The sequence below is a fragment of the Dermacentor andersoni genome, chromosome 7, assembly GCF_023375885.2.
Source record: "Dermacentor andersoni chromosome 7, qqDerAnde1_hic_scaffold, whole genome shotgun sequence".
Classification (NCBI taxonomy): domain Eukaryota; kingdom Metazoa; phylum Arthropoda; class Arachnida; order Ixodida; family Ixodidae; genus Dermacentor; species Dermacentor andersoni.
This window is the reverse complement of record NC_092820.1, coordinates 168,124,345-168,262,452: the sequence shown is the minus strand read 5'-3', so window position 1 is coordinate 168,262,452 and position 138,108 is coordinate 168,124,345. Positions and strand designations below refer to the sequence as shown.

The window sequence follows — 138,108 nt, the reverse complement described above, 5'->3', positions numbered from 1 at the left end:
TTGAAAGAAAAAGTATACGGCAGGTTACATGGTAGAGATTTAGCAAATAATATGTGAAAATATATTAATTTCAGAGAGGCTGACACTTTTAAAAGAAAATGCGTGGATCTAGATATTGATAGCACACTTGTGGCTGTGTTAAAATGAATTCGAGCTCGATTGCTAATGTCGTGGAGGACATCAAATCAAGCTTAATTTTAGTGTCTGAATCGGAAAGTCACTTTTGGGCCAGAAGCTACGACAGTAGCTCGACGAGACCAAAAAGACCTTACGTGGCAACGTCGGCGTAGTACATAGAAAAACTAGTACACAGTGAGACGTAGTGGTAATTATATGCAAAGATTGTGAAACAAACTATGGCTGCAAAAACAAGAAACAAGAACTTATCACTTTGCATCTGAGCTAACAGCAGCACATAAGCAGAGGAGAGAAGTGGTTCGTGTGGGAAAGGAGGAAAGGCTGGCGCTATCTTCTGCAACCCATGCGGGAGCATGGCTCAGCGCCAGCAGGGTGTGGCAGATGGGATTAAAAGAAAGAGAGGGTAGAAACAAGTGCTTCTGCATATTAAACCTGTAGCAAGAAAAAAGAAAAATGAGGTTTGGACTGATAGTGCCGAGCATATTAATGACTAAAGATTCACATGCATTATTGCCAGCGTTACAATCTGTCTGGTCTTAAATGTAGCAGAAAATAATAAGTAAGCAAAATATAATGGAATTTGCTTGCCACTGTAGTCTCTAACATCTGCGTATAACATCGGCGTCTCTAACAACTGGTAGGTTGCAGGCTAGCGGCTGGTGTTGATAACAAGATGTGCGGAAATATGGAATAACCGATTTGTCAGGATTTCTCGTGTTTGCAATAGGTCGACGGCATTCTAAACATGCTAAACGTGCGATGAAATAGGTTACAATTGTGTGTGAAACTTGAATCACACATAACAAGCCGTACGTGTAAATCTTTTCAATTCAAATATAGCATTAAACAATTTATATCCGTGTCACCTCTTAGCGATTCCATACTTGCGAGTTGGCAGGTAACCATTTTTTTCCCTGTAAGGTGAGAAGTGTGTATCAAGTCTAGTAGTTGTGTACACCACCTTAGCTTAGGTGTGAATTAAACAATGCATAATATATTTATAGTTTATCGGATACTGGGAGCTTGCTGTGACAACGGGATACAATTCCTGTCACTGACGATAGCTTTCTGGACAAATAGTCAACGTGTCTGACCCAGTTTAACGTAGATAAAAAACGGCCTCCAAGAATTAGGTAGTTATCACCAATCCCTATTTCTCGACTAACAAAAATTGTACAGCATTGTTCAATGTTGCTGCTTTATTCTTCACACCCGCCGTGGTAGGTTAGTGGCTATGGTGTAGGGCTGCTAAGCACGAGGTCGGGCTACTGAATCCCGGCCACGGTGGCCGCATTTCGATTGGGGCGAAATGCGACAGCACCCGTGTACTTAGATTTGGGCGCAGGCTAAAGAACCTCAGGTGGTCCAAATTATTCCGAAGTTTTCCGCTACGGTGTGCCTCATAATCAATTCGTGGTTTTGGCATGTAATATTTTTCTATTCTTCGCGCGAAAAATCCTGACGTTGGTTTTTGCTACATTGACCTTAAGTTGATTTTCCTTTGACTAAATGGACGGCTTCGTTAAGAGGTCGTTACATTGGAATGATAACTGGTTTATGTTGGATTCGGCCCTGAGAACAGTACTGTCATCAGCATAAATAATGAATTTTTCCTTACTAAGTTTTTGGTATCACTAACATAAACATTAGACAAAAGTGATCCCAACCCCCTCCCTTGTGGTGCATCAAACTTATTGGGTCGCCGGGATGACGTTTGGCCATTTATACATGTGTATTGTATATTCGTTAATCGAGAGAAGATTGTAACAAATTCGGTAAACTACCGCAATTACATAAGGCTGTGATTTGTCGAGTAATGTTGCATGCTCAAAGCAGTGAGACGCCTCGCTAAAATTCACAAATAGCGCAAGCGTAAACGCACCCAATTATTAATTTAAGAAATTGGCATGATATCCTCCTCGTGTCACATATAGATATTCGTGAACGGTCATGGAGATGTTCCTCTGCCTAAAGCCAAACGCAATTCACAAGAATATACCTTATTGTCGGAATAAAATTTCTAAATACTTTTTCTTTCTGTAGTTTACAAATCGACGGCAAGTTAAGAAGAAATGGTCAATGGTTTCAGGTTCCTGGTAGATATGGTGTAGAGAGGACGGCGCCAGAGGAAACATTTAATAGTGGAATAAGGCAGCGCAATTTTACGAGTGACATTTCCAATTTGCATTTGGACATCATTGAATCTCGCATGGGCAAATCAAATAGTTAAAGTCTGTTGCTGGAATTGTCAGTGTTGTCGCATCTTGAAACGCCGTCTAGATGTAGATGCAGATCCTATATAGTAGTTAGTGGCACATACGCACTCACAGGATCGACGCTTGTTTTTTTGTTTGTTTGTTTGTCTGTTAGTTTTCCATCGGGAATCTTCGTCTTCGTCCCTGTAAGACTGCACTTGATCGACGCAGTGCCGCCGCCTTAAACTGTTAAAATTCTTTTGTTAGCTTTTTTTCTCTCTCTGTCTCCTTCCTGTAGTATTGTTTATTATACTTATACCTCCAGCGCACGTTATTTTATCCACCTCTTACTGGCCAACCATACTCGACATTTTCTTTTCTTTCATTGCGGAACCTACTTTAGCTACCTACTCGGAGCACGTGTTTCTCCATGACGTCACGCATTCTCTCCTCTCGTACACACCTGATGACCAGATGGCGCTGTAATAACGGGGAAGCTAAAAATCCATCCATCCATCCATCCATCCATCCATCCATCCATCCATCCGTCCGTCCGTCCGTCCGTCCCTCCCTCCCTCCCTCCCTCCCTTCTCCCTCCCTCCATACATCAATCCATTCCATCCGTCCGTTCTTTATGTTCCCGCAAAAGCAGGGAACATAAAGAATTGATCTTATCACAATTAATTTATTACAGGATAAATTATTTGTTGACATGAACAGTGATCCTAACGACAGAAAACAGGTGAAGAAGAAGAAGATTTTATTCACTCACTCAAGAAAATAAAAGCACAGCAACAAAATATGCAGAATAAAGGCACAGAATAAAGTGCAGAATTAAAATACCGCATAAATGTATAAAACCGACCAGCTCGGCGGCATAGGCCACCACCCCGTCTCAAAGGCGATGCTCATAATATCCACCCAACAAGGTCGCGAACTCGATTCACGGCGTCGGTGGCCGGGAATCGAATTGACGACCTCGCGCTCACCAAGGACAACGCCACATGCAACTAAACCACAGCGACGAGGGACATGAGACGGAGTAGAGAGAGAGAGAGGGGGAAAAGAAGTTCGAAGATAAGAAATGCAGAGAGGTCGGCCATTCTTCTAGCCAGCTGCTCTACGCTAGAGGAAGGGGAAAAGGCAAAGAGAGAGGAGCATGATGGGTGACGATGACGTGTGTCGTAGTAAACACACTATGAAGTCTACGTAGGTGAATCTGCTTACGAGAGGTCTGGACCATACATAGAGTTTCCAACGAATACTAGAGAGAAGTCCGGCACTGCGATTTTTCAACTATACCGACGGGTGGCACATGGATTTGTCTACTCCTCCTGCTTGTGTGACTTCAGGCGTCCTTGTGGGGTTATGTATTACGCTTAATCTTTCTAATTTTCCAAGCAATCGTTCTTCTCTAAACACTGCAAAACAATAAGTGTGTTGCGCACATGAATAATCACTGCGGATCCTTGTATCTATACACGCAATTATTTCGTATGAAAATGATCAACTTGCAAAGCCACAAGGCCGTTGTTTCAGGCCAACAAGGTGGCAACTTCGTCCGCCCGATTTCTTGTTAAAAGGCGACTCGACAGCGGCTCACATTGAGGAAAGACGAGGCCGTCTTGAGTGCATCAGGGTGTCATGTGGTTTATTGTTTAGACTGCACTATATACGCGATCTAACCATTTTTTTTTAATTTTCATTGAATACAGCCGCACTTCCGGTTCTGGCTTTAGGCGCGCGCAGTTTGAACGAGCGTGTCTGAGTCTCATTTCGGCACTTTTTGCGGTAATTACACATTATTATTGTTCCGTGCATAGCTCTATACGCTAACTTCGTGCGTCTTTTTCGTCGTCCTACGTGCACTAGAAGGCCTCAAATCGTTTGGTTTGACGATGCGAAAGCGGCCAGATAGTCAGATCCTACGAACCCCGAATCGATTTGAAGTCTCAAAAGAATAAATTGTCCACAAAATAAGAATTTTGGGCAACTCAATGTACTATATACCACTTTTCCTTTTGTTCTTTTAATACGCGTTTCTCCTCTTCAAATAGGAATTATCTTAAGGTTACCTCCCGCCGCCCGATTCCTGGCCCACCCCCTAAGTTGGTACGTGCCATAAAAGCGGATCATCATCATCATCATCATCATCATCATCATCATCATCATCATCATCATCATCAAGATCTTTCCTGTGATGTCATAGAGTTTCTCACTATATTACCTAGAGGGAAATCTGGCGCTGCTGCGCTGTGGTATGCATAGGAATGCCGGTATATTGTGACTTCGGATTGGCAACGTTTTCGGAGACAAGGGAACCTGTCTGGCAAGCACCGTTCCGTCTGTCACAATAATTCAATGTCTACTAAAACAGCACGTAAAAAGCTGTTTTAGCTATATTACTACACAAAAACATGTTTTGTTTAATTATAAAAAACTTGTTATTGCATGTACAATTAAATGAAACGTATAAAGTATCAGCGGGACGTTAAAGTTGGAAGACAGACAACAAGATTCGCGTTCGCTTTGGAACAGTTTGTCGTCTGTTCTTGCTTTTCTTCACTTGGTTATGCATTACAGGTGAGTAAACTTCACTGGAAGATGTAATATGGTGTAATGAAAACCTTTTATGAATGTTTTACTTGAAGAACGCGTTATTTGTGTAGCCATATCCTCGTTTTAGACGAAGCCTCTTTCAACACCAGCCAACACAATCCTCGCAGACACATATACCGTCATTCACATGACGGCACAGCGCCCCTCAGGAAATTCCCATAGACGGTGGCGTCAGATTTCCCTCTAGGTGTTATAGTGAGAAACTCTATGTGTGACGTGAACCGCCATACTTGCATCATTTATGCCTGTATCTCCCGCAAAGACACAGGCGTCCCTAGGATTCCTATTATAATAGAGAGTTTTAGAATAGGGCTTTTCGTTTGCAGATAGCGTCTTGCGCTGACAGCACCACTACGGCGTCTAAGAAAAGCTATTAGAAATTATTAAATAAAATATACCATTTTATGGTAGGAATAGTAATTTTGACTTGCGTGTATTCGCGTTTAATTACAATTTAGAAGTTATTCTTCAAGTAGCAAACAATTAGTTGCGCTTAGTTTTGAGCAACAAACCCGACTTTACGTGCCTTCACCAGCAAAGCTTAGCCGTGTTAGGCCTACGAGCCATAACATCCGCACTCGAATTCGGAATCAGCGGCGTCTAATCAATCAATCTTCATAACACACGCTAGTTGAGAGAAAGCGATAACCGCAGTCACTTCTCCTAGCTTGCGAACTTCACGCGTTACCGCGAATCAAACCCAGTTTGGTGCTAGGTTAGAGCCGTCGCTTCAATGGGTGCCGCCATGTTTGTTGACGCAAAGCTTTTGGGACCGCTATTTGGGCTCCCGCTAAATCGGTGAAATAGCGTCCCCAACGCAAAACCCAAAGGCAGTTTGCGTCTCGCGCATGCGCAGCGGCTTCGACGCTATTTCTTTGAGGCCCCAAAACGTTTGGGGCCCCTATTCTAAAACTCTCTAATTTTTGTTAAATTTACCGTGGTCTAGACAGTGCTGTCAAAATGGATTTCTACAAAGGTGGTGCACATTTGGCGACCAGTGAAATAACGGGAAACTAATAGGAGAGGAAGACCATGAGAGCGAGGAGGATTTGATTGAGCAAACAGCCACATTCGCCGATTGCGCAGGCCCTCGGAAAGACGCGTTTCGAAAAAAAAAAAAAAAAAAGAGCGAAGGGTGACCCACCTATAGGAAGGGGGCTCAAAGACCCATAGACCACATAGACGGCGTCGCGCGCCTTTCGTCAGTCGCGTGCGCTAGATGTGGCCGCAGATTACGGCCAAGTTCCGCGAGCGGCGTCTTGCCCATGGCTGGTGCATGGATGAACGCGACGCTGATCCTAGATCAGATGCACAACGGGTAGACGGCAGGGAACGCGCCGGATTCACGTATATTAAGAAGGCGCGTTTTTTTTTTTTTTTTCTTTTCCACGTGCGACTTCGCTATTCCGTTTCTCTTCTCTTTTTCCTCTTCTTCATTTTTTTTTTTTTGAGTATATCAGATATGACACTTAGAGCGTTCTGAGTTGCTCTCGATGGAAGCGATGAGTAGACGAGCCAAGGGGTGGTTATACATGAAGGGGGGCTGTACTCGTATCGGCAGCTGACCATGCATGGTAACCCTGATAGCACAGGCTTTAGGAATACGCAATGCAAAAGGGAAAGAGGAGGAGCAGGAGGGGGAGTGAGAGAAAAGAAAGAAACAAGGGAAGAAAGAAATAAAATAACGTAACGCTGCACGCCTTATAGTCAACGCACGTGTCCACGTGTGCTGAAGGGTGCACGGGCACGTTGGTGATCACAACAGACACGCCAGAGGTAGTTCACGCTAGTAGATTTTTCATGATTCGCAAAATGCACGTTTCTTCAAGAAAGACAATGAATAGACATGGCGTACCATGCAGCGCCTCGAGTTCTTTTATGTCAGTGGCGCGTCAACCGCGCATGATCAGAGAAACTATTGCACTTGCATGCAGTTACATTAATTTATTTAAATACTGCCATCGTCATTGTTGTTGTTAGACTCTTTCTACGCGTTTTCTAATGTTTATATGATTGTAAACAAAAGTTATTAAGTGAGATGTCCAAATTATACGATTTGTGCTATTTATATTTTTTTTCGTCAAGTTCGTATCATGCTCAAAGTTCTCGCTAATTAACGTTGTATATCGTGTGCCCCAACTAACGTTAGCCAAGCTGTACAATGAAAAGCAAAATAAAAAAAAGACAAGCACGATATGTACGATACAATTATAATTAAGACCTACGGGGTTTACGGGGAACCTTGTAAAGGTCTTAAAATTGTATCTTGCGTGGTGTTTATTATTTAAATAACTTTCTTTTCTTTTCGTTGAACAGTTCGGCTAACGTTACCTGGGACACCCTACACTCTAAGAACAGTTTACACCCTTTGGAGTGCCCCTTCTGCCACACAACGATAATCGTCATCTGCCTTGATGCGTTTCCTTTCTTTAACGCTGCGAGCCCGGTACTTTCCAGTAAGAACGGCACGCGCGTTATCAGCATGATAGCATTGCCGTCAGGAAATGCTATCACGCTGATAACGCGCATAACGTGGCAGAAGGGGCACTCCAAAGGGTGTAAACTGTTCTTAGAGTGTATATATATTGTCACATTAGAGAGTTTTAGTTTAGGGGACGCAAGTGGCTTGCGTACGCAAAAACTAGGGGCGACAGTACTGCGCATGCGCAGGCCCTTACGTCCGAGTCTGCGCATGCGCAGTACCGGCGCCCCTATTTCTTGCGCGCCTAGTTCATGCGCAGTCATGGAGGCATTACGGAATCAGGGTGCAGATGAGCCGTATGTAAAAATACTGAAAGATATCTATAGCGGCTCCACAGCCACCGTAGTCCTCCATAATGAAAGCAACAAAATCCCAATAAAAAAAGGAGTCAGGCAGGGAGATACGATCTCTCCAATGCTATTCACAGCGTGTCTACAGGAGGTATTCAGAGACCTGGATTGGGAAGAATTGGGGATAAGAGTTAATGGAGAATACCTCAGTAACTTGCGATTCGCTGATGATATTGCCTTGCTTAGTAACTCAGGGGACCAATTGCAATGCATGCTCAATGATCTGGAGAGGCAAAGCAGAAGGGTGGGTGTAAAAATTAACCTGCAGAAAACTAAAGTAATGTTTAACAGTCTCGGTAGAGAACAGTAGTTTACGATAGGTAGCGAGGCACTGGAAGTGGTAAAGGAATACATCTACTTAGGGCAGGTAGTGACCGCGGATCCGGATCACGAGACTGAACTAATCAGAAGAATAAGAATGGGCTGGGGTGCGTTTGGCAGGTATTCTCAGATCATGAACAGCAGGTTGCCATTATCCCTCAAGAGAAAAGTGTATAACAGCTGTGTCTTACCAGTACTCACGTACGGGGCAGAAACCTGGAGGCTTACGAAAAAGGTTCTACTTAAATTGAGGACGACGCAACGAGCTATGGAAAGAAGAATGATGGGTGTAACGTTAAAGAATAAGAAAAGAGCAGATTGGGTGAGGGAACAAACGCGAGTTAATGACATCTTAGTTGAAATCAAGAAAACGAAATAGGCATGGGCAGGACATGTAATGAGGAGAGAGAGAAGTGGTTCTTGTAGGGAAAGAAGGAAAGGCTGGCACTATCTTCTGCAACCCTTGTGGGAGCACGGTTCAGCGCCAGCAGGGGGAAGGATATGGGAGTGAAGGAGATAGAAGGAGGGAGAAAGGTAGAGAGTCGCCATGGCAACAGCCGAGCAGATAACCGATGGTCTTTAAGGGTTACGGACTGGATTCCAAGGGAAGGGAAGCGTAGCAGGGGTGGCAGAAAGTTAGGTGGGCGGATGAGATTAAGAAGTTTGCAGGGATGACATGGCCACAATTAGTACATGACCGGGGTAATTGGAGAAGTATGGGAGAGGCCTTTGCCCTGCAGTGGGCGTAACCAGGCTGCTGCTGATGATGATAAGGACGACAACGTGACCACGATGACGACGTGAGAACAATCAGATGACGACGATGGTATGACGACGACTCTATGGCGACAACTGGATGAAGAAGCGAAAATGATGACGATCGCCCGATCAAGACGGCATAGCGACGAAGGTGTGAAAACGGATCCATGAGAGTGTGTGACGACGACGCAGTAACGACGATGGCATCACAGCGATATATCATAATTGCGATTGAATGACGACAGCACGATTACGATAGAATGAAGAACAAAAAAATGACGTCGGTGGATCGACGATGGTGGTGTGACGACGACGACACGACGACAACGGGATGACGATATTGACGCGATGACTGTGGTGAAGCGACAGTGTGACTACGATGGCATGACGACGAATGGGTGACGACGATGCAGCGACGACGATGGCAAGACAACGCATGAGGACAATGGGATGACGACGAGTGTATGATGACAATGGCGTGACAATTACTGCATCACGAGACGTGTATGACGACGGCATGACCAGAGTCGGATGACGTAGGTGGAGGGACGATGATGGCATCACGACAACGGTTTGACAACGGAGGCGTAATAGCGCGACTGACGATGACGGCATGACAAGGGCGCCATAATTGCGATTGAAGAACACTATGATTACAATACAATGAGGAAGAAAAATTGACTATAAAACGACGAAAGCGGTATGACGACGACGGCACGACGACGATGTGATGACGTTACCTAAGTGCCGATAATGATGAAACGACAGCATGGCGACGAAGACATGACGATGGCTTTAGGACGACGGTATATGACGAGAGTCGCATGAGAAAGCTGGAATATGACGACGATGCAATGAGCGCGACCGCATCACCACTCCGAACACGTGCCTAGTGAGTGAGTGAGTGAGTGAGTGAGTGAGTGAGTGAATAAACTTTTATTGGGTCCAGCAAAACGCGATGAAACGCGCACCCGGCTAATCCCGCGACGGGACTGACAGGTCTGGCCTACCGGCCCGAACGAGGGCGCGCTGGACGGCCAGGAAGGAACATATGCCTAGTGACCCAGCTTCGTCAGTGGCCGTAGGCACCACTGGGTCGGAGTAGAAGGCGTGACGACGACAGCATGACAAAAGTCAGATCACGAAGCTGGAATGACCACGATTGAACGAACAGGGCGGCAACACTATGACGTTGTGACAACGAATGCATGACGACTGTATGACGACGATGGTATGACGAATGTCGGATGACAAAGCAGGAATGAAGGCGATGACGGCCCGTTCATGTAATAACCCAAACTATTAGACAACTTGGGTGACTGGGTCGGGGTAGTTGGCGTGATGACAATGTCATGGCAAGAGTAAAATCACGAGGCTGGAATGACGACAATGGAGAGACCACGATGGCATCTCGACCTGGAGCACATCAGCCCAAGCAGGTAGACAACTTGGTCCACTCGGTTGGCGTAAGAGGATAGAGAGATAGATAGATAGATAGATAGATAGATAGATAGATAGATAGATAGATAGATAGATAGATAGGCTAAGAATGCTATTCGCATTATAATCTAGCTGTGCGAACCGGTACTTCGGCTAAAGGCACACCACCATAGTCCTTACCCGCGCACATCTATCTATCTATCTATCTATCTATCTATCTATCTATCTATCTATCTATCTATCTATCTATCTATCTATCTATCTATCTATCTATCTATCTATCTATCACGCGTAACGCACTGACCCATCTGATGTGAGTGAGTGAGTGAGTGAGTGAGTGAAGAAACTTTATTGCAGGTCCGGCGAGGACGCGAACTCGTCGCGCACCCGACTAGTCCCACGTCGGGACCGGCAGGTCTAGCCCACCGGCCCGGTCGCGGGCACGCCGGACAGTCAGGATTTGCTTTTCTAGAGCGGGGCTACGCAGAAGCGAGTCCATCTGATGTAACATATTTGCATGTGGTCAGTCACAACTTCGGACTTGAGTGAGTGAGTTAATAAACTTTTATTGGGTTCAACAAAACGCGATAGAACCCGCACTCGGCTAATCCCACGACAGGTCTAGCCTGCCGGCCCGATCGCGGGCACGCTGGACGGCCAGGATTTGGTCCTCAAAGGCGAGACTTCGCAGGAGCGCGTCCCACTCTTTCTCGGTGAACTCCGGTCCCACGAACCGCACTCCGAGAGCATGTGAGACAAAGTAGCAGCCTCACTACAGGCCACGCAAGAACAGTTCGGGTAAATCTCAGGATATATGCTGTTATGGGACGCCGGATTTGGGTAGGAGTTAGTTTGCAAGGGTCTGAGCTTGACCGCCTGCGGCCTGTTTAGCTTGGAACGAGGCGGCGGGAAAAGCCTTCTCTCTAAGTAAAAGAATTTAGTAATTTCATCGCGCGTGATAGGAGCCTCTCTGTGTACGGGGAGAGAGTCGCCCGATCCGAGGGCAGCGCGGTCGGTAAAGCCACGCGCAGCCTCGTGGGCAGACGCGTTGAGGTTCAGAGGAACCCCTTCAATGGCGCCGACGTGGGCAGGGAACCAAAGGATGGAGTGCGTGGAGCTGTCGCCGTGTTTGGGCGCCTCTCAGAATTTGAACTCGACAGCATCGTAATGTGTCCTTGAAGTAGAGCAGCCCGCCACGAGTTATAGATGATGTGTTTTGGAGATGGCCACACCTTTTCCTTCTGGTTATGTGAGGACAGGACAGTAGAGTACACGACATGTGTATTTGAGATACTGATTGGATCGGGTAGACTGAAATACGCCGTCGCGTTCCCGCACCTGCGAGACATTCTGTGCAAAACCCAGCTACGTGCAACAACTACCGCCGCCGCAGGAGGATTCCTTCCGCCCGACACGCACGCCTGTACGTGGGCGTCTATTGTGGGAGTGGGATGGGACAGGAAGAACGCCCCCGGGGCACGCAGAAACGACCGGCGCGTACACGCGCGTACGCTGACGTATTCACGAGCACGGCGGCGTCAGTCCGGCGTGTGCCGCGTACGCGTGCACATAACTCGGCCCTAAAGAGAAAACCATGCAGCACAGTGGAAGCTATACGTAGGGCCACGGCCGTGTGAGCTGCGGCGAACTTGTGTGGATGTGGCCAGTTACGAAACGCGACAATGACTCGTGACTTGCCGAGTCGTTAGAGTGGGGCCAATTGTGGTTTGTGTGTGTGTGTGTGAGCGTGTGATTAAAAGCGCAACAGATATGAGTGTTAGAGAATGGGTGCCAAGGGAAAGGAAACGGGTGCAAGGAAGGCAGGTGGTGCGATGAGATAGGGAATTTGCAGGCCTATGGATGGAGTCAGCTGACGCGTGACCGTGGTGATTGAGGATCACTGGCACAAAAGCGAGTGAGGCCTTCTTCATGCAGTGGACATAAAATATTACGTTGATGATATCGAAGATGAACAGTACAATTTCACGGAAGAAAGAAGTACGAGCTCCTTTCGAGTAGTCTACCCCTTGTATCCTTGTCGCTTTTCTTTACTAATTTCTTTATCCAGAGGTTCACACTATTCAAAAAAGGCTGTTTATCGCTTAATAAACAAAGTAAAAGAAAGCTTGTTCGAAATAACTATGATACAATAAGAAATGTGGAAGGCGCAGTCTGATGGCCGACATCTAGACCAGCCGGGACTTGCTTTTGTCAAAGCAAGGACTCCTATTGTTACGATGAGTAGATGACCAGAACACAGCACTCCAGGCCGACCTCTCAGCTTTTCCCTCAAATAAATATTTCTCTTCTCTCTTGTCAATATGTCAATCCTTGTCAAGATGTCAATCCAATATGTCAACATGTCAATCACCTACCTTGAAAAAATGCAGGCTCGTCACTTGTGCCGCTAAGTACACGTAACTTCGGTTTGTAACCAGCTAATAGGAGAGACGGAGCAACAACGATTTTCCCTCGTTACCTACTGCGTACTAAATATAACTGTTTGCTACCAAATAACATCTCACACGCCAAATGGAGTCATTTGAAAACATCGACGTCAAATGTTAAATGTTGCTTTAGTGACAAATGTCAAAGTTTGTGGCGGGTCGCAGTTGGTTCACAGTATCGCCACACTGACAGTACAATCTGCTTATAATCCTACCTTTACTAACTGAAGCTACTATATCAACTTATCAGCATATGTGACAACCTTCGTTGACTTTACTATCAATTGCCACGACGAACTTCCTTCAAGAGAGTGTTGTTGACATGCGGAACGGCTCGCTTGGTCGGCAGTGTCGCCGGTTGAAGTGGGATCGAACCGCGCAAAGGACGGGACCGAGCGTAGACGGCAGACACAGTCCCTCGTCTACACTTCGCCCCGTCTTTCGCTGATATATGATTGATTGATACACATCCCGAAGGAACTCTGGTCCCTATGGGGCATGCCGTAGTTGGGCACTCGGGATTGATCTTGTCCACCTGGGATCCGTCAACGTGCACCGAAATCTCTCGAGCGTTTTGGCATTCCGCCCCCATAAAAATGCGGCCGCGGCAGAGTCAAACCCGCCGCCTTGGAGTAATATTGCCATAACCACTCACGCTACCGCGACGTGTGCCGTCTTTTGGGCTGTTCGATCCCCCTTCAAGGCGCACCAACCAGCGCAGTTCAGCACACTCCTGCAGTGCTGCTGGCTGCCACGTGATTGGTCAAGCGCGATGGGTACCGCCGATTCAGGAACTCTTCAGCGCCCAAGGTTTTGATGAACTCGGCGTCTGACTAGATGGCGCGCTAAGCTCTGGCTTGCGCGATGCTGCACTCAATTGTCCGAGACAGAATGCACATAGGCGTCGGTTTGCGTTGAACCTGGGCGACCCTGCCCGTGTCGTCCTTAATCTCGCTCTCGCGTGTACTACTGCACACCGCCCGCGACGGGTGCGCGAGCCTTCTTCTGCACCTCGTTTCTCTAAAAACATGCAGCTCTGTGGAAACCGCGAGGCGTGCTCAGACCGGCACGGCTATATAGTCCGCTTGAGAAAATAGTAGAGAGTTTTAGATTAGGGTACACAAGCCGCTTGCGTACGCAAGAACTATAGGGCCACGGTACTGCGCATGCGCAGACCCCTACGTCTCGGTCTGCGCATGCGCAGTACCGTCGTCCCTAGTTGTTGCGTACGCAAGTCACTTGCGTCCCCTAATCTAAAAATATCCAATGCCGAGCCTCGCAAGCGCTTATTAGGTTTTATTAGCTAGCCCCTCCTTTCCGGCAGATAGCCTTTGCTATTTCGAAAAGTACTGGTGTCGTTACGCACTGATGCTGTCAGCTTAAAGTATTGGTATGACTGCATGCTTGGAATAGTGGCGCGAAGGGACAAAAATATTAACAAAAAGGAGAAAGAAAGAAAAGGATTTGGGCAATGCAAGTGCTACCCGCAACTCAAAGGCTTATTTGAAAGTTCGTACAATGCGGGCGAAATCTTTAGCGCAAATTCCTTTTTCGTTCAAGTTGATCCTTCTTCAGCGATTATAAAGTTGTTGTTCAAATTAGTTACTGTGCTGCTGGCCAGCGCTGACCCGTAGGACCAGCGATTACTGGTGGAACGAGCAAAGCAAGGAAGCCACACACCTGAGGGCGACATAAGCAAGATCGCCGGCTCTAGCTATCTTCTTTAATAAAGCATATTTCATCATCATCACTACTCCATTCGCGGACGCGACGTTTAAGCGCTCCTACAGCGAGCATCAAACTTTTTCTGCGGTTGTTTTCTATATACTGCTGGTGGCAGTTATCCTATTGTCAGAGTGGCCCTTTAACACAGAGCATTCGGCACTGAAATTAGAAAGGTTAATTGGGAGAACGAAATGAGCGTTTCTTTGTTGTCTAGCGTCGTCTTTGGGAATACGCTTGTTCTCGCTATTTTCGATTTCAATATACCATAGCGTTCACAGCGCAACATAGCGATGCCCAAGACTTCTATTAAAAGCGGTTATAATCACCTATGGTGCGCAATGGTCACGGGGCGCTCCCGCGTCGTCTGCTTAAACCCTTTCTAGAAAGCAGGCGACACGAGTCCCGACGTGGGACTAACCGGGTGCGCGACGAGTTCGCGTCCTCGCCGGACCTCCAATAAAATTATTTCACTCACTCACTCGCGGAAGAACACAGCGGTGAGCCAGCGTGCGCGCTCTCCTGATTTACGCGAGCTCTGGCTTCCCGTGTGCTGCACTCTTTTACCGCAACACCGCGCGCGACAAGCGGGCGCGCGATTGTAAGCGGCTGCGGCGTGTCAGCCGGATTTTCTTTCTACGCAAACCGCGTGCGCTCCTGCACGTGGTGTCTCTGGCCCCACCAGGTACTTCCTGGTAAACCGAAAGTAACGGACCATGAAGAAGGAACAGGGACTCAGCTCGTCTAGTCTAGCGGACGAAGTAATGGGTGTGTCTACGTTTAAGGCACCAGAAGCCGGCGGGTCTGTTCTGTAAACGTTGATAGTGCATGGTTTCGTTATTCCTTTTTTTTTTTTTTTTGCTCCAAAGTCGCGGGAGTGGTTGGCTCCGCCGACGGCTTGTCACTGTGTCTTCCATTGTGAGGCGAGCAGACGAGCGATCGACGTTCGGAGGGCGGGTGTACAAAAGAAGACGGGAAAGTCTCGGAAACAGGATGGGATGTCGAGAGAGCGGATCAATGCTGAAATGGTCGGAAAGACTAGAATGGAAGCGCGCGCGAGTTTCACTCTCTCAAAGCAAAGACGGGGCAACGAAGGACACCGCGACTTCGCCGACAAGAGCTCCGAAGTGTAAAGCGGCCTTAAGGCGGTGTAGGATTGGAGTGCCTTCTGGAAAGTGAGAACAACGGCTGTCCTTAGATGTAATATTTTTCCGGCGGACAATTACAGAAATTATAAAACGAAGAAGGAGGGGAAAAGGGCTCAAAGCACCGACATGACAAAACAGAGGATGACTTATGGTTATACGTGCATACATTACTCTAGCTTGATGAATGACAGAGAGAGCCAGAAAAATGAAACTATAGCTACTAACAGAGATAATGCATTTCCAATTTCCCGATTTGAGCTCTTCGCCGAGAGCAGGCATTTCGTCGCTGTAACGGAGTGGTTTATTCTTGGAGACCTGCCAGTGCTTTAACCAAGCGATACAATTAGACGTGACGTTTATACCTCGCATTCCAGAATCCGAGCGCACTGACACAATCCTAAAGTCGTTTAAATGTACTCATTACTTCAGTTGGTTCGGCCTACTATACCTCAGCGTGACTACAAAGGGTGACACTGTTTTCTGGGGCCTGGTAAATAGTATTTTATTGCTAATGCAACTGACAGATGACTGCTTCTTTTTTCGCAGGTGGTTCGTCTTCCGTAGTCTAATAGCGAGGTGCTTAGAAAGATACCAAAAGTCTCAGAGACAGACAGACAGACAGACAGACAGACAGACAGACAGACAGACAGACAAAGTTTTGGCTCTCGGGTACGGCGTACATTATAATTAGTTTCTTTCCCCTCAGCACGCGAGACATGGACCGGCACGAGGCAAAGAGGCCCCCGGTGGGCGCACACTGCACACACCGCCGCGAGGTCACCAAAGCGACGTAAAATGGTAGCGCACGCGAGGGGGAGAAAGAGAGGGGTTGAGAGGGAGAAGGCTCCCTGACCCCTGGCTCCCCCCTGCGGCAAGGCGAGACCGCGGAGCGGCGCGGCGCAGCAAGCGGCCGGCCGCCCTCGCGCCAGCAGCGGTTGAGTCGGCGACGTTTCGCAAGTGGAGAGCGACGCGCACCGCCGCCGGCACCGAGCGACGACGACGACTGAAGAAACATGCTTTCTCCCGAGAAGGACGACGACGGCGCTTCGCAGGCGCACCACCGCCCGCCGTCGATGCCGATCGGGTGAGTAGACTGCCTCGGACGGCTGCTCGGCAGCCAGGCGAGTACGTATACCTCCTGGAGTTGAGTGTTCGAACTTGCCGAACAGTGTGTCTTCTTTTGCGGGCCGTTCAAACAGTTGAGAAGTACTCAGGCGATCGCGGGATCGACGTGGTTGCGGGCTCGATCGTGTCGCTAGAAGCGCACTGCCTGTACAGTCGACGTCTGAGAAAACGATGAATTTCCGAGCCGCTTGCGACCTTAGCCAGTAAAAAACCGCTCAGCACTGTCGTTCGCATCCCAGTAAACCGCATAGAACGTTGCATTGGCACCCGTCAGAAGTTCTTGGTCGGACCTAAGACATCCACGAGACGTTCTCTTATATCCGTTTTACTAAGAATCAACGTTCCCACAACCGACAAACGGCTGTCTAAGTCACGTTGCAACGATGTTGCCCATATGTAACACTTCAACATTTGAAACATACGATGAATATTTTACATGGGAAAGACATGTCTGATTTACATAACATAGATTTTGTGCTACGACTACCGGTACATGCGTGACTGCCCAGCACATGCAGAGCTTTCGCAGATCATTTGCTATAATGTATATTAATTTAGCGCAAGACGTTTTGTGACAGATCCAATGGGCGAAACGGCCTCACAGCAAGAACAGATACAATCGCGTGCACGCGTACGTACACATGCGAAGCACACGAGGAAGTATAGAGAACTCATTCTTCTAGACCTCCTGCCAGGAACAAGTTGCATATTGAATTAAGGGTAGCTTCAAAAGCAAATTGTTTCAGAAAATACGCGAAGATGCTTACATACTAGCTGCAGGCACGATAGTTTCGAACTATAATTTGAACAAATGAGGAAACGTAATCCTGTCATAGAGAAACTGGAAATGTTCATGTGTGGACTGACTGGAAAATACTTATATGTCAAGTTGTTAAAACGTACATTAGAGGTTGTGATAAAATCTACAGACCGTCGCTTTCTTAACTCAAAGCAACGTATTCTAGACATCCTGAATTTCTCTGGCAAAACCGTACATGCCTGTGACATCTAGCAGACGTCGTTCTTGCACTTATAAATTAGTACCTAATTCGTACATCGCAGGCACTTGGGACTTACTGGGATATGCTAGAAGAGGCTGGAAGTCTGAATAATAGGCTGCGGAAATACTTATCCTTAGATCTTGCGGTCCTTAAGCTTGTTACGGTGATGGTATACGTATCGATGCGAGACTGCTCTCGAAGCTAAATGTTCAGTAGGCTGTTCTCATACGTGGAGGCGTCCGCACAAAGTTTACGGGAAGTCCGCGATGGTCGTAAATCGTGTACTTGAATGTACGCGAATCGAATTGGCGTAGAAGAACTTGTAGCTTGGGCTGCACACACGCAAGAAGATAACTTTGCAAGGGTTTAGTTTTGATCCTTGATGGTACGACATAATTATTTTCTTTAGTGCTCGCTTGTTATGGTTGTATGAGTGTTTTGTTGCGCACAGACATAAAGACGAAATTACCAGAATAACAATATAATCTGCAACAATGGTTAAGCATGCCCAAGAGTGCTAGTACTCCTTCGCTATCCTTATCGAGGTAATAACTGTCTATAATGAATGCTCTGCTTCTACCAATGACCGATTTCTAAACTATCGTTTTCCATGTTACATAATGACTTGCATTGTTGAAGTATATTTATCTTCGTACATGTAATTTTTGTATTTGTTGTTATTTTTACGTGTGACATGGAACATGTTTGAATTACACTTAGTGACTTTGTAAACGTTGCATGTGCAACATTTGTCAATCTTATGTTGCATGTACTTGAACTACCAAGGGGGGCTGGGCCTTTGTCAGTTGTTGGAAAACACATTTAGCCCAATTTCCCTCGGTCAGCAGTGTATACTGTGAACCGAAATAAAACGTTTGTTGTTACAAAAAAAAATTCTCGATGGCTCATTGCGCATGCTTTGCATTTGTTTTGGGTATATGAACCCGTGATCCGGCTTCTTATGAACCATTGTTGAAAGTACCGTCTGTATATGTAACGACTTCTGTCCGTTCTTTCTCAAGTTTCCGCGATATAGCACCGGAAAAGAAAAAAGAAAGACTAAGAAAAAGCTTTTGTATGTGGGTTTTTGTGTGTTTGTCCATGTGTATGCAGTGCGTGCGTGTATGTGAGTGCTATTTTCGGGCTCTTAAGCCTTTACTAAGACGAATTGGCATTGCGTAATGTATAATCCAACCTGTTTATCTAAGATATAGACAACAGATGAAGGCAAATTACACCAAATTAAAATGAAAAGAGTGAAGAGCATCCTTCCAGATGTCAGTCGTATGCCTAACGAGGTTTCCCTAAAGACGACATCAGCCAGCTTGATGTGTAAGCCGAAAGATGTTATCGTTATAGCCGTATGTCGTTATATCCGATATGTACCGTTCTTTGTGTACATATTAAAACGTGCTTTCAGTACATATCGCTATTTTCGTTCCACTGCGGCTCGTTGCTTTTGCGACGCACCTCCTTTCTCAATTTTCTGATTCTGGATGGCACTAGGAAGGGGGGGGGGAGACAGGTTGTACCAGAACAGTCGGCTACGAAAAGACGACAGTGAAGTTTAAAATAACGCGTTTCTGAACGAATGCGGGTTCGGCGCGAGGCCAGCAAGAGGATGTTGTTAGATAGTAAAGATCCAAGATATGGCATATCTGCGCGAGAAGAAAGCAGTAATCTTCTTATTTGTCCACTCGATAACTCAGATGTCATCTGCTATATAGTGAACGTTCCAAAAGGAGACTTCTCGTCTGGTTCTCCTCTTTGGCTGATTAGATGCCGCGGCGTCGATACAGCAGAGGAGATGACCGCGTTTGTTGAAGCGCTTTTGGTTGCTCTGGGTGGGTGCATAACGTTGACGATCCATGATTCTTCCTGTACGAGTTGCGCATATTCTATTTATGTATATGCAGCGTCGCTGTTCTAGAGCGATATCTCTCAGGCTTGTGCATGGTGCGTATCGCCGAGTGCATGTATAGTTACGCGGCACAGAGCGAGCCGAGAAGCCTCTAACTTACGTGAGAATACGTATACTTTGTGTAGTCTTTGCAAGCCGACTATTCCGCTGTCTAATTTACATAATTGTGAAAGCAGGACCATTATATTAGAACCTATGACGTTAAAAAACTTTACAAAGCGCAACGCCACTTATTCACCGCGGCGGGTATTAGAATTGTATCAGTTCCTTGAGTCTTCTCGTAAATTTGCTTGTTTCGCCCATGTTGGTGGCAGGCATGCTGGCAGATTAGGCGCCTGTTCGTGTTATTCTACAAGCGTTGGAAGGTAGTCGAGAAGGAGTGCACACCATATGAACTAACCTGACTTGATCGTTTGGCGTTCCTGCTAGTAACCACACACACAAAAAAAGGAACGCTTATGACAACCGTAATGTGCCGCCGTCCCTTCTTTATGGATCCGTCTTTGTTGATTGGCACGGAAACACGACATTCCTGGGGTAGCGGCAATGACAATTTGCTTTTTTTTTCTTGTCATTGTTGTCAATTGTACACGCCGGCGAAAGGGGACGATTACGTGACAGTATACGTCCGACCCAACCCGAAGAAAATAATTACTTTTGGTCCTAGCTGCTTCGTGCACAGCTTGGCTTTTGTGTGTGAACTCACTGCGCGATGACCGAAGGGGTCAGGTGTGTGGATTCTTCTCTCGCGTAAATGGCTTGTTTTATGCAGTAAAGTTTCCGTATACACAACTAGAACACACACACACACACACACACACACACACACACACACACACACACACACACACATATATATATATATATATATATATATATATATATATATATATATATATATATATCAGAGCGAGTTCCCTTTTTCCTTTACGTCAGATGTAAGGAGGAGGGGTGTGGTAGGGGAACTGTCATCAGGCTCCCAGTAAAAGTATGTAAGAGTAAAACATGGATAGCATGTGGACCAGCTCGTGTGATTACGCATGTTGTCCCGGGAGTGCGATAAGTTCACACTGGCAATGTCTCAGTGTAGTTTCTGTCTAGCACTTCAATAAAGGACAACTGATAAGGCATTGTGTGAGAACCCTGCAGGTGGCCATTTCGAAATAATAGTTTGATCATTACATGGGAAAACGAAGGTCAAAGTATAAGTACTTGAATTTCGCGGCGAAACCCCGCCGCCGGTGCGTCAGCATGACGTCGGGGAATTCCAAAGTATGTTTTCGTATTTGGGCCACGTTGGCTCAGTAACGGTTCCCAAAACTTGCCATGTTTAATATTTGGTTCCTTGAGAACACAATGTAGTCAATCTGTACCGCCAAATCCTTAAGTACACCCTAAAAGATGCTATAGAAAATCCATGACGTCACAGCGACCTGGTGCGGAAACTTCAAGGAGGCGTCGCTACCTGTATTTCGCTTTCGCGCTTTTTCTGGCTTACTAAGCGTCTTGTGGTGGTAAGAGGGGTGTTTTTGGTGTTGTGGAAGGGTAATTTACTGATGCAGCAGAAATCGTCTTTCTCTTTAGCGTCCCTTTAAGCTTGCCTTTAGAAATCCTCATGCATTAATCTTGCCTTTAACATTAATGTAAATCCATCGGTGGTATACTTATATATGATGTCAAGTACATCGTATCGGGTTGAGTCTTCACAGAGAGAGAAAGGTAAAATTTATTTACGAATGGGTACTGCTCCGTCGGCGCTGGTTGAGCGTTGGGTGGTGACAGAAAATGCGTGGGCGCGTTATGCTATACGACAAAGCTTTCTCTTTACAGCCCTGGAACGAACGAGCCAAAGAAAAAAGAAAGAATAGTTTAAGACCGGGTAAACGTGGTCGTGCTTAAACGCCTCATTTATTTTAAGTGTGATAATTGATGGAGTTTCATGGCGCTAGAGCTGCAAGGTCATAGAGCGCCAAAGCAGTTGTAATGTGGCCCCCACCGGTTGAGAGATGCGAGTAGGGCAATTTGTCTGCAAAAAGGAAGGATCGTAAGTAAAAACTATCTGTGATAATAGAGACTTTTAGCGTGTCCGCTATTCCGGCAAACTGGGACGGTTTGGGCGGATTACCGGATGGTCGGGGGCGTAAACGCGAGCGGCCGGAGCGGTGAAGCCGCCTGGTGGTGTAGAGCTCAACCAGACAAATACAGAGCTAAAATTGCAGTAACCTACTTCATTCTGTTTCGCTGCGGGTGCAAATTTCGGCTGTGGCGTGATTGTGTTCACAATTACACCGCTGTCGAAATCTTACGCCCCAGCTAAGAAGAATATAGTAATTGGCTCTGTGTTTAGGTGGTTGAGCTTTGCGCCACCAGCTGGCGCCACCAACTTGGCCGCTCACGTTTACGCCCCCGCTAAATGTCTCTATTACGAGAATGACTATATATATATATATATATATATATATATATATATATATATATATATATATATATATATATATATATATATATATATATATATATACATATATATATATATATATATATATATATATATATATATATATATATATAGAGAGAGAGAGAGAGAGAGAGAGAGAGAGGGAGTATAAATTAGGTGGAAGAGTGAGAGTATAATTATGCGCAGAATTGAATGTCCCTTCGTTGCCATTAGGACATATGAAACGTCAGATTAACTGCATCCTATGCCTCGGTTCACACTTCAAAGCAGAGGTAGACTTTAGGTTAAGGACGGTGTACGAACTGCAAGAATCCGAGATTTGAAGACTGAAGACTGCATACTCGAGAGCAGCACATTGCGGCAGCGAATAAGGAAATCGCGAGCTCGATGAAAGGGAACAAGAACAACGTCGTCTCTCCCCCTCGTTTCGGTTGCGCAATAGATGAAGTAACCATATTTTACATAAGCGCCTTTCTCATTCTCCTTCGTTGTCTGCGTCTGGGTCGGAGCGAAAGTGTTTGAGAATGTCAGCTGTTCACAATCGACTCGTCCCGCTGAGACTCTCTCCTGTTGCACTTAGTAAGTCGAAAGTGCGTACGCGCAACTGGTGCCCCCGAAATCGGTATTGGTCCACCTGCTTACGGTATGCAGGTACATCGTTGTTGCTAGAACGGGGTCGCAATTTCACTTTTTGGGTCCCGAAAGGAGGTCCCGAAAGAGTCCGTAAAACAAAGCGTGCCGAATGCGGGAAGAAGTATTTCAATACTTTATATATATATATATATATATATATATATAAAGGCGTGACTATGGCCAGATGAAAAAGAAGCCACCCCCTCCCCCTCCTTTTTTTCTTTTCTTTTTTGCTGACAAGAGCGAACAGCGCGCGGTTATAGGAGCGTATCACAAGCCGGGCAATAGCTGAAACGAATTTTCGCGCGGCTGTTGATGTGTTAATGTTTTGTGTCGGCAGCGAGGCTGAATTCGCGCGAAGCGGAAGCGTTTTCGGGCTGTCTCTGCCACGCCTGAGGAAATCTAGGCGCTCTCTGCTGCGTTCTCTCGTGGCCTTATAACGTCAGGCGCGGCGCAGTTAAGGCACGTGGGCGGCTGCAGGGGTTAAAAAAGATAAAGAAAGGCCCCGTTGGCACGCACTAGTTGTTACGGTGAAATTAGTGTCTGTGGTGTATACACACTAATTACGGCCGCCTGCAACTTCCGGTGTTGAAGAGACTGCCAGCAGAACTGACCTTCGCTGCATAGCCATCTTGTATTTATGGTACATTCGCGAATACTTCGTTTCCTAGCAAAAGTTTGTTTGGACAGTATATCAACGTATTTGCTGCGAAGTCTATGGTTTATTTATTAGCAGCTTGTGGCTTTATCTCACGTTTATTTGTCGTCTAGTGTCTGTAGACTGTTTGCGAACATCCCACTGGAATCAACAGACCAAAGGAAAACTTGCGGACGACTTTAGTTTGTATCAAATTATAGTATATAAAGACATTAATATATATACGTAATATACTATATTATATGGCCACAAGGACACGCCTATATACTTAACGGCAAAGCGGACTACGAAAAGTATGTAGGCAATCACCACTTAAATTTGTTTATTCAACGTTTTCGCCCTTATAGGCTATGATGCCAGACTGGAAGCAGGCATGCTCCTTCGTTCGAGGCTGAGCGATGCTATGACCCTCAGGGACACGTGACTCAGGTAGGTTTCAAATGATTGAGCTTCCGAGTGTGAAGTACAGTGTATATACTTTCCCTCGTCTGTCACTGTTCTGGACCATCTACTCTCATTTTCATTTATATACTCGTAGCTTTGCTCCACAGTAGACGACTATAACTTCTTGCAGTTCAGAGTTCACGGATTTATCCATTTTCCGATGCCAATCTTCGGAATTTCCAATCGCAATTTCGAAAAGCATTTTCCAACCATTTAGGTCGACACGTATATTTCCTCTTGTATGAAATACCCGACTCTCCGCCAATTACGCACTTTGCCGTTTTGGGGCTACTGTTAATCTAGTACTTCTAGAACTACCGCCACCACCACCGCTAACCTTAGTTTACTACTACTACTACTACTACTACTACTACTACTACTACTACTACTACTACTACAATTAATGGAACAAGAACGCACGTCGGTCCGCGGGCCTTCTGAATCACGCACATGATTGATGCACAGTAGACAAGTGCGTCTTCGACCGAAATCCCTGACATCGTACTGGCCGCTGTTCCTTTATATAGCTGAATCATTACAGGGACACTCAACACTGGCGTATACCGCGGCGAAGTGTTTCGGCGCCAAATTCAAAGGAAGCGAAGTCTTGCCTTCAGTTTCTCCAGTAAACATACCTTTTCGCTCCAACTTCATGCAAATACATATACTCTTTAAGCTCGAGATGTTGCCGTCTGTATGCGATGCCACTAGGCGTCTTCCGTGGTAACACTGCACCGGGCTCTGCTCAAGCAGCAGCAGTGCTCGTCGTCGTGGGTCAGGCGCCTCTCCATAGGTGTGTGCGGCCTTGACCCGAGCAGACGGCAGCGTGCGTCGCGGTTCGTCTGCTTCTTCTTCTGCTGTTTTGTGTTCTTCACTCGGCTCGTGCGAATCCAAAGCGCGCTCGGCGACTAACCACCGGCTCCCGGGCGAGAAACAGAAAGAGCAGAAGGAAGAAGAACCATCGAGAGAGCGTGCTCAGCCTGCCTTCCCGGACTCACTGATAGGCCGTCGCATTTCGCGTTCTCTTTGCTTGTGGTGCCCGGTCTTCTGCGATCGAAATCTGGTGCACTCTCTGCTGGACTGTTTACACCCTGTTGTCTCTAGAAGCGTGCACTGTTGTTGAAACGTGAGGGTAGCGCCGGAATATGAAACATATTCGATCAAGAAACATATTCGAGATCAAGAGACACATTCGAGAATGTTTTTTTTTCTTTTACCACGAAAGCGTTAAGGGCCCCGTGTCGCAGGGGAAAAAAAGATGAGAGGATAGAGGGGGAAAGGGAGAGTAGGTTTCAGGCAGCAGACGTCAGCATCATCCAGGGGCGATGGCCGGCGCTCGGGCAGAGGCCGTGCGAGGCCGAAGTCTATTGGCGATCTAGGAGCCCGTTTGTGTACACATATTCAAGCAGGCTTGCCAGTGCTGGGAGGTGGTAGCGGGCCGGGAAGAGCAGGTGTGTCTCTGAGGTAGCCGGGAGTCCATACCGTCGGTAGGTGGCAGTGACTGGAGCGCGCTCCTGGGCTAATGCAGGACAGGTGCAGAGTAGGTACTCGAGGGTCTCGGCGTCACCGCACCTTCTGCAGGCCGGCGAGGCGATGCGTCCCTTGGCATGGAGCCTAGCTGCCGTCCACACGGAGCCCGTGCGCAGACGAAGGAGTGTGGAACGGTCCCGTCGCGAGAGGCCGTTCTCAGGGAGGAGTTTTGGGGCGCGGTTGGTAGCTACCCTCTCCCAAATCACGAAGAAGAAGAAGAAGAAGTGTCGCAAAAATACCGTCGTCGGCCTCTGCGTCCAGCGTCGACCGTCGTTCGGCAAAAATGATTTCGAACCGCGCATACCCAACCACGCAGGCCCTCCATGTAGAACAAGGAAGTTACTGAACTTATTGAATTTCTGAAGGTGAAATACATAAGAAAAATTTTAAAGTACGACTTACACACAACCTACAGACATGATAGCATCGGATTGTAATTTGAATATACGAGAAAACGTAATTCTGTTACGCGGAAACTCAAAACACAAATCCCCTTTCCAGCGTTTCTACCATTCATAGAGCGGCCATGGCCTCCGAGATTTGCGCGCGCCGGTGCGCACGAATCTCTAAGGCCATAAAGCCGCACGCCCGGTTCCTTGCAATACCTCCGATGGCGCTTGCCTCCTCCGCATCGCGACCCGCGCAAGAGGCTGACTTTCTACCAGAAAGCTCGCCTTGTGCATAGCGTTCGCCGCCAGCGTTTCCCGGTAAACATTACGGTTGCATAAGCTGCAGTTGCCGGGAAACGTGATAAGCAGTCAGGGATCTTTGAATGCTACCGCATCCTCCCAATATTTTTTTCTGACCTTGCGAATTTGGAGGTTCGGCTTAAAATCGAGGCTGGCCTTATATATCAATTCGAGTGAAGGCGGCACTACTACTACTACTACCACTACTACTACTACTACTACTACTACTACTACTACAATCTTTTAGGAGCTACCTGATTCTTGTTTTCGGAAAAGCGCGTAAGGATATTGTGCGACACTTCTAACTATCTCTCACTGCCGAGATGGATGGATGGATGTTATGAGCGTCCCCTTTGGAACGGGGCAGTGAGTTGCGTCACCAAGCTATGCGCCACCAAGCCACCAATGAGATAAGCTAAAAACCCTTAAACTTTGTGAAGTAGCGCCACGCTTTGAGGAATGCCGCCTCCTCCTCGCGCGCTCTGGTCGGGGCCGACGCCGCGTCGCTATTGGCCTTATAGCATCACGTGGGCCCTCGCGCCGTGCTTCAGCGCCATTTTCGCTCGAGAAGCGTCTACGGAGTGGCGAGGAGCGCATGTGCTCCGTTGCTACGCTCGAGCGGTGTAGGCGGTGCCACGACCGAGGAGGGAGCGTAAAAGAGAGGAGAAACAAGGAGAAGTGAAGGCAGAGGAGGAGAGTGTCGATACTTAACGAAGTTTAAGGGGCTTTAATATAAGCACCTCAACAGCGCCGCGCTGCGGTCAAGAAGGACAGTGAATAGGGAGCGAGTGTAGATGGGATCGCAGGGAGTTCAAGTCGTCGTAGTTTGACGCTTCACGAGCGTGTGCAGATGATCAGAGCCGTGGGGCGAGTTGAACGGAGTCAACAAACTCAAACAGGCTCCGAAGACTGCATTCACGTTTACGTCAAGAGCCCGGAAAAGAAGAAGTCCCAATTTGCGTCCCTCCGCTTAAGGAAAACTGCGTTAACGTAGTCGACGGAGCGTCGAGACGCACCGGTCTGGCACCGGCGACACACGGCGGGCAGAGATCTCGGCAACCGGGCCGACTTCGATCGCGCCGGAATTTTCGCGAAAGTGAAAACTGCGGCGCACGTAGCACTAGGCCATTGAGCAATCCCGTGCCGAGGAGCCACTCCGCTCTCGATTCTGCCCTTTTTCGTGCGCGTGCTTCGAGATGCTGTGAGGAGGAGGGTTGACATTCCTCGAACGGACAGCAACGTACAGGACAGACGTGACCGGAATTCGGCGCAGAAAGACGCCGCTGCATGGCGCCGCGCGCGCACTGCGCACCTCGCCTGAACGTCCACAGAAGCCACCAGCTCGCGTTAACCAATCATAGCCAGTGCTTCTTGCTCTTTTTTTTCTCCTGCACACTGATTGCCGAGAGAGTCTGGCGCTATAGTAGACACCTGTGTGAGCCGCCACTACTTGACTGCCGCTCGGGAATTGTACGTTTGTGTGAGTATTGTCTTCATATGCACGGTAATTGTTAAAATTCTGAGTTTTTACGTGCCCAAACCACGACCTGATTGGGAGGTACGCCGCAGTGGAGGACTCCAGAAATTTTGACCAGCGGCGGTTCTTTAAAACGCGCCTAAACCTACACGGATGTATTCGCATGTCGCCCTCATCCAAATGCACCCGCCGTGGCCGGGATTCGATCCCGCGACCTCGTGCTTAGCAGCTCAACACCACAGCCACTAAGCAAGGATGACGGTAACTGTTATGACCGGGACTCGCGCGGATTGTCCAGATCCCGGATCGTCGCCGTATCGGCGTGTTTCTTATACACGTTCGATGAACATATACGTATTGGACAAACACCACGCACTGTTGGTGAGTAATTTACCTCCCTGCCTTTCTATGCATTATTTGATGTGCATCGAAAGCGATTAATCACCCCAGAGCTCTTGGCAACTAAGTGCGGCTAATTAAGTGTTGTCATTGTTTCGCACTCGTGGCAAATATTGTTTTAGGTTTCCTCATTCGTGTTTGACCTTAGTGTTGATTGACTGACTGATTGATTGACGCTGCTATACATATAAGAACTGCGTAATGGGCTATAAGAGACGCCGTTGTAGTTGACATTTGATTGATTGATTGATTGATTGATTGATTGATTGATTGATTGATTGATTGATTGATTGATTGATTGATTGATTGATTGATTGATTGATTGATTGATTGATTGATTGATTGATGCTATACTATCAGTGCTGCCTAATGGGCTGTGAGAGAAGTTGTAGAAGACTCGGGATATTAATTTTCACTGGCTTAAGCTCTTCATTGTGAACCCATACATAGAAGTACGCAAACGCTTTTGTATTCTTCTACGGAACGTGGCCATTATATAATGGCCGACCCATGACCACGCGCTCAGGTCGTAATTTTTGCTCTATATTATAGGGATGACTCCTTGGAATAGCCGGCCCTATATAGGGCGCCTATTTGACTATTTGCTTAATTCGTCTAGACTTTGACTTTCTTTCTTTCTAAGGATGACTTTGTGGTGTGTGATAGCGTTAGTATTCTTGAAGCTATCTTGTCATCAAAATTTTGTTACATGGCAGTTATTAGCTCTTGAGTCCTGTAGATTCAAGTTTTGTGGAACTTTTTCAGGGAGGAAAAGACTACTTAGAGTATAAAAAATATTAGCGGCACAAATATACTAACAACAGTTGCTATTTCGCATGCACTTGCGATTTCGAATAAGGTGTATCAGTTGGAAATGTTAAACATTAAGTCGATGTAAGAAAAACATCGGTGTCAGTACGTCACCAGTATCCTGCGTTTGTTATGAAACGAACGGTCTTCACAGCGCTCGTACAAACCATTGCAAATACTCGCCCTATAAACGTCTGGTGGTGCCACGTTACTGTTCAAGTTTTGTAAGGCCTGCTTCCAACATTTCAAAGTGTTTTTGAAATATATGTATCGACTTTGTTGCGCTCCATGTTGATGCAGAAGCCTTGAGCTTTGTGCCTCCGCGCTCGCAAACACAGTTGCCAAGAGTCGTCGTCGAGGGAAGTTCGCCCGAAGCAGCCACACGCGTAACGGAAATGCGCGAGCCTATAGTTGGCTGGCGCGTCCGCGGCAGTTATGTTTCGGTTGAATAGCGGTGCGCGAGGCCGCATTTTTGCGTTATCGCGTCGGTCATAGTTTGGTTTTCAGTTTAAAATTAAATTAAATTATGGGATTTTACGTGCCAAAACCACTTTCTGATTATGAGGCAGGCCGTAGTGGAGGACTCCGGGAATTTTTGACCACCTGGGGTTCTTTAACGTGCACCTAAATCTAAGTACACGGGTGCTTTCGCATTTCGCCCCCATCGAAATGCGGCCGCCGTGGCCGGGATTCGATCCCGCGAACTCGTGCTCAGCAACCCAACACCATAGCCACTGAGCAACCACGGCGGGTGGTTTTCAGTTTCTACCAAGACCACGATGGCCTAAGCTGGCACATATTCACTCACGGGTGCACTGGTGCACAACTCGCTCGACACTCACTTCACACCAGGCGCGATATATGTATAGAACGTTAGCGAGCGACGAATAGACGAGAGTGGACGTGTGTGTATTGACAGGATTTGAGTGCCGGTTAACGTTATAGTACACAAATGAATGTCAGTGACGGCGACATTGAGTGGATGTATCAACTTGAGTGACTGTCCATCGGCGAAAGTGAGTGGACGTCAGTATGTGTGTGAGTGACGTCAAGTGCGAGTGCAAGTAAGTATATGAGGGAATACACACGCACACACGTTGGTGAATTTATGATTACTGAGTCCGAGTGAGTATCCGCTTATTATACCTGCCTATGCCGAGTTGGAAGAAAAATCGGAGAAATTCCGCCAAGACAACACTGTAGACATATATTTCACCACGGGGCGGCGTTCCCTCAGCGGGGCCGTGTAGCGCGATGTCCTTGCATGCGCGTCACGTTACGCACGCGACGTGACAACGGTGGCGCTGGCAGCCGACCACGCGGTTGGTTGCGTAAGAAATTTCGCCGTCTGCGGTGGGAGAGCTTCGGCGGAACCAGTTCTCTCGAATGTCAGACCGGGAGGTCGTTCTGCGCCCGCCCGCCTCTGTGTGCCCGCACGTACTCACGTGGGGCCTTCCCCGATCAGTGACGTCACTGGCGTTGCTCGTGCCGAGGGTAATGCACACAAACCTTTCTGTTATCGTTTATTGGTCCCGCGTGGCCAAAAGGAGGAGGGTGGTGCCGAGAACTTTGGCCTTGCTTCGTTCACGTGGTCCGGTTCGGTAGGCTTTCTGTTGGCTAGCAACAATGACCTCGGTTTAGTAGTAGACGTATATTTAGCGGATACCTGTTCGCGCCGTAATGCATCCTGCCGTATAGGGCAGTTCCTTCATACAGCAGAAAGGAAAAGCATAAAGCCCTAGCACTTTGTCTTTGGAAAGGCTTACGAAGTATTATTCGACATGCAATGAAATGACACTTCTTCGTATAACATACCAAACATTTCACATGTTTCCGCATGTATTGTGTGTGCGTGTGTGTGCGCGTGTGTGCGTGCGTTACTCGCCTTTGACTTCTTCAAGCTGCTTTCATTGCCACAAGCCCGTGCCAAGTTTCTTTCCGTGTAATATACAAGACTCACGTAATGTAGTCTAGTCAGGTATACAACGCATCACCATAAACGTATTCGCAAAACCAACTAACTTATTTACTTTCTCGTGCTTTGGTTTGGTAAACCGTGTTGACACTTAATTACTCAGCATCTTGAGAAGCACACTTCTCAGTTCAACGAACAATTAACCCCGTTTAACAACAGTTTGGCAACGCCACAAAGACCAAGGCACTGCAAGCAAAGGAGACAATATTCTGTATAATGAATTGTTGTCGGGCTAGTGTCGATAAGCGAAAGAGAAAAGTTCGCGGTCATTTTTTTGTTTTTTTAAGGAACGCATGGAACGTGGCAAGTATTCAAATTGCTGTGTTATTTTCCTTAAGTTGTTCCTTCGTCTGTGTCGTTTGCACACGAACAACGTCGTCCACTGTCTGAACAATTCAGTAATTTACTTATACAATTCTAGAGTGGTTAATATTCTTGCTGCACTGGCATATACTATAACCAGGATCCAGTGGAACCCCAGTTACGGCCATGCAACGACCTTCCAGAGTTACGCCACGTTACAGAAAAGTTCACAGGGAAATTGTTGCATTAGACGCGGTTAATAAGGGTATAAATCAAAGCTGTTACAGCCCTTCGTCGTTACTGTGATACGCGGTATTCACGTTCAGCCTAACCGAGATTATTCAGGTTCAGCCCAACCGAAACTATCGTAACCGCGTAAATGCACTTCGTGAGGCTTTTGCAACTTATTTCGCTACGCTTTTGCTTTATATTGTCGGTTTAACACGAAAATGAAACTGCCAATCGACGCACGCGAAAGCCTTCCGAGACACAAACTCTCTCGCGGACCTGTCCGACGCGGGCGTATAGTTGCGTAATGCCTTATTGAAGACCGCCTCGCTGCCGCGAGCTCAACGACCAAAGCGATGGTACCACAAGCACACATACGCAACACACACCGCGCAGCCGTGGAGGGGGGGGGGGGGGGAGTTCTCAGGCACCAAAAGCTGCAGTATACACGCTCCCTCCATGCACGTAGGTACGTACACCTACACGGAACGCGCGCAAGCTTCACCGCGCGGCCTCGACACTGAGCTGTCACGCAGTGGTACGGCGGTCGAAGCCGGCTTGCGGGATGCAACTAATGAATGATGGCGCGCGCAGAACCACCCCGTCCCGGGGCGTCGATTCTCATTGGCCGCGATGTTTCACTTGCGGGCAGTGCGCGGTTGTTGCGGAGGGGTAGGAGGAGGACGGGTTTCTTTCTTTCTTTCTTTCTTTCTTTCTTTCTTTCTTTCTTTCTTATCGTTCTTCTTTGTAACATTTTCGATTCGCCCTTCGTTCTTGGCTCGCGGGCTTCACCGGGCGCAGCCGATAAGCGTGCACAGCCCAAGTCGGTCAAGGGTAGAGGAAGCTCTCGCGAATGTGTGTTGCCGGTGTTCCTCGCTGGGCGTTCGTGGGATTCCGGCCAATATAAATGAGAATGAAAGCAAGAAAAAAATAAAGAACTTTCTCAGATTCTCCCCCTTCCTGTTAGGGTAGAAACGTTCATTCACGTACTTATATTGTGTTTGCGCTCCGCGGTTAGAACTACGCAGCACTGTGCCTCAACCAAAGTACGAGTGTGACAGAAAATCTAAGGCCGAGTGCTTCGCCGCATACCTTTAAAGCTTTCAGACAGTCCAGAAGGCCGACACGAAGTCTCGGCATGCAGCCTCCAACTGGTGGGCGAAAAAAATAAAAATAAATAAATAAAATAAACTAAAGAAAAACCAAAAGAACCTGTGTGCGTGCGTGGACAGCTTACATTTATGCAGGACGTTGAACTGGAGGAAACGACAGAACGACGCCTCACAAAAGAAAAAGTAACAGAGAAAGAAAGCAAAGCTAGTAAGACGACCTAACATTTGAATATTTATACATTCTTAGCTATGCACTCTTTTTTAAGATATACATCTATACGTCTCTCTCTCTCTCTCTCTATTCCGTTTCATATCTTACAAAAAGAAAAGTCTGCTGTCAGTCGCATCATTCCACCGGTCCATTCCTGGCTGGCAACTTAAGGAGCGAGAACGTTTACATTTCCTTTATCTTTCACGACTTTCCAGCTTAGACAGTTGCATGAGTGCCCCTATAAGATGCAACACCAGAGCAGACCGAGGAAGCGCATTAGGCGCGGCACTATTTTCTGCCGCGCACTTGCCTCAGCGCATCCCGCGGCTTCCATAATGCTGCACGGATTTCTTTAGCGGGGCAGACTGCAGCGGTTTCTCCCTCTTCTGGCAGCGGCGTTCGATCGCTGGCAAATCCTTTGATTAGCTTTCTGCGCTCGGCTGTATAAAAGAGCAAGACGGACGCGATATAGGCACAAAACTACGCGCTGCATGCGCTAGGATCCGCTTAGCCTCCATAGGTGAGCTCACCCGCCAGGTGACGTCAACAAGTGCACTTACGCACTGCGTCGATCGCGCGCAGTGAACCCTGTGCATTACATAATGAGAGAAATAAAAGTGAGAATGGTCCTAAGCTCGGCGCATGCTGTTGTTGCCTATTTCCGCATGATTTCCTATTTCCGTGCGGAAATAGGAAATCGTGTGATTATCACTAGTTAATTAACTTTTCAATAGCCAACATTTGCTAAATTACTTTTTAGTAAAGTTGCTGATTCTACCAGGAAGGCTTCTTTATGCACCGTGGAACAAAATTACGCAAAAACCCGCATTTCCTGACACATTTTCAGGATGAATACCGCAGGCCACCGGCGGTTTAAATTCTGCACTTCCAGCATCGTAGCTGCAGTAGTGAAGAGAATGCTGTTTAATGAAGTTAAGTTGATTAAACAGTTGTGTACTGATAATCGCACAACTTCTGATGTCTGCCGACACGAATATTTTGCCACGTCGCTGAAAAAAATAACCGCGCTTCATCTCCATACGTGATAGAATTTACGAGTATGAGCAAATTCGCCTAAACTTGGCTCACTGTTTCATTCAAGCCATTTCCACCGGGAAAATAATATTTCGATCGCTGTAGCTGCCTTGGAGATGTATACGTTCGCTGCTAGGGATAAAATAATGACAGATACTTTTCACTCTGCAGCAGCTATACGGCTTGGGGAATAAAACATTCCCTCCAGTCTTCGCTTTCATTGCTATCTAAATTTGCGCCTGAACACTATGCGCTCTGCCCTGTATGTGGTCTGCAATGGATGCTCACCGTATGTCGTGGCTGTATCCAGGACAGGCGCCCCAGCCACTCTGCACTTCAGCAGCAGACGGAATGGACATGTCCACTGTAGGTGGCGGACACTTACATAATCATCCCCCTCACCCCAGATGTCCAGGTGCGGACAGACCAAACTCGTATAACCGTGTGCGTTTGCTTGTACGCAATCAGAAGCGGCCTATCCATTCACTGCATGAAACTAACCTGCGCGATTTCATCTAATCGTTCATGCAAATGCGCCGTGTGGCAATGACGACCGGAAAAAAAAAAGAAAGAGAGAGAGAAAAAAAAAGTAGGATTCCGAGCACAATAATCTCCTGAAATATAGATCACAAGAGACAGCCGTACGTTTCAGTGATTGCTGCATAGTTCGTGCAGCTTCGCGTATGCATGATCGTCTGAAGGAATATTGGCCCCGGATGAAAACGCCGTTGGGTATCGCCCAACATTCCTCCGGGGCAACGGTGCGCACGGCGACGTTTGCTCGATGTGTGTTCCTTTTTTGCTCTCCAGTGGAAAACTATACTCTAGTCGAGGAAGTACAACAGCGCAGTGACCTGCGTTCTTACTCTAACAACTTCAATAAGATTTAGCGCTTCGGCTGCTTTGTCTTCTCTCAAGCTTCGCAGCAAGGCAAAGTCACCTATAATTATAGGTAGCACAAGGCCTGTAGATGTTTTTATGACGTCACGCTACTAGGGCCAACTCCCATAGAACCCTTATGGGACTGCTGCAGAGGTGGTCGCGGTTATTTCTGACGTCGCCGCTTTCGTCACGCCGGGATTAGCAATAGAAATTTCAGTCCATGACTTCGTAAAGCTGATTGCACAGGCCTTGTGATACCTAGGTGGGCTTCTTACGGTCTGCATAGGTCGGTCGTCTGCTATGCTGGGACTTGTGGTGCGGCCTGACGCAGCGTAACAGACGACAGAGCGAGCTGGAGCCAGCGCCCGAACGGCACGATGTTATGCTCGCAGGTGGACCACCTTTGCGCCATGACATCAGGGCACATACGCCTCTTGGGAAATTAAACCTAAACCGGTTCGTAAAAAAGCTTATTACAGTAAATAAGCTATATTGTATTTCTTTTTCTAGGGTTTCGAGGTCCAGGACTTTCAATAGCATACAAAGTTAGCAGTATAAAATGTAATTCAGTGCTTCGTCGCGTTATTTCTAGCTTATCAAACCTTCTTTCACAGTAAGAGTTGCTTCTGTCTCTCATCTTTTTGTATTTTCGAGAGGTAATTTACTAACACAGCTAAACGTATTTCTATGTAGTGTTCAACTTGATATTAAAAAGAAACTAAATGTAGCAAGGTACGCAGCCAAGCAAGTCGATTGACATTCATTTTAATTGCAGCACTAAATGTACGCAAGCGAGACAGAAGCACACAGGACAGGCACTGACTAAACTTTAAGTGGTCATTTAAAGTGGACAGTAGAGCTACATCGGTAGATGACCTCTCTGGCATTATTGCAAGCGAAGTATTCGTAAGCCGTGAAGGACGCGATAACAAAAGATTATTGGCGACGCCATCCTGAAATATCCGCACCAACTCCCTCTGGCGTCATATATTTTCGCAGTGTCTGCATGTCTCTAATTAATTGTTACTCAATAAAAACGGCCTGGGAGACATAACCTTGAAACTGTTTCGGACCGTTTTTGCACCACAAGAGCTTCTGCCCAGTGTGCCACCCCCTGACTACGGCACTGCCTGGTAGTTTCTACCAGAAAACGAAAAAGCGAAGCCTCCGTGTTCGGAAATTGAGCTTCCTAAGAAACTCACGGAACGCTAGATTCCGCAAATAGTCAGCCTGTTTCTAAATGGGCCACGAACTTCGATCTTCCGGTGAATGCCACGCTAGCGACCAACGCGTCTTGGCAGACGAGCATTTTAAAATGGCTCCACAAATGGTCCACAAGAAGCTCCGGATGTCTCCGCAATGAAAATCGTCTGCGCGAGGCAGAGCAGACGACCAATTACGAGCCAAAGTATACTGGCCTTCCAAAGGCGAAGTGAACGCCGTGGAAAGAGCACCGACAAGCGCAAACTCACCGAGCGTTCCCATACGCGTATGTATGTATACGTACGTACAGTACATATAATTGCTCGGCACGTGCGAGAGTTGGCCGATGCGTTGGCCCGATCGAGATGTGCCTTTCACACTCGCTACTGCGCTCGCTCGTTCACCACTCTCACCATCGAGCAGCGAAGGCGCTTAGCTCGAACCGGTTCAGTGTTTTTATTTCGCGACGGCAGTGCCGGTTGCATCCTTCTGCGCGTAGCTACATCCGACGGCGATACGGGTCGGCCGCGACCTTGTGCAGCGGCGGTGTGCAGTGCCTGCGCAGGGAGAAGCGGCGCAGGTTACGAGCAAGTGCCGCCGGATATAGAGCGACAGGCTTTGGGACAAAAAGAAAACAAAAAAGACCGGCCGCTGGTCAGGCGGGAGTATAGTAAGTAGCGAATCAGCTCACGGTGCTTCGTGTGTATATATGTGCCAGTGGCGCAGAGGCGCACCTTGCGCGGTAGACGGGGAGGAAAAGAACGGAAAAGTTCCATGTAGAGCGCGCGCAAGATTTCCAAATGCGAATCGAAGAGCTCACTTTTGCAAAAACGAATCGTAAAGCTGATTGTGTTAATGGCCGATCGTAAGGTACTGTAATCAAAGTGCAACATCTTCGAGAACAGTTGACAAGTCAGTCAACAAGCAGCGATCAACGAGAAAATCGTACCCACGCCCAGAATATGTACCCACGCCCAGTTCTGATTGATCATTTAATGGCACCACCGAGAACGATTACCTACTCGAGGCATGCCCGGCTTAGAAAACTAAATGCGTAGCCTCATTTAAAACCATTCCAGAAAAAAGAAAGAAAGAAAAGAAAGTTGCTCTTCGCTGAAGCGCTGTGCGGCTTTACGGCATTGCGCTGAATATTGCTGTGCAGCTACTTGTGAAGGAAAGCTTTTCGTTCAACTACGTTAACGTGACTTGTACTTAAATTTCTTAAATGTTATGCTGTTTCCACTTTCTAAATATTTTTTTTTAAGTGCTGCTTAGGTACTTTGGTTCTTAGGTACCCGGTCAGCGCACCAATGCTGGGCCAAGCTTGAGGCGACGTTGGCTTACGACTGGTACCAACGTCGGACAAGCAGTGGCATTCATCAAAAGTGCTACCGCACCCAACGTTAGCTGATTACGAGCCAATTACGAAAAAAAAACGCAAAATAAACAGCCAATGTCGCAGCCATTTTGTAAACAGTATCCGTAAGCTATATCTGTGACAGGGACCGCATGTATATAATGCAAGGGTCATCTTGAGGGGCCATAGATGGTTCATTGTTATGACAGTGAATTACTGCGCTAATGCAAGAGAAATGAACATCCCACAAGAAGGCACATAGAAATAACGTAAGGGCTTACACTGTTTCTATGTGTATTCTTCTGTGGTGTCACTCTCTTTTCCATTAACACAGTAGTCCGTATACGATAACGTGCACCGCTTAAGAGGCGAGCATGTTGTTTATTCGTCGTTCTTCCCGCGCTTGCAGCGCCGGGTCGTCTCGCCCGATGCACTCGGCACCAGGAACGAGATGCTGAAGATCGGCTGACGAGGGGCCGCGCTGTCCGATGCCGCTGAGCCGCTGCTGCTGCTGGCCGAGGCTTGGCGCGGCCAAGGTCTGCGCCAGCGCGCTCGGCTCCCTAGCCCTGTTCCTGCTTCTGATATCGAGGCCGACGCCGGCGTCCGTCAACGCGCACCACCCCCGGCCGTCCGTCGGCAAGTCCACCAGCAACGACCTCTGGACGGGACCCCCGGCTTGGGTCGTGCTCCGGGACAACGTCACGGTCCACCGCGGCGTCGCAGCCAACCCGCACAACTACTCCTACCTGCTGGACAACCCCCAGGTTTGCGGCGATGACGGCGGCGACAGGCCTCCGCTGCTGGTTGTGCTCGTCGCGTCCAACGCCAGGAACGGCGCCGAGCGCCGACAGGCCATCAGGGACACCTGGGGACAGAAGTCCCTGCAGAGGGCGCTGAACTTTCGCGTCGTGTTTCTGCTGGCCGATCCGGGAGAGCCCGCGCGTGACCTGATGGCAGAGAACTACGCGTACGGCGACCTGGTGCAGGAGGACTTTGCCGAGAGCTTCGAGAACCTGGCGCTCAAGTCCGTCATGGGGCTCAAGTGGTTCGTGACGCGCTGCCCCGGCGCCGCGTTCGCCCTCAAGACAGACGACGACATCTTCGTGCACGTGCCCAACCTGCTGAGTGGTTCGTGCGCGACTCTCTCTCTCTCTCGCTTTCGGGACACACTGTACATGCGCGCGCTTCATTTTTGCGCAGACGACAGATACCGTCACTTGCGTCACGTGTGCACGAGCTATTCGTGCTCCTCGGCTGTTCGTCAAAACAGGCTTTCCGCAGTTGTAAGGCGAGGCCTGCTTCAATGATTCCCCTCATTTCAGAGATGTGCGATAGCCCATATATCGGGAACTGTGCATGTTTGCTTGTGTGTAACGCGCGTTAGCAGCCGAGAACGTTACCATAGCAACGGTTAGCATTGTTACGAAAATAAATTAACAGATACGCAGACACACAAGTGTTCTGGACAATTGGCGGAAGTGCTGGCCGTGTGCATACTAGCTGGAGCGCATCACTGGTAACCAAAGCACCGAGATTAGCAACCAATCCATGGAAACCATTCCCCTTGCCCACTCCAACTTCGGGTCACTTGACAAGCACAACGCCCGATACCTGTATCGCTCACATTGCAACATTTTTTTATAGGAATTGGCGTTACTCCACTCCTTACGTAGTATATCCGCTCACGAGCGTCATAACGTGCCCCTCACCAAGCCCCACACCAAATTTCGGTTACACGCTGGAAGTTGTTACGTGTCCTCTAGGGAGCGTTCTGCCGCAATTTTTTTTTTTTCAGATCGGCTCATTAATAGTCGAGATAGAAATATTGCAGTGCCGCGAACCCATAATTTCAGGAGACGAGCTCCACTGCACTGCACTGCACTCCACTCACCCCGTCTAGCGTCCGCCATCGAAATTCCTTCCCTGCGTTCTCCCATACCGAACCTGGGGTATCGCGTGACGCATACGTCACGGGCACCGCCTTCGTTTTCTTTCTGCTTTCCTTTTTTTTTTTTTTTTTTGTGGCGTTGCGCGCGAGCTGTTGTCATTGGAGAATTTTAGGTTAGGGGACGCAAGCGGCTTGCGTACGCAAGAACTAGGGGCGACGGCACTGCGCATGCGCAGATCCACACGTAGGGGTTTGCGCACGCGCAGTTCCGTGACGATTTGCGCGCTGTGCATAAGGACACATGAGTAGCGGTATAATTCAGTGCTGCACGAATGCTGAGGCAGAACAAGCGGATCGCAGAGCACGATCACGCACTGCAACACAGTAGAATATGGCATAGTTTCGGTAACTGCGCACGTGTCTGCACGACCGTAGGAACAAGCACGTAGACATTCCGCTTGTGTGTTTTATTATTTCTCTAAACTACAATTCGTCAATTGAAGGATCACACAAATAACAGATGTTGCCTTCAATAATTCTCGAAGTCACGTGTCACCATGAGTGACGTCACACTGCGGACACGAGTACGTAGGCGCAGGGACACGAGTCATAGCCTCCTATATGCACGACTACGTCACCGTCCAGCTTGGAGCGCGGTCGCCGCGAGGGAAAGGGAAAACGGCGTTCAGTTTGAAATTTCAGACCTTTCCGCGGCGCGTAGCGATGTAATTCTTAGTAAACACGATCGTTGGCGCACATTGTGTGCTCTGCGCTTGTCAGCTCAAAATGGCCAGACCTGGTGAGGGGCCCTTTAAGGTAAGGAAATATGAAATGGCGTTAACATTTCCATTCGCACTTACTGGGCCTCTTCGATTTTCGGAGTTCTGGCAGCGGCCAGCAGGCAGCTATAGTTCCGGTCCTGATAGGAAGTCACGTGGGCTGCGATCCCAAGACAACCCGAAAGCTGCTCGAAGTTTGCAAAATCGAACGCCGAGACAGCTGGCCAAATGTAAACATGCTACCAGCATGGCAGCGCCCGGCGAGGCCGGCGCGCGCTCGGCGTAGTCGACCCATTTATGCGTTGCCAGCTTGAAAAGATATACAGTTGCATTCAGCGATACGATCACTTTCGCGAGATTTCGCGCGACTCGGCACAGGACGCACATTGGGCCAACCTCGATCGCCTTGCCCAGCGCAACAGACGGCGTCCGATGCCAAGACGCGAAATGGCGCCTGATTGCATCCCCGAAAGCGATCGCTCGAGGATCCCTGCTCGCAGCGGTCACGTCGCCCACCGGCGACATTGATGAGTTGGCGTTGTGTCATCACTTGACAAGACGTGAAAAAACAGGATATAGGGTACGTCTTATACGCACAAAATTTCGTGCCGACCCGCTTGCGCTTCGATTTCAGAAATTTGGTTTCGGCTGATGGTGCTTCTCATTTTGACCCTATAAGGAGCTGGGATGCGGCTGGCGCATGAAAATGCACGCCTCCTGTGACCAGCGAAAATTTTCACACGAAAAACAATATTGGTCGCGATCACGGGAGCAATAAGCTAATGTACGCGTGCCTATTACTCAACCAGTGTATTCTTAACATCAACGACCCGCAGTTCGAACACACATCGGTTTCGAGCTGCCAACCAAGCATACGACGGCGATCGAACACATGCAAGCTGCAACGCCTTCGCTAACTGCAGAAAAGGGCGATATCGCCGCATACATACGCGAGATACGGGAAAAGGAACACGACCAGGTAAAGACTAACCGAAAATGTACCGCAGTGTGTGTGAATGAGCGTCTACAACTTGTGCGGAACACGATGCAGATAACATGCACGCATGAGAACGCGGAGCGCTGATCGCCGCCGGGAAGAAGCCTTCGACACGCACACACATACACACAGAAAAGCTTCAAACGGTTCACTGCCGCTCGTATCGCACCGCTTCGCAATGCGGAACGGTGCGTTAGCACCCAAAAAGATAACGCTAGAAGTAAGGAAATCCGAAGACGACCGTATAAAGTTGGCTGAGCGAGGTAAATTTAAGTCCTCAAGCGTCCGCGTTGCGCACAAAGACGTCCCCACAAAGATGGCGGCGAAAGCCCATCGCCATAGAGTTTCCTACTATCTTATGAAACTCTAGGCCCATCGCCTCTTTTAATCATCTGCTAGCCACAGCACTTCCACAGAGCGGCTAGTCTCAGGCTGGTGCTGGCAGCGTGCGGGTAGCCAGAAGTGGAAAATCGAAGAGGCCCACTGTTTACACGCCAGGGTAGGCTGCAATTTGAAACTGAAAACCCGCACCCGAATCTTTCTATTGGATTCTGCAGCAGATTATGAAGATTCACGGACTTTTGCACCGTCCTCAGATTTAGCCACTTAAAGGAACTGATGACTGATTTTTAAGGACCTAGTTTTTTTATGGTGCAACGCAAAGCTCCGTAGTGTTTACATCTGGAGCGGTTGCTTCCACAAGCGCGTGAATATTTAGTAAGCAGAATTTTTTTATCTGAGCGACCTCTAAAAAGGTAGGAGTCCCTCCTCCAGCAAAGCTGAGAAGTGAGAGCGATCTCGATAGCCCGCTTCGCAAATTGTGCAGCCACCCATCGTTCTGCTTTCACGCAGGAGTGAGTGTCGTTAACATGGAGGAAGGAAATGGTCGTTAACCACCTACATTTCGACCTTTTGAACCACTTTTGAAAACAAGAAGCTGGTGCAATAAGTTCGCGTTGTTGTACTGACATTTCTTATATTTGTACCGCGTTTTCCCCCAAAGTACACGCCTACATCATGTCTGGCTGGCCCCTGTCGTCGTTGTTCTGTCGATAGACTAGCCGAGCCAATTCATCGAAAATGAAGGCAGCGCCATTTTTCTGCTCACTACATACGAAGGCTGCACATTGTAAGTGCACATTGTAAGTGAGAAAAAAGTTATAATAAAATTTATACTGCATTTCAATACTAATAATAAGACCAGTAACCGCGTACACTAGTAGGTCATGTGGTGGACCTTTCATACAGCTCCATGTTCTTGCCGCGTGGGACTCCAAAGGTAATTTTTCGCAACTTTTAGTGATGAATTAAAATATAAATTCACATTTAATGACAAGAACACTGCTGAGCACGAGGTCGCGGGATCGAATCCCGGCCACGGCGGCCGCATTTCGATGGGGGCGAAATGCGAAAACACCCGTGTACTTAGATTTAGGTGCACGTTAAAGAACCCCAGGTGGTCGAAATTTCCGGAGTCCTCCACTACGGCGTGCCTCATAATCAGAAAGTGGTTTTGGCGCGTAAAACCCCATAATTTAATTTAATGACAAGAACACGGCTCGTTTCAGCCACTACGACAGGGAATCATTCCATCAGCGGGGTTATCTCGATTAATGTTCTGAGCAGTTGTACGTCCCTTTAATGTAACCAGGAAGAAAAAAAAAAGTCAGTTTCGCCCGAAAGGCGAAGCATTGATTGCGATAGCAAATTAGCAAAGAGCCATACAAAGTAGAGATAGCACTTTTATCGGCCATATCAACTTGTAAGCATTCGCTTGCTGACTAAATTACCAAGCATGATGTCAGCGCGCACAGCAAACATGAACACATCACACTCAATGACCGCGGACACTCGCTGTCACAACGTTGCACGAGGAAACGCGGCAGCAGCAGCGAGCGAAGCGACCTTAGAGCTGTCCATCGATTCAACGCAAAGTGCGCCGATAACACGCAGCACACACAAATCTAGGAGCCGTCGACGCACCTAGGATCTGCACCCAACGCAGATCGCTTCCAATATACGGCCGCGCATCCGCCACATAGGCAGAGTGTGGTGGTTCTTTCGGGAAGGAGGAAAGGCTAGCACTATCTTCTGCAACCCTTGCGGAAGCACGGCAGCCGGAGTAGAATTCTGTGGTAGAACGCCGTCCCCCTCCCTCCACTCCCCCTGGTGCCTCGCAAACACCCTCTAGAGAACTTGTACAGGTGTTGGCCTCGCGCGCGACGGACGACAGCGCGCTTCCTCTTCACTTTCCTCCCTTTCGCGCGGGTGAGATTGAGCCGCGGTCGTCGGCTTCCCTTGCGCGCTTTCGCTCGCACGTACTGCGTAGGGCGCGCGGCGACGGTTATTGCCCTTGGACTTTATACGCATCACGGCAACGGCAGAAATGCGCCTGAAGGGTTCATATAATTGCTATAGCAATAAAAGAAAAAGCGGCTGCTGATTATTACAGCTAGAGAAGTGCACAATTTAGAACTCAAGTTGCAATTTCTCACTTAACGCAGCTGGTAAATCCCTTAGTAGTCATTACGCCCGTAGCCTCTCGACGTTTAGTTAAGGGGCACCAAATAGAAAAATCATTGCACCCGTACTAGAATGTACCCTTCAACAAAATAATCATGAAAAACATTGCTACCACGACAGGTAGCATTGCGCCAGCAGGAAAGACGGCTGGTGTCGACGCCGCCTCGACGCGCCAGCTTGCCGACATTGTGGATTTTGACGGCGTCTGCTCATGGCAGACGGTTCTAGGTGTTGGCTCAGTTATTACTTAATCGGTAAAAATGGACTGCGTTGCATTCTAAAACCAAACAGGCTTAGCAAGTTGCGACTTTTACTAAGCTAGAACGATCCAAATGTAAATAAAAAAATACGCCGCACTACGTGGCGGCACGAAATTTATGAATAGAACGTCTAATATTCAACCTACTACTGCGAAATGAACGAAAATAAATAGTTTTGAAAGACAGCTATCAGCGTTTACTGTATTAGCGTTCCTCTTTGAAGTGCCGCTCGACTTTCTCTTCGCAGCACTGGACGGGCCGTCCATGGAGGACGCCATCTTGTGCCACTCGAACCCAGTGCGCCGCATCCTGCGGCACGGCGAGGGCCCGCTGCCCAGCCGCTACCTCAAGTACTGCGTGCCCCGGGCCCAGCTGCCCGGGGAGCTGTTCCCGCGCTACTGCGGCGGCTTCGCCTACGCCTTCTCGCAGTCGTCGGCGCGGAGGCTCTACCAGGCGTCCCAAGCGACGCCCACGTTCTTCATCGAGGACGCCTACGTGACGGGCTTCTGCCGCCTCAAGGCTGGCCTGCGCACCCTGGAGCACCCGGGCATCACCCTCAAGCCGAGGGTGACCCTGGCTCGGGCGAGCTGCGCATTCACCCGAGAGAGCAGGATCACCTCGCACGAGCTGGGACCGCGCGACATGCGCCTGCTGTGGCGCGAAGTGAACACGCAGGCCTTCTTCTGTCCGCGCCTGTTGGGCGTGATCAAAGGTCCGACCACTCGGTGATGGCGCGACTCGAAAGCGAGCGCTGCGCGTGCCCATCGGGTAAGAAAAGTCTGGACGTAGCGAAGTCGGCTAGCCGAGTGACCGATGGACGTCATCGCGCCTTGCACCACGGAGCCCGTACTCTTCGGCGTCCCTCGCTAGTCAGTTCGCGCGCCTCTTCGAGAGTTTCAGGGTGAAGAGACAGCTGTGTGCGTTTAAGCGACGCTAAGTGGCCATACCAGCGAAAGTTGGTCACCCGTTTTAACCAACAGCCACGTGCAAACACTTGTCCCCTCACTACCAACCAGTGCAAGCGTTCTGTCCGGGTGGCAGTGCATCACGAACCAGCATGGACAGCTTCTACACAAGTCCACCTTCATACACGACGGTGGATTGGTACTATACTGAATCGGTTGTCGTAGATTTGTCACTGGACTAAATGTATTTGAATTGGTTTCAGTAAGTGAAGCACTGCCAGATTTAGTGTGAAAACGAAAAGCTTAACAGGAGGATAAGCACTATACACACCAACAGTAGCGCACACTCTCCCTATCTGGCTAACTGATGCATGCAATTTGTATTAAAAGGCACCCGAGGGGGTATTCTGTCATAGTCCACCTAGTGAACAGTCCATTTCAGCCGCTGCTCATTGGCTAGGGCCGCTGATCTCTCTCGTACAGCTGCATCCAATCGGCAGTGGCAGAAATGGACAGTCCAGTAGGTGGACTCTTACAGAATACCTCCCCGTGATGTATTTCTGGACCACAGAAGCTTCCAGCAAAAATCCTTGCGGTAACAGTGCCACATGCACTTTTAAGCACAGGACAGGTTTCCAACAGCTGCACAGATGGTGTTCATGCAATTCAAGACAAAGGGACATGTATCAGCTTCAGTCTTGCACAAACAATGCTTTTATTTTGCTACTTGTGGCAGCGGAAAGTGTACACAGCAACAGCTAGTCGTCATTGTTGCCTCCAGGCCTGCAGAGTCGGGGAAACTAGCACATACTGTGCAGTCGGGAGCACGTGGGCCATGGTGTGCGTGTGCGGTAGTCTCAAGAATCTTCGAAGACAATGCACAGAACTTGTGCACAAGGCATTACTATTGGGCATCTCCTAGAAGCAATGATACCCAACTAATGCAAGTTGCACTTCCTGGGACCCACACGAAAAAAGAAAAAACAGCACTTGTAAAAGACTGTTCAACAGACTGCCACTGAGTGCCCAGTGAATGAACCTCACTTCAACAAAACACTAATGAGTTCCGGGAGTCATCAATAGTACTAAGTGCCACATTTCACAAGTTTGTGCAGCTACCACGAATGGCAAATTACAAGTGTCCTGCGAAGCAAACAGCCAGCCACTGCAGCAAATGACGTGCCTGACTCCAGCATTTTCAAGCATCATTTTGAATGTATATTATGAATCATTATGTTAATTAAAGGGCATTACAACTTCCCTGGAGTGGTGCGTTGTCAAGCAGAGATGCACTGTCATAAATGAAAATGCAACCTGGTTTTCTCTTAGTGATGCAGGAACCACAGATGTAGACAATGGTTTCAAAAGAAGCAAGGTCACTTCCATCTAGTCATTCTTACACCCCTTCCCACCCTTGGGCACAAAGTGCCATGGTTTGCTTTCATACACATTCAACACACACGAAGTCCAAGAACGTCATTAGCATTACTTTGATGAAACTGGAAACTAACTGTCAGGAATAAACTTAATGTTGCTAAGGAAAAAGGCAAGCTACGAGGTCAAGAATGCTGAACAGAAGCCAAAGGAAACCTTTATCCGCATGGAAGGGAACATGGTATGTACATTTGCAAAGGGGCCGAAGTTGCGTATTCAAGCCACTTTCTCTCATCGCTAATAGCATGTTCACAAATGAACATCACTAAAAATACCTCCTCTCTTGTTAGCAGCAAGCTTTGCTTCTTAAGGTGCCCCAACAACACTTACCTGAAGAACAGCAATACACTGTCAATTTTTACTCTTGACTACAACTCCCCTAGTCAACACTTTCATGATTCTGACAAAGTGAAAAGCGCTAGCAGCGTTGCAGCCTTTTCTTTCCTTCCCCCCTTTTTTAACTGCAAGCACCACACCACACTACTCAATCATCACATGTTCCTAGGAAAAGTATAATGTTATCACACCCACCCTGCAAACTGCACAAAGGTGCATGCAAGGTAATTGTAAACCTTTCAATGACACCAAAGGCTAGTAACTAACTTCGATGCCGACAACATTCACTGCTTCCCTGCATTTATGTACAGCAAGAACAGAGGCTACGGAGACCCAGAACAGGGGTCATTACCCACAGAAATTGAAAGTCTCAACAAGACACAGTGTTCCACTGTCATCAATAAAAAGACAGCGGAAACTCATAGAAAAGAAATTTATAACTGCAACTTGTACATGTGTCAAACACTTTGGGAAGATCATGCGTACACTTGGAAATTAAGACAGTGGTGAAAACATTACATAAAGCTAAGGCGTTGAAATCGCACAAGAATGCTGCTATATAAAGTATACATGATAAGGGAAAAAAAAAAAAAAAAAAGAGAATGTGTTATGTATACCTATGATAGTGACAAAGTGACCTGTCTTGTTGCTTTCAATCCTGATGGTAAACATTTAACTTGCCCAGAGCCAGAATCATATTAGCAACAGACGAGTATGCGAAAAAAAAAAAAAAAAAAAAAAAAGAATGAGAAAGAAAGGAAAAAAAAAAAAGCACCTGTGAGCCATTTTACGGAGCAGAAAAGAAGAAAGGTCGAGCCGGTCCACACGCATGCTTTCAAATCACCGGAGAGAAGGGGTCAGCAACAGTTCGGCACCGACAGGCAGATGCGGCACAACACACCGTTCACCAATACCAGTAGATGGTCAGTGCTGAACATCTTTTGGGGCCTTGGGAGCCTTCTGTACCCACGTCCGTACCATTTTTTTAAGTATCGTCAATCTCACTCCAGACAAAATGCAGCGAAAATTTTCTCAAAACATCCGTGGGAGCCAATGGCAGCTCTAGATGGCTTTCGCGCCCCTATCAAAGATGGAAAAATTTCATTTTCTTTTTCTAATTAAAAAGGGAAGAAAAAAAAAAGAAGAGGCAAGGGACACTGTACATGATGGTAATGTGCGAACTGAAGTGAGGAAGTGGCAGGGAGGGATGATGTCTTCAAGGAGACGGGAAACGATGCAAGCACTCGAGTCAGTGTGTACGGCGCTTGCCATTGCTCCTGGTCGACCACGACGATGTGGCAGCGTCCTTGGTAGGGCTCGCCAGCGCACGCTTTACCGTACCGTGGTCTTCACTGTCGCTGTCGCAGCAATGCCTCTTGGACACTCGCTTGGACGTCCGCTTGCTGCCAGTTGCTTCATCCTCGAAGCACGGAGCATGTGGAAACTCTCCGAGCCCGTGGTGCGACAGGAGACGCTCGAAGGTGCCCAGAAGGGAGACACCAGATGAGTGCTCCAGCGATCCGGGCCTGTTGTACACGCTGCAGTTCTGGAAGATGAGGTAGATGTCGGCCACAAACTCCTTGGTGGTGCGGTACTCCATGCCACTCAGTTTGCCCCGAATCTTGCCCAGGTCCATGGGCCGCCGGATGACATCATAGTAGTCAGGAACATCCTGCAAAAGAAGGTGGGGTGTTAGGAATACAGGCTCTCGAAGACAATTTCCGTAAAACATGTGGGTGCATCATAAAGAATGAGATGAAAAAGACCGGGGAAGAAATAAGAATAGAAAGAGAGAGAGAAATGGAGGCATCCTTTTGTAGCTTGTAAAGTCTGAATCATGCATGCTTGCCTAGAGACAAAACACAAAGGCATCTGTTTTCTGTCGGGACCTTGAACAATGATGAAACGTGTGCGACTACAAGCTTGAAACAAGGCATACAGATTGAAGACAACTAATGAGTGCTGGTTTAGTGTTAGCACAAATGCATTCCATCTGAGAATGGCACACAACAATGTTTCTGGATTACCTAATACAGTGAACTTGCGTTAAAGGGGCCCTAAACTACCCCTCAGTGCTTGGTGAAATAACACAGTCTGCAGGTGGCATATGGTGCTGCGAACATCTCAGCGGAGTTTTGCTGTTGTACACGGTGCGTGGAGCTCGCAAGCGGATCGCGAGGTCACCTTTCTTTCAAGCGCTCTCCTTTCAATAGAAGGCCCTGTCCGCACTCTCTTGTGGACGCTTTATTTCGTCATTCCCTTAGACGGCTGCTATTGGCCGATGGCTGACATCAAGCTGCGGTTGGCTACATGGCGTAAATACTTCGGCCACCGCGGGGTGCCACCTCGAGTCCGTTGGCTAAGCAGGCTGCGGCTCACTGAGGACAACCACATTCGGCTTATGTTTAGCGCGTTGTAGGCACCAAAGGTGGTAGTCGTGGTGTCTATGTTAACATCCAAAATGAAATTTTAACTGCCAGCCATGGTGATACTTCAAAGGCGGAGCGTTGTGGGCACGCCCCACTGAGCTGTAGCTTTCGCAGTGCAGGGCATTGAAGAAGGAACGGGAGCACAGCGGCGGCCGCGTTTGATTGCCAATAACTTTGCTGCTGCTGAACACACTGAAGTACTTCTTGCAGCAAATTATTTCTGAAATAGCCCATTTTCACTTCAAATGCCTTTCTCCACTTCGATAAAAAGTGGTTCAGGGCCCCTTTAATTCAACCCTGATGGGACCGGTGACAAGTGGTTTAATTATCCAGCGGGTCAATTTAAACGAGACAGAAAAAAAAAAAAAAAAAACATCAAAAAGCACTGCTCATTATTTTTGTAGTACAGTATTTGCCCCGACTAATACAGAAATGGCATTAGAGTCACAAACAAAGGAACGTGCATCAGATGTTTTAGCAAGAAAAAATAAGATGTTGCAGACCAGCTAGAAAGATTATATGCCTAATTACAGAGAGGGGCCACACATGCGCTTTCCGGCGGTCTCAAACGCAGATGATCAAACACGTGGCTGATCATGGCAGATAGTGCAGCGATGCAATTCAGCCAATGCTCATGCGTCCTGGGCACTTTTGTTCCTGACAATACTTAATGCCCATCAGCATCATTCTCAGACAGCACTTTATTGCCGTCTATGAAGAACCGCAACATTGCATCAGTGCATAGCCTGTTTGATGTTCCGCATTTACCAAATGGTTCTGCCAAAATTACGAACGGGATGGACCACTTCGCTAGTTCATCCTACAGTGCCACTTGTAACTGCTAGCTTTGGTGCATCCAGAACAGACAATGCTGCTAATGGAGTCACCACTGTGGTCAGACGTGTGTTGGTGACCAGTCAAGCTTTATATATACAGCAAGGCAAATTTCGGGGTCCAAGTAACAAAAGTTTGGGTCCACTGAAATGTATGGGCACTGGCCAGGACCTTCAGTCAGGATAAAACTAACCAAAAATTGATTCAATCGGAGTTCAATTAACAGACGTCTACTGTATCTGGCAAGGATTGAGATGGCTGAATGGCTATCTCATAAGCACCATTTAAATCAACATCTTCACTTTTTGCAGTTTAACCTCACCCATTCTCACAGGAAACGTGTTTACCCACTCACCCGACGGCTGACTGCACAGTGGAAAGGCCACGAATTGTGGTCATGGACAAGTGACTGTAGAATCTCATCACAGGCTTTGAAATCAAGTGGGAGATCTTGGCTGGAGCGCCGTGATGAAGCCCGTGATGTAACACCTGTCATAATAAAGAGCGATCAATGTTTGCACAACTAGGTTTCACGTGAAGCTTGCACTGAGTACCGTAAAAACCGGACTATAGGTCGGACCGGAATATAGGTCGATCCCCCAACTAACGAATCCTCAAAATGAAAAAAAAAAAATATCCTTTTCAATGGCAAAAGTACCGAAAGACATGACACCCTTACCTTGAAACAAATGCGACTCGGGGGGTTGCACAATGGTGACAGTATTTATTTAAATGCTGCTCGCATCTGCACCCGGCCAAGTTTTTAGCGGTTTCGCGCGATCATCGACACGCGTGCTTGTCAACACCTTATTAATGGCGCTGAGCAGCGAAACAAACGAGATACGCGCATGTGTACACATGCCCTTACTTACGCTATTTCGCCGCTCCGTGCCGTGATAAGGTGCTGACAAACACGCGGGTCGATGGTTGCGCGATACTGTTAAAAGTTAGTCGGGTGTACAGTACACAGAAGGGCACGAAGTGCGCAAGCGCTACTCCGAATCAGAGCAACGCCTTTGATCAGAGTCGGATGCCGAGTGCTTCTCGCTGCCCAGTCCATAGGCGCGTGCGATCTCTACCGCTTTCAAACGGATGCATTCGGCAGTCACAGGCAGCGATCTTACACGCAGCTCGCGGACGGACTCCGCAACCTTCCCTTCCAGTTCTGCAGTCCACTGCGATCCGGCACGAAATGACGCTTTCTTTTGGTTGCTGCAAGTTGTAATACGTTGCTTTTGCCTCCGCCACTACCGAATGCTCTTTTCGGATACTTCAAGTTCGCGCTGTGCCGCCAGGTTGCCGTGGGCTTCCGCGTACTCAATCGCCTTTTTCTTGAAGGCGACGGTGAATTGACGTCGGCTTCCGCTCCCGCTCATTTTGAAGCAAAATGAAAGTGCAGCCTTTAATTAATATAACTTTGCGACAATGGAAACGCAAAATGCCGGTGTCACAGGTGCCACAGCGTCGGATGGATGGATGGATGGATGGATGGATGGTGGCTATACCCTTTGTAACGGGCGGCGGCTGGCGCCACCTAGCCTTTTTCTCCCCTTCCTATTTTATTATTATTCTTTTTCCCCTTTCTTTATATCCTCTTTTCCTTAACCTAGTTTTCACTCCCCTCCTCCCCCCAAAATAACTATCTAACACAGTAGAGGAAACATTATCTCCCCGATTTATGGTGTTATCTATCCCTTGACTTCCTCCACCAATCCTCTAGCCTCCCCTTCGTTACTGCCACTCTTTTCTCGTCTATTTGCCCTCGTTCCCCGGGAAAACCTAATGCCCCTTCCATATCTGCCACTGTTCCCTCTGCCAGGGTTGGGCGAAGGTCTGTGCATCTCAGCACTATATGCTCAGTGGTCTCCATTTCGGTTCCGCATGCTGTGCACCGAAGGTCCACGTCTTCAAATTTAGCCCTGTATGTTTTCGTTCTCAAAACCCCCGTCCTAGCTTCGAATAATAGTGAGCTGCCCCGCGAGTTATCAAATAAGAGCTCTCTCTTAATCTCCTGTTTTTGTGACCTATACATTGATAGCGCTGGCTTTCCGAGCATTCTTTCTTCCCACATTTTTCTTTCCGTCTCCTTCACCTCCTTTCCCACACTAGAACCACGTTGGACCCCCTCCCTCGGCTGTAGGTATCTATTCCTCAGCTTCCTCGTTCTGAGTGTCCACTTTGTGTTCAAACTTTTCATGTACAGATATTTGTACACTTTTCCTGCCCACCTTTTTTCCTCCAGTGCTGGGAGTCTCTGTTCAAATTTTAGTTTACTTATTGCCTCTCTACCTTCGAATGACGTCCATCCCATGTCCCCCTGCACTCCCTCATTAGGGGTGTTCCCGTGTGCTCCTAAGGCCAACCTGCCTACACTTCTCTGTCTCGTTTCCATGCATGCCTGAACTTCCGATTTCATGCACAGTACTGAATTTCCGAATGTGAGGCCAGGTACCATAACCCCTTTCCATACGCCCCTAACCACCTCGTACCTATTATAGTTCCAAAGTGCCTTATGTTTCATTACAGCTGAGTTCCTTTTCGCTTTTTCAATCATAATTTTTTCCTGTTCTTCCAAGTACTTTTTGCCCTCGTTTAGCCATATGCCCAAATACTTGTATTTTTCAACATGATCAATCTTAGTGCTTTGTATTTCCAATGGTTCCCCCCTTTCTTCATTGTATACTATTATCCCAGACTTCTCTCTACTGAATTGCAGTCCCAATTTTTCTCCCTCCTCTCCACATATGTTCATTAGTTCCTGTAGCTCTACTCGGGTGTCAGCAAGCAGTACAATATCATCTGCATACATCAGTCCGGCTAGTACTTGAGCTACCTTCTGCCCTTCCAGCATATAGCTTAGGTCAGTTCCTATTGTGCTCTGTTCTAGTCTCTTTTCCATTTGGCTCATGTAAATCATAAAAAGCAGAGGCGACAATGGACAGCCCTGCCTGAGACCTCTTCTTATTTTAGCTGGCTTTGTAGTTTCCCCCTCCCATGTTATCTCTACCTCATTATCTGTATAAACTTGTTGTAGGAACTCAATCATCTTTCTATCTAGACCATATTCCCTCAACTGGCTCCATAACTTTTCTGGGTTTACATTATCATAGGCTCCTCTAATGTCTAAAAAAGCTATCCATAGCGGTTTCTGCCTGGCTGTCGCTATCTCTATGCACTGTGTTATAACAAATAAATTATCATCTAGCCGTCTGTTCCTTCTAAATCCATTCTGCAGTTCTCCCAAGATCTCTTCACGTTCTGCCCATTCCTCCATTCTCTTTTTCACCATCTGCATTGCTACTCTGTATATGACTGATGTGATAGTTATTGGCCTGTAGGATTTAATGTTGTCCTTGCTTCCCTTACCTTTGTAAACTAATATCATTCTGCTTGATTTCCAGTCCTGTGGAACATCTCCCCCTACTACTATTTGTTTAATAAGTTGTCGTAATTTTAATTTACTTTTCTGGCCTAATATGCTTATCAATTTTATAGGTATGCCATCAGGTCCTGTCGCTGTTCCCACGGGGACCTTGTGTTCAATTTTGTCCCATTCCTTACTTGTCATCCTTCTGTACTCCTCCTCTAATTCTGTCCTGCTGTTGTCATTGTTCTCCATTTCGCTACCCACTGGCTCTGCAAATGTTGCCTCTATTGTTAACCTAATATATTCCTGAGCTTCCTCTCCCTCTACCTTTGTTCCTTCTGGTGTGGTCAGTGAGTGCTGAACCACCTCTGTCTTCTTACTCTGTTGCCTTATGTGTTCCCAAAATTTCTTAGAGGCATTTCTGTCTTTTTTCCGTATCTCTAACATCCACTGTACTCCAACTTTTGCTATCTTGGCTTGAATTAATGCCAAGATCTCGCCACGCCGCCATGCTGCTGATGGCGATGGCGAAGGCAGCTGTTTACTTTATCCGCCCATTGTTGCAAGACTTCCGTAGTTTTTCCGCCAATGTCCGGTATATAAGTCGAGGGTCGACTTTTTGCGATGGGTTTTTGAAAAAAAGTTCGACCTATATTCCGGTTTTTACGGTACCAATATACTGCTCACTGCTACAAACATGTTTTTAGATATCTCCAAATGTGATGGAATTTAAACAATCACTGGCAATCACAAATACAGTCGACGACCGACAATTCAAACTCCACGGGGAACGTAAATAAGGCTGAAATATCAAATGTCCGGGAAAAAAAAAAAAAAAAAAAAAAGAATGTATTAAAAAAAAAAAAAAAAAAAGAAAGAAAATTACATTATACGTATATATGTTTTAAGGCCCCTGTGCAAGAAAGAAGTGGTCGATGTGCAACGAAGTCCAACTGTATTTCTGCCAGTTTTGTGTTGTCTGCAAAGGACTGCAAAGGCTTGAGTCAGAACCACATGTGAAGTGCTCTAGAGCACATGGCACATCATCATCATTCGAGTTAGCGTTGCTCTTTGATGGTGGGAGAACTTGCTCAATTGTTTCATCACCGTTCAGTTCGGCACATGACACTGCGCTGTCGACGTCTGCAATGTCTTCAAACGTAATGGCAGCAAGAATCTGCACACAGCAGCCTAGCAGGTCATCAATGATGTCCGCATTTGAGCGCGTTGTGGCAGGCAGCAGTTCAGGCTCTTCTGTTGTGAAGTCGGGCTCATTCAGAGTCCGACTCAAGACTCATTCAAAATCGGACGCCGAGGGCATTGTTGGTGCCATTTGACATGGACTGTCGATAACTTCATGAGAAAGACTTCTAGCAAAGCGCCCTCGGGAAGACAAGCACAGAATGGCAGCACGCTGTCCGGAAGGCAAATTAAACAAAGAAGACCGGGCCATGCACGGTGCTGCCGTAATAAAGATGTGACAATCGTGACGTTGATGCGACTGCACAATTAGGCAAAACCTCCAAGATTGGCATTTGCAGTTAAATCTCTGAGGCGCACTGCTGCAACCGAGCCTAGGCCTCGGGGATTACCGTAATCTGTAAGATATGTAATCTCCAAGGCCATTCTTGATGTCTTGTCAAGGCTGCCAGAGGAGATAATTGCGGCAGATTCGGTGTATGCTCCAACCCCAGACGGAGTTCGGATAATCGAATGTAGAGCAAGCGGCTGTCCAAAATATTGGTAGCCTTTACACATTAAGTCTATGGGGCAATTGGTGGTCCCGCGAAGCTGTCCGAATAAACCTTGCATGTCCAGATTATCGGTGTCCAATTTATGTGCCATAGTGACAAAAAACCATGTCCAACATGTGCTTGCAAGAATATATGTGTGGGTGAATATTACTAAGGCAACAAGCACAGCACAACTAAAGACTGACACCAACAAGAACGAAGCCAATTGATCGCCAAATATCAGCAGAAGTATAACACATCATTTGTCTAGCATCCCCATGCTTTGATCAAAGTAATGTTGCCGCAAATGCACCAAGCACAATTGTAAAAAACTTACAACTACTCTCAAGCTTTTCATAGACCAACACAAGTATGCCGAAGCCACTTGAAGATACCAAGTCACCACCAGACCTCGAGAGCCTAGCCTTACCTTCCTCGCTGACAGAAGACGAATCCTCCCAGCTGACCCTGGAGCGTTTAAAGCTTATTCGGGGCGGACGGTATGGGTCAGAAGGTGCAGAAGACTGGGGCTGCTTTTTGCCTGCAGGAAAGAGAAGCGCATGGCTTCCTGTAAGTGGCCTATGCAAGGATAGTCAGTTGCACAAATTGTTAACACTCACTCTGTTCCTTTTGCTGCCGCCTCTCAATGTAGCGCTTCGATTCTGCAGCAGCACTTTGTGACCGCGTTCTGGTGCCCTTTCCTGGGGGAGAGATTGATTGATGCATTGACAAGACTTTAGTCCCAAAGCGATGCACAGGCTATGAAAGACGTCGTAGTAGAGGGCTCCTAACTAAATTTGACTAGGGGTGTATGAATACTGAATAGTAGCAGATTTCGAACCGAATCAAGAATGCCGAATATTGAATTGAATGTGTGAATATTTTCCCCAAAATTGTGAAAAACTTGGGCGAGAAAACACAGTACTGCACGTACTCAGGAGTCTTGTAGCACTGCATAACAAGAATATTGCAAGCCATAAGTTGCTTAGGTGCAGAGAAAATCAAGATACAGTAAAACCTTGTTAAACCCTACCCACTTAAACAATAGTTTTGTTTTAAAAGTAGTAAGGTCAAATCTCCGACTCAGCGGCCATTGGACATAATGCGTTTTGCATCCACATAAACCGTACTAGCTTATTGCATAAGTATCGGTTAAGGGGGGACATGGGTTGTGGAGATTATTACCTGCATCTTATGGCCAAATCTGATGAAAATATACAAGCTTACTTAGTTTTTCGTGCTGATTTCAAATATGCAATAATCTTTCTTGTAGGTTCATTAGTTCAGGAGATTGACGGTGCTGCCACTCGATTGTTTCCGGAGACAATGGAAAAAAAACTGCTGAGCAGAAATTGAATATTATTGCATAGCTAGATACTATAATGTGCAATAACTGCAATGCTGCAAAAAGTTTTCAAATGAAATTTTAATTAGCCATTCTGCAGGTGATCAAAATTCTTTCCTTGACCTAAGGCTACCACACCAAAAGAAAATTCATAAAATGGAAATATACATACGCACAAATTTGATATTCTGCTCTCAGCACTTTGTAATACGTAGATTAGGCTTTCTGCTAAAGAAAGAATTAGTGCTCTAGCTGTTCTAGATCATGAGATATCACTTCGACAGTCTAGTGAAGTGACCCAAAAACATGTTTTGAGAAAAGTGAGAAAACGTGCAAAACCCTACTTTATTTACAAATTTACAGCTGTAACAGCTCAGTAGGCACCAGGCATGTAGTCCTGCTGACTCCCAGCTCCGGTGTGCCGCTTTTTGAGGGACTGGCGCAAATTTTGTGATGCTTTGCATTTCTTGGCTGATGCTGTCATTTGACGCCTATATTTCTCGGCCATGAGGGTGCGACTTTGATCGCTCGGATTTAGACATAGTTCTTTCATTATGTCCTTTGAGGCCCTTGCCCTTGCACACAGCGATGTTCCCAGTATGACCCACGTTCAGTTCGGCGTAAAGTTCGCGAACCGACCGCGCGCAGTCGCTCGTCAGATTACGCGACGCGCGATCGGCCGCTGGCGTCAACTTCGTCTGCACGTAGCTCTGGCACGTTTTCGTGTGAAGAGCCCGACGGCTGATGCCCATCAACGAGACAAACGTCATTGAGCGCGGTCTGTCGGTTCTCCGCTGCCTGCATGGCACGCGTAGCCAAAACGTTCACAGCAAAGGGTTTCATTCGTTCAGCACTGTGAACGCGCGGCGAGCTCCACACCGACGCAATCTCTCCACAATTTGCGCACATAAAACGCAGCTTCACAGCGAGTCCATATTCCCGCTCGTCTCGGACGATTTATAAGGCACCACTGCAGATGTTGCAGTTCGCAAATGTTAATAATGTGTTCACGGCACTCAAATCCACAATCGTAAACGTAGTCCCATCAGGCGGGCGAAGTGCATCGTCGGTGCTGTCACCCACACTCGCGTTTCCTCTCCGTCGCTGGAGCGGAAGACAACTCCGATAGCTTTGCTTTGGCTTTCGCTTCCTCCTCCTCCCGCTTGGAGGGTTGCCGGTAGATCGTATCTTGCCGTACGCGAGCGCTGGGTCGAAGGGTCAACGGCTGGCGGACTTGTCACAGTATCCGCAGCAGCCGATGCGGTCGTTAGGCCTGCCGTTGCTGCATCGACGATTTCGGCATCGGTCGCTGAGGTTGTGGCGTCCTGAGCGTTTTGCAGTGTTGAGCAGCGTTTTTTGAAGTTTTCGATGAGTGTCCGTCCCACTTTTTGCGCACCAAACTTGTGCCGCGTTCGAAATTTGCGTTCCGTTTCAGATATCGCGTTGACACTGGGGCAAGATGGCGCATCTCAGTGCGCGGCTCCAAGCGCGGAGCAGACGATGGCCATGCAGTTCCGCCAATCGGGAGGCAAGCTCAAGTCACGTGCACCGAGTGACGAATAGGAGGGCGTTCTAGTACCTTTCTTTGCCGCGCATTTTATAAGTGGCCAATGGCTGAATGGGGCCCGTTCTGGCGGGAATTTGAAGGGAAAAGTCGGCTCTTTCAAATGAGACCAAGATGTCCGCGCTAGCACACGTGGAAGAGCAGGCGCGCGTTTCGGAAAATATGCCGTTTCAGCGCAAGTTCCGCCTGAAATTCAGCTAGTACATGTCGTATAAGGCGTCACTGCGGCTAAAATACTGATGTTATCGGTATGAAATTAACAATATAGATGCAATAATAGCTGTACATTCCAAAAATGCAAGAAAAAAAATAGAGTTTTTTTCGCGATTTTTGGTCGCCACAACCCGTGTCCCCCCTTAACACAGCGTTTCCAGTTTATGTTGCATATTATTGACTGTAGGTTGGCCCGGCAGAACAAGCGTCGGAGATCTGAACGGCCTTCAAGTGCAAATGTAGAGTGCGTTTGGAAGGGTGAAGCCACATTAACATCAACATCATTTCGACTTCATGCCAGGACTCTCACCATGCTGAAGCTCGGACAAAAACTAGGTGCTCAGCATAGAAGAAAAATTTGACGCCATTCCTCCTATCGAACGTCACACAAAGGTGTTGGCACTGGCACATGAGAGGGAGCTATCGTTGACTACGGTGCGTGGCATTTGGAATGCGAAGGACAGTAAACACGAAGGAGAGCCAGCTCCGACAGTAAAAAGCAGGCACCGTCTACACTGTTTCAGTGTCAGGTGCGGTGCGATTTGCCGCATGTCAAAGAATCCGAGATCTGGAAGGTAATGGCAAGATTGCGCAACGTCGGGGAGGGCTTGCTGCAACAAAGATGGCTACGCAGGTGTACTTGGCACTCTTTTTGGACTGAAACAAAATGAAACACTCGCTTGCGTGGCATGTGGCACTGTGCGAGTCTCTACACCAAATATTTATTAAACCTCAATACAGTGAAACCTCAGTGGTACGATATGGCTAGTAGGAATTTCTGGGTGATACGAATTAGTACAATTCCCTGACCGAAGCACGCTGTGTACTGTGAGCAACAGTTTCAATGTCCAGAACGCTCCCCGGCACCAGTTTGGGTGATACGAATGAAAGAGCCACGACGGCCGCGACCACTGGCAGCAAAGTGGCGAGGCTGTGCTGAGCTCGCTGAGGTGGGTCTGCAGGCGAACCGTTTCGATGTTAGCAGGGCGGGTCCGGCAGAAGGCAGCCGATAACACAGTGGCAACTGTGCGCACTGTACGGAGTGGAAACGGTCGGGCACTGGCAGTCTTTCCGACATCTCACCGCTAGTGAGGCTCGCACTGCTGAATCTTTAAACCTTAAATTAACAGAATTTGCAATTTAACGAAGCTTTTAACTACGAGAACAACCTTCGTTATATCAAGGTGTGACTATAACAGACATTCGATTTGGTGATATTCAAGTACTCGGACACCCCTAAATTGAACCATTCTGTAATCTGCATTTCAATCCAAGTATACAAGCATGGGCACGCTCCCAAAGGTAGTCGACAGTTCAACATGAACCATCTAACAAGGCACTGCAAAATGAAAGATTCGTGCGGTGCTCAGGTAGACCACACAAGGAAACAAGCGCACACACCCCTTGCTCCTCCAGATGAACGCTGTTTTGCGACCGTGCACTTGTGGCAGTTCCACGTTCCCCGTGGTAGCCTGCGCAATGGCGGTCGTGTGCATTCTAGGTGGTAGGCCAGCGGGCAGGAATCGCAGCAGATAAGTGTGCCGCCCTTGCCGCAAGCGTCGCACGAATCATCGTTGCCATCAGACGAGGATTCAGCTCTGCGGACAAACACAGAAGCAAGTTGAGATAAAGCATTCTATAAAACTCGTTGGTAAAGACTTGTCTGATCAGTTAGAGTATCTTAAATGACTGCAGTCCCAGACCAAGTAAAAAGTTAGCTGACATTTCAGTTCCTTGTTCACAGCAGAGATGGTAGGTCTCAGTTTAAATATGCAGCTTATTACGTAATGAGTAAAAATCCTTGTTGCAGGAAGCTCATCAAGGAAACCACTACATTCCTCATGAAGGTTGCCCATGTGGTGTGCAAGAGCTTCTTTAAAATCAAGATTACGTGCCCCGTAACAGAGACGCAGCATGCAGCAATAAATAGGTAATTTTTAAACACCAAACAGAAACTTGTCTCAAGCGTAAATAAACCAAAGCGAACGAGGGGGGGGGGAGAAGAAAAACTACTGCCATCGTACTTTTGACACAAGTGCTGCTGCAGAGCCAGAAAATCATCCATACTGACCCAGTGCATTTCTTCACTCTAATTTATGCATAGCTGGCAACGTGATGCGGATAAAGCAACTTATCATGCTTTCTGTGTACATTACAAAAAAGCAATTTGCGGTACATGATGGCAAGAACACGGAATGCGCTACAGAATTACCATATTTATTCAAATCTAGGCCGATAGTTTTTTTCTTTTTTCGGGTAATAATATACAGTCGAACCCGACTATATCGAACCCGTTTACATCGAATTATTCTATATATATCGAACAATTTCTGGTCACGGTATAGTTACAATGAGTATATATAGCAAAAATTACGCCTACATCGAACAAATATTGCAGTGACTCCCGATATATCGAACGTCAAGCGGCGGAAAAGTGCCCCAAGAAGTTTGCTTTCCCTCGCGGTAGCGGCGAAACCCGGCGGCGCGGCTCCATCCAACCGCTCTCCCTACCGTGACCGCGCTGCCTCGGGCTGTTCGGGCGAGCTGTCGACGCTCCCCCTGTCGCGCATAGTGAAGTCTATTATCCTCCCTCTTTCTCTATCATCTTTCACTTCCCCCTCCCTCTCCCCTGACGACGCTTCGCCGTGCTCCCTCACGGGTTGCAGAATCAAGCGTCCTTTCTTTCTTTAGATCACTATCTATCGACACTCCCCAGCATAAAATGATCCTGGCCCGCCTACAGCGCTTGCTCAGACAGCCAATCAGAGGCTCTTGTGCGCTCTTCGTGCAAGATGGCGAAAGTGCGAGTTATCTGGCTGCTTCTCTGGTTTATCGTGTTTGCGCCTTGTGGGCCTTCTCCCGCAGTGTTGCCGTGATGAAGCGGCAGAATTCGCCTTTCGTCGTGAAGATCGAAATCATAAATCGCGTCGAACGCGATATCCCCGCAGCGTGCAAGATTCCGAGGAGCACTCTCAGCACGATTAGGGCTAAAGTGACCAGGCTCGCAACCCGGTGCCCATGGAGCCCGACGCGTACGCACGGCCGTGTACGAGGCGTTCTTCATACGTGCCGGTTTCCGCGTGCTCGGTGATGACTGTAAATTCTGATGAATGCTACGAAGCCGTTGCCGGTGTTGCCGAAGTTTGGAGCGAGCTGTCAAAATTTCCGGGACATTCGAATCAACGGTGGACGAGTTTGTGAGTGCAGATGATGGTGTCGAGACGACGGTAGATCCCGAAACGAAGACTACATCGCCGACATCGTACCGAGCAGAAATGAAAGTAGGCACGTTGAGGAAAGCAACTACAGTCCTTTGCCCACATCCTCCGAAGTGATTGGTGCACTCGCATTAGTCCGGTGCTTCTGCGCGAATGCGGAAGGTTGCGGCCTCAGCTGCTCGGACTCCTTAGACAACGTGGGGAAGTGCGTGCGTCGCAGGCAGCGAAATTGCCCAAGCAGAAGAAAATGCAGGACTAATTTATGCGAAACTAAGCTAGTTTCGTCAATAAAGTGATTTTATAAATGGGATGTGCTTTTATGACATCCAATTATTTAGCAGGCTTATATCGAATTATGCTCTATATCGAACTGATAGGAGTTTTTTTGCGAGTTCGATATAGCCGGGTTTGACTGTACCAAACTAAGGTCGGCTTAGATTCGAGGATTTTGAAAAAATGTGGCAGTTTGTAAAAAAGTCAGTATCGCAGCTGCTACTAGCCACGCCTACGAGCGACGTTGCCATATTGACCTATGTTTTATCGGTGTGCGGCGTGGCGTTACCGTAATGACACCAAACATGACAAAAATGACACCATCGATGCTGAAGTCCCGCCCGGCTTGAACGTTGTTGGAGGGGGCAACAGAAGACACCTTTTGCATGTGCCGCAACAAGGAGATGAGAACGATAAGGAAGATAAGCACGTGATAACAGAGAGGAGCTGTTCACCAAGGTCGCGCTGTGTTTCGATGCGTGTGAGCCGTGCCGCACTGTTTGCGCACGCGTGGGCACGCAGACGTGAGCTTGCGCAAGTCCACAAGCATACGAGGCTAGCAGCAATGACTACGTAGAGTGAGCTCGGCATATTCATATTAAATAAATACAGTTTTCATTTTGTGAATGCTGTCCTCAATCTTTTGTTTGGCTTACATTCGAGGTAAGTTTTTACACTTTTTTCTGACTTCGAACATTCGGGGGCCAGCTTAGATTCGAGTAGATACGGTAGGCAGGTGCCGATTTCGTACATTGTGGTTAAACCATATGAAGCAATTGTAAATTGTAACAAAAGATATGGGACATATCTGAACCTACTAAATACCGAACAGCAAGCGGGGTGACACAGTAGTACAACCGCACTCATCACCCAGCTTCCAAAGCACCCTGCCTGCATATAAGACCAAATCAGTGTATCACATACTGGAAGCTGAAGGCACACAAATAATTAAATTTCAATATAACAAAGTTTGTTTATACACAATTTCAATATAATGAAGTTTTACTGTCGTCCCGAAGTAAAACCGAGACAAGAGTGAAAACTTCTGTGGATGCAGATGTTCAAATGGTTGAATTACATTCGGCTGCTTGCGAACGCCCCTTTCATACCACATGCCACGCAGAGAGCGACCACCGAAGCGGAACAGCGTGATGTTCCACAAGTGCTATAAGATCCTATCGCGCCCCACATGCTGTATGCTTTAGGAGCGAGTGAAGGTGTGCGAGGCTGATCAAAGAAAAATGCTGGCTTGATGAGCACCTTCTTTCCAAGCGTGCACGAAGAGACAGGGGGGTCAAGTTGGCGCTTTGCTTTTCTAGTGCAGCTATGGTTGAGCATAGCTGTCAGCAAGGCATACGCAGAACACGCGCCTATCTTAGATGGAATCTGCTGCGTGTGCAAATACCGGATGAGCGGAGACAGTGCAGCATCATGAGCTGTCTTTCCATGCGTTTAGTGCTGGAGGGTGTGTTATCTCAAGTTTCGGAGACACGAAGCGAGAACCATTCGCTCCCCACTACAGGCAGCGAAGTGGACGGACACAAAAGCGTGGCTGGCTTAGCTCAGTGTTGCCGATGTGACGCTATTGTTGGCACGGCATGAAACCATCTTTGGCTGCCAACTCTCAAATTCAATTTTTTTTTCCTCACTCAAACTTGATTTTTCAGGATGCTTGATAATTCAGAAAATTTTGTGCCCCTTGTGCATAAGAAAAATTTATTGGCGGTTGTACTTACTAGCATAAAAGGGTCAAATTTTAATTTAACAAAATTTCTATATGACGAATCAAATTGTCAACTTTAGTTTGCTGAATCAACAGTTATTTGACGTAACATTAAATCCATAAGTTATGCTTTATATCAAGAAGGCATACAAATAATATGCTATTTGACGTAACACTAACTTATATTCTAATATATCAAGAACTTATTCTGTTGAATACATTCTACAAGAAAGGCCAGTTCACTAAGAAATGGTACATTTCTGTGTTGACACTATTTGCACAGTTTCTGTGGCACTGCCCTGCTACATAAGAAATGAAGTAAAGTATCTGTCGCCAATTATTCAGTTTGGGTCTAGCAACAATAATTTTCAATGCACTCGAAACAAATACAATTGCTATTCACAAAATCACAATGAGCCAAGCACCAGTCTTGAAAGCTCATTAGAACAGCACTGAATTGGCTAAAAAGGAATCAGTTATGGCATCTGCTAAAGAAGTAACTCTGCTCCTCAGGCCACTGCAAGCCTTGAAATCGCAAACAGCTTCAAGGTGCCATTTAGCAGCAGCACCAAATGAGCACAAGATGTCAATGCTTTTTTGATCAATAAACCACAAGATTCATTGCTACAGTTTGACGAATAGAGTGGATCTGTTCCTCACTCGCTCTCATTCTCAGCGGCATTGGCCTCTTCTTCCTCATCCTCATCTTCTTCCTCATCGTCTTCCTCGTCCTGGTCGTCGTCCTCTTCTTCCTCAATGTACTTGCGCTTGGCAGGGGAGGCCGGCTTCTCCTTGGGGCGACAGGCAATGCAGTACCAGTCGCCCTTGGGAATCACCTGCACAGACAAGGAGACACATTCACTCGTACCTTGACCACCTGGCGTTCTTGAATGCGCACAACGGCTAAAAACATGCCTGCAAATCTGTGAACTTGTGTAAAAATCTCATGGCACTGAGGGGTCAGGAGGGAACAGCGTGAATTTTTAAAAGCTTGCCTCGAGCCCACACATTTCGAGGGATACATGCATACAATTTGCTTTCAGCAGGAGCATACAAGCAGAAACAAGCTTGGAACAGCAAAGGCTGACATACAACAATGGTTTTAGATCGCAGTGAATTTCCCGGTGTCTTTTCTAGTACCTCCTACGTGGAGGCCACGACCAAGCGTGAGCAGATGATAGTTGGCTTCTTCCGAAAGTACGTACCGTATCTATTCGAATCTAGGCCAATAGCTTTTCCAAATAATTGTATACCAAACTCTAGGGTCAGCTTAGATTCAAGGATTTTGAAGAACATGCCAGTTTGTAATTGAACATGATAAATATGATGCATAGCTAGCGCCATCTACAAAAGTCCGTATTGCAGCCGCTATTAGCCACACTAGTAGCCAACTGAAGCAGACTGAAGCATACAGTTTCCTACAATAATTACAGGAAACTTTATGGACATGAGCAAAACATAGCGACGTTGCTATTTTGACCTGTGTCGTATCGGTGTGCGGTACCTCTATGCGTGTAGTGTGACCCACAGCATGGCCTTATCATAATGGCACTAAACAGTTGATGCCGCTATAGTGCCGCTTTCAAACGAAAAGTTGTGGTAGCTGCAGAGGCATTGTCAAACGTTCAAGCCGGGTGGGACTTGGGCACCATTGAGAAAAACGTTCACAGTTGGAGGGGTCAACGGGTGACGCTTAAACATATGCCACAACGAGGAAATGACAGCGACAAGGAAGATAAGCGTGCGACAACAGAGAAAAGCTGTTTACCAAGATCGCGCACCGTTTCAATACGTGCGAGCCGTGCCGCATCGTATGCGCTTGGGGACACAAGCATCCCTAAGTGCACGTGTGGCGTGGGCTAGCAGCGATAACGTAAGATGAGCCCGGCATGTTCATATTAAATAAATGCCGTTTTCATTTTATGAACGCTTTCCTCACTTTTTTTTGTTCGGCCTACATTCGAGGTACATATTTTACATTTTTTCTGGCTTCGGACATTCAGGGGTCTGCTTAGAATCGGGGCCGGCCTAGATTTGAGCAAATACGATAATCATCATCAAAATTCGACATGAGAGTTTTGCTTACTTCAGCCTGCTTATCAAACTGCGACAACAAATATGCAAAGTAACAGTAGGAAGGACATTGACCCAAACACACTTCTTGATTTATGTAAACTATTGGTCAATAGCAGCCATGTATGGGAATCTGCTATATTACGAAATGAAGTGTACAGAAAAGAGTGAAGAGCAGCCTTCCATTGAAAAGAGCATTTGAGAAAAAGGTGACTGCATTCTGCTTGCGAACTACACACACCCTGCACGACTACAAAATTTGGCTATGTTCATACTAGCGTATGCTATCTGCGGACTATGTTTTTTCAACAAGCTCGAGGGGCATTTCAGGACCCCTTAAAGTAAGGCAGTGTGCTTTCACCAATGAAAGGTTTGAAGACTAATGAGCAAAGCTTTCTCATGAACCTAATGTATGTTTTGTAAAACTACATTAATGAAATCATAAAGAAAGAGCCCAAATTAATACATTCAATAGAATTTGGGAGGTTTGACAGATGCATGTAATAAGTGTGCAAGCATTCTCGCATTCCACACCAAATCGACTATGGCCAAATGCAACAGAAAATTGAATCTGCAACCTCATGTTCAGCAACAAAATGACAGAAGGCCTGCACACATTCCCTTAACTCTAATATGCCACATTGCAGCCCATGCAAGCTGCCCCATAGTGCTAACACTTCTCTTTAGCCAACTTATTCAATTTTTCGTTCATACTTACTCACTTCTTACCTCTTGTTATAACCAGTAGCCCAACATACCTACTCAGCAAGATGGCAACCGCAAAATTGAAAGCAAAGGCACAGAAAGCTTCACTTTAAAAAGTGCCTAGTTTAACCCTTTCGCTGTCGGACCTTTCTGGCCGTGACGCACCCCCAGTGTCGGCTTGGTTTCAGGGAACGAGCATAACAGGGAATGAACATAGCAATTTATTTTTGATTATGATTGGTATACAAATAACATAGTCAATGCAATATGAACATTTCAGTGTTCTGCAGGTTGTTAGTAACCATCATCATCATCAGCAGCCTGATTATAACATCTGTTTAACATCCGAATCTGACGAAGAACTCATCTCTTCCTCGCATGAGACGCTCTCCGAGTCCAAATCCGAGCTCGGCTCGTATTCTGAATCGGAAGAGCCACCGCTCCAATGAGCAGACGAAGGTCCCGCGCCGCTCAGCCATGCGAAAGTAACCGCGCGCAGGGAGGATGCGCTTTCAGTCGCCCGCACAACGGAGATAAATGGAACGTAGTGTGATCAAGAAGACAGAGGGAGATGGAAAAGAGCTAAAACAAAGTTCGAAGGGCTTTACGTTTACTGCTGCAAGTCGGAAGCGAGGGTGCGGCGAGAGAGCGAAAGCAGCAATCGAGTCACTCTTTTAGGAGAGGCAACGGGTGAGTGCGCCTGAACTTGACGCGCCGTAGCAGACACACCAACAGAAGAAAAATAAAAACCTTCAAACCAGTGGAGATGGCAGAACAACCCTTGAACCCATAACCACACGTGCGCGACACATGATCCAGCGAATGCGGAGCCACCGCGCCACTCAGCAAAGAGGGGGGGGAGTGGCAGTCACACCGTACTCTTCAATACATGTACTAACACAGGTCGGGGTGAAAATACGAACTTGTCGAAAGAGTCAACAGATGGCGTGGCCAGTCCAGGAGCGCCAGCTTTGCGCTCAGGTGCGAAATTTTGAACGCACGATAGAGAACGTACCGGTACGTCAGTGACACTGTCGGGGGAAAGCGAGACGACTTACTGGTACGTCCGTGACAACAAAAGGTTTAAGTGCAGCCCACCTCAAGTGGAGGCTTGAGGCAGTAGAGGTGGTGTCCGCGGTCGCAGCCGTCGCAGAGCAGCATGCGTTCCGGGTCCCTCCGCCGCCGGCAGATGCGGCAGTAGGCCTTGAGCACCGACCGGTCCCATGCCACACTGCGCTCCAGCGATGACAGGTGCAGAAACAACTGGGCCACTGATGTGCACCCGCTCACCGACTCCCGCCAGTTCTCCAGTAACGATGGCTTGCTCGGTGGCTCGTCAGGCACGTCTGTTGAGTCGTAACAAATGCCAGAACCAGAAATTAATTTAAAAATTAAATCATAGGATTTTATGTGCTAAACCTACAATCTGATTATGACGCACACCCTAGTAGAGGACTCCAGAAATTTGGACCATTTGCGGTTCTTTAATGTGCACCTAAATCTAAATACAGGAGTGTTTTCACATTTCTCCCTCATCGAAATGTGGTCGTCGTGGCCGGGATTTGATTCTGCCACCTTATGCTTGGCAGCCCAACACCATAGCCTAGCCTGAACAACCACGGCGGGTGGAACCAGAAATTACGCTCTTGTTGGGATCAAGCAAAAAAAATTCCAGATTTGCTCTAAAATGACCAGAACCTTTCTTTTTTCTTTTATCCTTCTTATTAGCCAGTGCTTATATGCCAGTGCTAACTTGGGTAATGTAGGCTGTTCCAACTGTCAAGCGAATGACTATTACCCCCCCCCCTTCATGAAAACTTTCTCCATCTTGCGGATTTCTTAAGAACTGATTTTCCACAACTTGTCTACATTCTATATTCTGGGATTTTATGTGCCAAAACGACGATTTGATTATGAGACATGCCGTGGTGAGGGAGTCCAGATTAATTTTGGCCCCCTGTGGTTCTTTAGTGTGCAACCAATTCACAGTACACGGCCGTTCTTGCATTTCACCCCTATCGAAATGCAGCCGCCACGGCCGGGACTTGATCAGTAGCGCGACACCATAGCCACTATGCCATCACGGCAGGTTACAAAACGTGGAGAGCTGGTACTAGTTCATGGCTAATAACAGCACACTGAAAACTAAGACAAAGGAAGGCGTAGACACAACTTGGGCATTGTGTATGCGCCTTCCTTCTTGGTTTTCAGTGCGCTGCCATTATTATTCATGGTACAAGGTGCCTGGTAGTTTTCACGGGAGCATAAATAGACTTGCAGACAACAAAAATGTTAGAACAGCCTAATGCACATTTTGTTACTGTTGACTTTATTGCTGCCTGCGGCCACAGACCTTGCATAAGATTAACATGTAGCCCATACAAATTATTTATAGTCGTTTTGACCATGAATGCATGTGCATGATCTTACCCTCTCCGTCTTCCTTTTTCTGTTTCCGGGCAAGCTCCGCGGCTTTCCGTTTTTTCCGCTGTTCTTCAGACTCTCCTGAAATGTCCAGAAAGCAAGAAACGATCAATGCCAGGAAAACAAACACACAGAACACCAGCTAGAAACGGGATGAAATTCTTACCCAGAGGTGGCTGAAGAAACCTTGCCTCGATGCCCATTGAGACGTCAAGCAGCGCTTGTGATAGGACACGCACTTCAGACTCGTAGTCCAAAGTGGATGCAATTTTTACACTGTCGAGAAGAGGCAGAGAATGAACTGCATTAATACTGCGATACAACCACAGCTACGATGGTCTTTTTGATGATGATGATGATGTATAGCGTGTTACTTGAGATACAGGGTCACATGCCTTCAATATATCAAAAACATTCACATTTCTTTGTTGACTTGCAATGACTCGACAGTTGTTTCAAAACATTATAGGAGTACTGATCTCACTATTTGGTTCATGGATTATTATCAAAATGCTTGAAAAATGGCTTTGACATGTTTGTGTAACTGGTATCATATATTATACTGCATTCCAAGTGGATCATGCTCACAGTTCCGTTTGGTCCTTGTCTGTTGCCTCAACTGTTGCCAAGAGAACATCCAGCTTTTCTCTCCATGAGACTCGATCAACCTGTGCAAAAGAAATAAATTTTCACAACTAATACTAACCAACCTGGCGAGTGAAGTTGTACAAGGCTGAACCGTGTGGAACCTCTAAAAGATCTAGTTTAATCCTTTCCCTACTGTGCCCATTGGGCATAGTCAGCCAGCTGTCTATGATTTGAAACGCCGTTTTCGATATCTGCCACGGCGTTCACGGACATAATGTGCCATCGGATGTGACAGAGGAGAAAATTTTTTAGGTTTTATAAGGAGATAGCTATTTCACGAGAGGCAGCGATTTTTGAACGCGCTCTTAAGTTTCGCAATCTTCAAAGTAGAAAGCAAAAATGGCCGCCTCCAAAAGTGGTGCAAGCGCTTCAAAAGATCACATCTCTCTCGATTCCACTGCATCTGTGGCTGATTTTTTCGTTGGGTCGAACAGCAACGAGTCAGAGGATGCTGCCTTTTCATCGGACTTTGAGAGCAACGACGGCGCAATCCAGCCCAGAACAATGGCGGCCGCAGCCCAGCATGCCTAACTGTAGTGCTTGCAGTTAAATTTTTGGAGTAGAACACCTAGTGCCTCTTAGCCAGCAATACATTTTGTATATCTCATAATTTGTTAAATTTTTTCTTCGTAGATACTAGTGTGTCTTAAGCAACTTTGTTTAATTTTATTCCACAAACTTGATACTGGCAACTTATATCTTTATGACATACATCTCGTTAATAAAACCTTTACGTGTGAAAAGTGCATTCATTCTGCTTTTTGTTTATGTATTACATAAAATATTAAGTGCAGTAATTCCTACAGAAAAAATCTGGCGTAACCTACAAAGAACACCTATTTTCCCCATGGTCGGGAAAGCTTTAACATCCAGAAGCTACAGCTCGTTTATAAGGGGGGAAGAGCCCACATAAACATCCATATCCTGCAACATGCATCAACATGCCATACTCTATAAGGAGTCGAAGCATAGGTAGCAAGTCATGATGCACGTAACAAAGCTTAGCAGCCAATGATGGAGAGAAGAAACGTGACAGCTGTACAGAGCAAACCACGGAGGGGATGTCATTGGTCAAAAGCTGCCCATATGCCTCAAGCCTATTCCAGCTCCAGTTGCTCAAAATGGGCTATACATTCAGCCTGTTGTGCACCTTGAGGCGCGCAACAATGCCTCAAGCAAACACCTCTCCCTGTGTGCTCTTGGTACTAGTATGCAGACAAACCACAGTGGTGCATGCAAGGTAATGTTTGACATCAACATTGCCACTAATTACACTAAAACGTCATCAAACCGTACCCGCTTAAACCGTAGTTTCATTTTAAAAGTAGTAAACTCAAATCCCCAACTCAGCGCCCATTGAACATAATGCGTTTTGTATCCGCATAAACCGTACTAGCTTACTGCGTAAGTATCGGTTAAGACGCAGAGTTTCCACTTTCTGTCGCGAAATCACGGCGGTAAGTTGTGCCGGCAGAACGAGCCTCAGAGATCAGAACGGCCTCCAAGCGGAAACGCAGAGGGTGGTGGAAGGGAGCCACATCAGCATCATTTCGGCGCGGTGCCAGCATTGAACAGCGTAGTCAGTGTGTACAAGAATTTTAGTACACTGTAGTGTTGTGGCGTCGTGCAAGCTAGAACAAAAACCGGGTGCTCAGCATAGAAGAAAAATTGGACATTGTGCTGTCAAACATGGCACAAAGTCAGTGCTGGGACACGAGTGAGATCTACCATTGACTACGGTGTATGGCATTTGGAATGCGAAGAAGTTGCGTGGCAATGCTACTGTGACCGCAAAAGTATATTGGCTACGAGGTTTGACTTTTGGCCATCGTTGCGTCTGCTTTTGCCAAAGTGTCGCCTAACGATAGCGATGAGGACGACAAGGAAAGCGACAGCACGGGCAACTCAGACCCAACAGTGGCAGGTGCTGCGCGTTATGGCAGCCTCATGCGGGTGTTTGCCGAGAAGTGGGGGCTGGCGGAACCCTAGCAGAAAGTCTGTCTCGTAGTTTGAGCAAGTTTTAGGCCGCCGACATCGCTGTTAGCCTGCCATGGCATCAACCGAAAATAACATACCTTTATCGCGCAATGTGGATAAATACTGCATACTTTCTGCCCCTTTATCGCACTCTTTCGTAGTTCCATTTCTGACAGGTAAGTGGGCGATCTCATGCTATTTCGTTTAAGCAGTACTACCATTTAGTACTACGGTTTAACAAGATTGCAATGTATTGCCAATCGAAGCAAACAGTACAGAAAAATTCACTTACATCGATTCCCACAGTGCGTGGGATCCACATATCTTTTTCCTTCACATGTAGCCTCACATTACTCAGGTAAGAAACCCATGCCCTCTATTACACCAAGAAACTGAAACACAAGAAGACACATGCCTTGATGATGCCAAGGCTGCCAGTGTACAGCTTCTCTTCCAGGTCAAGCAGGGCTTCTCGGAATCCATACACCTGAGCCAGCCGGGACGGGTAGCCAGCCATAGCCGATGGCTTGGGCCCCGACTGGAGACGCGAGGACTTGCGCACTTCAGCCTCCCCTTCATCCTCCTCGGGCCACACCACCTCTGGATTGAGCTTACGGCCGGGACACCTGGCAAAGTGGGAAATTCATATTCACCTTGCTCCAAAGCATTGTTACTTGTTATGGTTCCACACTGAACAATATGAACAGACAAGCATGAAGAATGCGATTTGCTTTGTGCAAAAGCATACAGGAGAAAGAGAAAAGAGAACAAACCCTTGCGATAGGCACAACAACGCCCAAATTTCTGAACGTATTGTGAATAATTCTTTATGAATTTTACCAGCGCATCCTTTATTACCCTAAGTGGTGCCCAAAGCACGGTGACCATGAAGTGTTTCCAGCTCCTGCAGCCACTTTCCAGTGCCTTCAATACACAAAAGCATGGCATTTGTCATTGACTTTCGTTACTCAGAGCTGTTGCTAGAGTAGAACCTACAGTAGAACCTCGTCCATACGATTAGGAAAAAACCATGAGAAAAATGTACTAACTGGGAAAATGTATGATCCAGAGTAACTAAAAATTTGACAGACTCGACCATTGTTGAGTGCGAAGTGTCGCGTGGATTGTTACTGCACGAGACGTCGACGTGCCTCAAGCTGGTGGTGCTTCAGTGGCCCGAGGCGTGTTTTGTTGTTTTCCTATTGCTTGCTGTTTTAAGAAGGTGACAGGAAACCTAAATGAAATTGAGCTGGTGGGCCACAGCCGATGCCGCCAAAGCGAAATGTAGTGCTCACATCCCGCCACCTGCAGCAAAGAACGGCAGTGCATTTGGCTTGTCACCAGCTAAAAGCGTGCAGTACGCTACCAATGGCACTATGCACCGTGCACTGTAAAACAGGTGAAGATGCTTATCGAGATAGGTTTGGTGGCAATAGCTGTAAATGTGGCGTGCGATGACCTAGGTGGAGATCTGCAGGTACTGGAATAAAAAACTGTGCACGCCTTCATTTTCACATTTGATGGCTGGCTATACATCGTTATCAATCACACACACATTGCTCCTTTTCTTGTGCACATGGGATCTAGGGGTCAAAAAATGTATACAAGTGCAGTCTGCAGTAGGGAACAGTAGTGCATTTCAGTTAGGTTTCAGTTAGATACTTATCGCAACAGTATTGGCGGTGATAGCTGTAAATGCAGCATTTGACGACCCCGGAAAAGATATGCTGGTACCGAAATGAGAACCCGAGTGCACGCCGGCATTTTCACATGAGATCGGCGGGCGAGTACTGCAGTGAAGCTGCTGTGACGGGCAGCTAATACCAGGATGTCTACCAAGTTGACATTTCCAAATTCCCGGAGTTTTTCACGTATTCCCTGAGTGCCTTTTCAAGATTCCCTGAGTGATGCAGAACTATGTTTTATGTCAAGACGGGCTGAAACCATATCGCCTGAGGCTGTCACTCTCCAGTATGCATATGAAAAAAATTTAAAAATGACAATACAATTTGAATACTAAGGAGTAGTGTTTCTGTTATTCAAAAAGAGCATAGAAGGGAGGGGTTAGTAAAATGCAAAGCAAATAAGATGTCGTCGAAAAAAATGGCAAATCGAGTCGGACATTCTCAAATACGAATAAAAAGGTGATGCATACAGAAGCAAATATTTTCGAATATGAGCTATTTCTATCAACTGATAGCAAGCTCAGTGGTATGAGGCCCGAACTTTTGTCACAATTGAGATTCTCTCTCAAGAACTCGTAAGTCAACCCCAACTGTCTTGACATACTCTCGGCCCGCGTACAACGCCTCAGTGTTGTGTTTCACTGCTTTAAAGAGTTTATTTTGGTTTGGATAAGGGACACCTGCATCTCGGCATCGGCCAACACTGTTTTTTGAGCTCAAGCTCCTTCAAAAAGGTGGCAGCACAATTCCTTTCCCATTCATTCCTCAATGCGTAGGTCCTTTCTGTTCTTGTCCTCCTTCCGCCACTTGTTTGCCCCCAGACCATTTGAGGCATCTTCTTGCTCAGTTGCACAGTCCACGTCCGATTTTTCAAACGTGCTAGGAGCCACGAAAACGTCTGAAAAATTGGCCAGTTGGAAAAAATAAATCTATGTCATTTACTGCCCTTAAAGGCTCAAACCGCCACGGGCACATTCGAAAATGCTCTGAAGGGCTATCCGTACACGTATTAGGCATATCGGTGCTCGTACTGCGACAGAAAATATCGGGTGCACGCGTGTGTAATTAAGGAATACTGTGTCCTGTGGAAACAGCCCCTTCCCATGCTTGTTACGCTTCCCTGCAATACTTTCGCGTATGCTTCACCAAGTAACATTTCTGTACAGAGGCAAAGCTGACTTTCGGGAACCAGCATTATGCAACGCACTGTGCTTTTCAATATTCTAAGCCGATCGTGAGGACCACAAAGGCAGAGTCCGTGCCATTGCTGACAGTAGTGAATGCTTTCAATAATAAACATGGCACCCAACGGCAAGAAGCTTCATATCATACGTCAAAGCAGCTAGGCCTAGCGTTGCCGCAGTGGTGGCTACGGCTGTTAGCGGATCGGCGTGCGAGGGCGCCAGTTCGAGGCGGCGAGGTAATCAAAATAGCAGCGGTGGTGGCTTTGATTAATGCCATTTCGGACCTGCGGTCACGACAAAACGTCCAAAAAATCGGACAGCGAAGAGTTCTTGCGTCTGAAATTTCGGACATTCTGTTACATAGACTCTGTGGAGTTGGTGGTGCCGCGAAGCCGTCCAAAATATTGAGAATCCAGAAAGGCAGTCGTTGACGGTACACTGGCAACTCCTCCAGCCGACGACAGGGCGTCAAAGACGATTCATTACGATTCCTGTCTGTTACTCGAGCCAGCATTACCGCGACTTTCAACCCTTTAAAAAAAAATTGCAACCAATTTTCCCTGATACAGGCACAAATTCCCCGAGTTTATACTCAAAATCCCTGAGAATTCCCGTTTTTCCCGGTTGGTAGACACCCTGTAATACTGTTCTCGTCTGTAGGTGCGTCAAGCATTTTCTTGTTTACATAGGATCTAGCGGTCGGAAACCATATCATACGATCGCAGTTTGGCGACGTACTGAACTTTGTTGCCAAAAAAATCATGTTTTCCAGAAACGTATGGACCGGTGAAAAATGAGCGTAACCCTATTGGGTCATTCCTCCACCCGAACTGCAAACGTTGGCACAGGGAAAACATACGTAATCAGAATGTATCAACGAGGTTCTACTGTACTGCATTTCTTTAGGCTTGGCATCTGTGGCCAGTGTGAGCACCCCAAACGAAGCCACAATGAAGGTGTCGATGATGATTACCACAGTGCCACAAGAGGTCTCACCGAAAGTTCCCTGCATTCATGATCATAAATGAATTCAGCATGCATGCATAAGGCATGATCCTGGTTCTTGTATGCGAAGCGTACAGCAGCTAAAGCAAGCACCCGCCATTGTTTAGTCTATTGCTTATGTTGTTCCAGAAGGAATAGCTGCTTGATCTGAAGCAGGACAGAAACAACACAGCACACAATTGGGGCAAACTAGGGACAACATTCACAGATGTCATACTCACTTGGCCACAACTGACTCCAGGTCAGCCTGATCCCTCTTGAGGACAGCCCTGAGCTTGCTCTCCCGGAAACCACGAGGGTTGAGTGCACCGATAAGGGCAGTGAGCTCCTCCTTGTTCCGGCAAAACCACCAGCGGGGCATTGCGCTCCTAGCCACTTCACCATGCACTGTACACGTCACTGCATTACCCGAGCACGTCCCATAGGGATGTGTACTGTTCACCGGTTGCACTGGCGCCATGTCACTAACAACACTGTCCACCTTGTCCAACACCACACTCAGTTCCCGCTTCGGGTCAAGCAGGCCATTCATCATGACGGCCGGCGTCTCGACCGACGAACGCCTGCCTGCTCCCGCTGCCACCCTTGGGTTTGAGTCGCACAGGAGCTTCTGTGCCTTGCCTTCTGCATGCAGGGCCTTCCGCTCGGCAGCGGCTTCCTTGTTTTCCTTGTCGCTGAGTGCCGCACTGTCCCCGCTGTCGCCACGCTTGCGGTTGTTGTGCAGGAGAAACGCCTCCATGAAGGTCACCGAAGGGTGCTTTGGGAGCTCGCAACGGACTAGCGGAGTGCCGCCAGGTATGCAGGCTCCTCTGTGCGGGTCGTTGTCTTCAACGAACAGGCCTGGCAGTGCATTGAACTGCCAGTAGCGTCGGTGGCAGCGGTCCTCACCCAGCGGCTGCAGGGACCAGAAGGACTGAAGCTGCTCAACCTGCTTCCGCAGGGCCTGCTCCTTCCGCTCAAGCTCTTCCCTCCGGCGCTGTTCTTCCTTGCGTTGTTGCGGGGTTTTGAGGGCCTCGGGAATGATGCCATTGACCTTGCCATTTTGCTCGGTCTTCTCTGATGGTTTGTCTGACGTCTTGTCTGTCGCTGCCTTGTCATCAGCATCCCTGCGTGTGAAGTGAGAGTTTGCAAGTTGAGATTAATTCCGCCTATTGCTACAAGGGAAAAGCATAGCAACAAGGCCCACTGAGGCAGGAAGACGCACAGCGCTGTGCACCTTCTTCATGCCACATTTTAGCCTTGTCGTATTCTTGTGCCGCTACCTTGTAGCAAACAACCTATGAGCCCAACGTCCAAAACCTTTTGCAAATCAGTCAATGAACCAAGGCCGCGATCGGGGATCGTTGTTCGGAGTGTGCGCTTGGTTGCGCCGTGTGCTATTCGCTTAGGCCGCGCAGACTTCAGCCGTCAGCCGGGAGCGCGTTTTCAATTAGGCCGCACGCAATTAGCCTCGTGCTGATGTTGCACCGTTCCCGATTTCAACTGGAGCTGTAGCTGCTCCCGTTTCAACTGAAGCCGTATCAACCTCGGCAGCATCTTTGTTTGGCCACTACTTCTGCTGCGATCTCCACGTCCATCAATCGAAGCATTTTCAAACACTGTCAATAACAAACTAATAAGTGGCGTCTGCCAAGGCGCCTATGAGGAAGCCCAGTGAGCGCGCGCAGCTGCGCGTCTTTGTGGATGCAAATCGCCAGTCCTAGTGAGGCGTGGCAGGCACAGAGTGCGGCACCGAAGAGGAGTCAGTGTGGCAAATGCAACGCGCCATCGACGTTGTTGAACTAGCCAAGCCGCTGCGTGCGTATGCCGCTACGTTCTTATGGCATCCTCGGCTCGATCTATGCGTGGCTATAGTGCACAGCAGTTGGGAACGCCCATCGCGCCACTGCTATCTTCAAGAGCGTTGTAGAAAAGCTTGCCGCCTTTCAACAGAGCGCATGTGGTCTGGGGTGGCGGAGTTCGATATATACATTTTACGTCCGACCCCATTCGAAATAAAAAATTTTAAATGCATGCCATGTTCCAGGTCATATAGAAAGTGTTCAATATATAGAGGTTTAACTGTATTTCAATTCTCGTGTACAGGCTAGTTTTACTCATGCACTAGGCTATGCATTGTATATCAGCAGACAGGGACTTACTCATCGGCCCCTTCTGCTTCCTCCTTCTTTCCTTCAGTTGTACCTTCCTTCTGGTTCCTCTTTTTCCTACAATATGATACAGATGCGAATTAGCATCTTACACACACACACACATGCACTGCAACAACAAACATGCATAAACTCTTCCAGATTATCAAGTCTATCCAATGTGTTTCCCTCGCAGGCTATCCTGCAGGTGCATCAGTTGTTGCCTTCACACATCCCCAATTCAGTCAATAGGAGGGAGAAACAGGGTCCATACTTGGGCTCCTCCTGCTGCTTGGCTGACAGCCGGATCTGGCGCAAGTCCTGTTTGAGCTGCTTTAGCTTCATGAGGTTCTCTTCAATGACGCCCCGGAAGGACTCCATCGACAGGAGCTGGTCCACCAACACTCGCAGCAGTTTCACCTTGTCACCTGGGAGGGTGAAAAATGGCGGATTCATTAGGCTCCTGCTATGCATCAGCACTCTGCAAAACCTTGTTAAAATGCACACGTCAACACACAATCCAGCAAAGGTGAAGTCAGTCACGGGAACTTACTGTTTAGCATTGGCTTGCAAATAGACCTTGCAAATGTCCAAATGTGCATGAATAGTGATGTACAATGCACAGGCGCTTCTGATCAGCAGTCAACCGAGGATACAGTTTCACACCGCTCAAATGAAATGCAATACATTGGCCGTAAGCTCGTAGAAAGCACACAGTCTTTAAAAGTGAAACATACCAATCTCCAAGTCGTGAATGCTTCCTTGACTAAGGCGAGCCATGATCTCAGGCTCCTCAGTGGTGAACCACAGCCCAGGATCCTCTTCTTGGGAGTACCAGCCACTGAACACTTTCCGCCCGACATCCAGGGATCCGCTTGAAGCCAAGTGTAGCCGGAGAACCTCGCTCAGCGACAATGCATCCACCGTTACCTTGCTCAGCTTCAAACCTGTAAACAGGCAACAAAACAACACATCGTCACAGTGCCTCGATGGCAAACAAACAGAAGCAAACTTGTGCACAGAAAGGCAGGCCACACACTAATCCAAACAGCAGTGGTAAGCACGGTCATAGGTCAAATTTGATCTCATGGCACAAATTGGTCCAGCGTGTATGCACACGTCACCATGCATTCCAGAGCAATTGCTAGTACTCACAGGGATTCAAGAATCTGCAACACAGTGTGTATTGCATGTGCTTTCAGATTAGAGGCACCGACCGATAATTTAGACTCGACGAGGACTGCCTAAATGCCTGAATAATTGAGAGTCCGGAATATCAGGCTTGCGAGAAACGAAATGACTTAATTCCTAAAGTGGCCAAAAATGATAGCTTGTCTATGCATTACTGCATTGACACCTCCCCATCCGATAGAAGAGTCAACTGCACTGACATTGGAGAGGGTGGAAGGAAACGGTTTGCACAATGCACAAAGGTGACTCTGCAGCAGCTTGTTTTGTTGTTCAAGCATCTTTTTTTTTCTAGGTGCACACGCCCAATTGTCAGATTCAGTAATCTGATAAGAACTGATAATACAGCATGGGAGCACTGTAGTAAGCGGTTTAGTTAGCCATAGAACACATACAAAAATTGACGATGTATCAGCTGCACATTGTTATATCCAGTATGCAGTCTAACATCTTTATAACGAAGACTTGGGGCCTCCGAAATCATTTGTTATAAAGGTCACACAATGCACAGCTCACGTCACGACCAGGACAGAATTATTCCTTTGTCACACAGGTCATTTCTTTGTATAGGAACTCAAATGTGTTGTTAAAATTGATGTCTCTGTAAGAGGGTTGAGTGTATGGAGTTTCTTCCCATAATCCTCGGAGAGTGCACATCTCAATTCAGCCGGTCAAGTCTCGCTCCTGAAGTAACGTACCGTATTTACTCGCATAATGATCGCACTTTTTTGTCAAAAAGATTGACGCAAATTCAGGGGTGCGATTATTACGCGGGTTAAATTTTGCGCGAAAAGAAAACTTTTTTTTTTCACCTCGCATTTGCTGCGAAATGACAACAGGTCAACAAATAGGTGGCTGCTACTTTAACAGTGTGGGGCACCAAAACAAAAATGGCGGCCGGCGGAGCAAGCCGAAAACACTGAACGCGATTTTTTTTTGTTCTCGTGAGCACATCACGTGCATTGCAACAGTTTCTTCCGTATTAATAATGAATAATATCGTTACTATCGGCAAGTTTGTGGCAATAACGTAGCCATGTCCACTTTGAGGGGACAGAAACAGAGATGGGCGCACTTTGCTGCCAGTGACATACAAACCCATGATGGGCACGCTGCGGAAACTGCGGCATTCGTGTTCACTACTATCCTAATACGGCACGCTTCTGCTATAGGTGGGCGACTATCTTAGCTGTGTTACAAGCGGCAGCGTATGAATAGGGCACACTTCTAACGTATCAGTGTAAACGTGGCTACTATCGTTGCTGGTCACGATTTGCTGTGTGCCCACGAGTGCAAACAAGAAGAATCGAATAGCCTTTTTGTTGTTGACCACAACCATTATAAAGCCTATAAATAATAAAGCCAAGGCAAGTTTGGTTGTAGCTTTTTTTTTTTTTCATGGAAGTGCGGAAAGTGATGAAAAAAAAAAATGAAATGGGGCTTAAGGGGGGACACGGCTCTTTGCAGCGAAAAAATCGCGAAAAAATCGATTTTTTGAAAACGAAATTTTCGATATCTACAGCTAATATTCCTTTAATTCACCAAGTTTCGAATCTCGGGGAAGAGTATTTCGTCCGCAATATCAATTTATAACATCACTGTGAGCTGAATTCCGCGCAAAAACAGCCCTTTTTATCGCGGCGCGTAGCTCTTTTTCTACGCGCGCGATCGCAGCCATATTGGTCTCGTTGGAAAGAGGAGCCTTCCTTCTTTAATTTCCCGCCAAAAGTGACTCCGCCGGTACGCCAGGGACGTTGAAATCCGGGGAGGAAAAAAAGCCCGAACGCGCGAACTGATTCGTTGACTAGCGCACGTGACCAAAAACGCGTGCTGTGGTTGGCTGCGCGAGGTTCCCATCGTCTGCTCCACTCCACGATGTCCGATCCACCGGGAAAGTTCGCCACGAGGCATAAGTTCGGCAAAAAGAAGAAGCGATCCGCCTATAACTTTCAAAAGCGCTCCATTCCTTCTGAAAGCATCGAGAGTAGCTCGCCGCCAACCGCAAATGATGCCGAAACCGCGGACGATGCCGAAGTAGGCCTAGCCAGCTCACAAATGAGTGAAATCGTTACGGACAGCGGCTGCGTTCGGCGTGACACTGCAATGTTGCAGCGTGCGGATTTGTTGCAGAGGGAGATGAATGCTCAAAAAAACTTCCGAGTTCTTGCGTCAACACCAGCAACAACGCAGGTGTTGGATTTGCTCACTCGCGCCGACGGCGTTGCAGCCGCGCCAGTCGACGCCGAGGCAGGCTTCGCTTTCCTCAGTAGGACTCTGTGAACGGACTGATGTCGTCAAGTGCAAGGTGTGCGGCGGCAGCGTCGCAGTAGGCAAAAGCGAACGGTAATCTAGCCTCGCCATAAAGATCGTTATCACGGGCGCGTGTTGCGGCGATATCGCGTCGGCATGGAGCTCGACCCGCGTGAACAACCTTGCCGCGCGCGCGATGCAAGCCACCGGGAATCAGCGAACGGCGCTAAACGATGTTTTTGCCGCATTTGGGTGGCCGTGGTCAGAGCGACTACATTCCTGGTGGCTTTTAGCCACTTTCACTGCAAAATAATGCAAAATTATTTCTGTACTTTTGATTAAAAGTGAATGTATTCCTTTTTTCTCGTTTTCTCAAAACACCGACTTTTCACTTGTACACAATGTAGGGTCAGATTTTGGAATTTATGCTTCAAAAATTTTCAATTCTGCTTTAGATCAGACAGTAGCGTAGCCAGAATTCGAACAGTAAAGATTGAATTGCTATAAAATTACTAATGTTTGATATATCAAAGTAGTATTCCTATCATTATGTTCCTTATGTTTTGTAGTACCCAGGCATGTGCAAATACGAATTTCGTAGCGCATTTTCTCCCCCTATTTCTGCAAATTATGAACAATGAATTTCATTTATCTTCAGAACTAAATGGCCTATTGGAAAAATAATTACATATTTGAAATCAGCACAAATGTCTTAACAAGCATGGAAAGTTTCATGAATATTAATGGAAAACATCATGAACATTATTTGAATTACAGTGTCCCCCCTTAAAGAAGCGAAAGTTTCATTCTTGCCTGGTTGGACCCCTATATCATCCTTGATCAATTTAGTATTCAAGCATTTTCTGTAATCACCATGAACATGTCCTGAAATGTTTTTTCTCGTTTTCTCAAAACGACATTTTTGATGGTAGTGTAGTTTTGGAGTGACGATATCTCGGGTTCTACTCATCTTATTGTAATAATTCTTTTTTCGTCAGAAAGGTGGACAAATTGGGAGTGCAGTAGGCCTAAAATGTGAACAAATATCATTACAGAAATTTTGAAAAAGTAATAATTTCTTCAGGGTTACACTAATGCCTTCTGCTTACAAAAGTTTGACATGCTGTAACTTCGGCACTAATCAGTTTAGAACATTCATTCTTGTAGCACTGCAACCTCTGATCATTCAACATCATTTTGATGTGCCAGTCTCCTTCATTAACGGCCAGCATTGTAGAGAGAACTTGCCTCCAAATTAGTCCATACAAAAAAACATGAATTGCTTATATTTTGAAAAGTACTTGTTGCATGGGAAAACCAATTGAATATTTGAAATCAGCATGTCAAAATAAATAAGTGATGGAAGTTTTATCAAATTGTGGCCACAAATAAAAAATGAAAATTTAAGTGGGGTTCCCCCTTTAATTAAGAATGCTTGGTGCGTGCAGACTGCTTGGTATGTCTTGAAGAGTTGTTCGCATAGCATTCGACAGATGGTAAGCGCGATCATCATTAGCTATGCTTGGCACACGATACATTGCTGTGGCAAGTTCAAGGTGCAATCATTACACGGGAAAAGAAAAAAAATTGAATTCTGACGACAAAATACAGGGGTGCGATCATTATGCAAGTAAATATGGTAACCTGCTGCAAACTTCACATGTTTTACAAGTATGTCTACTACGGCTGCAAGGATGACATTTATCGCACTTTAGCTCCGATTTCCTGTTTAAGCATAGTTGACAATTCTGAAACTGTCGAAAACTATTTCATTTGTCATTCGACAGTTTCGAATATTTGCACACACCCACTAAGAGACTCACCGAGCACTTGCTGCTGTTTCAGGGACACAGTTGTCGCAGCTCGCTGTGCCTTGCGAATGGCCTGCAGGGCGCCACGGCCCCTGTCCGTCTCTTCCTCCTCAGGTTCGTCATCCGAACTCTGTTCCCCTGAACATTGCAGTCACATGTTACTTCCCCGCGGTAGGCATCATCATGATCACGATCAGCCTACGTTGAAATCCAGTACACAATTCAAGAGACCTACCAGAGTTCTCATAATACAATCGGCCCCAAGTCGGGGAAACTTGTCCTGTGCCTAGAAATTTCTATCCTATCTAATCCTCTGCTGCCGTCAACTGCGTTCCCACTCACCTCAATGACCACAGGTTATCGGCAGCATGCATTACGCAACTTGCCAAATTCATCCTTCAGCTTAACCTCAACTAGAACATTCTGCATAGACTTCCATATCAGCGCTTCTCCATTCCTTGCCCTCCTTCAAGCCCAACCAGAAGATGAAAGAGAGACCTCCATGTTCAAGAAGCCTTTGTTTGAAATGCTGACACAACAGATAGGTACTACACACGATGTTGAACGAAATGTTCACACTGATTTGTCATAGCTTGCGAGGCGTACCTTGCGGATGTCTGCCCTTGGAAGGCTCCATCTCTTCCTCCTGTGTGCGGAACACTGCCGTGAGCAGCAACTGGAAGATGTCGCTGAGTGAGCCCAGGACATCTGTCTCCGTCAAAGCACGCTCCAGCAGATCTGAAATGGAATGTACGATGTCAAAGGACAACCTGCGTGCACAACTGGCTGGAGTTTCCGCACAGCGGATAGGTGTGCTAGGTGCGATTGAGGAGGCAGAAGCACTGACCAAAGCTGACGCCCGCTGGGAAGAAGTCCTTGAGGTCCAGCTGCTGGGCGAACAAGCTGAGGAACTCGAGGACAACCATGAAGTCCCCAAAGTGCTTGGGGGGAATGGCGCAGTGCAGTGGCACAAAGGATGGCAGCTCCCGCAGGTCGTCGCACTCCAGGTCATCACGGGGACGGTTCCACTCTGTCAGGAACTGAGCGTGTAGGCGCCGCTCCTCTATCTTTTTCTGTGCAACAGGCAGGGGAAGAATGCATGAGACAGCTGATCTCTGAGCAGTGCGTCACTTGCACCACGTCATAATGCCAGCAGTCATGCAATGGGAAAGAGCAAACGGGAGAACTACGAGACACTCGAGGATGCCATTAGCACGACACAAACTTAAAGGAGCACCTTAATTACCTAAATATATCAACCTTAGTTATAGTGTTAGGCAACTTTATTAACTGATGCTTTAATTAGTAAATGCTTAATTACAACTAGTTTTAAACCAGTGCATTGGCTGAAGTTGTCTCTCTCAAGGGACCAGGGAAATTGGTTCCATTTATCAGGAGTTCCATTTACTGAGAGACAAAGCTGAATACAATTGCATGAATACAAAACCAACCAGCCATGAGGATGGTGTTCACTTTAAGAGGCAGTTCCGTTTAAGCGATTTCCGTTTGTCGAAATTCCACTGTGCTATCAAAATTGTGCACATACTTTTCAGAGAACAGACAACCAGATTAGAAAGGGCTTGCCATTGATGGTGGTTAAGAATCGCCATGCGGCCTTGTTCAAAATTGATTCACAAAAAAATAAAAATAAATAAATAAAATAAATAAATAATTGAGGATGAAAGTTATGCATTCGACCCTTATTAACATGGCAGCACACCTTTTGCCGGGCTTCCTTCTGAGCAATCTTCAGCTTCAAAAGCTCTTCAAACTCCCGATCCTTTGCTGCCTTGGCTTCGGCTGCTGCTTTGGCCAGTTCTTCAGCTGACGGATGATCCACACTGGCGGAAGCAATGCCATTTGGCTTCTCAGCAAGCTCTTTCTTGCCATTAGTAGTCGCTGGAACAGCTCCTAAACAAACGATGGCAAAACATCACCAAAACGCCCTCAATTGAAAGACAAAAAATGACAACCCAAACATTTTAACACAAGCACTCTAAGGAATACTGAATAAAAGATGCTGCAGTGGAGGAGTCCAGATTAATTTTGACCACCTGACGTTGTTTAACGTGTATCTAAATCAAAGTGCATAAGCATTCTTGCCTATCAAAATGTGACCACCACCGTGGCCGGGACATGAACTCGTGACTGGCAGTTGAATGCCACTGAGACATCACGACAACCAATGGCTGCTGGAAGAAGCAGCAGCACAGGGAGCACAAGATGCCGAATGTGCCGAACAGATGTGAAAATGCACCAAACAAAGCTTTCATACTGCAACGATTTGTTCAGCTTAACTCTGCAGACAGCCACCTCTCATAATGCATGACTAGCTTTCCAGGTTTAACATCCCTTGTCAACCCTTTGGCTGTGAGGTGTACTGAGTGTCAGAGACTTTTCTAAAGTGCAACAAGTTCTTTCTGTCTAAGTAACATGTTACCAGGCTTGCATTACAAATGCTATTTATTGGCAATATGTTGCTGAACATCTTTACAAAGCTTTATAATCTGAAAAATAAGAAGAGTTAGCAGGCTAATTAACAATTTTCATTAGAATAATCAGCGTTTCAAAGGTGACATGGCCATTGCGTTGATGTCATTTTCATATTGTAATCAACATCAAAGCTTTAGAAGTCGGAGTTCACAATAAGTAGCTGCATTATGTAGGCTTCGTGCGCCGGACTGCCATGTTGGGAAACAAGAGATATGAGCCACGCAAACAGATATAAAGAACCTAGATTTTCAACAAACCTTGTTCTATGATTTGTCACATAGAAAGAAAACCTGGTACGAATATCCAGTTGAATTAAGGGGAGAGGCTCCTCGAAACAACTTCTTTTTTATTATTTGTACCAGAGACTTCAAAATTTAGCCAATTAGAGAGTTTTTCATGCAGATTTAAAATATGCAATTAGTTTTTGTGTAGCTGCTATAGTTCTCGAGTTATAATATACTGAATGACAAATTATAGTGATATTTACGGGCACTTTTTTATGAACTAAACTTTTGCAAAAAGTCTTGTGCTATAGCTCATTTAGCTCTTCATAGATTACAGAGTGCCGATATCTAGTCAAAAAACGTGTTCAGTTATTGGAAGTGGGACAAAAAAATTTTGACACTTCAACCATTGTTTCTTTCAGTTCCCTGAGACATAACTTCGTACTATTGTAATTATTAACGACTGATATTGAAATTTCAAGTAGATATCGGCATTCTGCATACCTTCAAGAGTATGTATGCCAAATTTCGTTAGTATACACCAATTCTAAGTGTACAAAAGGCTTCCCGGAAGACACGAAAATATCAAAAAATTTGAAAATGAGAAAAACAGGTTTGAAAGTTTCAAAACCTTCTATTCTTCAAAATCCAATTGTTTTTGCATGAATCTTGGTCACACTTAGAAATAACATGCAATGTCTTGTGATGCAGCGGTTTTGGAAGGCCGATGATCGCACAAAATCGCGAAAGCCGGTCATATCCAGCACCTATAGCGCGCGCTGCCAAAACAGCCTTCACGTTTACGGCAAAGCCGTCGCGCGAGCTCCCGCTGTCGTAGCGAGTGTTCGCCCCGGGGTCACCGCACGCAACGGCCGAGATGATCCGCTTCGACGTGTGCGTGAATGAAAGCACAGATTCAGGGCAGTCAGGATTTTCGCAGCGTAGCTCTAGGTACGACGAAAGTCCTTTGCGCTTCTCAGCTGCTTTTCGGACGGCGAGTTTCCGTTCACGGCAAGTGGGGCATGCCGAACCTGTCACCAGTGCCGTCAATGCGCCGAACTCGCACAACACCGTGCTAGCAGCAGGGGCACCGACCGACCTTGATTCGCTTTTGAAGAATTCCATCTTTTTCTGCGATGCACTGACGAAATCCACAGCAGCGTCGATTTTACCACTGTCGCGGCGACCGGTGTCGGCGGTAGGCCTAACCGACGTCGGAGCGTCGCGGGCGTCGTACTCGGCTGTCATTTTTTTAACGACGTTTCCCTCGGTACTTGTGCCGAGTTCGATACTTCCGGGCGTCGAAACTGCACTTTTTCGGGCTAGTCATCTCAAGAAAACGCGGAGAGAACACGGGAAACTGTGCGGCTAGCGAGAACGCGCGGCGGCGGTGGTTCGGCTTTGCTGCACAAAAGGAGCACCGCCGTCCAATGGCGGGGCCGCGCTGCATGGCGCGCGATTCAAAACGCGCGACAGTCTCGTCTTCTTTCTCGTTTTTCTTTTATTCTCCGTAAACATACGAGACTGACAGCCATTGAACCTTGGAGGAAAGGGCTGACGCTGCACGCCCCGATGATTGCAAATGGCGGGCAGTGACGCTCGATTGCGTGAGAACGATGCAAACGGCGCGGACTTTCTAAACTTTCGGTGGACTATAGAGTTACCGCCGCTCACTTAGGCGCATTTTTTGGTGACTTCTCGTGCGAATTTCGGCCTGATATTTACAGAAATAAAAGTTTATAGACCAAAGATGAGAATGCAGCTTAAAACAAAAAAGTGATTTTTTTTTAGAAAACCGCGATTTTTCGACCCGCGTCTCCCCTTAAGTTCTGCATAGACGGTGCCACAAGTCCATGGATGTTTCACACTGCCAATTATCGCGCAATATGTGCAACCCAACTTTACTCATACACGGCTGGTTGTGTGCATTGGCCCCCAGACGAGCATGCAGACTGATCACACAATCTTTCAAAACTATATTTTCGCAAATTTGGTGGTAAAAGGTTGATTAGTAAAAGACTGATCACACAATCTCTCAAAACTATATTTTCGAAAATTTGGTGGTAGAAGGTTGATTAGTAAAAGAAAAAAATGAGGGTCAAAGTTAAATTTTTAACATGTTCATGGCAACGCGGCTGCAGGTGGGCCACAGCAGCAATTCCCACTGTGCGCCTGTGCAGGGTTTTCCTGCAGTACGCAAACGACATCTTTTCTAGAAATCAACGAAGAGGAAAAAAATTCCTGCTGCTTCAGATTTGGCACACCTCGTGGGCCATAACACTCAGGAACCGGGGCTTGAAAAATTGCTGCACAGTCAACAGGGTGTCTACCAAGTTGACATTTCCAGATTCCCAGAGTTTTGCATGTTTTCCCCGACTGCTCTTGTAAAATTTCCCGAGTGATACAGAGCTTTGTTTTATGTCAAGACGGGCTGACACCATGTCGCCTAATACTATCACTCTCTAGTCAGCATGTTAAAAAAAAAAAACTATTATATCCAGTTGGAATAGTAAGGAGTAGTGCTAACTTTATTCAAAAAGAAAACAGAAAGGAGGGGTTAGTAAAATGCACAGTGAATAAAATAGCTTCAAAAAATGTGGTAGAGTCCATTGAAAATATTCTCGAATATGAGCTATATCTATCAAGTGTTAGCAAGCTCATTGGTATGAGGCCCGAACTTTGACACAAGTGAGATTCTGAACAGCTGGTGAGTCCTCCTCAAGTGTCTTGACATACTCTCAGCCCGTGCACAACGCCTCAGTGTTGCGTGTCACTGCTTTAAGAGTTTATTTTGGCTTGGATGAGGGACACCTGCATCTCGGTGTCAGCCACCACTTTGTTTTTCGAGCTCAAGCTCCTTCAAAAAAGCACCAGCAGGCTTCCTTTCTTGTTCATTCCTCAATGCATAGGTCCTTTCTGTTCTCGTCCTTCTGCCATGCGTTCGCCCCACGGACCATTTGAAGCATGCTCTAGCTCAGTTGCACAGACAACATACCATTTTTTGGACTCCCAGGGGCCGCGAAAACGCCCGAAAAAATTCATGCATGTCTTTTACTGCCCTTAAGGGCTCAAATAGCCGCAGGTACCTCCGAAGAAGCTCTGGAGGCCTGCCGGCACACTTATTAGGCATATCAGTGCTCGTACTGCGACAGGAGACGGGGGGTGCACATGTGTATAATTAAGGAATACATACTGGGCCCCATGACAATTCTCCTTCCCACACTTTTTAAGCTTCACCACAATACTTCGTATATGCTTCACTGTGTAACCTGCTATATTGAGACGAAGCTTACTTTCGGAAACCGGCACTATGCAACGTGTCGTGCTTTCCAAGCTTCGAAGCCATTGGCGAGGATTGATAACAGCGGTGAATTGCTAACAGTAGCGAACGTTGAAGTAGTCAGGCCTAGCGTCTCCATGGTGGTGGCCACAACTGCCAGTGGATCTGTGTGCGAGAGCACCAGTTCGAGGCGGCGAGATTATCAAAATGGCGACAGTGATGGCTTTGATTATTGCCGTTTCAGACCTGCGGTCATGGCAAAAGTTCTAAAAAAATATGATGGCAAATGGTTCTTGTGTTTAAAATTTCATAACTTATAATTGACTTTATGCAGTACGTGGTGGTGCCGCAAAGCTGTCCGAATTATCAGGCATGTCCCAAAAATCGGGTGTCCGGAAAATCGGTCATTGACTGTAGACTGGAAACTCCTCCAGCCTATGACACGGCATCAAAGACGATTTGTTACAATTCTTCCCTGTTACTCGAGCCAGCATTAGCGCAACTTTCATACCCTTTCAATAAAATTACAGCTAATTCTAGCTGATAGAAGCACAAATTTACTGAGTTTTTCCCAAGTATTTTTAGACTATTCAAAGTCCTTGGAGACTTCCCTGTTTTTCCGATTGGTAGACACCCTGAGTTAATGTTTTGGATTTAGCACCGGAACGCCAGCACCGGAACATCGGCATGACTCACAGATTTCAAAGCGCTATTATGCCTTCTGGACGCCGTGGCACAGTTCTTGGCCAAGTTCAGTCCTTGGCTTACTTAGACTACAGTGCAGTCTATATTTACCAATTAAAGATTGACTGGGCTTGAGCAGACGTTGCCAAAACCCGTAACGCGATGGCGAGCTGGCGCGGGAACTTCAGGGCGGCGGTGCCACTTGCCTTTCGTCGTCATGTCTTGGCTTGCCGGGCCACTTCTCAAAGTAAGAATGACCGTTTTCATAAAAAAACTTGCGAAAGACGAAGACGAAAGGAACACATATGACAGGACTGGCGCTACTTCCAGCTTGCGTTTATTACAAACGGTCATCTATTTACGCTCTGCACATCAGCTACATCATGAACTCATCCTCATCCACACAAAAGATGGTGAATGAATCTCATAGACACGACTGTATGGTCAATCAGTTCATGTGCCTAGACATTTCGAGAGAAACGTCACTTCTTTTTCTTGCAAAACCAAAGACGGATAACTGACGCACTTGTCGCCTGCTTTCCTAATAAAATAGGCTTCCACTATTTCACGTTCTGTTTTTGTGTTTTGTTTCGTCAAGAAAGTTATGTCACCAAACACTTCGGCTTCAGCACGTTCTTTATGAAAACTGTCACGATGTACTAATTCGCCCAAACCAAGGTATTATTGTAAGAATGACCTTTTCGGTATTCTAAAAGGGTAATTCACTAATGTACAGCAAAGTTTTTGTCCCCAGCATCTCATCAAAGGATTAGCAAGCAGTGTGTGAAACAGCCCAAATGGCCACAGCATTTCCGGAAGTAAGGCACTCACCCTCTTTTTTGGGGCTACTGGTCTGCTTCAACTTCCGGGGCTTGCTGACCTTGCCATCGGGCGAGCCAGGTGTGGCTGCCCCTGCTGAGGGCCTGTTCTTGGGAGACACTGTGAATGTTGGGGAGGAGCCCGTGAAGATGTCGGCAAACGTGAGCTGATGCAGACCATACTTCTTCTGGGTCTTCTCCTGCAGAAGATGTTGCAATGGTGCACACATTAGCCACCGTACCATATTTTGCCACCCTAAATGTAACTGTTAACGACAGAAGGAGTTTCATGTTACAAAGCTATTCAGTGGGTTAGGAGGGACGTTGCCATATGACAACACAACAAACAAATTATCCGCACCAGGTTTTCATCTTGTTAATTAAAGGGCTAATGAGGTTTCATCTAGCAGGCCTGACGTTTAAAGGATTTTCAGACTGGAAGCAAAGTCAAAAAGGGGGGCAAAAATCGTACCTTAACCCGCAAAAATCCATCTTTGTCGAGCTCTGTGGCCTGACGTAGGAAGATGCGATTCTTCTCTCTCGTGAAGGAGTTCTTTTTCCGGCTGCAACATTTGAGGCACACCGGTCACAAAACTGCAAAATCTGATGTCAAAGCAATATCACTGGTCATGACTTAAAGGATATTTTGGCCCTTGTTTTCTTTGCTAATAATCAACCTTTCCTGCTGCTAAAAAAATACAAATACACTTTTAAAAGTAGTGTATCACCTCTGGCATGTTGACCAGCCTTTGTACCATACGAATTCAGTGCAGATTAACAGTTCAAAGAAGCAACATAAATACACCTGACCAAGTGCCATTCGCAACTGCGCTGCGCTATCCATCTGGTTTGTTGTTGCAGATGTTCTGGACTGATTTGTGCACTCGCAAGTAGCACTTGGTCCTGCATGTGCGTGTTCTTTCTTCGTTGTTCATCTAAACTTTGAGCTAGAAGTTTGTATAAATCTAGACAAGAGTTTATCCTTACCACCCATTTGAAAATACAAACAAGAGCAGGTTGTCATGGCTGAAGCATTACACACAGCAAAGATAAAACCATAGAATGTACCAGACGTCAGTTGGTGGGACAGTGTGAACCTTGCCCTCAGGGTCGATGACCTGGTACTTGACCTTGTCGGAAGGCACGGACTGACCACTAGCCTTCTTTAGCGGCGACGCAGGGGTGCTGGGTGCAGGAGAACCAGGTATGACTTTGGCTGGTGACTTTGCCTTAGATGGGGGCGACACCACGGCTGCAACAGTGCACGTTTTCCTGTAAGATGGGGGAAAAAAATTATTGGGCGTGTTCATTTGACATGAGAAATAACAACACTAATGCACTTAAATTTATCTGCTCAAGTGAAACCATATTTGAACACCAATTGTGCAGTCAAATGCCTCTACGTGAATTGAGAGTGACCAAGAATATTCCTTGTTTTAAATAACTAAATAAGGCAAAATAGGCATGTATATACAAATCACGTTATTCTGGCTTTGCTGAGACATTTTATTTAAGCCTGTTATTTTTTTCTGCACACTTCAAAGTAATGCTTACTCCTGATCTGACATTGTTGAAAGCAAGACAGCATTCTCAGTTGGAAGTTCCGGTAATGACAACAGATAGTTGCAGGGAGTTGAATGCCATTAACACCTCCCAAGTCACCATTATTCATTCTCCGCAGCCAAACCACAAGCAGAGTCACTGACTACATGTCAATGCCGCCAACATAAGTTTGCAACAGAGTCTGTGCATGTGCTTCGGCATAACATTGCTCAATATAACAGACCATGACCTGGGATGCGTATACTACTTCATTCAACAGGCGAATTCCTCATTATAGTGGTGCTCACAATCAAGTGTAAGGTTGAAATTGGCCAGGTCGTGTTGTCCCCTGCAATATGCAGGTAATTTCAAATTAAATACTTTTGTTGCAATTCTGTCAATGCGGCTCACTTGTCACCTATTTTTCTGTCTGCCTTTCTCTCTCCACACTAAGATTTGTCACATGAGCTTTATGCACACATGTTCTCACATGTCCATACACTTTTTTTTTATGTAACAGTGCTAACAGCAGCATGCTGTTTAAAGGCCATGTTTGTTACCGAGTGTGACAGCATGTATGTGTGTGCAGTCTAGGAAACCCATATGGATGTTACCTGCTTGCACAGCTTTGAGCGCAAGCAAGCTGCTCTTGCAAGAAACATTGCTGAGCACACGGTATTTAAAATGGAACCAAAATGTGCAGCTGCACTTACCCCCACAGCCACTACTTGATGCCACGGTGCAAAAAAATAAATGCAACACCGCCAAACCAGGGGAGACACCGTACCATCTCTTGCCTATCCAGTGCTGAGTAAATAGTAGCATGTGAAAGCTCACACGTGCTTTCACCACGCGACAATATCAACGCAAATACCTAACGAGGCTACAGCTGCAGGAGCAACCCAACCTTCAAGAAACATTGCACCGAGAGGTCAACAGCGGGCGCCGCCGTGTGCAAGTTTTACAACATAGAAGAAAAAAAAAAACTTTGCAGCCACAGCACTGCTACGCATTAGCGGTGCTGGCAACAACCACTGCATGTTGTTCGGCGTTTATGTCTACAACAGTAGTACTCTTACACATAAACTATGTTACCTAGTACACACAACGCGCATACACATGAAGCGGACTCGGGCACAGACAACGTACGTTGTCCAGCCTCGTCGGTTACATCTTCGCTAACTTTTCCGCCATCAAAACGACTCGCGGCACGAAAAAGCAGTGAGGCACGGCGCACAAAACCGATCGGTGTTCGGCACATGCTAACTCGAGCGATCGAACAGCGACGCCAGAAGAACAGCAGCACAAAACCGTTGATTTCAACGCACAGTTTTAAACGCTGAGCAGCATGACCGAGGCCACGACGACGCGCATTTGAAAATCGCGAAAAAGGTGGGACACTCGGGATTCACCTGACACCGGGGAGGCAAGCCGAGCACACACAGCGCCGCTGTTTTATCCCTCGCGGCCCCGCCCTGGCGATTACGAATGTGCTAATTTCTGTCATCAAATCTTTCGCACGGGCGGCGACCACGACAGTCTGTGCTTCTCTTGCAAGTCAGTGCAAACAAGACCAGCCGCGGCTTTAGCCGCCATTGGGGCACGACGAACACTACTACGAGTGTTCGGCGATGTGTACACGGCGATGCGCCGCGTACGCCCAAATACGGTTCCAACCAACTCCTGGACAAAGGCGAAAATAACACAAGTCATGCACTTGAATCAACTCCTTCACGTATACATTTCTAAACGAGAGAGCGTCGCGTTTCGTTTCTTTCGCAAGTGGATTGTCGGCTCACCAGAAGTCGGTTATCTTGCTGCACGACTTCGCCGTCTGCTTCAGCTTCGGGCTCTGCTTGCGCCTCTCGAGCGCCATGTCTGTCCGTCGACAAGCGCGTTTGTGCGGTAGGCGAATATCTGGCGAAATTACACCACCCACGAATCTTCAAATGTCCGAAAAGCAGCACCGACTTCGCGACTAGCCGGACATTTTTTTCCCGCCGTCTGGACGCGACGCAGAAAACCCGCGCGCTCCTGGGACCGGAAGTACCACGTGATCTCCCGTTGCGCGGGAACCCGCGCAACGCAGACGACCAAGGATTTCTTTTTTTTTTGTTTGTTTGTTTTACTGCGCCTCCTGCGGCAGATATGCAAGATGGCGTGCCTGTCCAAACTGTTTGTTTTATTTCTCTTTTCAACCTCAAAGGCTTTTCCATCGACCATGAAAAAGTGAACGGCTGGCTGCGACGCAGTTGCCGCAGGCTACAGAACGAAATATTCTCCGCTGACGGATGTCTCGCACCGTTGCCACAAGCGGTCGAGCACGAACGGCACGACCAACAGCGCTATTTTAAAAAGTGGCTTTTTTGTTGCCTCACTTTCTTACTTTGTTCGCAAAAAAAGAAAAAAAGAAGCGGTGTTTTACGATCGCCGTGGCTGGAATACGGCTGTACGTGAATACTGCCTTAAGTCAGGTAAAATACAGCGGCCAGCTGGCCCGACGAAAACTCCATTCACTCGCATTCCTTTTCGTTGAAGGCATTAACGGAGCCAACCGGTTGACAAATAGCTAGGAAATAATAAACTAGTACACTGTAGTTCATGAGCGTTTCCCGAACTGCAGATTTCTACTCGCTAGAATGCCCGTGGCATGACCAATTTGGCTATTCGCCACGAAACGGCTCTGATACTTGTAATGATTGAAAAGGGACCTTGGCCCACTAGTCCAGCCAGAACAAAATATACGTAGTTATGGACTACGGGTTTTTTTCGTTACGCGACAGAAGGTACGAATTCGTAACGCTGGTCATATGAATAATGTTTATCTTAACTACGAAGTTTGTCCTCTCTATATCAAAGTCTGACGAGCATGGAAACATGAAAGTTTAGTTTAAATGTAAGAGTGAATTCACGCGACATTCGTGCAAACGCGGCAAATGGCGGAGACGCACCAGTCTATTGGTTTTCTAGTCCAGCTGATTCGCCCCGACTGTACTAGTGGCCATGTGGAATTCCAGATACTGTTTCTGTAAACATTCAAGGCCTGTGAAACACTGCAGTACATAGTCCCTTTTCAAGCAGGCTGTAAGAACATCACATACGAAGATGATAATAAAGTGTTTTAGCCAATGCAGTATTATCGTAAAGAAAAACACATAGCCATCAGGTAAATCCTTCCATCTAGCAATATGTAAGCCCACTTACCATTTTCTCACTTGGGACAAATTTCTGCTTAACATTTACAGACGATAAAGAGGTGATAGCCACTCAATACATTAATGAATTTACTTCCCATTAAGCGCGATCTTCCGAATAGAACCAAAAAATTTTGTATTATGATCAGGTTCGCTATAACGAAAGCTTGACTGTACCACACGATTCATGCACGTACAATAGTAGATTACAATACTTTTTGTATTACTATTGCAGAAATGTAGCCAAGTTTAAACTCGCTGAAAAGATTCATTTGATCTACCCTGCACTTAACAAAGGAGTTCATGCCAGTTCCGTGCGCATGGCTCTTTCAGGAGTGCAGCAAATACTTTGAAATCAATCTGCACTAACCCTGCACTGAGTGAACTAGTTGCAATGTATCACTATGTTGATACAGCAACAATGCGGATGAAATACAAAAATGCTTGTGTACTACGACTGAGGTGCATGTTAAAAGAACTGCAAGGGGTCAAACTTATTCCGGAGCCCCAACTAAAATGTCCCTCATAATCCACTGTGCTGTTTCGGAATATTAAACACACACACACGTATATATATCAGCTATGCGATGGACTCCAGACAAAAAGCTACAAAAAGGTATCTTGAGGACATAGGAACACTAAAAACTGTACAAGCATACATCACACAAAGGCAGCTAGCAGGCATAATTTATGTAAGCATGTAATGACGAAATAGCCTTAATGGCAAATGTGTTACTGAGTTAAATGCACATGGTTAGAGATAAGAGACACGGGACTTGCCAAGCAAGCAACACAGCACTGTGGCTCGGCTACTGATTCATTAGCCTTCAGGTCAGTAATCTGATGCTTCAATCCCCTTTTTAATGAAAGCAGTGCATCTTCCAGAACTCTCCACTGACCTATGCCTTGCATCAACTGAACTCCTCTTATGTCCATAGATTTCCAAATATCATCACTCCATCTAGTTTCTTGCCACTGTAGTCTTTTTACCTTCCCTTGGCATGTGTTCTGCCAGAGTGAAGCTTTACATAACTGGCCTGATTACACTTGTTTCTCTTGATCTCAGCTGCAATGTAGACTAGCAGTGTCCGATTCTCAAACACATAGTACTATCTTTCTATATATTAATGTTGAGCCCAGTCAAAAAGAAATATGAACGTAGGACTCAAAATGCCTTCCATAAAAGTCAGATATATTCATACCTGCCAGCCTGTGAACATTAAAACACGTATAATTTCTGCAGACACAACATCAGAAGGGGTGAAAGGGAAGAATGAGACCGGGGGTAGATAAGCACTTTTTTTGCATATGTATCCACGTGGATATGTATCCCAAACACATTTTTGTTAAGGACAAATTATCATTAAATGAGCACTCAAACACGTTTCTCACTAATGATAGAATGGCTTCCCTATTAAAGGATGTCTCACAAATTTCATGCCTTAAATATTTTTTGACTCCTTCAAGTATTAGTGGAGTTACCCTACCGATATGTGGCTTTCTCTTCTCTCTCTCTCTCTCTCTCTCTCTTAGGTCACTGGAAGCTACGCAGGGAAGAAGCCAAGAGAGCTCTCCCTCTCCCCTGCTCCGTGCGCGGAGCAGGGGTGAGGAGAAGAGCATTCAGGGCATCCTACGATGAAATGCAGCAAAAGCGATTGTCGCGGCACCCTGTGGGGACTGCGGCACACTACGCTACGAAGCAAGCCACTCGCACATCGCAGGCCACGCGCAGCATAAGCAGCCGGCAATGCACATATGAAATTATTTTTCAGTGTTTTTGAGATCACGAGCATATATACATTTCATTAATTTAACTCAAAATTTGCAATTATGTGTTGCTGAGAATGTTCTCGTGATCACCAAACCAGCCAATAGCGTTGGTCTACTAGCTGCATTCGATGACGCTGCGTGACGACAATGGAATATTTCTCCATTTTCAACAAAAGATTGTAAATTCCCTGCTGCATGCAGTGCAGTAATATTTGGCTCACATGTTCACAGCAGCCTCTACAACAGATTGCTTTCTTACTACGTCCAAAAAGTGTTTCAGGGCCCTTTAAGCACCACGCACAAGCACGGCAACCTTGGAACAGCACAGACCAACAAGCAATACACCATGTTTAGATCAGAGTGACTTTTTCAGCAACATCGCTGCTGCCAATTTTGCCTGCATGAAGAACATGTCTCTAAACTTGCTTGACGTAGGAACCCCTTTGGTGTCCTATCTCAATAGGAAGACTCCAAAATGTATAGTCAAAGAAAGAATGAAGGACAAGATTTTTTTTTGTTAACAAAATGTATTTTTCATTAAAGTTGACAAAACAGTCATAAAATCACAGAATGAGCTTGAATTCATAAACTTAATGAAAAGTTCAGGAGAGTTCACATCATGCATATTAAAAGTAACCAACAGTATGAGTAGCTAGAATACATGGCACTGAGGTCCTCCTTAACCCTTTAGGTGTCATGGCTGAAAAAACCTGTGCACACCACTTGCTACGTCCAGGTAACACCATGTCATAATTTCCTCTAATTTCCTGCGTTTCCCGAGATAATTTGCAGACCTGGGACACTCATGTACAGGCAGGAATGGCTACACATAAGTTGGTTAAATTCAAATTGCATGGCAGATTTTGTTTGCATTTGATAGAAGGTGTGATAAAACCTCATATGTGTTTGTGTTGCTCGTGTCTGATCTGCACACTTCTCTTGTTTTTCAACATGGTGGACTGGCTGGTGCAAGAGCATGTCGTTCTTGAATCATGCAGGAAATTACAAGCTTCTTATCAACTCTGATTCAAAGGACTCCCAATACTGACTACAACTGTGTCAGAGTGACAATAATAGTGACTCAGAGAACAAATAATCAATTAGCATAAATATTCTGATAAAGCTTTTGAAAATATTCGGCAATATATCACTCATAAATGCTAACTGAATGTAAAGCCTGCTAATGTGCTGCTTAGACAGAAATCAAATATGATTGCACTTTACAAAAAAAATTCCAGTGCATAGTGAGCAGGAAAGCCAGAAATTCCTGGCACTCAAATCCATTTTAATGCCAAATCCAAAGGCCTTGAAAAAAAGAAAAAGCATGGCACTGATAGCAAAATCAAGAATATCAAAACATCTGAAGAAATTCACTAAATAGAACAGATAACAGCAGTGCTTATGTAGGCCCGTGAAAAACAATGCACAGAATAGCTGGCACTAATGATAAGCCTCTACAGTAAGAGTTGCCAGACAACCTTTACAGGGTCCCTCATCTGGTTTGGACATTGTGAACAGATTAACGTGGCAGATAGATCATGCACTGACAATCCTGTCTGCGAAGTATCAAAGTGATGCACGATGCGAACACAGCCGAAATTTCAAACAAAAGCTTGTGCACCTATCGCCTCGAGGGAACCCCGCTTCCAGCCAGAGAGCCAAGGTCACACAAATTTCGCTATGTAAGACTGCCAGTAGCATCACCAATTATGCCATATAACTCTGGTAAATTATCCAATGCAGAATTTACCATACTGCCACTCAAAGTAGGCCACGCAGCTAAAAAGGAACATTATGTGTTCCCTCAGCTTTGGTAGGGGAGAAGGCAGAAAAGACATGCCGCTTGTGGACGTTAGTCGAGACAAAAGGAGAGAATGTCTATGTTGGCAGTGAAGCTCACCTCATTGAAGCATGGCAATGTGACATTTCAATTTCTCCTATCCCTTCTAATAATGAAGCAATTAGAAAAATTCTTGCAAAACGCTCCCTAGACGGTACCTTACAACTTCAATTGAAAAACCAAAATTTCCAATTCTGCCGATGAGGGCTCCTTTAGCATACCCGTCCCCAAAACTAATGTGCATCCAATGTGCGCGGGCTTAAAGTAAGAAAACAAAAGTGCACCTGAATGTAATGTGCCCCCGTGTTATAAAACAAAAATGTAGCATGCCACCACGTCCGCAATGAGAAAAAGTGAGACGTGCACAATTTACCTAGACAAAAGGGAAGCTTTTTTCTTTTTTTTTTTTTTTTGATGAGCTTCCATATTAAAAGCGGTGTTTCGTCATGGCCATTCACACTTCACTGGTCCCAAATACCAAGCACACAGATCCGGTATTCTTGAGCGAAAACATTTAGAGACACTACTATCACTTTGGCAAGATTTTATGTGACTCTGCATTGGACTTGTCAAGGTATGCAGCCGATAGCGTTCCTGGCACTGTGCGCAGCTTGACACACCACCAGAAACACTGGAGGCTGTATACGATAACACATCCTGTGCAGAGTTCCGTGAAATCTTGCGAAAGTGATAGTATCTCTAAAATGATGATGAGTAGTCGAAAAAGGAATCTCGTTTTAAGCCGTTTCGACAAGGGGACTTGTCTTCACTGGGGCAGCAACACTGAGAGTTGCTGCCCTGACGAAGACGAGGTCACGTTACCAATTGATTGGCGTAAAGCATCGTTCTTCAACTATTCCTAACCATTTCAAGTTTCCATCATCCTTTTAAATTGTGTCTAGTATTTATGAAAGTGACTGACCGAGAATACTGCTCTGGATTGTACTACAGCACAATATGAACCGATAGCAACTTCACAAAAATGTGCTTTATTGCCACCTAGTGATGGCAATGACACCATATCTGATGGCTCTGACAATAGGCTATTGCCACCACAGTGAACGCAGTTTTTCTTTTGTATCCAAGTGTAATGCACATTTAATTTTCGGACCCATTTTCACAGAAAGAAAGGTGTGTATTTGATCAAGTAAGTACAGTAACTGCACTAGCTCACGGCAACAGCTGCCCGAGTGTTTCTTGCCGCTGGGCTTATCTGCAATAAATCAAACCCCCAAAAGAGAATTGAAATAATGTCTATCTCACAGGTACGGCTGCGAGATACACCTCTCCTTTACTTGGCAATCAAAGAACCAGATCAAATGGACTCGCGCATGAAAGATGCACAGAAAGAATGCTGTAAAGAACAAGTAAACACGCGAAAGTGTAAAGATTTCCAGTAGTGGTTCTTCAATTAGCTCTGAAAGAATTACGGAGAAATATATATTTGCAGAACAATCACAGTTCTTTTGGATCCCTTGTTTACTGCTCTACAAAGTGCCAAACCCAACTCGTGTTGTTATTTGGGAAGTTGTGTAACTACGCGTGGTCACCAGTCTCACAACAGCGTAGAGCGCAGGATGCTGCAGTTCTAGACATACTGTGCCCACTGCAGAAGGTTAGAAAAACACCCACATCAGCACAGCACACATTAGCACAGGCGGCTGATACTGACCTCTACTATACTGATAACTAGAAGCATAATTCAAAACACAGAATTAGTCTCCATTTCCGGTGAAGTTTTCTCTACTTCCTTTTTAAATAAAAAGATGCTGATCCATAAATGTTTTCATAAATAACAGTTAAATTTGTTCATTTTCACTTTTCCTTCCTGCTTGGCTGTTGCCTTGGCTCTCTCTCTTAGTAGATCGCTTAATTTATCAACTCCTTGTGACTCTTATTTCCAGTTGCTAATTTTGCACGAAAAGTGCTGTACAATTAGGGAAAAGCCAGACGAGGTAACGGGTGACAGTCATATTGCTTATGGGTTTAACGGTCATTGAACAGTCTGATGATGGACACCCTTTTGCATTCTTTTATTTTCCATCTCATCTAACCCATATCGCGGGTATATGGTTCCGAGGAGCTGCCAGCATCGCAGCGAGCCGTCCCTCGATGAAATAATATAGCAAAAGGAAAAGTTAAACGCAACTGGCATTTTCTCTGGCCACAACTTGTTCCACGAGCATACAGACCAGCTGACTATGAACCGAATCCCTTTCCTAGCCCCTGGATCAGTCTAAACAAAGAAGGTTGAACTAATGAAGCAACAGCAATGCACATGACCGGTGAATAGATGGCGACAGCTGAAATCATTTTGAGTTAATCATGCAGGGACTGAACTGATGAGAAAACTGGCCTTACACCCCAGGAAATGCCGATAACTACCGCCATGCAAAAGGACTGAAAAAATTGACAACCATTCCACTCTGTGAAGATGGCACTTTCCTGCTTCCTTTCATCCTTGTCTTTTTCATGCGCTATAAGCCTCACGAGGACAGTCAAAGCTCTTAAACAAAAAGCAAAGTGCTTCACCTCCGCCGCGAGGGGGTGGGCCTGGAGATAGTGCAATATGGGGCCGACCCATGGCGGAGGTGAAGCAGACGTTAAGCACTCCCCATACATAGGCCCGTCCCGAAGATCCTGAAGGCTCCGTTACAGGTTCCCGAGCGCACAGGGGTATGTGCCATTGAGCTTGGACCCTTTCTGCACTATCACCAGGATCGGACCACATGATGATTTTTTCTGTTGACGGACGCCGAAAAAGCTACGAAAGTTAGTCATATATACTGCTTTCGCTGTAAAAGGCAGCAAAATGTTGACCACCGAGTAGATTGATTTGTTGGCGCTTTAGGAATGTGTGTGAGGAGTGGTGGCATGGGTGGATAGCGAGGGTGGGGGGTATGCCATTTAAAAGAACACTTTCGCGTGAATGAATGATAGAACTTGACGGGAAAAAAAGAAGGCAGAATATTCTTGAAATTCTACTTTATCTTACGAAAGCATACATGTCAAGTCATTTTGCTTACGAGCATGCTGCGTTTCTAAAAACACTTTTTTAAAGGAACTTTTTTGTACTGACAGCCAATTTCCGAATACTAGAAATTACATACAAAGATGAAAATTTATTACTTGAGCTCACACTGGTTTGCTGCATTATTTGGGTTTATACATAATATTTGACTAAAAAAACGGCCGTGGCTTAGCTTGGTTAAGCCTGGTGACTGCGAAGCAATAGTGTGTTATTCTCGGATCAGCTGGTAGTATGGCTGGTGGTAGTCTTGGGTTATGCAAGCGTTACGGCTTACAGTGAATCATCTAAGCACCAGCACGTCCAGGTGCATCTTGGACTTGAGCACGCCATTGGCGAACGCCCGTATCGAGCTGAAGGACGAGAGGTCCAAGTAGCGCATGACGACGTTCTCGATGCTCGACACCCGCCGAACGTCGGCGGCTGCGAAGAGGCCGCTGCTGATGTCGCGACACGCGAGGATGACTCGGGCGCCGCGCCCCTGGTGAGAGGAGCGGGAGTTAGGCCGCCGTTGGTGGCTACCGCCTCGCCTCGCGACGGCGTGAGATGGGGCCCCGTTTTTACACAGCTGGTGTGACGTCACTCTAGGTCACGTGGTGTGACGTCACGCAGCGAGGTCACGCTAAAGGTCAATGGTGCCTACCACCGCCTCGCCACGGAACGGGCTGAAGTGCGACCTAAAGTAGTATTGCTTTGCAATAAAAAGCAAGGACAATTCAAGGATTTCAGGAACTGGAGATAAAATTCGAGAGAGTTGAGAAAAGTTTTTTTTTTTAAGTTTAGGAGTGTAGTGTGAATGTGGGAGAATTCAAATTAGCACACTTTATTTCTCCCATGTTCTTTTTAACTAAGATTTTTTTTCCACGGTTACTCCTTACTCATCTACATATTCAGCTCTGCATCAGACACTCAATGTCTGGGCTATAAGTTTAAGCATGAGTGGAAAGGCTACTCACAAATCCTTAAGTGCCTGTGGCAGCAGCAATACAACAGTGACAGTCTGAACATGCGATCAGCACTACTGTGTAGCACAGCATTCAACCTAGCCATTAGTACAAGGAACACAAGACTGTGCGTTTTTTTAATTAAAACAAGAACAATAACATTGTACCACATAAACAACAAAAAGGGACACGCCCTGGTAATCTCTCATAACACGGGTTGCACACAGCAAAGGCATTTCAACTCCAGAACTGAAACTTGTGGAAACAGATCAACACACAAACACCAGTGGAGAATTAATTATCTAGGGCATTATATGCCACATATCATATTTAAGTGTGCTGGTTTATATGATCCAAACTGTATCCACCCATTTTCAACAATTTTAACGAGTTCTAAATGCTCCTGATAAACTTATTTAAAAATGTAGAGTATACAAGGCTTTCAAGGAGGCATAAATACAGAGAATTCAGGTACTGAGCAAATAAATAGCAGTGAACTACTCTCACGGAATGAAATGCACCAATTTAGGCCTAACTAATACACATACTTTTGTTTCTGTCGTTAACAGTTTATGTTACATCAGCATAGTTTTGGTTTTTATCAGAGTTTGCACCACCTTTAGCAGCCAGGTGGGCAGAGGAGCGATGTTGCACTGTCAAGTAACTGCGCTTACAGGTTGTTCTACTTCAAAAGTTCCCTGTCGCACTACCTTCCATGAGTATAGTACAGCTACACATTTTTAACAAAATACACAAGGTGTCGTTGAAAGAACGATGTCTAGTCACAAAGGTTACCTGCTACATATAAAAATTTAATATCTTTCATAACCTATTACTTAAGTGCTTTATGACAAAATACATTATCATAAAAATGTCTGCCAAAGCAGCAGCAGCAATAACTAGCGCAATATTCCACTCACTACCACTGAGTGTTTAACATGTTAGCACACACTTGCGAGTGGTACGCGAACCACAAAAAGCAACATTTGTGATTTCACTGAAAAGTTCAAGAAATTAAGTTGCCATTGTGTGATATTTGTCTGCCACTCCCATTAAGCAGCCAACATCCTTTCATGCTCAGTCTACATGTTGCTGGCACTGATATCAAGGGTTCAGTTCAAAGACTTCATTCACACAGCATGAACAGATGCAGATCACAGCCAAGCATAGTTCACAGTCCCTCTCACACTAGTGGCAAGAGTCAAGTGTGCTTAGTGAACATCTGTCAGTAAAATTTTCAACATTAGGCATCAAGCCATGTATGCACCCTTTCTTAAAGGGACGCTAAAGGCAAATATTAAGTCAAGCTAAAGAGATAGATTGGTGCTCAAGACTCTCTAAGACATCAATATTATCACAAAAAAAAAATTAAATTATGGGGTTTTACGTGCCAAAACCACTTTCTGATTATGAGGCACGCCGTAGTGGAGGACTCCGGAAATTTCGACCACCTGGGGTTCTTTAACGTGCACCTAAATCTAAGTACGCGGGTGTTTTTCGCATTTCGCCCCCATCGAAATGCGGCCGCCGTGGCCGGGATTCGATCCCGCGACCTCGTGCTCAGCAGCCCAACACCATAGCCACTGAGCACAATATTATCACGAACAGAGCCTTATTAATAGAGAAACCGAGGTAAATGCTCGACATGATTAGAGATTCCCCCGGGACATTCAAGCACTTGCCTGATGACGAAAGCACTCCTCAGTTAAATTCTGTCACTAGTACTCAACCGCTCATTGCAAAAAACATCCTTGTATTGTATTATAAGACGAAATAAAATAATACTTGTCCAGTTCTATTTCATCTTTAGAAAAAGAGAACTAATTGAAATTACCCTTGACAACAACATGGGCGGTCGAAAACTGTCGTTTTCGCTCGACTCTGCGCCACCCACGCTTTCACGTTTCAGCAGTTTCGTTACCGCATAGTGCTGCGCTGGTGTTGCTGGCTCTCGAAACTTGCACAAAATGCAAGTAGCAGAGAACTCAACTTCCATTGATGGCGCGGGATGCCCAAACACTCTACGCCACTTAACCAAAAAGCAGCTGCAGTGGCGAATCCACCATTCCATTAGCTCTGTCTTGGCTCGGTACCGCCGTCTGTCAGGCGCCGTTTTACTCCCCGACGGCAGCAAAGAGTGGTGATGGCATATGCAACCTCACCACTCCCCCGGCTGGATGGCGGGAGATTCGAATTTCGAAAAAAGGTATTCGGACCTTTCAGATGCAATTTATTCGTAAACTAAGTATTTTCTTGGCACGAAACAAGCGTTGCGAAGTTTCTGGAATGGTACTTAAACAGTCCATGTCGACTTGGTGTTTGCCTTTAGTGTCCCTTTAATCTTGCTTTCCTACTATCCTGTGGTAGTACATGCACACTATGAACTCATATGCAGAGTACACAAGAACTGAGGGTGCCAGAGACCATGCCCACTTATTGAACCTTCCCCAGTAAACAGATTACTGTGCGTGTAACGTGTGTATATCAAAGAACTGCTTTCTTAGAAAAAAATAAAAATAAAAAAAAAGCTCTGCAGGCTTGTATTTTTACAATTCTTAAGAGCTGTCATATGATACTGTTTTTCACTCTTAAGATATGAGTGGCAAACTGAAACCAAAATTCTATTATTTGTTTCCATCCTTGTTCAGCAAAATTGGTTCAGTTACGGTTCAACTCTAGAGTAAACAAATGATTCACACCAACTTATGTTGATTTCTTATGTTCATTTGCATAACCAAATAATAACAGAAATATAGCATAAATATTGTACATAAGCTTGACAGCACTCCTGAGCTGCGAAAAAATACTGTAAAGAAAAATACACATCTTGTTTTTCAGGCTGCAATTAATTAAACTAACATTGTGGAAGCTCACCTCCGAACCAATAATCCGTTTCCATGGCACCTACTCCAGTTTACATACCAGTGTGATGAAAAGAAACTGTCCAAATATAAGGTGCCTCGTTCCAGTGATTACATATAGGACCCCAAGCACCGGAAGACTATTTGATGGCCACCAATAGAGTGTATTACTGAGATGCATGCGCCCCAATGCAGCATGTTAAAAAACCTCGCTAATGGTTGATCTGCTTCTAAAATGACAGCAAACTCGTGCACATTTAATAATGTGCTAACGTTATTAAGCCACAAGTGCATGCAATACATGAATAAAAGAGAAGATTAACTATCTAAAGTGAAAACTGTATTTCTTTTTCTTTTTTCCAAGAGAAAAAATAATTGTGACTTCACAGTTCAGTTTGGTTTGCAAAAAGATAACATCTTTTTATGGTTTCTTGTTTTCGGTCCTATATACTGCCATGCGTTCACTGTTCTGTGGCTGCTTTCAAGAAGTTATCAGGTGTTATAAGTTATCACTCTGCGCAAGATGCATTTGCTGGATCCAGAACTTTGTGAACACCATCATGCATTTCAAACTGCGAAAGCTGTGTCTAACCACTTTGCAGGCGAGATTCGAACAGTGTTGCATAATTTAAAACCTACATGAGCATCAGCAATTGTTCTGAAACATAAGGCGAGAAAAACCTATATAAATACCAGACCGACTTTAGCTACGCAATTATATTTCACAACCACTAACCGTGCCCACTGCTGTCACTGCCTTTGAAGTTTTGCTTCCTTTGTGAGCATGCAAGTTTGCCATAGAGAGAGTTCAATTCTTGATTTGCTTTTTCTGGTATCGTTTCTGCCTCTTTGCCATCTCTATGCAATGGCAGCAACATCCTTTTAAGCATCTGAGAAGCAGGAGCTACGAGACGTTGGTACTCACTTTTGGCTCTTAATGGTGACTTCGACCGACTCGCCGACAAAGTACCGGTCACGTGCAAACGAGTAGACATCGTCGCAGAGGTCAGCGAGGCGGCCCCTCTTCGTTAGACTGGCAATGTAGAGCAATGGCTTCCTCAGCCCTGCTGAGAACGATGCCAGAATCTTCAGAGCGTGTTCCTCGGAGTTCAGGGCATCCTGGTACGTGAGGCCTGGCTTTCCGGTCAGGCTGCACGTCCACACCAGGCTGTTGCACAGGATCACACGAGCAAAGTACTCGCTGCACCAGAAACAGAAGGCAAGGAGGCCCTTGAGTACGAACTGTGGCTGATGTGTATATTGGAACATCAAAAAGTGCTGTGCATGCCAAATACTGCGACACTCTCTGATGGGCACGCACGGGCTGGACGCAAAGATAGGCACAATGAAGGGCCTTGACATGCAGATGTAAGGTACTCCTATGCCTCAAACAATTGGGCTGAATGATATGTATGATCATAGCATTCCTATTGTCACATCTCGCATTGAAAGCTTCATGCACAGGAAAGAAAACTGTGTACAGTGCTTCAACAGTGATGCCTTCAAAATAGAACATAATGGAACTTAAAAATATAGAGTCAGTTTACCAGTTTATTAGCATTGAAATGTCGTTAAATTTCATCCATCTAAATTCCAACACCAACTATGGAAATCTAGAAAGGGAATTCATGCTACTTCATAAAAGCAGCTCTTTTCTCAGCAACAGAACCTCGCATTTCGCATCGCAAAATCACGATGGAAGCAGAAGCTAATTATGCATTGTGCTGAAGCACACTGTAAATAAGAACCTGAACTGAGTTCCCTGTCATTCCACTCACTTATCCTGCCAATAAAGGGTTTTCTTTAAAAGATGCCATGCTAGGTAAGTTGGTATTCCATACTTGTAACAGTAGTGCAAAACTACACAATGCAAAAAAAAGCAGTGTCTGTCGTGTCTTTCTTGGTGTTTCCTAGCCCCGCAACACCAATAAAACAAATATCTGTATCCCTCATACCTTGGAGTTTCACAGCAAGACTATGAGAGAGAAATTCAGTGCTATGTCCATGCGTGCTACCAGTACATTAATAGGCAATCAGTGGAATCATGAGCAGTATTTGGATTTAACTTTTCCCTTGGCTCTGACTGTCCACCTGAACTCTTACACAACTGTTCATGAAGCTAAGTAATCATCACAAATTATTTATAAGGCTATGATTATTCTCATTAAACCTCGGAGTTGTACCATTCAATTGCTGCTACAACAGCAGAGAGAAAACAAAGCATCAAAAATAATTTATCAACTGCGAGTGTTGCCTTGCAAATGTCATGCGCATTTAATCAGAGCACATATTTCATAAATTGAGGTTAATAAATTGCACATTGCAAGTTACATGATAACATGAATTACTCATGAACATGAGGACTTGGCTGCTCTATCGAACTGAGTGAGGCAAGGGCAGAACACAACAGAACTTTTAAGAACAATTAAGGAACTTGCGATGCGTTTGTGTTTTCTTAATGAAGGTGCGCGAAATCGGAGAAGATTCCATTACAACTCATGGTATGTTTAACAAGCATAAGTAGTGTCAGATATCTCTCTAGAAATGTTAGTATGAGCAGCACTATTAGGTATGAGATTACTTAAATGTGGTGTTGACATAAATAAAAAAAGGATAAAAATTTATTTTGAATAATGTGCTCAGAGATGTAACCCCCATCGCCCTCACACAGTCGTTAATTATTACCCTGAAGAGGACGCTTATACCTACTTCATTTAAAAAGCCTTTTAACTAAGCTTGTTGATTTAGTTCCTTTTATTCAAAAATAAGAAAGTGATGCCTGCATTTCAGTCATGTGCATTTTCCTTATTTTACATAAATAGTTTTTTATGCTGGCTTCATATACAAGCTTCATACAAATGTCTTCATGGCTGATGCTTTTTTTTCTTACTTTTTATCTTTGTACAAGCACAACTTTTTGCAACAGTTCCTGCTTGTGGATGTAGCATGTGTTAATAAATACATGTGAAATGTAAGATTGATGTTCCGTTCATTGATTGATAAATTTTGTGAGGTTTAACATCTAGAGCAACACCGGGTCTAAACATATAAAAACCAGGAAAGGTAATTATGCTAGACTGAGCAGTATAATCTCTGCACAGAAGTAAATTGTGCAATGCCAGAAAAGCAATGAAATAAGGTGAGTATATCTGGATTTCAATAAAATATTAAATCTAGTAATAATATAGTAATCTAGTAGTAATGCAGTAATACAGCATAATGAAACACTGTTGTCATAACGTTTAAACACATGGGGAATGAGAGCAATAAAAGGAAATCTGCAAAAATCTATTTTTTTATCCCATTTTATTTGTTTCTCACATTGTTGACGGTTGGGAAAGGAGCCTGCGCCCTAAATTCCCATCGAAACCCTCACTAAGCTGAGTGGAGCAGAGCTTACAATGTAATAAATTTGTATTTACACTGACGACAAGCACTCTTAGACATCCATCATACAAGTATGCAGCCTTTGAAAAGGCACGTATATACAAGCATAGCCATACCAAACTACAGAATTCAACACTAGCTACCATTTATCGGCAGAGCTTTCAAGGATATGCAATCTTTCAAAGGCAGTAAGGAAAAAAAAAAAAAAGAGATGTATAAGGTAATCAGTTCTTGCATGTGTCCAGTAATTTAACAGTACTCAAAGCTTAACACATTTTCATGTCTAACTTTCTTTCTTTTAAAGGCGTTCTCAAAACATGTTTCTCTGATACGAGTCTGATAATTTATATCAGCTAGCCACAATCCATTTATTTTATGTGCATTTTGTGGAAACTCTTTCTATGCATTCTGAAACAGATTATTACACAAAGCATAAGTTAATGTGCATAATGCTCAAGGTACAAAAAGTACACTAGAACAAAATTCTCGCTGAAAGGTTTGTTACGCCGGCAAAATGACATCACCTAAAGAGTCGCAACAGGGTAAGATGCAATCGGAAATGTTAACAAAATCTGTTGCTGGGCTAGTTGGTCCATTCTTTCTGGTATTCGAATTCTAGGCACAAGTGGCAATGCTTGGGCCAGAGAAATCATGGAGGCATATCATATTAGAAAGAAAAAATGTGCCTGTTGGTTCTTTTGCTTAGCAAAGAAAAGCAGTTTTTAGAAAGGATGCTGTAATCTATACACTTCTCGATATGACGCATTGGTTGGCTTGATGGGCAGTGTGCTTGCACAATCCTGGTCTGCTGTGTACTTAAGTAGGTTGAAGTCTTCAGAATAAAACTTGGTTGCGAGTTCGTACTTGTCCTGTGCTTCTGTGTCTATACTCTGTCCCGTCTTGGAATGGCGCTTACCAGTATTCAGTTGTTAATCTAAAATGTATATGAACACTGATACAACTTGCTCAACATTCATGAAGAGATGTAGTTTCATGCCGCTCGCTTTATTAAACATTTGAAAGTTATGATAAAATGAACATTATATAGTTACCTTACAATTAAATATGAAAAATTAAAAGCGCTCTTCAACTCCTGTCATCACTTTTAAATTTTATGAGTATAGAGTAACGGAGCTATATCACATTTTTCCATGACAAGTTTTCTTGCAAGTCCGGTGTAGATTACAGACATTTTAATGTGTGCTTCCCCTAGAGTGCCCAGCACCAACTATTCAGCTTACTACGGAGTTTTTATTGTAAAAGCAAAGTAAAAATGTCCTATGAAAGTGTTCACTTTAAGACCAAAGAAAGAAGAAACATATGTGATTCTTTTGCAAAAGCACACACTTTTGCTTGCTTTACATTCTCTGGTGTACCTTTTGCACCTTTTGTTCTAACTGCTCCTTTTGAACAGTATATGTTTGTGTTTTCATGTCCGGCATGTCAATCGTACGCACCCATCCCATATGCTAACACAAGAAACATGTCAATGAAAGAACTGTGTACTGAAAAACACAGCCATATGAATGTGTAAATGAACCTTATTCATATCATAAAGCCTAACACGAAAAGTACATTAGAAAACAAAAGGTTTGCCTCAACCAACGAACCCCTTCAATGTACTTCTGGCCAAGAGAAGAAAAATTGTTTAACGACCACTCAATAGCACACGACAAATGCACAGCCACTCATGGCTTGTGATGCTTTGTACAATCTTGCATGAAATCTACATTACTACATATGTTGCAATGTGGCTTGAGTACAGTCAAATAACACACACATTCAATACAGTAGCTGCAATAGATGATAGCATACAGGGTCACAGAACATACACCATACAGTGAAACAATCCACTTTGGCAACATGAACGCAACAGCAAATGGTGCAAAAGCTGCTTCTGCTACAATGAAGATGCCTCCAGCTCATTCTTGATCATTGACGATCTACATATTGATGCTAAAGAACATACACTTCAGAACATGAGAAAAGACAATGTCTATACACCAGAACAAGGCTCACGCAGGATAGCACCGTCGAGGGGCCATTTCTGCAACTGGGGACTAATAATGCATCGAGCGGTATCGTGCAAATCAAAAAACGGTAATCACGAAAAACGGTAACTATGCGCCAACCATAACGGCAACTTAGATTAAGTCAGCATAATATGGACGCACATATCATGTTTAAGCAGCGAGCAAAGCCCGCAGTAGCACAAAAGCGAGGCGGGCGTGGACGAAAAACCTGCGCCGTACGACATCAAAGCCCACGAAATGGCCCGGAACGTGGCAGCTCGACGAATAAAAGATGCTGTAACGCGAAATATCGGTTAGGCACCCAAGTGGTAGTTGAGGCTTACTCTGCAACGAAGCCTGCCACCGTCAGAAACAGCTTCGAAGGCAATCGTAGAGAAGGCTTGGGTCCCGAGGAGGTTCCCCCGACCCCCGCGCATCATTTCCAAGCGCAAATTTTGCGACGAAATTAGATTTAGGCCTAACAAGGGCTAAGCAACGGCGACACCGTGAAGGTGTCAGAATGTCAAAAACAACCGATTCATGCGCAGGTCCGGCTTACCGGCCTGCACCAATTTGACATGGAAACACGTCGAAAACAAACTCACTCGTAGTTTCTGAAGCCCTCGTTGGTGATCTTGCAGAAGAAAACCTCGTCGTTCGGCTTTAGATCGGTCGGTGGTTTCTGCCGAATGAATGGGTGCTTGCCGTAGAGAGGCATGGTTGAACAGGCGAGTGTCTGCTTCCTCCGGAGTGTCTCTTACCAAGGAAAGTAAGTCCTTCCCATGAGCAATTTCTCGTCGAGAAGCACACAACGCGCGCAGGCTGGAGTTCCGGACGCGTATCTAGATGTCCAATGTCAAAAGTTCCTAACCGGCACAGCGGACATCGCACGGGTACAAGACTAACCCCGCGGTCTCTCGACCCGCGACGGATGCGGCAACTTTCTCGAGGGGCTGACGGTGCCCCCGACTGTGGCGCTACCGTTTTTCCGGACACTACGCGGTCTTCACGGTCAAAGCATCGTGGGTTTAAGGCGCCGTTGGGCGAGAAATTTGAATGAGACTCGCGTGGGAACTCTCAGCGTCGAACATTACAAGACGATCACAACGCGGGGCCAGAAAACACAACTCCGTCAGGCGGGCACTAAAACCGGAACCGAGCGATGCCGATTGGTCCTAACGGCCAGAACGAGCTTTTTGGCGCAGTTTTATTGTGGCGGCAGCACCTTCGTGCTAGATTTTGGCGTGCCTGGAAATGTACGCAAACTATCCCAGCCGCAGAGAGTTGAAGGCTTTCGCGTGGTTTCCTTTGAATTGGAATGTCAATTGCTCTTGCTCTTGCAGCACAATTTGCTACTCTGCCATCTTGAATAAATTATGCCATCGTGAGCACAAGAGTTCCCAAGTAAGCGAGAAATACCTTAATTTTGGTCGTCGCAGTGCGAAGTACTTCGTTAAACACATCCGTGAACTTTCGTGTAGGCTGGTTGTAAACTTGTCGAGTACAATTTTAATGAATCTGCAGCATCACGTGTCTTGTGGTCTTGATCCAACAGGTGCAGGAGCCGTTGCTCTTCGAGAAGACGGCTCTCAAAAACTTAAAAAGCATATAAAAACAACTCACATTTTCCCCATAATACTTCGATTTTATGAACTTACGCAAGCAGCGAAGCATAAGAGCATGATACAAAAGAAAAGCGCGCCAGATTTTGAAGACATTCTCAGTCACAGCGATAGAAAAAGACATGTCACAAAGTATTCAGCGCTCCAAGTGTTTATTCTGGCGCAGATTGAGTTCGTGGGCTGCACAGCAACCAGAAATGTGTCTTCACGAATCACGGCAACGCCAAAGCGTCCCCGCCGGGGCCTTCGATGTTCCTGCCATGTCGGACGTGCCAGACTTCATCGCGTCTTGAACGGCCACAGCAACAGCACACCTTCGGAGGGGAAAGAAAATAGTAATAATAATAACAGGTGAGACAGAAGCAGAGTATTTATCAGGCTAATGTTTAGAATTTGAGAAAGTCCTAAACAAGAGGATTTCATTCGCCAAACAACAAGCAAACCGCTGCGGTGATTTACTCGCATAAGAAGAGAAAGGCCTGGAGAAGAAAAATAATTAGCAGATCGATGTACACTAATTTGAGCAAATGATGCATCAAGGACAGCGAAGCTTCTTACACCCTTCGGAAGCAGGCGGCGTTGCTGGACGACATCAGCTGTCAACGCCGCAACAAACTCCTAGTTGGCCTCCAAGGCGGATGACGGTAAAATGCGACGTGAGAAGCAACGATTACGGATTACAGGTTAAAAATAGTGCGCATATAAGTTGTTGACAATCCGAACGAGAAGTGTCCATCACTATGTTTCAGATTGCTAAATCGGGGCTGACACATGTTGCGCTGCATTTAGATTCGGTATCGGCCACGCAAGTCGCGGCCTTCAGTGCCGCGCGAAAAACGTTGCGGAACTCCCAATTACAGCTTCGCTGTGAATCTCTCTCAGATGCACGCACTGTTTCGTACTGATCAGTAATCAGTCGGCAGCAACAACGGCTTCGCAGCTGTGCACTCACGCATGACTTCAGATACATCGTACTTTAAACGGTCTTGCATGGGACGTGTATACACTGTAAACACGTAGTATAGGTGCATGCAGCTAAATGAACGAACAGCATTCAGTGCGATACCTGCAGTAGTTGCTACACGGGGTCTGGACACGTCCTTCTATATGCGGAGGCTGCAAAGAGTTCGCGGTAGCCAGTTGTTATTATTATTTTTTTTTATTTTTATTTTTTTGAGGACCGGTGATTCATATCCGCTATAAGGGCCACAAGTACACTTATGTGCGTGAAACTTCCACGGATGCACTAACAAGCTTGGTAAACATTAGACAAACTATATTGGTGCGGGGATGAGAACGATATGAATGTGTCTCGAGAGAAGGACGACGAAGACAGTGGCTGCTGCTTGGGCGCCATTTCTATCGCCTGTAAATAGGCACCCGTTTGCATCTGTGCGCCTGCCTCTTTCCTGTATCATTTTGGTCGAGTTACGGGGTATGCGTCACTGTATAACTCTTAAATAAGTTTCCGCGTTATGTATTGCGATATACGTAAATTCGAGGAGCAGGCTCGGTGGTGCAGGTATACGTGTGGTAACGTATTCTAGAAAAAAAGCGCGATGCCTGCGAGATTCTCTTGGTGCACTTACATCGGCCCCGCGGGATGTACCGGCGGGAAACCGCACGAGCTCCTTGTGACACGCGTTTTCTTTTTTCTTAATCTGAACAGACTTATGAATTATTTTAAAAAAGAATCTCATAATGCATATAACTCAAATTGGTCTCTTCAGGTAATTGATGTGAACAGGCCCGCCAAATTGCGCTTTATTACCCATGTGATTCTTTTAAAATCTGTTTGCAATAAGTAAATAAATGAATAAATAAATAGATTGAGAAAGAAAGTGCACAATATAATCATGCGCTTTTCTGCAGCACGATTACGGAAGCTGTTAATCGTGCTCGTACGGGCCCCCTATAAGGGGATATGTGCAAGTCATCTTTCACAGTAATGTACCCACTCAGAGAACAAGCCCATGGATGACCCGGCCGATTCAGCGAGCGCATATCTGGCTGCGTCACGTCAAGCATCAGCAGAGGGACAAAAAAAATGTGGTTGTCGTACCATTCACACTAACCTATATGGAGTTTTTGTCAAGTTTCGAAGCCACTCTGCAGCTATATAAATAATCGGGCTGCGGATCTTCTGTGACTTTCATTACTTTGGAGCAAGAGTCAGCATATGTTTCCCATTTTCATAAGCTTGTCCATAAGCTCAAAGATCGTATACAACGTCATGAAAATGACTCCAGGAACGGATGAAAAAAATAACAATAATAAAGGATGGCCAAAAAAAAGGCAATTGGGTGGCTTCACTTCCGTCTGAAATTTGCTGCATGATTTCTTAAAGGAGAGCTATGATTGCTGAAAGGCACGGATGCGATTGCAGAACAAAAGCGTAATAGTTCTGTGCCGTTCTAGACTGCTCGTGCAAGAGCGCCACTTGAAAACTCAATATCAAGAGTTGTCAGGGTAAACAAACAAACAAACAAAAAACGAACACCTTTCTCTGTGACGAATGCCTGTCCGCATATAGCTACTCGTAACCATGTACTTTACAAAGTTCGTTATCCCTGTACGACAAGTTTCAAGAAATTGACGCCTTGTTTTTCTTTATTGTTAATATTACTAATATTTCAACGGCGTAACAGAACCAAAGTATAGCCCAGTGTATACTGACCTTTCGTCGACACATCAAGAGGGAACTGACGAAGGCAGGAACGCCCAGCACCAACACCCACGTCAGTGCTGTTAAATCTGAAACAGTTTGGGAGGCAGCGCGCGATGAAGAGGCCGTACACCAGTTATATTTGACACTCGTACACAACGTGCTCACGCACGCGGCAGTTAGTCTTGAAGCATACAGCAACACCAGAGTTGATCAACTGATTTGTAATCTATCTGTTACAAGGCCGAGAGTTTGTAAAGAAAATAATGCATTGCTCTAATGTGCGATATATAATGGACAGGTGAGCTTCTGTGCTTTCGATAACATCGCACTGGCCTCCAATTCCAGTTTTCCTGGTCACGTTAATCCAAGAGCCAGCTAAAATACTCCACGCGCCACGGGAATTGATTAATCTGAGTGTCAGGCTATTTAGTCCTATAGTGCCAAACATTTAATCCTAGCGACAACGTATTTAATCCCAGTGCCAGCACATACAGGCCGCGCACCAGTGAGCTTAATCCAAGCGCCAGCAGCTTTAATTCAAGTGCTAGTCAGTTTAATCCATGCAAGAAGAACAGCAAGATTTCGAATCCAGAAATGGATGAAATTAACGCTAAAATAGCTACCGGAAGACGACATCACTAATTTTTTGCAGTCGCTGCTATAACATGTACCCATTGATGACTGCGGTGATTTGCATGGAAAGAAATGTAAAATAATTGCCGAACTTCTGGTGTGAAACGTTAACATTTATTTTTAAGTTACTAAGTTAATTTACATGTTTACAGATTGAATGAAGGCCGAAAGAGCATCTGGTTAGCATTTTATTGAACTATTGACGCTATTGACAGCGCATGCTATACGCTCGCGCGCGGGGTGGTCTCCAGAGACGCCGGGCGCGCTTTGACTGCAAGAACGACGAAGCGAAGCGGACGTATACCGTCGACGCGCAGTCGACTCGGTGGCGGAGCCAGTTCTGCATTCCGCTGCTGGCACGAGCGCACGCATACTATAAGCACGGCTAGCACGTACACCTGCTGAGCTGCTGTCTGCATGCACTGGTCCGAGGAGAACGGACAGTGAATGTCCGTTCTCCTCGGAGCTGACGTTATTTCGCATGGCGCTGGAGTAACGCCGACGGTCGACGCTCCTCAACAAGACAGCGCCGCGAGACGCCCGATAGATGCCACACTGTTAAATAATTTACACCCTTAAAAGTGAAAAAGGGTGTAAAATTGTCTATAATTCTGTCTATAACTCACACCCTTGCACCAAAAAGGGTGTAAGTGTGTGAATTATTTTACGGTGCAGGGTGCTGTTCCTTTTGCCCAAGAGCAGCAGTTGACTTGCGTGCGGCGCCGCTCGAACGTGCCGCACCCTTGTGTAGCTAGAACACCTTCCGAGGAGTTCCTGCGCAACGCTAAACATTACTCTAGCTGTCAATATGAAACTCCCAATTTCCTCTAGAAGAAAAGCACGTGAGCGGGCTTCTCCTGACAAAGACTCGCAATGCCAAAAAGCCAACTTTAACCGACGCTTTTTACTGACCGGCGCGCGTGAAACGCACTCCAAACGCCGTCGGCGTTCTCAAACACACGTGAAAGTCTGTCAAGTTGAGAAAAAGCTGTTCTCGGCCTTCGTTAGTCCTGTTTATGTCAGGTTGGTTCAAGGCACCACGACAAGAGTAATACTATCGCGAGTCGAGCGAAGATGGAGTGAAATGCTCACGTGACCAGTTGGCCAGTCCTTTCTGCTTCTCCTTTTGTCGCACACGTCTGCGAGTTTCGTGCTGACTCGGTGCTAGCCTGACTCAATTCGATTTGGATGCCTCTATGAGCTGAAGTCGGCAAGCACTGGAGGTCGTCGTCAGGACGAAGCGAATGCAAGTGCTACGACGCCAGACGAAGCTAATTCTCTTTTCCGAGCTCAGTCGGCCCAAAGATTGTTTCCTTTCCAGAGCGAGAAACGGTGACGCTAGTCCCGCTTTCAACGCTGCCATTTCGCCCTTCAAGGTAACTGATTCCTGCATCATTACGAGAATGACTGTGCTCAGCGGTCCGAACACTAGATGCGTGCCTACGACCTAAAAGCACGGAGGCTAGCATTCCTGAATGCAAACAACGAGTCAGTTTTTTTTTTTTTGTACGTGTGTGTTTTATCATCACGACTTAAACGTCAATCCTGGTTGATGGTCTACCGATATATCTCGCTCCTAGCTTACCATTAGCTTGCAGGATCTATATACGAAATTCCAAGTAAATCTTCAAATGCAGGGAGAAAGAAACAAGTGTTTCCTAATTCGCCCATCCAGCCTTCGAGAGACACTTTCGTTGTGAGTGTGGAACAAGGCGTTTGACCTTTCACGAACAGCCAAGGAGCATCTTCAAACCATTAGTAAACGAAGTTCAGCCGACTTAGTCGAATTGGTGCAGGAGACCTATATTTAAACTGAGCGTAAGAAGGTGGGGGGGGGGGGGGGGGGAATGTGCCAGAAACGATTGAAGATGATTGTCAGTGTCAGCGATAATTTTCTTTGGTGACCTGCCGCATCAACTCATGCCATTCGTGAATCACGAAACCTTATGGGGCCATGAGCAGACACACCAAGAGTAAATCTCACGATATCGAATAATATCACGAGGCATTACATCATGTTATAGTTATTGTACTCCAGTTGAAACTCGGCATCAACTCCCACAACCCTTATAGTCTTTCTGGCTGCAACTTCGTTAACGAACAATGTCTATTCATCAAGCGGGCACTCTTGACGTGGACGTGTCTGCTCCAGTTGGGGCGTTATCGCTTTAATATTTCTCTACCTGCCCCTTCCGTCACCTTGGCACATCCGTTGCGGGAGATTGACCAAGAATGGACGCATACCGATATCGCATACGCAGTGAGAAAGTTGTCTGTCCGGGCACAAACCCAGCGGCGTCCCCATACCCAGTGACCCAAACTGTCCACGAGGCCTAACGGTAACCAGCAGCACGTTGTCTATCCGAGCAGTGATCCATGTCGTCTGCTCGACAAGACAGCACCCGGCATATATAACTGGTGGCCAAAGCTACTATAGACAGCTTGGTACACTGGGTATGTGTCACTGCTTATTGTGCGTGATATCCCGGCCATCCAAAGTGGTCGAATAAGCAGCTAAGGAAAGCTTTAAAAGATTGCCACCGAATCATTCGGCGGACCAAACAGATCACCTCCGTCGGTAAAGACCTCGGCGTGGCTGGGCTCCCCCATGGCGATTCCGGTCTTGTTGACGGTGCGGAAGGCGGTCACTGTGAACCGGTATCGGCTCCACTGCAGCAGCCCGTTGATGTAGACGTGTCGCAGGCTGGGCTGCGGGTACACCTTGGTGTGGCACAGCCGGAACCAGCAGTGGCTGACCACGAAGCCGTCCGCGTTTCCCCCTTCCAGCGTCCAGCTGACGCGCACGCTGGACGGGCCCAGCGAGGAAGCGCGGAGCTGGCACGGCCGGTCAGGCGCTGCGTCATACGGCGCCGTCGTTGAGGCGACACTATTGATGCCGCGCGTTTATTTTTCATTTTTGATGCGAAAGCGTCAAATGGCTCATTGAGCGAAAAGGCCGGCGTCCGGTGTCTGTAGCAGCGAAACGGCTCCTAAATTCCCATTGGCTGCGACGCCACGGCACGAGTTGTCGAGTGAACGAACAGAGCGGACGAAACAGAACACTCACTGCAGCAGCGGCAGGTGTTGCGTGAGGGGAGAGGGCATCGCCCCGACGCCAAGTCACCCTCACTCTCGCACTCGGAAGCCTGCGTTATCCATTGGCTATCCGCGCGTTTTTGTGCGCGCAAGCTGTCGCCTGCGTTCTAGCTGCGCAGGCCAAATCAAAACGCGCCAAGCGTCTGAACGCGCTCGCTTCCTCGCGAGGAGTTCATAACTCGAAGGACCGCTCAGCGGCGTTCTATTGGACATTGATGCTCTCGCATTCACAGCTTATAAGTACTTAGGTGTCCTCGGATTTTTGCTTGGAACAGATTTTTTTTTTTTTTTGATATCACACGGAGCATATAGCGCCATTCGCGCAATTCATATTGACTACCTGAAGAGGCGGTCGCGAATTAATTACCCGACAAATCGCAATGTCCACGTAGTTATTTAAGAAATATTCACTTAAGGAGACATTTTGAAATTGAGAAACCTAAGCCGAGCATTAGTGAATTCACGTGTGCTTAGCAGAAATGCAGCTAGGATATAGTACTGCTCATAAGACATCCGTCTTTAATAAGTTGTTTAAAATATATTAAAAGGTTAAGATATCCCTTCCTAACCACATTGTCGTCCCAACTAATAGTTCTTCAATGTAATACATTTTCGTGATGATGATGTGCACGTGCTCCCAGTTCAGACGTCCGTTTTACTATACGATGAACCGACTCGCTTATACGTGTGCGCATACGGATAGATAAGCGAAAGGTTTATCATTAGCCTCGGCTGTTCTGCGAATTATTATTTTTCATTGGCCCAAATAAGCGCTGCCGCTAACACATGGTCGCCGGTTCAAACGGAGAGCGATCACTATAGCTATATGGTTCGCGCAACCGTATAGCCGCACAAACGCGTGTCACACGGGCGTGCAATTCGTATACAAGTGACTATAACGAGTGTGCACGCGTGTTGACACGCACTCTGCTTGAGGGCGTCGAAGGCGGTCTCGTAGAGCAGCACGCCGTCGGTGCGTCGCACCTGCAGGCTGAGCCTCTGCCGCGTCAGGTCGGTCCACGCGACGAACTTCTCTCGCCTCAGGTCGAGCAGGTTGTCGCGGCAGGCGCGCTGGCAGCCGTCGGCCGAGCTGCACAGCCGCACGTTGAGCAGCTGCTCCGTCTCGTTGCCCAGCCGCCACTCGAGGCCCACCATGAAGGAGGAGTAGGCGGACGCCCGGAACCGGAGCTCTGGTCGGACGCACGCATGCGCGGGGTGCGCACACGTCAATCGAGATTGTCGGACGACCGTGTGCAACGATGACTGAGAAAAAAACCGAGCGCGAAACCAAAACACAGGATAAGAGAGACAACTGGAAGAGTGCTTAGAAAAGCTTTTCCAGGTGCCACAGGAAGGGAAGCGCAGGCGAGGATGGCAGAAAACTAAGGGGAGGGTGGGAGTGATAAAACCCGGAACTGTGCAGGCGGTGCAAGTTGGAATCGGCTAGCGCAAGACAAGGGTAACTGAGGATTGTTGATAGAGGTATTCGTCCTGGCAGTAGACTTAAAAATAGGCGGCCGCTGATGATGATGCGTACATGTTCTCAGCCCAGCAGTCCGTTTTACTATGGTTAACCAATTCGCTTACGTGCGCATACGGATGGATAAGCTATCATGTTAAAATCTATGAATCAACGGAAGCGTGATATTCACAGAAAAAGTATCAACGACCGAAGAAAGGAAGGACAGAAAGGAGAAATAATTGATTAATTTGATCAATAGATTGGTGCATGGGGTTTGACATCGCAAATCTGTGGCTGTAAGAGACGCCGTAATGGAGGGATCCGAATTAATTTCGACCACCATGGGTGCACCTAATTAAAGCTAAGTACTCCAGCGTTTTTCTGCATTGCGTCTCCATCTTATTGCCGCCGCCTCGGTCGGGAAACGAACCCGCGACCTCGTTAAGTAGCAGAACACCACGGCCAACCAGCTGCCGCGGCAGGCCTGAGGTTTCGGTGCGCATCAAAGAAGCCCAGGTAGGCGTCCCTCAGAGCGTGCACTGTGTAGTTTTGGAACGTTTGAGTTATTTTAACTTAGTTGACCTGTTCTCGGCCTGCGCTTCATTCTGACGAGGAGGGCTGGCGTGCTTTCGAAGTATAGTTCGACCGCAAAAGCGAAGGTTGCGCGCACAATGTTCGAACGAGACGGCGCACCGGAGTCGAGTGTCCAGGTCCGGGTGCAGAGGGCGAAGCTGTCGTATCCGGACGTGGACAGCGGGTTCTCGTCGATGGCGCAGAACGCGTACGTGACGCCCGGGCTCAGGCCGGCCACGACCGAGGGTCGCGAAGCGAGCTGGCGGCTGCACAGCAGCGCCGAGCCCGCGGGCGCCGTGCAGTTGCCGAAGTCGGAGAGGTCGCAGCGGGACTCCCTCTGGTACGGGATGCAGTCGAAGAAGCTCAGGCCCTTCTGGAACTGCTGGGCCGTGGCGTGGCACAGGCAGAAGCGGTTGCCGCTCTCCGGCATCCAGTCGATCTGCACGTTCGGACAATGGTGCGTGTATACGCCCGGGCGTAGTACAGCCAGGGAAGGTGAAAAAGGCCAAAAAGAAGAAAAAGAAGGAAGAAAGAAAGCATGCTATATACTCTACACAGTGAAGCTAAAGCTAGATAGGGCTCGCGTCGGCCAGTCCATAACGAGAGCCGCCTCCATTTGTTTCAACGAAAGGTCGAGTGCTCGCCCGCTGTGAGGTATACACTTCCGTGAAGCGTTCCTTCAGTCGCCGGAAGGCGATCAGAGGCGTACAACGGGGGAGCCATTCTTCCGGTTGGCCTACCCCTGCCTTCGCCGCACTGGGCGGAGTTGATGAGATGAAGGTACGCGCTGACACTTCTCCATCGTTGTACAACTCTTTGAACAACAATCCCTGCAAAGCTAACTTTTGGAAACTTGACTACGTCTGTTAGTCTTGCCTGCCCAGAAAATTCGCGTCAATCGAGTTCGCTGAAATATCTTTGGTCGGTACGGAATGTGAGGGCAGCGCCGCGGCATCGCTCTGCGGCTTGTCTATATACGTTCGTCAGGAATATGAAACGGAACACGCGAAACGCGCACCATAGCACCAGCTGTCGACGCCTACGGCTGTTCGCGAACGCGATACTGGCATGAGTCAGCAAAGAGGGTTACCTGGCCAAGCGGTACTACGCGCCTGAGAGCACTTTCGCTTACTTTCGGTCCACAAGTATGCTGCGTCACGATGAGACGACGCAGCGTGACTTGCGCTCGCGAACAGCGCAGACGTCCAAATTCTGTTCACATCTAATAATATCATTATTACTATATGCACGCATACTTATGACGACAGAGGATTCTCCAGCGCAGAAAGTCTATCCATCTCACAAAAAAAAAGCTGTCGCACCCAGTGGTCGACGCACGTATCAGGGCAACATCCTTCGCCGGAGAGTGTTTATCGACGATGCACGCACCTTAAACGACGTCGTGTTCGCCCAGATTTGGGATATGCGAACAGCCCGTGACAGAAGGCCGTGAAGCGACACCTGCGACCGCATCGGAAAGCGGTGAGTCAGCACATCTCCACGTCCTTTCTTTCATCTGCAGGAGTATTCTATAAGTACCCACCTAGTGAACATGTCCATTTCGTCTGCTGCTCAAGTTTTGATTAGCTGGGCTGGGGTACGCGGAAGAGGGAGACAGGCACCCCAAGCCGATCAGCTTTTCAATAGCAGACGAAATAAACACGTCCACTGGGTGCACACTTACAGAATGTGCCCCCTGCTCAACATGCAAGCACGACTCACGCGCCCGCACCACGCGGTGCGAAATTTGGTGAGCACAGATCACGTACCAGGCAAACGTAGATTACAATGCGCGGGAACCAGGCTGTCATGGCGGGTGAGATTGTTCTTGTTGATGACTTAGCGGACGAGGGGAGCTGCGAAGAATTGAAACGGACGTCGAAGGAAAACATTGAGCTCGGTAGATCAAGCTTGCTTGCACAAAGCATGTTAACCGCGGGAACATTTATTCGCGTTTAAAAAGCTGCGCACTCGTGACTGTGAAGTACAGCAGGAAGTTGTCGAGTGATTAACCAGAGCGAAACCTTTGCAGAAACCGGTCGTCAGAGCTAGCTTCTCCGCAGTAAAGATCTTTATGTGGAGAAGCCTAACCTCAAAATACAATTTGTTCACAAGCGAGGTGGGTCGTGCGCGTTTCCTTCTTTCTTTCTTTCTTTCTTTCTTTCTTTTCGTCCTGTTTCTTTTGTGTATCTGTGTTTGTGGCCTTCACATCGTCCTTCACATAATTTTGTGCCTGCAGGGTTCGTGCATTATTTACATGTCGCGGACTCCTTCGCCCGGCTGTTTAAACACCGCTAAATAAACTAAACTAAACTAAACTCTGGAGAAAGCCGAGTGTCGAAGCGGGGGGACGCCTATACCCATTTTTATCAGTGGATAACGGGCAGCAGCAGGGCTTCGAACTCACCTTCTCCAGCAGCCGAAGCGGACGCTAACAAGAAGGCCACGGATGCAGTGGTCGCAGCGGTGGCTTTGTTGTAAAGCATCATATTCGTGTGCGGCAGGTACTACGTTCAAATATCGGTGCCGGTTGCCCCCATCTCGGCGCTCGGCTACTTCTAGGGGATTCTCATCTCGAAAACGAGCGCTACAAAGATTTCTCGAAATGGTCTCTGGGCATTCTTTTCCAACCCCAGACAGCCTCGTAGTAAACAGCATCTGCTAGGGTTTTGGGAGGCAGACCGTGGAGTGGTCACCATCAACGTACCAATAAAGTGTGCACACACGCACTTCCGGCCAGGTGCTCGGCCCTTACGAGACCTCGACGTCTGTGGACTGGTGCATCTCCACAACGCCGGAGCCTTTCCACCTGTCAGTTGCTTTTGGATTCTATGTGGGGAGATATCCGCAATGGAAGCGGTCCAGGCCCCTTACTCGTCGAGTGTTACGTTTGTGATCACGAGCTTTTCAACGGTCTTTAAATGCTCAGGCACCTTTCCCAAGGTTGTTCACCCCTGAAGAAAGCCAAGCGCCAGGCCTGTGGGTGCTTGTCGCCATTTCGGCGGAGCGGTGGAGGACCGGCCTCAATTGGAATTGAACCCACGCCCTCCTGCAGCTGAGGCAGGTGCCCGAGCCCGAGCACACGGCCGCGACAATTGTTATGTTAGTACGTGGGCTTCGTTCACATTTGTAAACCGAGCAACAAACGCACACACTGTTTTCAACAAGATCGAAAGCTGGATCAGTTGGTACAAGCATGCATGATTGAAGGTGAAAAACTAGAAAGATGTTGCTTTTATGATGAAGAAAGATGATGCTTTTATTTTTTCGTTTATAGGCACTCCATATTTCGTGAGCAAGCATGACATATAGACAATGACCAGGACAAACAACATTGTGATTCGGGGATCGTAGGCATACATACATTTCTTTTTCGGCTATTTGGCGAAACATATACCTGTTAGCAGAGAGGCGCGAATAGACTCATACAAAGAGGACAGGCAGGTCTTGTCTGTCCTTATCTGTGTATGTTTGTCAATATGCCCCCCTCATCTAATAGCTAACAGAGAGTATGCACGAACGAGTCAGTTCACTTCACTGATGCGTCGCATGTAACCAGTCCCCCTCCCTCCCACCCCACACACACATTATCTCTCTTTCTATTCGTGACACGCCTTTCCTACTGCGCTATGTACTCCCACAACCACGCATGCCTAACGAGCCCGAATTCCACAAAGTGCAACGATGACCCCACGAGACCTACCTGGCCGCTCAGCTGATTTTGCTTGGCTGCGCTGTCCTGATCCGGCACTGCAGGTCGCAATGGTCGAGTCAAACGCAGCGCATGGTCATTCACGGTCAATATGAGGCAGCTGCGACCCCGGAGGCAAACGTAACGGAACTGTGCGCGTGCGTGGTGAATGCGAAGGCTTCACGACACGCGGGGTACTCGACGCCTCATCACACGACGACCGCAGCGGCGAGCTGTCCTCGCTGATCAGCCTCGAAGTCCTCGTCCGTCTCTGTGTTGTGCCGCTGCTGCTGTTGTCGACGCTTTTGATGACGATGATGATGATGATGATGACCTCAGAAACTCTGGCACATTACCGCACTGAGGCGTATCGGCAAGGAATCAGGCCACTTGAGCAAATAAAAATTAAATTGGTCGCAAAGTAAAATTCGTGTAATCTGCAAAACTATGCCATAGAGAGAAAGAAAACGTGAAACTTAGAACAATGTGAATGGCGCGAGCTGAGAAATAAAGGAAGAAAAATCATGAGCCATTCCACTCTGTGAAGGTGGATGACCAGCGAAGCTGTGTAGCACACGACACAGAGGTGACACAGAATTTCCAACAAAGGTTCGAACACGCATTTCCTTAGTATTCAGCCAACTCGCTCAGTAAAAAACCTTGCTAACGTGATTCCAGTCTTTTCATCTTGGCTGGACTCGAGATGTGTTTGTACACACTCCACTGAGGTCACACAGCAGGGCGCTGCAAGTCGACTCCCTGGGAACATGACTCGCTGGAACTACAACTCCACGCGCACGAGCTTTATATAGCGCAGATTCCGAGAATACAGTGCACTACAATTAATTAAAAATTAAATTATGGGGTTTTACTTGCCATAACAACGACCTCATCATCAGGCATGCCGTAGTGGGGGACTCCGAATCAATTTGGACAATCAGGCTGTCTTCAACGTGCACCTAAATATAGGTACACGGGTGTTTTTCGCATTTCGCCCCCAACGAAATGCGGCCGCCGTGACCGGTATTCGATCCCGCGACCTCGTGCTATAGCAGCCCAACACCATAGCCACTAAGCAACTACGGCGGTTAGTGTTCCGAGTCATTTCCCTAGAAATGTGCCCTTATGGTTGGTAAAAATGGCCTGTTGGCCTTGATATATGAGCGATCGACGCTGACTTAAAAACAATATGCTACTTATCAGTTTATCTTGTTGCTGATCTTTTTGTTTGTTATTATTTCGTCCGCGACGGCGCGCAATATTTTTGTTCTCCGTGCATGTATATTTTCGTTTCCTTTGGTAGTTTACTAAGCGAAACACATTGTGAAGCATACTTTCGTATCCATTGACAAAACATATGCTTGGTGTCAGCGCAGATTTGTTTCAGTTTAGTTGTCTATCTTAATTCATTCCACCACTTACGAGTGTACGACCAATAAGAGGTCAAAATCCAACGATATAATTTTTTAAGCCTATTCCTGTCCGGTCGCATTTTTTCGCTTCACAGATGTGCACTGCCTATACCTCGGCCGCATTGCAACATGCATGCATGTCAACGTCGCGTTCCTCGTTGCCGTTGCCGTGGAGACCAAACCCTTGATAGATTCTAGCTCTTATGTTCAGCGAGCGAATTGGACAAACCCGAAGGAAGGGACAGTGCAGCTTGCAGAAATAACAACTAACTTTGATAAATCAGTTCAGCAGCAACTTACCAACTGGTCCAAGCCATACTAATCCGCCAATAAAGAAAACTCTACTCAATTGTTCCCATGTAGATGAATAGGTTTGTCGTCGTCGATCGCCCCTTCATCTTCACCATCACTACTTAGCGTGCCTCGATGATAGGGTGAGCCTATAGCCCCGTTTTAGGTAGGCTGAATGGATTCATTATGTTTGATTCCAGAGTGCATCCAGGGACTTTCCTCTAAGCACTATATATAGCTAGTATAATCTTAAGGTGTTTTCGTGCGCTTGAAATACTGCATATTGCTTTACTATCCTTCTGCTATGTATTATTCTCGTTCATGTACGTATCTTTCTTCTACTGTACTGTTCCGATGCGGAGAGGTTGTCACCGTAGTGGACCTGAAATTCGTTCTCGCTATATTGTCACGCTGCCAGTTGTCAGATTTTATTATATATATATATAGTCATATCATGAGAAGCCAACAAACACTGACACCAAGGACAACATAGGGGAAATTACTTGTGCTTAATAAATGTAATGAAGAAACGATAAATTAATGGAAATTAAAGTGGATGAAAAAACAACTTGCCGCAGGTGGGTTCGCAGGTGGGAAGCGCCGAAGCTCGCTTCGGCGCTTCCGACGCGGCCGCTGTGTCCACGTGATCCCTCATGTCACGTCACGCAGACGGTGGCGCCAGCTTTTGCAGTGGTGGAGCTCGCCCCCAATGCAAAAATCCTTTCACAGGCTTGACGAAAGCCTACGCGTCATATATATATATATATATATATATATATATATATATATATATATACATGAGGCCCCTCGGTTACCGTTCTTCTCGTTCATATATACAATTCTCTCTTCAACATGCGCAGTGCAGACTTCAATATATGAACCGATTTGCACCCTCGTGAGTGCAAATCCATCTTTAGCTTATACCCTTACAACCGTAAAGAGTACAAGGGTGCGAGTTACGCACACAGAGAGCAAGCACCGTTAAGGGTGCAAATCGGTTTACAGTGATCAACACCGAATATGCGGAGCTGTCACGTGCTGACGTAGTCCTCGGGAGCTCTGTCGTCACCAGCTTTTCTCCGCAGCTTCGCATCATGGCACACGCGCCTTTTCTTTTAATATTTTTAATTTGACGTAATAATGAGCTCTGTTGCGCGCAAAACCACGCAAACTATTAGTCGGCGCCCAACAACGCTTCAGGGATGCGTCGCCGCGGCACCCCAGAAGGCGGCGCCGTGTTCAGCCATTCGCCGTGAGGTTGAGCAGTTTGACTGAGCAGGTGGCCCCAGTTCCCGAAATTGTCCGGCGTTGTCACCGAGAAAGAGAGAAGGAAAAAAGAAGAGGGGACGGGAGCGACGTTATATTGCAACAAATACTTCCTCGTTCACTTAATTCTCTAGTTAGCTTACCGACTTTATTTGCATTAAGAGGAAGCTTTAGTTCGGTGTCAACTCGGATGCCTCCCATATGGCACACGCATGTAAAAACGCAGAAATGCTTTTGCGAGGCAGCCTCTGGACCGATTTGAATGAAACTTGTTGTGTTGGAGAGAGAAAGCTAAATTATGATGACTGTGAAGCAGAATTCAGGACTTTGCATTTTTTTTTTTACGAAGGTTCGCGAAACTTGGTAAGTTAAAAAGAAAAGAAGTACGAAGCTTACAAATCCGCAACTCTGCACCAAAAACAGACAGTGCAGTTCTCTAAGCACTGCGATAGTCGCGTTTTATTACTGAGTTATTACGTACTTGTAAAGGGGACAATTTCGTGCTTTCTTTCTTTCAATTTTGCTATTCTCAAAAAAATTTTCAATCATACTGACGACCTAAATAAAATTTATACCACAGAAATTAATTTTTCTTTTAAATGGAACGAGACAAACGAGCTCTGCGGAGAATCTTCCAGCTGACGATGAAGCTAGAAGTTTTGGAACACGTCCTTCGCCCAAGTTGGCGCGTTTCTTCAAGCTCGAGCACGTCGTGCCGTATGATAAAACACGTTGTAACGCCGAATGAAAGTTTCGCATCCTCGTAAGGTCCACTATGGCTTATAGGGTGTGCTCGAACCTCTACTGTACATGGTTGCTGAGGGACCGCTTTCGTCCCTGCAATGCGCGGCACGTCTCTCGTCGTGATCGATGCGCGATTTCGCCTATATAGCCATGGCTCACGAAAGCTTCCCGGACACAGATTTCCACAGGGCTAGGGATCTGCCTATATTTTTTTTTATTCGGAGAATTTGGCAAAATCATCACGTAGCAAAAAAGAAAGAAAGACAGCGGGAACGGGCAGGGGGGTGGGTGCATATCGAACAAACGGATGCTGTATACCTGGTGTTTGACGCAGCTATACTGCAATACTGCAGCTTGAGCTTGCGTATTTGTCGTCCTTTATCCAACGTGTACAACCCTCTGAAAATGCTTGGGTTTGGACTTCCTTAGCATGTCTTGCGTACCCGAGTACCGGAGCATTCAGTCCCAGAATGCAATGCCACAGAAGCCACAGATGGTGACACTATTATATATGCCTGACTGCAAAAAAAAAAAAAAAAAAAAAACGACACTATTGCAGCTCTTGGCACCTCGTATCACACTGAAAGTAGGTTAAAATGCACGCGCAGGAAAAGCTGCCGCATCCTGTCGATGCGGCAAGTGGTTCGCGATTCTCGGAATTCCCGAATAAATTCCCGAATAAATCCACCAGCAAAATATCCAGAGGGACCCTGCGGGCACCCACGAAGCTGTATGGTGGCACATACAGGAAGCTACGCAAGGGCATGGCTGGATGTCGCGCATGCGTACTCGCATTTATAAAAATGTGCTACAACGATTCACATTTCACATTCTGAGCGCAACGGATAAGGACGCGATGACAAGCTCTTTTTCTTTTTCGCCATATAGAAACAGCTTTGGAATAACAAACACTTCATTTATTCATTCATTCATTCATTCGTTCCATTCATTCATTTCCTTCCTTCCTTCCCTCCTCACTCACTCACTCACTCACTCATTCACTCACTCACTCACTCACTCACTCACTCACTCACTCACTCACTCACTCACTCACTCACTCACTCACTCACTCACTTTTTCTTGAGCATGCTGTATACGGCATATGTGTGGATTTAAATAAAAGCGTGGAGGCCATGCAGAAACTGCAAGCTACGAACGGATCACATTTATATACGCGCGTTTGCTCACGGACGATAACTTTGCTGAGACACTGCAGTGTCTTGCTGGTAGAAAAGTAATACCAAGTAACAACGCATTCGAATGTCAAGTAACTTAATGGATGTCTCTTGAGCGCGCAGGCTTTCGCCTTCACCCTCTTTGGCGTGTGCTAAAGTGACTGTTAATTTTTCCTATCTTTGATAGCGAGAGGAGCTTACGACAGCTGCTCACCGAAGGGCCACGCGTAGTCGCTCTTGTCGGCGGCCTCCCGCAACTCCTCTTCACCCGGCGCTGTGCACGAGGGATGAAATTAGATAGATAGATAGATAGATAGATAGATAGATAGATAGATAGATAGATAGATAGATAGATAGATAGATAGATAGATAGATAGATAGATAGATATAGATAGATAGATAGATAGATAGATAGATAGATAGATAGATAGATAGATAGATAGATAGATAGATAGATAGATAGATAGATAGATAGATAGATAGATAGATAGATCATGTAGTATGCGCGCATGCGCGTTACAGAACTCTAGGTTCTAAAAAATTCATCGACGATTAAGATAATTCCTAATACGAAATTTGAGCGCAGCTCTATACGTGTTTTCATTTCGCGTTATATTGTCTGGCGCGGGAAATATATCTCGTGCGGCACGTTGTAAACGGAGCGAAGTGTGGCGCGACTGCCTCGCTAAACTGGAGATCGCGAGAGGCAGCGCATGGGTGACGCGTGGGCCCGATGCACGGCAGCCGCCGCTGACAAGACTTCCCAGGCGACGCGCGCACTCCAGCGCCATCTCTAGCCCATCGTCGCCGCACTACGCTTTTCTTCTCACGCTTTCGCCATACCCTCCTCCTCCGCTTTCCTCTTCGTGTCTTTCCTCCCCCGCCGCGATCCGCGTTCGCTTTCGTCTTTCACTGTGCTCATTCGCTCGGTTACGCCGGCACCACCGACGCTCGCCAGCCTGGGATTCACTAGACTTTGCCCTAGTTGGCTTCCTTTTTTATTATTAGTATTGTTTATTATTTAAGTCTACAAATCTTGACTTCGGATTACCGCTGAGCGATTAGTAACAATGTCAGTGTAACAATATCAGTAACAATGTCAAGTGCTTGAAAACGACCAATAATTGTGTCAAATAGTTCTCTAAGGTAGTGCTTACGATTGCGTAATTCACGCACTTACTGGAAACAAGATTGATGCTGTACTTGTCCATCATACCGGATGCCTCTGTCAGAAGCGAAGTGGACAAAATAAAAGGAAAAAGGAGGAACGAGGAGAGAGTTAGTTACGTTTGATCCTTTCTGCGAGAAAACAACGCTCAGATGTCGCATGATTCTCGATGCAGCCGCGAAGGCTAGAGCTTTCTGTGTTATGACACCAGTGAAGCTAATGAGGTCATTGCTGCGTGCATGTAACTCATATTAACTCACAGTTGTGATGCGTCTCAATCCATCACATTCTGTCCTCAGTTTTGCATCGCAACGATAGAGTTGCACCATGCGTCAGAGACAAGCCAAGCCAACTGGCCCATTGAAATTAACCCATACTAAACTCAAGTAGTCTAAGTAGGTCATGCGTGCCGTCTATGACTGACGTATAGCCTACTATGGTGACAACGGCTGTCAAGTTACGGAGCCTTCGCAAGCTCAAATAAAAATTAAAGAAGAAACTTGGGCTAACTGGTGCGTGTTCCAGGGTTGAAGCATTATTAGAAGCGTCTTGTATGCAGCACGTTTCATTCTCCTTCCAAAAGCGCAAACTTCAAGTACGTGTAGATGGGAAAAATAGCTAGAGTTGGCAGCACTGCACGTAACTAATGCAGCTTGTTCCTTGCAAAGCGTTCCGCGTCCCAAATTTCCCATGCTTTCCGCATTATGTCTTTCCGAAAAGATGCGGAACTGGCACGGAATCCTTAGCGTCAATTCCGCAAGGAATGTTGCGGAAAGCATGCGTAATTACTGGACTACGTACGGAAGCCTGTCGGTGTGTAGGGATGGTGCATGTAATACGTAATTAACGGCGTCATGCAAACCATGTGGTTCTCCAAAACAAAAGAAAAACGCGTGGTGCACGCGCTTAACAAATTATGCGTCTGCAACGTCGATACGCACGAATGCTGCGCACAGGCGGCGGAACTTGCGTAACGTACCTGTGGTGTTAGACGGTCGGGCTCTCGCAACTGAAGGAGAAAAGGCAGGAGAACGGTGTATAAGTGGTATGCCGCGTTGTCACTTTATGCCACAGAGCACAAACTTCCTTTTCGTCGTCGTCATATATATTCCCCACTTCCGATTTCAGGCTATATGCACTCGTGCGTAAATACGTCGGTGAGAGCCATCAGACTGCTAACTGGCGTCCAAAGCGTTGTTATAAGTCCACGTACTGAGGTATTAGATTGACAGCATATATAATATATTTTTACAGTGAAAGCTGTATATGACAAACCTTCCGTAGCTTTTCGGCGTCCGGCAGCAGAAACGAACTTGGCGATTTCTAACAAATCCATACGGGTGCAGTGCGGCGGCGCAGATGTCAAAATGCGGAACACGATTAGAACGCTCGCCGTGAACAATAGCGTAAGTCAAGATTATTGCAGTATGTAAGCAGGAGAGACACATATAGTTCGTACACCCGAATAACAACATGCGTACGAGGAGCACCGGAGGGAACAGGAACGAGAATGTAAACGGCGCCGGCGCGAAACGACCACCAAAGAAGAACATTTCCGCGATGCTGAACGAAAACGAAAATCGTGACCCCGGGCAACCATTCCACTCTGCGAAGATGGAATGGCATGAATGGAATGGAATCTGAAAGTGACGCAATTTTATTCTCCCTGCGGGCAGCGTAGTGGGCCCCTGATGTCATTACAGTTCCTACAGGGCGTGTTAAAGCCGTGTGTCAGAAATTTTGGCGCACACCCGCCTATACCTGGACCACCGCACGAGAAGTTCAAGCGCGACGCTAAACCTTGCTATGGCAGCCAGTATAGACCTTCTCATCGGGCGAGGAGGATAGGGCGCGCGGAGAGCCTTTCCTCCTCTCTGGCTTGGGCGATCCGGCGCGGCGCTGCTTGAAAGTATTGCTGTCGCGTGCTGCGGAACGATTGAGAGATGTTTTAGATGGTACTTTGTGAAATTTACGCCATGTCCGTTCATATGAGGTCGTCAGGGGAGCTTTTCGGTGCATCGGTAACTACAGTAGGCGGAAATATCTCTTGGGGGCGCCAAAATGTGACGCGCTTTATCAGCCGCGGTGTACGCACATTATCAGTCGCGGTGTGTATGTGTTGTGAATTATTTTGCTTATATCGGTTTTAATTCAACAAAGAAAACCGGTGTCTCTGTATTATCAGCATGAAATGGTAAATCTGCTCACTATCTGATCGTTTGGCGTAGGGAGTAAAACATAAAGCATAAGAGCGCATGCTCGTACACGGCCAACCTAAGGCAACCACGAAACATCTAAGCGGCAGGCGCTATCAAATATTTGTGATGCACCCTCATCGTTCTCGCGCATTTCAAGTCTAATAGGCTTCAAATCACCGTATATCTACGCTAGCCTTCCTGGATGAGGCCGATGGCGCTGCTCAACACAGAGATCACTGCGGTTGGTGAACCAGCACGATACATATGTAAGCTGTGCGCTCCGGCATTGCCTTTTTGGCCTGTATACAGCCATAATATGTGAGAGGGATCGCTTAAAAAGAATGCGATGCCTATTTTTGAGGACAAAATTTTCGTAATACGTGTGAGAGTGCGTCGTAGAGAACGGAATGAACACAGCCGAAAAAAAGAAATTCGGTTATCATCCTCTTTCGCGAAAAAGCAAGAGAAAACGGGCTAACGCGGCAATACGACCTCGCATAGTCACGCCGCACAACGCTTATAAATATATAACCGCTGATGCCGTATGCTTGGACTATGCGGTATATAAAACAAAGATATCTGTAATCCAGCACCTACCACTGCTTAGGACGCTCGCGCAGTTCGTAAAGAGTGCCTTTACTGGACAAGCTTAATTCAGACTGTGAGGTATGCTACTATTGCTTGCCAAAACCATTTTATTCAGGGGCGGAAACCTCATCCATTGAACCAAGTAGTCACGCAATATAACCTGCAGCGAACAGTTTGAACGCTTGTCAAAGTATAACATCACAGTTCCTATCGTAGCAGAACGGTCGGTATACCCACGCTGTTACGATCGTCGCGTATGTTTCATGGTTCCTAAACCGCAGCTTAGAAATAGAGGATAATACTGCAACAAGGTCACATTAGTGATTGGAACATTCAGAAATACGCAATTGATCTCCGAGGCTGATTGTAGGCTCAGATATGCGCGCACACATCGCGCTGCGTGTTCCGTTCACCTCAACGCCAGCAGAAATTCCGGCCATGAAGCATTAAACCACTTCAGCACGTCTCACAGAACCGTTTACCACGTAGAAGACGCACGTCATACTAAACAGACCGCACGACCGCGAAAATAAACGCCAGAACCTACCGCCGAGAGTGTACCTGCCATGCAAAAGACCGCTTTCACCCAATCCAGAATGGCGCTGCTCATAGGCGGCGCCACTGCGTTCACAATATGGCGGCGCCTACGAAAAAACGGTCTATACTTTGAGCGAAACTGACAGTCTTTTGTACCGATGGGCGCTTGTTCATGCCGTGGCTCTGACTACAGAGCGACGTCATTAAAACGTGTAGCTCTGACGTGTCAATCACGCGTATTAGGCCGACTCGTTCGGCTTCAATTATAGCGTGCTCCGGCTTCGCGCAATGCTCTTTTCTAACCGTGGATATAGCAATCGGAGTAGCCACGTGACCATATCCTTGCCGAATCTCGCTCGCGCAACCACAGCTCCAGCTGGTGAGCACCTCCGAGCGAGGTTCTAAGTTGGAGTGCGCAGCGCCCTTAACCTCTCCAGGTCGGAAATTGAAAAGTTGGAGACACTGATCAGGAAAGCCTACAAGACGGCACTCGGGCTACCAAACGCCACGCCAACGGCAGAGCTCATGGCTCTAGGAGTACATAATACCCTCAAAGAGATGTGGGAAGCACAATGCCTCTCACAACTCAATAGGCTCGCACTCACAAAACCAGGTAGAGATCTGCTCGAAAAGATCCATATTAATCAGTCCTATACGATAGACCAAAGAGAGGAGGTACCACGTGATGTGAGGAGACGCATCAACGTGTACCCCATTCGGCGGAACATGCATCCCGCATATGACATCGAAAGGGGAAAAGCAAGAGGGGAAGCCCTGCAGAAGAAATGGGACGAGCAACCTAACACCCGTTACGTGGACGCCGCAGGACCAAATAATGGAGTGATGACTATTGTGGTCTCAACGCCTTCAGGATCGATGGTGAACTGCGCCTCGATGAAAACATCCAACCCCACTCACGCAGAGGAAGCAGCTGTTGCATTAGCTATAGCATCTAACCCCAACGCCGATGTGCTCACTGATTCCCAGAACGCCTGCCGCAACCTCAATAATGGATTAATTCACATGTCAGGGTTGTCATTGCTGATGAAGCATCCACCCAGCCAAGCCTCAGTCATCTGGTTTCCCGGTCACCTGGAACTACCAGGAGGAAACGAAACCGCTGACAGGCATGCCCGAGCTCTTCTATACCGGGCGCCTCCCCCTGATGACCTTGAAGGGTGCTGCGACCTAGCTGCTTTATCAGTGTATGCTGACAATCTCGCACCATACAGAACAGCCAGGAAGGATTACCCAACACCACATAAATCCCTCAATAAGTTAGGTTAGCAGCTAAGTTACACCAGTGGTACCCTACACTATACTCTCAGCAATGCCCACACTGTGGAGAGATAATAATAATAATAATAATAATAATAATAATAATAATAATAATAATAATAATAATAATAATAATAATAATAATAATAATAATAATAATAATAATAATAATAATAATACCTTTATTCATAAAAACAAATGGTACAAAGTGCCAAGGCATTAGGAAAAATGTTGCTACAAAAGCAAGCTGACTGGTCCTAACAACCAGAAGGTCCAAAAGGCAGCAGACAGCAAGGAGCGACAAAAAAAAAGAAGAAAAAGAAAGGAAAGAGGAACAACGAAAAGAGAGAAACGAAAGAGAGTAATGGCATGTAGTACATAGATCTCACTTAAACAATTTGCTTCGTACATGAAACAGCTCGGGAAAAACAAACAATATAGATATACAGATACACAAAACTCTTAAAAAGAAAAAAGATTAGGTACATGATTAAACCCAATTCTTGGGGCGATATAAATTATACAGTTCTCTGCCAGAACAATTAGGTACATCGATGGACGTAAATCTGAGATTATTCAGCAGAGTGGGGAGAGTGTAACAAGTCATTTGGTTTCCATAGGTTGAACGCACATGCGGCACATGCCAGTATTCAGGGTACCTGGTGTTACAACATGGGATGTTGTGTTTTAATCTAGCCAGAGATGAAACAAGGCTTAAGTTCTGTTTCGTTTCTTTTAGGTATCCAAGAGCAAGGCGGTAGTTAAACATATCACTGACTTTAATTACCCGAAGTTTTTTTAAATAGGGGCTCAGATGGTAGAGCTAACCTCTACCACATGGTGTGGGCATGCCAATTTAATGCCATAGTTGGCCCCATTCCAAATCCCTCAGATGAGCAGTGGGAGGCTATTCTGCTCAGCGATGATCCTGACCGTCAGCACTGGCTGGTGGGGAGGGCCAGCGCAGCAGGAATAACCAGTGGACTACCGGACTAGGCGGCCCACCCACGAGTTCTACGAATATTCAGCAAATACAGATGTTTTCAATCAATCAATCAATCAATCTGAACGACCAGTCGAATCTGTTCCTAGCACTACACATTCCGACCAGCCCGGACGAATTACTTTGTGCAGAGTTTGTCAAGGGAGCCGAAACCGGGCCACGAGTGCATGCCAGTGGTGGCGCCAACGCGCACCCGTATCGATCGCGAGTGGTTGGAATTGCATTTTCTGACCGCTGGTTGTCGACGAGTCCTGGTCTGTCTTTCCAGAAGTCAAGACGGGCGCTCCCTTCGGCAAAGCTCTGTCATCACGCCTAAGTACTTCCTTCCTTCGAAGGTGTTGCTAGAACGCACGCTTAATCAATAGTGGTCAACTAAGTGCGCCGCCAGAGCGTTCAAAGGCGACTGTAGCCCGGTGCACGAACGTTTAACCTTGGCGATCACTCTCACCCTTCACGATGAGGAGGACGATGCCGACGGTGAAGGCCACGACGAGCCCCAGCAGGCAGGCGCAGCCGAAAGCCAGGTGCAGCATCGGGTGGAGCATGCGAGAAGACTCGCGGGTGCTGCGTTTTATTACAGTAGGCGGCTGCGGCACCACGTCTATACGCTCAACCAACTGCGTGCGATGCGCAGCGATTGTATAGTATGTCTATATAGTTGCAGAAGCCGGTAAGTTTCGAAAAAAGTGTTCCGCGAATGGTCGTTTCGGAGGACGGAAATTTAAGTGACGGAGTGAAGCCCCAGCATAAGTCGCATTCTTGAACGTTAACACAATTAGGGCGCAGATAAGGCAAAGAAAACACAGACACGAACACTGCGCTCGCGTTCAACATTTAATCAGGCCACAGACACGAAAGAATATACAAGGGAGAACGAAGAAAAATAAATAATGAAGAAAACAGAAACATAATTATACCCGCTTCTATAACATCTTGCAAGAAAACTCCTGCACTTCAAAAAAATCGAAGCCCCTTTCTTAAAGGAAGGTGGTTGAACGCGAAGCTTTCCCCCAATGCAAACTGAATAAAAGTCCAAAGACCAGGCAACGAACCCAATAAATGCTGAGCGACCCGATGCTATGCATATGTGATTTGATTGCTTGTTTAGGATTGTATTTTTGAACGTTGAAGTTGAATGAAGACACATCTCGTTAAGTTGCATAGCCTTTATTATAGACCATGTAGCCGTTGATTAGTTTTGGATTAGCTGTTGACAGTTTGGAATGATACGTTTTTGTCAGTCCGAACAGGTTATAAGCGTTTCTCATTTAGGGTTCCTTTGAGCGCTATGACTATACTTCAGTCAAGGCGCTGACGCTGCCTTCCACGTTTTCATTATTATCCTTTGAACTCTCGACTTACAGAAAGAATGATCTGCCATTTCGGTAAGGTCAGTCAAAATGATCAACTCCTCCAACGAAAAACTCAAGTTGATTACATACGATGTTTCAGGACCAACTATAGGCTTCATTCCTCGCTCATATCATATAGAGAGCAACATGAAAAATTCCGGATACAGTTTTCTGTTGCTTATTACGTGCTACGTAAAAAAAAATTTCTCAATCATGAGACAAGCCTGAAAATACACGCAATGCCTCGAGCGGCCATGGTCGCGTGGCAATTTTTCGTGTATTCGCGGGCTTCTTTCATGCTTTGAAAAACACTTATGTAGCACGTACAGAGCAACAGAAAGCTGCATCGGGAGTTTTTCGTGTTGCTCTACAACCTTCTCATTGACACTTTTAATCTAACTACAATATTTGAGAAGTTGATTAATTAAGTAAGACTAATTATGTAATTAGGCGGAATGCAAAAAATATAATATGAGTATCTCCGGACGACGGCAAACAGCATTGCATTGGTTCTGTTGCATATTTTGCATATTTTTAAAGTTTGGCTCAAGTTACGCGGGACACCCGGCAGATTATTACAAACTGACTCGCGAATACGGGCCACACACGCTCACAAGTATGCTGCGTAAATGGACTTACAGAAAGTCTTCGAGAACCGTCTCCGAGGTTCTATAGAAGAGTAAAACAACGTGAAGTCAGCGATGAACGGGCAGGAGGAGTTTCAAAAAGAAATCCAGTTTACTGGTATACAAGGTTAAAACACTTACTGAGCTTCTGGCGCACTCGCTGCGAACAGAGAAGAGAAACATCTTATGAAATATCGCAAAGGAAGCTTCGTTCAGATGCGCTCGACGCAAGCGGGTGGAGTCAAAAGTCGAGTTGAGTCAACTGGCCCGAACAGACCACGTTTGCATGCATCTTGCCAAGCAGATTGGCAGAGTCAACCTGCCCCTTGCAGGCACGGTGTGACACAACTCGCCTCGACGCTAGCTCATCTTGCGTTTGCATAAGCCCGAAAATCGAACTTCAGCCCTAATAAATCGATTCCACCCGACGACCTTTTCGGCTTCACGTCAACGTAGCTAGAGTTGCCTCGGCTTTTGCGGGTACGTGTTATTATCCCGTGCAAGCCTCGCGCTAGGGCAGCGGCTTTTCCTTCACACGCTTACGTGAACCGCCCCAAAGTTGAGCATCTTGAACATCAAAACGGGATACCCTTTCGACCATTGCAGCTTCTTGGTGAGTTAATTCATTTCGGAGTATCTAACGGCGTCAAAAGACGACGTTTTTTTCAGACATGCTA

General features: G+C 46.5%; 4 protein-coding genes across 7 annotated transcripts in view; 1 reads left to right on the top strand and 3 right to left on the bottom strand.

Moving 5' to 3' along the window:
- Window positions 1–91, bottom strand: part of LOC126533048 (uncharacterized) — a 17,430-nt gene extending 17,339 nt beyond the window's left edge. Inside the window, exon 1 of the mRNA XM_050180251.3 lies at window positions 1–91. This exon is cut by the window's left edge and continues 302 nt beyond it. The gene's annotated coding sequence lies outside the window, so the exon portion shown is untranslated.
- Window positions 92–16,514: 16,423 nt separating this feature from the next.
- Window positions 16,515–45,690, top strand: LOC126533042 (beta-1,3-galactosyltransferase 1-like). 3 transcript variants are annotated; one of them, XM_072289394.1, is made up of 4 exons: window positions 16,515–16,705; window positions 23,765–23,846; window positions 37,482–38,200; window positions 43,767–45,690. In XM_072289394.1, exons 3-4 carry the CDS (start codon window positions 37,561–37,563, stop codon window positions 44,246–44,248), a joined length of 1,122 nt encoding a protein of 373 aa, XP_072145495.1. In that variant the 5' UTR covers window positions 16,515–16,705; window positions 23,765–23,846; window positions 37,482–37,560; the 3' UTR covers window positions 44,249–45,690. The 3 variants fall into 3 exon arrangements, with proteins under 3 accessions (XP_072145495.1, XP_072145496.1, XP_054927584.1); XM_072289395.1 differs by lacking the exon at window positions 23,765–23,846; XM_055071609.2 differs by lacking the exons at window positions 16,515–16,705; window positions 23,765–23,846 and adding an exon at window positions 36,229–36,385.
- On the bottom strand, window positions 45,111–111,205 carry Acf (ATP-dependent chromatin assembly factor large subunit). 2 transcript variants are annotated; one of them, XM_050180219.3, is made up of 25 exons: window positions 110,654–111,205; window positions 105,575–105,850; window positions 90,539–90,742; window positions 89,943–90,033; window positions 89,484–89,670; window positions 83,692–83,882; window positions 82,819–83,044; window positions 82,578–82,709; window positions 81,984–82,109; window positions 77,461–77,670; window positions 76,998–77,151; window positions 76,736–76,801; window positions 74,816–75,700; window positions 71,136–71,346; window positions 68,684–68,763; window positions 68,262–68,371; window positions 68,102–68,176; window positions 66,770–67,017; window positions 63,554–63,729; window positions 59,081–59,277; window positions 55,178–55,258; window positions 54,988–55,098; window positions 49,813–49,946; window positions 46,970–47,866; window positions 45,111–45,381 (listed from the first exon to the last, which is right to left on the bottom strand). In XM_050180219.3, the coding sequence occupies exons 1-24, from the start codon at window positions 110,764–110,766 to the stop codon at window positions 47,444–47,446; spliced, it is 4,707 nt and encodes a 1,568-aa protein (XP_050036176.1). In that variant the 5' UTR covers window positions 110,767–111,205; the 3' UTR covers window positions 45,111–45,381; window positions 46,970–47,443. The 2 variants fall into 2 exon arrangements, with proteins under 2 accessions (XP_050036176.1, XP_050036178.1); XM_050180221.3 differs by lacking the exons at window positions 105,575–105,850; window positions 110,654–111,205 and adding an exon at window positions 92,812–93,754.
- Window positions 111,206–111,813: 608 nt separating this feature from the next.
- On the bottom strand, window positions 111,814–124,086 carry LOC126533039 (uncharacterized). The gene is made up of 8 exons (XM_050180229.2): window positions 123,806–124,086; window positions 121,872–121,958; window positions 121,492–121,563; window positions 120,223–120,541; window positions 118,994–119,257; window positions 117,542–117,826; window positions 114,348–114,424; window positions 111,814–111,984 (listed from the first exon to the last, which is right to left on the bottom strand). Exons 2-8 carry the CDS (start codon window positions 121,911–121,913, stop codon window positions 111,883–111,885), a joined length of 1,161 nt encoding a protein of 386 aa, XP_050036186.2. The 5' UTR covers window positions 121,914–121,958; window positions 123,806–124,086; the 3' UTR covers window positions 111,814–111,882.
- Window positions 124,087–138,108: the final 14,022 nt, after the last annotated feature.

Excerpts from the sequence above, each read along its gene's own strand:
- LOC126533042 (XM_072289395.1), top strand. The coding sequence starts at position 37,561 with ATGCCGCTGAGCCGCTGCTGCTGCTGGCCGAGGCTTGGCGCGGCCAAG. Across the intron at positions 38,201-43,766 it reads CGTGCCCAACCTGCTGAGTG|CACTGGACGGGCCGTCCATG; the intron begins GTTCGTGCGCGA and ends TTCTCTTCGCAG.
- Acf (XM_050180219.3), bottom strand. The coding sequence starts at position 110,766 with ATGCCTCTCTACGGCAAGCACCCATTCATTCGGCAGAAACCACCGACC. Across the intron at positions 77,671-81,983 it reads GAAACAGCAGCAAGTGCTCG|GTTTGAAGCTGAGCAAGGTA; the intron begins GTGAGTCTCTTA and ends GCCTGTTTACAG. Across the intron at positions 59,278-63,553 it reads GCCGCTGAGAATGAGAGCGA|AGCTGAATCCTCGTCTGATG; the intron begins GTGAGGAACAGA and ends GTTTGTCCGCAG.
- LOC126533039 (XM_050180229.2), bottom strand. The coding sequence starts at position 121,913 with ATGACAGCCTGGTTCCCGCGCATTGTAATCTACGTTTGCCTG. Across the intron at positions 120,542-121,491 it reads CGAACACGACGTCGTTTAAG|ATCGACTGGATGCCGGAGAG; the intron begins GTGCGTGCATCG and ends CCGAACGTGCAG. Across the intron at positions 117,827-118,993 it reads CTTCGACGCCCTCAAGCAGA|CGCCTGACCGGCCGTGCCAG; the intron begins GTGCGTGTCAAC and ends CGTATGACGCAG.